This window comes from Coregonus lavaretus (assembly GCF_964263955.1).
Source record: "Coregonus lavaretus genome assembly, chromosome: 35".
Classification (NCBI taxonomy): Eukaryota; Metazoa; Chordata; class Actinopteri; order Salmoniformes; family Salmonidae; genus Coregonus; species Coregonus lavaretus.
In genome coordinates this window covers 18724757-18868935 of record NC_140022.1, presented here as the reverse complement: position 1 = coordinate 18868935, position 144179 = coordinate 18724757, and the positions used below count along the sequence as shown (strand labels likewise).

At 43.2% G+C, this 144179-nt stretch overlaps 2 protein-coding genes and 2 long non-coding RNA genes across 4 annotated transcripts; 1 reads left to right on the top strand and 3 right to left on the bottom strand.

The window, feature by feature from the left end:
* Positions 1 to 42802: 42802 nt before the first annotated feature.
* LOC311109847 (N-chimaerin-like) lies at positions 42803 to 100329 on the bottom strand. Its single transcript, XM_084152852.1, has 14 exons — positions 100279 to 100329; positions 99865 to 99938; positions 98048 to 98086; positions 97908 to 97963; positions 91919 to 91950; positions 91701 to 91814; positions 87835 to 88123; positions 63066 to 63143; positions 61740 to 61824; positions 51396 to 51569; positions 51095 to 51172; positions 50550 to 50687; positions 50327 to 50432; positions 42803 to 44211 (listed from the first exon to the last, which is right to left on the bottom strand). The coding sequence occupies exons 2-14, from the start codon at positions 99881 to 99883 to the stop codon at positions 44040 to 44042; spliced, it is 1380 nt and encodes a 459-aa protein (XP_084008978.1). The 5' UTR covers positions 99884 to 99938; positions 100279 to 100329; the 3' UTR covers positions 42803 to 44039.
* Positions 100330 to 101357: 1028 nt separating this feature from the next.
* Positions 101358 to 103897, bottom strand: LOC311109786 (ATP synthase F(0) complex subunit C3, mitochondrial-like). The gene is made up of 5 exons (XM_084152784.1): positions 103766 to 103897; positions 103562 to 103658; positions 102637 to 102714; positions 102170 to 102360; positions 101358 to 101910 (listed from the first exon to the last, which is right to left on the bottom strand). Exons 2-5 carry the CDS (start codon positions 103598 to 103600, stop codon positions 101796 to 101798), a joined length of 423 nt encoding a protein of 140 aa, XP_084008910.1. The 5' UTR covers positions 103601 to 103658; positions 103766 to 103897; the 3' UTR covers positions 101358 to 101795.
* A 2194-nt stretch (positions 103898 to 106091) lies between these two features.
* On the top strand, positions 106092 to 106785 carry LOC311109472. Its single transcript, XR_014610603.1, has 2 exons — positions 106092 to 106403; positions 106535 to 106785. It is a non-coding gene; the product is annotated as an uncharacterized lncRNA (long non-coding RNA).
* Positions 106574 to 107342, bottom strand: LOC311109473. The gene is made up of 3 exons (XR_014610604.1): positions 107300 to 107342; positions 106887 to 107189; positions 106574 to 106658 (listed from the first exon to the last, which is right to left on the bottom strand). It is a non-coding gene; the product is annotated as an uncharacterized lncRNA (long non-coding RNA).
* Positions 107343 to 144179: the final 36837 nt, after the last annotated feature.

Genomic DNA, 144179 nt, shown 5'->3' with positions numbered 1-144179 from the left:
CACTTAAGCGGACCAGGATGCAATTGATCGGCTACTGTGGATTTCTTGTTGTCTATTGCTAGCAAATCATCCAGAACTAATTTTTCTGTAAATAGCTTAAATGAAAAGCTTTGACTATCATTTATTTGATCATTCAGCAAGTTTCCCCTATCAGCATCCAGCCCAGTATCATTGTGAATAGGCTTGGAAGTTATTTCAAAGATATAGCCCGCTGAAATAAAATGGTGATTAAATGCTTCAATGGTGGCATTTTTACCCGTAATGAGGCCAGTGTCTGAATTAATTTGTTGCGGAAGAGAGGAAGAAGTAGAACCCTTCGGGGATTTCACAGTTTTCCAGAAGAGAAAGTAGAACCCTTCAGGGATTTCACAGTTTTCCAGAATTTAGCCGGGTTCCCATTACAAGCCGAAAGAACAGTTACATAATAATCAGATTTAGCCTTTCTGATTTGTCTTACACAATTATTTCTCAGTTGCTTACAAGCTTGCCAGTCCGGGCCTAAGCCTGTGTTCCTGGCCTTGACCCAAGCATCATCTCTTTTATGAATGACTTCTGATAATTCCATGTACCAGGCATTCGATCTACCTTTAACCCTTCATTTTTTGAAGGGAGCATGATTATCCACAACAGCATTGAAGACATCTGGAAAACGTTTTAAGCTAAATCAAGTTCAGGGATAGCTGAAATACAATCAAGGTTACTAAAATAAAGATAATGTAAAAAAGCCTACTCAATTTTAAAAAAAGACTATGCGCAGATCGCCTCAAGATAAAAACGTAATAGTCAATATCTGTACGTTTGACTAAATATTAGCACTTTACTCCACATGCTCGTGGTTAATAACCTTCAATCTGGGAAAACAACCCCCCCAAAAAAACTATAAGGCTAGAGAAATGTATCGACCAATATTACCAAAACAATCAACACCCAAACATGACGGAGAGTAAACATGGAGGACCAATCCTCAAAAGACTCCTCGACGGACACAGACGATTTATGCTTTTCACCACCCGGAATGGTAAGGGTGGAAACTGATCTGTTAAAGTCGATAAATGATCAACTGGGCATACTTGAATTAGTCAGTAAAGATATAAAAGAGTTGAAGGCAAGCCTCGAGATGAGTGACGAAAAAGCTGCGACAATGGAGAAAGAAACAAACAAGCTAAAAGGTACATTCAATAAGATAGAAACGGACATTAATGAACTTAAAAAGGAGAACATGTTTCTGAGAGAAGCCTTACTTGACATACAGACTAGATCTATTAGATAATCTGGTACTTACTGGTATCAAAGAAAAGAAGCCGAAAATCCTGAAAGCGAGGTGAAATAATTATTTCTTACAGCGCTACAGATCCCAGGCGATGTTGTCGACAAAATCCAACTTGAACCTGTACACCGTTTTGGACAGAGAGGACAGAGATATGAGTGCCCAATCGTTGCCAAATTGGCATTCTTTAAAGATAAAATAACGTTCAGAGACACCAAGACTACTCCATGGCTATTCTAAATATTACAAAGGAGTCGAATAATGGAACACCCAATACTCTCCATGGCGGGGATTGTAATAAAAAAAAATATATAGGAAAACAATGAAATACAACAATTGATAAAGAAATAAACTACAACTACACTATACCATTCAAGATAGTGAATGTTGTAAAATAATTAGTATTCGACTTTCTATCAATAGTACTTTATAAATAGATAAGACAGCATTAGAATAAATGATAAATAGCGAAATATAAGGAACTGGAACACAAAAGTACTCAGAATCAACATGGTAGGGATAAAAACACAGCAAACAGAGGACATAAAAGGCACAGTATGTGGGTATGTGCCGGTGTATTGTGATGGACGGTGGGGTGTGTGTTATTGTGTTTGGAAAAGTGTGGAATTAAGTGACTGAAAAAGGAAAAGGGTTGCGAATACCAGAGCCCATGTGTGTCTGCAAGCAGGGGTTGTGAGAGAAAGCTTAACATTTTGTGCAGGAATGGGATATAGAGTACATTGGGAAAGTATTCAGACCTCTTGACTTTTTCAACTTTTTGTTACGTTACAGCCTTATTTTAAAATGGATTAAATAAATAAAAATCCTCATAACGAGAAAGCAAAAACTGTTTTTTTGAAAGCTTTACAAATGTCTAAAAATAAAAAACTGAAATTGCTATGACTCGAAATTGAGCTCAGGTGCATCCTGTTTCCACTGATCATCCCTGATATGTTTCTACAACTTGATTGGAGTCCACCTGTGGTAAATTCAATAAATTGGACAAGATATGTAAAGGGTTATATAAGGTCCCACAGTTGACAGTGCATATCAGAGCAAAAACCAAGCCATGAGATCGAAGAAATTGTCCGTGGAGTGCCAAGACAGCATTGTGTCGAGGCACAGATCTGGGAAAGGGTACCAAAAAATGTCTGCAACATTGAAGGTCAGCAAGAACACAGTGGCCTCCATCATTCTTAAATGGAAGAAGTTCGGAACCACCAAGACTCTTCCTAGAGCTGGCCGCCTGGCCAAACTGAGCAATCAGGGGACAAGGGCCTTGGTCAGGGAGGTGACCAAGAACCCGATGGTCACTCTGACAGAGCTCCAGAGTTCCTCTGTGGAGATGGGAGAACATTCCAGAAGTACAACCATCTCTGCAGCACTCCACCAATCAGGCCTTTATGGTAGAGTGCCCAGACAGAAGCCACTCCTCAGTAAAAGGCACATGACAGACCGCTTTGAGTTTGCCAAAAGGTACCTAAAGGACTCTCAGACCATGAGAAACAAGATTCTCTGGTCTGATGAAACCAAGATTTAACTATTTGGCCTGAATGTCAGGCGTCACATCTGGAGGAAACCTGGCACCATCCCTACGGTGAAGCATGGTGGTGGCAGCATCATGCTGTGGAGATGTTTTTCAGTGGCAGGGACTGGGAGACTAGTCAGGATCGAGGGAAAGATGAATGGAGCAAAGTACAGAGAGATCCTTGATGAAAACCTACTCCAGAGTGCTCTGGACCTTAGACTGGGGCAAAGGTTCACCTTCCAACAGGACAACGACCCTAAGCACACAGCCAAGACAACGCAGGAGTGGCTTCGGGACAAGGCTCTGAATGTCCTTGAGTGTTCCAGCCAGAGCCCAGACTTGAAATCGATCGAACATATCTGGAGAGACCTGAAAATAGCTGTGCAGCTAACCTGACAGAGCTTGAGAGGATCTGCAGAGAAGAATGTGAGAAACTCCCCAAATACAGGTGTGCCAAGCTTGTAGCGTCATACCCAAGAAGACCTGAGGCCATAATCGCTGCCAAAGGTGCTTTGACATAGTACTGAGTAAAGGGTTTGAATTCTTCTGTAATTGTGATATTTCAGTTTTTATTTTTTTATAAATTTGCAAAGAAATTGAAAATCCTATTTTTGCTTTGTCATAATGGGGTATTGTGTGTAGATTGATGAGGATGAAAAACTATTTAATCAATTTAAAAATAAAGCTGTAACATAACAAAATGTGGAAAAGGCAAAAGTATAAAGGCAACATGCAACATGCAACAATTTAAACGATTTTACTGAGTTACAGTTCAATCTATCAATTTCACATGACTACGCAGGGGTGCAGCCATAGGTGGACCTGGGAGAGCATATCAGAATGAATTTTCCCCACAAAAGGGCATTATTGAAGACAGAAATACTCCTCAGTTTTATCAGCTGTCCGGGTGGCTGGTCTCAGATGATCCCAAAGATTAAGAAGCCGGATGTGTTGGTCCAGGGTTGGCGTGGTTACATGTGGTCTGCGGTTGTGAGGCTGGTTGGATTCTCTAAAATGACGTTGGAGACGGCTTATGGTAGAGAAATTAATATTACATTCTCTGGCAACAGCTCTGGTGGACATTCCTGCAGTCAGCATGCCAATTGCATGCTCCCTCAAAACTTCAGACATCTGTGGCATTGTGTTGTGTGACAAAACTGCACATTTTAGAGTGGCTGTTTATTGTCCCCAGCACAAGGTGCACCTGTGTAATGATCATGCTGTTTAATCAGATTCTTGATATGTCACACCTGTCAGGTGGCTGGATTATATTGGCAAAGGAGAAATGCTCACTAACAGGAATATAATCAAATTTGTGCACAACATTTGAGAGAAATAAGCTTTTTGTGCAGATGGAGAATTTCGGAGATCTTTTATTTCAGCTCATGAAACATGGGACCAACACTTTACATGTTGCGTTTATATTTTTGTTCAGTATATGACACAACTTATCGTCTATCCAAATGCCCATATATTTATAAACAGGGACAAGATCAATGTAGGCAATATCCAAGGTACAGAGGCTTAAATCAGTTGTCATTATTGTACGCTCTCGAAAACAACATATACTTATGTTTACCTGCATTCATACTAATTCAAGGTCAACAAGGGTTTATTTATTTATAGGTCAACAAGGGCCACTGGAATCCTGCCTAATGTTCAACTTTTTTATCACTAATTTATATTTTGACCAATCAGATCCGCTCTGAAAAAGATTTGATGTGAAAATATCTGATGTGATTGGCCAAAAGAACAATTAGTGGAAAAAATATCTGATTTGGGCTCCCTGTGTAAACGCAGCCTTATGGTATTTCAGAGTACATAGATTTTGTTTTAAATCACATTTAGGCTGTGTTTACACAGGCAGCCCAATTCTGATATTTTTTCCACTCATTTGTCTTTTGACCAATCAGATTAGTTATTTTGCCAATTTGGTGCTTTTACATTGAGCCAGGGTTTTACGTTAATGTAAGCTCTAGTGTTATTGTGTTTCCATCAGGAGTGTGACATTAAAGACTTGTGGCGTGCAGAATTAGCAACATCAGCAGGCAGCAGGTAGCCTAGTGGTTAAGCGTGTTGGTTCAGTAATCGAAAGGTTGCTGGTTTGAATCTCCAAGCCAACTAAGTGAAGACTCTGTTGATGTGCCCTTGAGCAAGGCACTTAACCCTAATTGTTACTGTAAGTCATTCTTGATAAGAGTGTCTGCTAAAATGCATCATTCAAGACTGTTGCTTTGTGAGAAGGTGTTCACAGTTAGCCATTGTTATGTAAATGTAAGACGAAAGTACCCAGGGCCTTGGCTTGCCTTGGCTCAAAGTCGGAGCCATGGCCCAGTGAAACACGGATGCCAGCCCACGTTGATGGAAACAGATACGTTTGAGCCTTTCTGGTAAACCCTAATTGAAAATGTGATATTAGTGTATCATAAAACTTACATTGGGTTTACATTCAAAAATCCTGCAAACACCATATCTCCCAAAAGGGTTCTCTGGATTAAAAAGGTTCCATGTACCATACTTACTCCTCCACCAAGAACACTTTGAGAACCTGTTTTGTGTGTACAAATGACCGAGATCAGTCAGTAGTAGTGAGCCAGAAAATGTACTATTTGGCACTGATGTTTAGAATACACTACTGCCACCTTCTGGTATACCAGAGGAAGATAAGAGTTGTTGAAAGTTGTAACTTGTTTACCAGTACCAAGGTAATTCAACTGTGCCGTCATTTATGTCACAAAGACATCAATGAAGTAAAATAAAAGTCTCTGCTGTGAAATGGTGCCATACTAATGTCATTGTGATAGTTTTGTCCACAGTAGCAATAGGAGGTGGCAAGTATGTAGCCTAGGCAGCCGATAGTGGGCACTAGATCTGCACTATCATCTAGGATTGATGTACATTCCGTAATACACTTGTGTCCTGTGGACCCACTTGTACTTAGGGACCAATTCAGACCCGGGTTAAGCATGTGTAAATGGAACGTAATTCCCTTTGTATGCACTTTTCCCTCTATGCATATTCTGACCTTGAATTTAAGCATGAGAATAGCATGCTATTCACTCGCTATTTATTCAAGGTGGAGATCTAAGTAATGAAGGTGTGGAGGAGGTGTGTCTACAGATACGCTGTATTCTGACCATTAACTTATCCATGAGAATAGCATGCTATTCACCCAATATTTGTTCGGGGTGGAGATCTAAGAAATGAAGGTGTGGCAGAGGCGTGTCCACAGATACGCTGTATTCTGACCTTGACTTAATTCCCTCATAATTTCACCATCTTTACGCTTGAGGAAACCATGAATAAGGTCGAGCGAACCTGCCGGTTCCAAGTGGAAAAAGCATCTACTTTATTTTTTCAGATAGAAATAAGCGCATTCTCCATGCACTGTAATTTATAAATTGATAAGAGCCAGGTAAATGAGTAATCCGTTTGGAGAAGTGGATTGTAAATATACATAGCAATTGTTTTAGATGATTTTTCCTTATGATCCCTGGAAACGAATGTGAAACCAGTCATATGGAAGCTAACTAAAAATCCTATCAATATGAGGTAGTGTGGCCCCTTTTCCACAGCGAATTAGGCTATAAATAGCTGTGCCGTTATTCAGAATTTTAAATGTGTGCCCTCATAATTTGCATGGATGAAATATGGAGACCCAAGCTATAGACTTCTGTAGAGCTGAACCTCCTGAGTTGATGTACGCTCTTTAGAATATAGTTGCTTGGGTTTGGAACATTCTTAGTACATTCTCAGCACATTTAAGGAACTGGACAAAAAAAACATTATTATTTTGTTACTTTAACAGAACGTTTCCTAAAAGTTCAAACATGGTTAGATTTAATTAAAATGTTGGTAATGTTCTAGTAACATTCTCCAACTGGTTTGATATTGGGAGTATAAAGAACTGACAACGTGCACCTTTTCTCGTAGGTAGCAAAATATCAATCACAGGGGAGAAAATAATGGCGAGACCATACACTTCTGCTCAACTTGTGTGAAAAGTAACCCATGTAAATGAGCATCGATATCAGGTTGAGCATCCACCAGTTGTTATTTTGCCAACAACATTTGTCACTGAAGAGGATCAGCTTGCACACCTCTGGTTTGGTAAGTGGAGTGAACTTCGTCTGCACCCACTTCAGTTTGCAGCTTGCCAACTCAAAGAACCCTCATGTGTGCAATACCCTCATGCCAGACACATATGTATGCAGGATCTTCTGTTCCAAGTTCCTGGATACACAGGTTGTAGTTGGACAGCTGCCACTGGTAGTAAACATTGGAGTGGGTCAGATTTGGTGAGTACACCACTCCCTGCAGATTGATACAAATGACATAGCAGACCCAAGAAATGTATTATCTGGCTCTTTTGTTATGAATGTGATGGTCACTATTTTTGTGCTACAGTCTTTCCAGTATGTGATAGTACAGTAGGGTTTTAGTGGTCCAAAGTCATGGCTATATGGCATGAAAGTGTTATGTTGGCTGTAATATTGTTGTGAAGGAAATTACATATATGTTGTACCAATTGGGTGTGGAGTTAGGGTGTGGACAATTAGATTTGTTTTGTACTGGTTGCTTCATATGGTGTTGCATTTAGTGGTGTTGGTTTGAAGTTGACAGAAAGGGCAAGTAAGTGTTTAACCTTTTACAGCAGTGGGCTAAATTAGGGACACACAGAGTGATTATTGGTCTTAAACAAATCTACTTTGAAACAAAAGTATACACCTCACACACATGGTTATGTGCATAAAAAAAATAAGACACCTGTACCATGTTAGATATAGAGTTGAAATGCATTCCATTTTGAGTTTGCATCCCAATATTACACTTTATATACAGTACCAGTCAAAAGTTTGGACACACCTACTCATTCAAGGGATTTTCTTTATTTTTACAATTTTCTACATTGTAGAATAATAGTGAAGACATCAAAACTGTGAAATAACACATATGGAATCATGTAGTAACCAAAAAAGTGTTGAATAAATCAAAATGTATTTTAGATTTTAGATTCTACAAAGTAGCCACCCTTTGCCTTGATGACAGCTTTGCACACTCTTTCCCAACATGCGCCATTGCAGTTAGATTTAAAAAAATTTTTTTATTCAATATCTATGTTTTTGCATGTACATTGATTGATTAATTAATCAACTAAATTATCTTATGCTACACAAAAATACATAACATACATTTTTCTAACCTAATCCAATCTGTTGGATTTATTGCATCTGTTACTGAAATGGTTGTTCCAGATAAGATGATTTAGGTAGTCTCATTCATTCATCTTTCTAATCCTGGCAGTCATTCTGAATGCAGACAAAAGATTGTGACTTAAACTAACTAAGATGGTGTTGACCTAACATATGAGGACAATAGACAAGGTCTGAGGGGCTATTAGCATGTGTAAGGATCCATGACCTTCCAGAGCCAACTAATCATGACTGGTCAAGCTCTGTTTTTATCATGACTTCTCAATACTGAGATTCTACTTCATATCATTAAAAATATTCTGACTTACATGTACACACTCGGAAACAAGCCATTTTATGAAGTGTTCTCAGGTCTTCCGTTCATATCAGATTTGTATGTTTAAAAAAATACATCTATACGCTTTAATTTTTCAACCAATGTTCACATGAGGGTGGGGGTGGGGTTTAGAAGGTGCTGAACTAAACCGGTTAGTATTGGTCAATACATTTGGAGTGACAGTTCAATGACCACACCCACAGAACAAATCATCAACACTGTCAACCCACTACCTAGCTACTTCCCTCACCGTACTGCGGGACAGCAGTGCTCGGCAAGCGGGAGCGAAGGACACTGTGCCCTGGTGTCGTGTTGCCGGCTCGCAGAGCATACTAAACCTGGTCCTGGGTAGGGCTGCGCCAGTCATGACATTTTGTCAGCTGGTGATTGTCAAGCAAATAACTGCTGGTCTCACGGTTAATTAACACATTTAGCATTTCCTGGCATCCACTCATAGCCTAGGCCACTGATGTAGACCTTTGGAACATCTACTTTTTAAAAAGTCTAGTAAATCCATTTAATACACCATCACAATAAATCCATTCTTTATTTTAGACAGGTCTAAAGAAACATGATATGATGAAAATGTAGTCTATTTCAGAAGAATAGAATAGCATACTCTGAGTTGTCCTTATGTTAAATCCTAATCTGGCTATGCCATATGGCTGCGGGCTACACTAGTTCATTTAGCAGACAAGATTTGCTTGGAATTCTGTGACATTATTTTATAATGTTTTCCAAAATATTTCTGAGGGTTAGGCACATGCAGCTATTCTGTGTTGGGCAGTTAATAAAGAAACACTTAAGAAATGGTTAATTTAGAGTTATTTATGCAACTTTAGTTGTGATACAAACGTTGGGCTATACAGTATGCTTTGATTTGTAATACATTCTAAGGCTGCCTGATGCAACTCTAATGATGATTTGAAAAAAGTCACATGAAAGGCACGAGCTCTGCTTTGTTTCTTGCACAGGCTGCACACACTCCATCAGTCTCTCATTCACAATTTGACAAGCACTTGATAATGCCTCGAATTTCCCGGTAGTATCCCTCTAGTGTGGCTGTAATACCCCATAAAAAAATCCATGCCTTTTGCGGCCAGTGGCCGTTGTGGCCTTGGGCTGAATATAATCATTATAATTCCCTTCTCCCGGCTGCTTGTTCCAAAGCACCTCTGACTCACATGGCTCTCTCAGATATCTAAATTATTATGAGCCAATGCCCGTCACGTGATCAGGATTTTCTCACAGGCATATATCTCAGCTTTGAAGTAGGCTACAAGTGAAGACAGACATATCGAGAACGCAACTGCGGGCATCCTTCTTATCAAATTCCGAGGCGCATATTGAAGATGTTAGAAGAACTGTCCACATTTACTTTTCGTCAGCCAACAAGATGAGTAGGCCTAACGAACAGCAAAACCACTAGCCTATGTCTACTATCGCCCATAGTACAAAAGTTGACCTATTCTATTGGTGAACTTGTCCTTCTGTGCGAGAAATATATATTCCAAACATAGTCTGGGACAGTTGTGGGATGCAATAGATCCCAAATTAATACAACCATTCACATATCTATATATTTTTTTAGGCAATGAGGCTGATGCAACAGATCAGAACATTTAGCTTAAAATGTTGATAAACTATTAGGCTATTTCTTCACATTAAAAGCGCAGCAATGCACACATGGCAGTAGGCTATAAGCGCGAATGTTCCATTTTTGCAAACAAATCTCCCACTGACAAATGTAGCTGGCTAACTAGCTAGGATCATTCTATTAGCTTAGCTAACTTTGCATTAATGAAATAAGCATTTGTTAGCCAACTAGCTAGCTAGAAAGCTAGGTGTAAGAGTTCTTTATACTATGTCTAAAAATGAGCTTTTACATTAGTTCATTTAGCTATACAAGCAAGCTAAAACTGCACACCTCTGAGAACAAGCCATCTCGACCAGCTGACAGCTTATTATGCTAGCTAGCTAATTCAAGGGTGAGGCAGCGTGAGACGAGAGACATCCGCACGAGCACAGGAGTGTTCACAACTAGCTAACAGGCTTGCGGGTAATGCAGCAATTGCTATGTTAACACATAAACAGCTAATTCTCGCCATTCCACCCAATTGCTAAAGTTACCCAACACTAGTTAGCCAGCTCCGACAGAAGCTCAAAACAATCAATAATATATTTTAAAATGGATCATTACTTATTTATTCACATGTACAGTGTCAATTTCAATCAGGCACTGAATATATCCACCTAGGTAACCGGAAGCAAAATTGAAGCAGAAGCGCAAGCAATTGACCGGTGATAATTTTCATGCTGTGAGGATATTTACGGCAAGTGATATTAGTGTGAAAAAGCTCACAGTCAATCATAATCATAGATTGTGAGCTATTTCACGCTGTGATCTTTTTTACATGACAGCTGTCAGCTAGCCAGCATCAGTGGGTAGGTTTGTTCGAAGTCTAAGTTCACAGACTGTGGGTGTGGTCGATGAACTGTCACTCCAAAGGCACGTTGACGCCTTAGTCCAGGGCTAAGAGCCTGCTTAGCCCTGAGCTAAGGGAGATTTTAGGCTGGGGCTAAGCGAGTGTTCACACTTACACATTCTAAAGTGGGCTAGCACCAACCTTAGCCCAGGGCTGGCTGGTCCTGCTCTGGAGCATGGTTAGCATTGAGTTTTTTCACTATCCCCAGAAACACGGTGCCAAAATAACCCATGTAAAACGGGGTCAAGAACAATGCATATCATTTTCACTGTCCAATCACAAAAGCTGCACTTTCAGTTAATTTACATATGCCTGTGATGCATTCTGCAGCTATTTTGATAAGTATATTTATACTATTTCATACTTCCATCTGAGGACAAAACCCCAAAAATACTTTCATCTGTGCAAATATACTGAACAAAAAGATAAACGCAACATATAAAGTGTTGGTTCCACGTTTCATGAGTTGAAATAAAAGATCCCAGAAATGTTCCATATGCACAAAAGCTTATTTCTCTCAAATTATGTCCATGTTAGTGAGCATTTCTCCTTTGTCAAGATAATCCATCCACCTGACAGGTGTGGCATATCAAGAAGCTGATTAAACAGCATGATCATTACACAGGTGCACCTTGTACTGGGGACAATGAAAGGCCACTCTAAAATATGCAATTTTGTCACACAACACAATGCCACAGATATCAGATATTACATTTTGAAGGAGCATGCAATTGGCTTGCTGACTGCAGGAATGTCGACCAGAGCTGTTGCCAGAGAATTTAATGTTCATTTCTCTACCATAAGCCGCCTCTAACGTCGTTTTAGAGAATTTGGCAGTATGTCCAACCGGCCTCACAACTGCAGACCATGTGTAACCACGCCAGCCCAGGACCTCCACATCAGTCTTCTTCACCTGCGGGATCATCTGAGACCAGCCACCCGGACAGATGATGAAACTGAGGAGTATTTCTGTCTGTAATAAAGCTATTTTCTGGGGAAAAACGTATTCTGATTGGCTGGGCCTGGCTCCCCAGTGGCATAGGTCCACCCATTTGGGAGCACCCCTGCCCAGTCATGTGAAATCCATAGATTAGGGCCTAATTTATTTATTTCAATTGACTGATTTCCTTAAATTAACTGTAACTCAGTAAAACCGTTGAAATTGTTGCATGTTGCATTTATATTTTTGTTCAGTATACATACACTGCTCAAAAAAATAAAGGGAACACTTAAACAACACAATGTAACTCCAAGTCAATCACACTTCTGTGAAATCAAACTGTCCACTTAGGAAGCAACACTGATTGACAATAAATGTCACATGCTGTTGTGCAAATGGAATAGACAACAGGTGGAAACTATAGGCAATTAGCAAGACACCCCCAATAAAGGACTGGTTTTGCAGGTGGTGACCACAGACCACTTCTCAGTTCCTATGCTTCCTGGCTGATGTTTTGGTCACTTTTGAATGCTGGCGGTGCTTTCACTCTAGTGGTAGCATAAGACGGAGTCTACAACCCACACAAGTGGCTCAGGTAGTGCAGCTCATCCAGGATGGCACATCAATGCGAGCTGTGGCAAGAAGGTTTGCTGTGTCTGTCAGCGTAGTGTCCAGAGCATGGAGGCGCTACCAGGAGACAGGCCAGTACATCAGGAGACGTGGAGGAGGCCGTAGGAGGGCGACAACCCAGCAGCAGGACTGCTACCTCCGCCTTTGTGCAAGGAGGAGCAGGATGAGCACTGCCAGAGCCCTGCAAAATGACCTCCAGCAGGCCACAAAAGTGCATGTGTCTGCTCAAACGGTCAGAAACAGACTCCATGAGGGTGGTATGAGGGCCCGACGTCCACAGGTTGGGGTTGTGCTTACAGCCCAACACCGTGCAGGACGTTTGGCATTTGCCAGAGAACACCAAGATTGGCAAATTCGCCACTGGCGCCCTGTGCTCTTCACAGATGAAAGCAGGTTCACACTGAGCACATGTGACAGACGTGACAAAGAGTCTGGAGACGCCGTGGAGAACGTTCTGCTGCCTGCAACATCCTCCAGCATGACCGGTTTGGCGGTGGGTCAGTCATGGTGTGGGGTGGCATTTCTTTGGGGGACCGCACAGCCCTCCATGTGCTCGCCAGAGGTAGCCTGACTGCCATTAGGTACCGAGATGAGATCCTCAGACCCCTTGTGAGACCATATGGTGGTGCGGTTGGCCCTGGGTTCCTCCTAATGCAAGACAATGCTAGACCTCATGTGGCTGGAGTGTGTCAGCAGTTCCTGCAAGAGGAAGGCATTGATGCTATGGACTGGCCTGCCCGTTCCCCAGACCTGAATCCAATTGAGCACATCTGGGACATCATGTCTCGCTCCATCCACCAATGCCACGTTGCACCACAGACTGTCCAGGAGTTGGCGGATGCTTTAGTCCAGGTCTGGGAGGAGATCCCTCAGGAGACCATCCGCCACCTCATCAGGAGCATGCCCAGGCATTGTAGGGAGGTCATACAGGCACGTGGAAGCCACACACACTACTGAGCCTCATTTTGACTTGTTTTAAGGACATTACATCAAAGTTGGATCAGCCTGTAGTGTGGTTTTCCACTTTAATTTTGAGGGTGACTCCAAATCCAGACCTCCATGGGTTGATAAATTTGATTTCCATTGATAATTTTTGTGTGATTTTGTTGTCAGCACATTCAACTATGTAAAAAAAAAAGTATTTAATAAGATTATTTCATTCATTCAGATCTAGGATGTGTTATTTTAGTGTTTCCTTAATTTTTTTGAGCAGTGTAAATACAAAAGTCTGTGGACACCCCTTCAAATTAGTGGATTCGGCCAATTCAGCCACACCTGTTGCTGACAGTTGCTGGCACACAGCCATGCAATCTTCATAGACAAACATTGGCAGTAGAATGGCCTTACTGAAGAGCTCAGTGACTTTCAACATAGCACCGTCATAGGATGCCACCTTTCCTATCATTACTCAGGATAAGACCCAGATGCAGACAGTTCGAATCACAGATGTTTATTAACAAAACAGGGGGCAGGCAGATGACAGGTCAAGGGCAGGCAGAGGTCGGAAATCCAGGGCAGAGTCAGTAAGGTACCGAATGGCAGGCAGGCTCAGGGTCAGGGCAGGCAGAGGTCAGTAATCCAGGGCAGTGTCAGACAGGTACAGAACGGCAGGCAGGCTCAGGGTCAGGGCAGGCAGGGTGGTCAAAACCAGAAGAACTAGAGAAACAGGGCTGTGAGACATAGGTTTAATCCTTGATACATGAAAACTGGGATGTATACAGAGGGTGCGGGGCAACAGAAGACGAACAGCAGAGGGGCTAAGGATCTTAGAGATGGGGAAAGGGCCAATAAAACAGGGGGAAAGTTTGCGTGACTCCACCCGGAGGGGCAGATCCCGAGTGTACAGTCATACCCTCTGCCCGAGACGATAGCGGGGAGCCGGGGTCCGGTGGCGGTCTGCCTGTCGTTGATACCTGGAGGTGGTCTTGAGAAGAGCATACCGGACTCTCTTCCAGGTACGGTGACAGCGGCGGACAAACATCTGGGCCGAGGGTATGTTGACCTCTTCCTCTTGCTCAGGGAAGAGCAGGGGCTGATAACCTATCGAACACTCGAAAGGCGAGAGACCAGTGGCTGAGCAGGGGAGGGTGTTGCATGCGTATTCTACCCACACGAGTTGCTGGCTCCAGGTGGTGGGGTTGGTGGAGACGAGGCAACAAAGAGTCGTCTCCAGGTCCTGATTGGCTCGCTCCGACTGGCCGTTAGACTGGGGGTGAAACCCGGAGGACAGGCTGGCCGACGACCCAATGTGTGTGCAGAACGCCTTTCAGAACCGGGACGAGAACTGAGGACCACGGTCGGAGACCATGTCCATCGAAAGTCCATGGATCCGGAAGAGGTGTTGCACCATGAGCTGGGTCGTTTCCTTGGCAGAGGGTAGCTTGGGAAGGGGAATGAAATGGGCGGCTTTGGAAAACCTGTCCACCACCATGAGGATAGGGGTGTTGCTATCAGACGGAGGGAGACCAGTAACGAAGTCCAGGGATATAGGAAGAGGTTGAAGGAGGCCAGCCGGAGCTTTCCAAGGAGTCTTATTCTGAGCACAGACAGTGCAGGCGGCGACGAACACGGAGACTTCAGAGACCATGGTGGGCCACCAAAAGCGTTGTCGCACAAAGGCCAGGGTCCAACGGGAGCCAGGGTGGCAGGTAAGCCTGGAGGAATGAGCCCATTCCAAGACCGGGGAGCGGGCAGCATCTGGGACAAACATCCGGTTATCCAGACCCCCCCCCCCCCCGCCTCACGGACCTGGTTCTCTATTCCCCGGATGAGTGTAGCCGCCAGACACAAGGTAGGAAGGATGGTCCGAGGGTGTAGCAGCGGGGCTATAGCGGCGTGGAAGCGCATCCCGCTTATCATTCTTTGACCCCGGGCGGTAGGAGATGGTAAAGTTGAACCGGGTGAAGTTGAAAGTTCCAGGTTCTTGTGATCCATCCACACAATGAATGGATGTTCCGCCCCCTCTAACCAGTGCCTCCACTCCTCCAATGCCATCTTCACCGCGAGTAGTTCTCGATTCCCCACATCATAATTCCTCTCTGTGGCGTTAAGACAATGGGAGAAGAAAGCGCAGGGATGCAGCTTAAGGTCCAAGGTAAAACGCTGGGACAGGATGGACCCCACTCCGACATCCGAAGCGTCATCCTCCACCGCGAACTGACGGGACGGGTCCGGATGGATTAATATGGGAGCTGTGGTGAAGGTGGTGCTTAAGGTCCAAGAACGCCCGGTCAGCAGCTGGGGACCACGAGAATGGGACCTTGGGAGAGGTGAGTGCTGAAAGGGTGCTGTAACCTCAGATAAAGCAGCGATAGAAATTGGCAAATCCTAAGAAGCATTGCAGCTGCACTCTGGATGGGGGTTGGGGCCAATCCACTACCGCTCTCTCCTTTCCAGGATCCATCTGCACATTACCAGCAGCGATGATGTATCCAATGAAGGAGATGGTGGATCAATGGAATTCGCATTTTTCAGCTTTGACAAAAAGCTGGTTCTCCAAGAGACGCTGGAGGACCTGTCGGACATGGAGAACGTGTTCTTGAGCTGAGCGGGAAAAGACGAGGATGTCGTCGAGGTAGACGAACACGAACCGGTTCAACATGTCGCGGAGAACGTCATTAACCAGGGCCTGGAACACAGCAGGAGCGTTGGTCAGACCGAATGGCATCACCAGGTATTCGTAGTGTCCGCTAGCAGAGTTGAAGGCTGTCTTCCACTCGTCACCTTCCTGTACCCAAACCAGATGGTAGGCGTTCCGCAGGTTCAACTTAGAGAAAATGGTGGCCCCCTGGAGCAGCTCAAAAGCCGAGGTGATGAGTGGTAGCGGGTAGCGATTCTTAACCGTGATGTCATTGAGGCCCCGGTAGTCGTGCACGGGTGCAGGGTTTTGCCGGCGGGGGAGGCAGAAGGACGGATACACCCGCCAGGCAGGGAGTCCTCGATGTACATCTCCATAGCCTTATGCGGAGGAAGCGAATTGGCCTGGACTTTGCTGAAAACCTCCCGGAGGTCCCGGTACTCCGCGGGAACGGCGGAGAGGTACGAGGCTTCTTCCAAGCCCACAGGAAGACGTCCCGGGGCAGGCAACGGGCGTGGCAGAACGGGCTCCAGCCCATGATAGCACCAGCAGTCCAGTTGATAAGGGGATTGTGTCGCTGGAGCCAAGAAAACCCCAATACCACAGGAACCTGAGGAGACTTGATGAGCATGAACTGCATTGACTCACTGTGGTTCCCTGACACTTGCAGGTTGATAGGAGTGGTATTGTGGGTGACTCTGCCTATAGAGCGCCCATCCAGCGCTCTAACGTCCATGGGAATGTCCATGAAACTCTCATCGGCCCCAGGGTCAATGAGAACCCGGAGAGATTTCGACTGGTCGCCCCACAGCAGGATGGCATGGAGAGGGGTGTGAGTAAGGGGAGAAGGAAAATTCTCCGTATGGCCCACCAGAGTACTCGTACCTACTAATGAGCCTGGTCTTTTAATGGACAGGTAGACACGTAATGACCGGTAATCTCGCAATACAGACAACTCTTTGTGTTAAGTCTGCGTAAACGTTCAGCCGGAGACAGCCTAACTCTGCCGAGTTGCATCGGCTCCGGAAGAGGTGAGTCGGCAGACCTCGGAGACTCTCAGGGGAACTCGGGTAACCTCGGATTCTCTCGGGAATGTAGACGCCGGGGACTTCCAGGACTCCTCGGAGGCGAGGTGAGATCCTTGGGCGAGCGAGTGGGACCGGAATCAGATCTCCTCTCCCTCCTACGTTCCCATAGCTGCCTATCGATCTGGATGGTCAAGGCGATGAGCGAGTCGAGAAACGTAGGCAGCTCCCGGGTTGCGAGCTTGTCTTTAACCTCCTCCGATAATCCATGAAAGAACGTGTTGAACATGGATTCTGGGTTCCAGGCACTCTCAGCAGTCAATGTGTGGAAATCAACTGCCTAGTCCGCCACACTGCGGGAGTCTTGACAAAGCTGGAGTAACTTCCGGGCAGCCTCTCTCCCAGACATCGGAGAATCGAAAACCTTTTTCACCTCAGTCACGATCTCCTCTATACTGAAGCACACAGCAGATTGTTGTTCCCACACCGCCGTAGCCCAGGCGAGAGCCCTCCCGGACATCAGCGTTATGAGGTATGCTATCTTTGAGCAGTCCGAGGGGAAGGACGAGGGCTGCAGCTCGAAGATGAGGGAACACTGGGAGAGAAACGCCCGACAGGTTATAAACTCTCCAGCAAAGCGTTCAGGGGGAGGTAAGCAGGGTTCTCGGGAAGCCGGGGTGGCATGGAGAGACGCAGTGCAGACAGCTGGGTTACTGAGGGGCTAGGAGGTTAATGTCTTGGCCGGTTGCCTAGCAGATAATCTGCAGAATTGCTCCAGCGATGTATTCAAGGCACGGTCAAGGCGTTCCGCCAAGGTCTGGAATCATTCCATAAGACCTCGAAGTAACTCCTTGTGCCTCCCAATAGTGGCTCCTTCAGAGGAGACGGCGTTGCGGAGCTGGTCCGAGTCTGCTGGGTCAGTCATGGCCAGTTCGTACTATCAGAACTCAGGATAAGACCCAGATGCACACAGTTCGAATTACAGATGTTTATTAACAAAACAGGGGGCAGGCAGACGACAGGTCAAGGGCAGGCAGAGGCCGGTAATCCAGGGCAGAGTCCGTAAGGTACCGAACGGCAGGCAGGCTCAAGGTCAGGGCGGGCAGAGGTCAGTAATCCAGGGCAGTGTCAGACAGGTACAGGACGGCAGGCACGCTCAGGGTCAGGGCAGGCAGAGTGGTCAAAACCGGAAAAACAAGAAAAACAGGGGCTAGGGAGAAATAGGAGTACTAGAAAAACACGCTGGTAGGCTTGACGAGACAAGACGAACTGGCAACAGACAAACAGAAAACACAGGTATAAATGCACAGGGGATAATGGGCAAAAATGGGCTACACCTGCAAGGTGGGTGGAGACAAGCACAAGACAGATGAAACAACAAGTCAGTCCGTCAAATTTGAATTTGGAAAAATCTACCCGCACTCGGCCCTGCCCTACCAACTCAGCCAATCAGGAGCCGCTACTGCGTTGTGGCCGTGGCATACTGTATACTTTTTACTAAACGGTACGTGCTAAATAGTATTTGACGATGAGTAAATAGTATGCAGTTTAAGTATGTATTATGCTAGTATAGCTATTCGCGCTAATCGCGCTATTGTGTGGATCTTCAGCGCTACGGATTGAATCTAGACCTTAGTCCATTTGACATCTGGCAATGTGAAATCAACTGGACCAAATGAAAAAAATACTGTGTAACAAAACTCTGATTAGAACTTCAGCATACAAACTGTGTGAAAATGCCCTAGTATTGTTGGTTCAAATAAATTCCTAAACCAACCAGGCAGTGGCAATTTTAGCATGTAAATCTTGGTGGGGCAAACACTTTTTATTAATTTTTTATGCATGACTGCACAGCCACTACACAACACAACACTAAACAACACATTAAGTGCACTATAACGGCAACAAACGGTGCCCACAAACTGTTACATAAAGCTGTCCTGACAGCTGAGCTTTCCTTTCAGCACCATGGAGTGAATCCTTACCACCACTACACCTGGCTATCAGCAGAGCCTCGTCTGGCAGCAAAACAGTTAATTCAGTCTCATTTACTGCCTTAAAAAAAAAACATAGCTGATATGGCTGACTTACTTAAATAAATATGGTTTCTACTGACTCCTTGTGGATTTGTGTAACTCGATAAGAACCGTATTCTTCAATAATAACCAATACCCACATTTATGTTCAGTATATTCATAAGGTTTGTTCTTATATCATTAACACTTAGCTCTAAGTATAAGCAAGTGCAAGCAAACGAGCTGCGAAGAGGTAGGCCTTCGTTCACCAATTAAAAAATGGACAACGACAGAAATTCACATAGACGTTAGTTCAGATAAATTCAGCAAGATGTTGAGGCCTTAACTTTACTCTTCTTTAAGGCACTTTAAGTCACCACACACAGAGAGAGAGAGAAACAAAAATGCAAAAACAAAACAACCCTCGCAATATCAACTGGAATTACATGGGCCTATTACTGAACTTTCACTGGCAAACATTGTTACAGACTAAACAACATTATATAGTATCCCCTCCTCATGGAGAAAAAGCACATGAGCTAATTATAATACACAATATAAGCAATATAACAATTGAGATGTACAAACTATGGCATAAGGGAATGTTGAGTGGGTAAGAGGCAAGCCTTTATCTCGATTAAGACATTAATGAGCGAGCTAAACTGGAGGTGGTTGATTTGCCAATTTTTTCAGCACTTCTGAAATGGAAGGCGACAGAATTCAGAACATGGGCCGTTCTTACAGTATTCTCCCTGTACACCAAGTCAGAACCATAGGATAAAGAACGGGGGCATATAAGCAGAGACTGAAAGCTTACTGTATATTCGATGTTGACATTTCTCTAAAACAGGCTATAGGCTACATGTGCACCACCAAGTCAGAACAGTAGGCTAAGTTCTGAGGGGGGAGAGGGATCAAATTCTTAGGGTGAGACACATGGGCTACTCACAGCTTACTACACAATATACACTTAGTATTACTTTCTTAGCTACAGTATACATACAGTCGTATGAAAACATTTGGGCACCCCTCTGAGGCTGCATAATAATTTACTCTGTCGTCACAGAAAATGATCATAGTGGCATGCCATTCATTTTCTAATAAAAGCTGAGTACTGGGGTATTGTCCAGACAAATATTTTTAGTGTAGCAATATTAAGTTCTATGAAATTAAATCAGATGTGAAAAATAGGCTTGCAAAAATTTGGCACCCTTGTCATTCTGTTGATTTGAATACCTGTAACTACTTAGCACTGATTAATTGGAACACACAATTGGTTTGGTGAGCTCATTAAGCCTTGAACTTCATAGACAAGTGCATCCAATCATGAGAAAATGTATTTAAGGTGGCCAATTGCAAGTTGTTGTTCTCTTTGACTCTCCTCTGAAGAGTGGCAACATGGGGGCCTCAAAACAACTCTCAAATGACCTGAAAACAAAGATTGTTCAACATTATGGTTTAGGGGAAGGCTACAAAAAGCTATCGCAGAGATGTAAGCTGTCAGTGTCCACTGTGAGGAACATAGTGAGGAAATGGAAGACCACAGGCACAGTTCTTGTTAAGGCCAGAAGTGGCAGGCCAAGTAAAATATTGGAGAGGCAAAGGCGAAGGATGTTGAGAACAGTCAAAAACAGCCCACAGACCACCTCCAAAGACCTACAACATCATCTTGCTGCAGATGGTGTCACTGTGCATCGTTCAACAATTCAGCGCACTTTGCACAAGGAGAAGCTGTACGGGAGAGTGAGGCGGAAGAAGCCTTTTCTGCACACACGCCACAAACAGAGTCGCTTGAGGTATGCAAACGCACATTTGGACAAGCCAGCTTCATTTTGGAATAAGGTGCTGTGGACTGATGAAACAAAGATTGAGTTATTTGGTCATAACAAGGGGCATGGCGGCAAAAGAACACAGCGTTCCAAGAAAAACACTTGCTACCCACAGTAAAATTTGGTGGGGGTTCCATCATGCTGTGGGGCTGTGTGGCCAGTGCCGGTACTGGGAATGTTGTTAAAGTTGAGGGTCGCATGGATTCCACTCAATATCAGCAGATTCTTGGGAATAATCAGTCACAAAGTTGAAGTTACGCCAGGGCTGGATATTTCAACAAGACCCAAAACACTGCTCAAAATCTACCCGGGCATTTATGCAGAGGAACAAGTACAATGTTCTGCAATAGCCATCCCAGTCCCCAGACCTGAATATCATTGAGAATCTGTGGGATGATTTGAAGCGGGCTGTTCATGCTCGTGTAGCCGGCGCGGTCTGTTCGTTGCCGACTACTGCGTTGTGTTCCGGTGCACTGAAGACAACACACTGGCGTACTTGAAGGCACTTTATTGTGTACAACTCTCTCAATCTGTTCAACATCAAAGAGAGAAAATGTTCAAAACTCTACCCTCGACCAGAATCTGCCTTTCCCAGCCGAGTACAATGCAGACTCAATATAATCACATTCAAAAATACAAGGAATAAAATACAACATCATTGGAAAATAAACATTGCATCTGGTGTATATCTTATGTATGTGTCATATTCATGTTATCTCTGCCAAAAACTCTGAGCTTTTAGCCTTTACATTAATACTGTGCAACATGACATAAACCATCTTTCAAATAGGTAATACATACAGTAATATGCACGAAGCAACATGTAATCCTTCACATTTGAGCTTTTCAGTGCCATTAAACACTAATCAATACTTGAAAACATTTTAAATGAACACATTTTTAACCTGATATAGGGAATACATACCTGTTCAACATCAAAGAGAGAAAATGTTCAAAACTCTACCCTCGACCAGAATCCGCCTAACATAAAAAGAACAACGTGAGCTTCGTCACAAGAGGATAGAATGATGATTGCTAACTTACAGCTAAACAGAACACGAGGTTAGCTAAGTTAGCAATTTCTCAACTCTCAAAAATGTCTAAATTCACGACACAGCTTGATTAAATGTACGTACACTCATCATATAATATACATACAAGTTACTATGTGCACTGAAACGTTTTAGTTTTAACAGGTATATCAAGTTTATATCACGCCGAAGTGAACACATACCTTTCCCAGCCGAGTACAATGCAGACTGAGAAAAGCATGACATCCCTCCGCATATAACCAAACCAACACTAGAGGGCGCACTTACACAACTAACTCTCCCAATATCTGTAGACTACACGAAATGCTGAACAATACAATATTTTGGTGAAATCAACTCACAAAATAAAATAAAAAATAGAAAATGAACGGTTGCAAAAATCTGTAATTCTTTGACCTGTTACATTCACCCCTCTTTAATTTCACCAAAATCCTTCACACTTCGAGGGTGGAAAATAACCAAAAACATATAGAATAAAACTCTTATCCACTTGGTCCAAGATAGCCCTGGGACTCCATTTCCCATATACAGCGTATAAAGCTACTTACAAAGTAAGTTAAAAGAAAACAGCAGTTGATCAGGCTACTGCCCCTTCTAGTGAATATGATGCCTTATACATCATATGAAATCTTGGAACACTTTCCCTCCATTATGAACATCTCATGACTCAGGTCATACTACTGGTAATAAAGAAAAATATCTCAATCTCAAAAATGTATCTAAAATAAAGAACGGAAAGACAGTGACCTTCTGACTCCTGTAACAAAACCCTTGGTGAGTGGTTTTTGCACCATGTTCTCTATCAAGCGATCGACTGCCTTAACAACCCTGCCAGTACGTGTTCTGACAACCTGACTTTCAAACCCTTGTACTTGGGAGGGTATCTGACTATCAGTCAGTGTAACAGGTGAATTGACGTCCGAAGACCCTGTCTCATCTAAGTCAGGAACATCAATTGGGGCAACAGAGTCAGTGTCAGTCATGTGCAAATCAGGGGGGTCACTGGAATCCGACAAGTCTCTCACAGGTGAGTATTCATTTTCCCCTTGGCCTCTGACCTCTTTAGACTGGGCTCTCGTGGGTGTCAGTTGAACAGACTTCCTGGACAGAGAGTGGGGCATCTCATTCTCCATCTCAGACTCATCAGCTTCTCCAATAGACTCAGAGTCAGAGGATCCGTTTAACCACGAACATGTACGGTCCTCAGAAGCATCTACTGCTAGGCCACTCAAAGCATCAACAGAAGGAGGCTGAAACTCACTGGCCACATCCGAGGCAGCTCCATTCGTCTCTTCATCGCTTAGTTCTGGCATGGGCAAGAAGCTCACGTCCAACATCAAATTCCGATGAACAACTTTTGTTTTCCCACTTTCGTCTCTGACTTTGTAAACGTGAGTCTGAGGGTTCCGGTCTATGATGGTATACATAGTGGCTTCCCACTTATCCGCTAACTTCCTCTTCCCTCTCTCTGCTTTATTAGCTAACAAAACTCGGTCGCCAACGTTCAAGTGGGTTCCACGAACTCTCTTGTTGTAGCCATCAGCTTGATGTTGCTGTCCTTTCCTCGCATGCTGCTGAGCTATGTCGGCAGCCACATGGAGGTTCGCCATCAGTTTCTCTGCATAGGTCTTATAATTCACCACGACTGGATCCCTCAAGACTTGTTTGAAGACCATGTCTACTGGGAGTCTGGGGACTCGACCATACATCAAATAGAATGGAGGATATCCAGTTGTTTCATGAGTGGTGGCATTATACGCAAAAGTCAAAGTCTGTATCTGTTGGGCCCAGTGTTGCTTAGCTGTCAGGGGTAGGGCACGCAACATACTGCCAAGTGTCCTATTGAACCTTTCGGTTTGCCCATTTCCCATGGGATGGTATGCTGTTGTGTGTGTTTTCTTAATCCCTGTGAGGCTGAGGAGTTCAGCTATGAGTTTGCTTTCAAAATTGGCCCCTTGATCAGAATGTATTCGCTCTGGGAAACCGTAGATGCAGAATACGTTATCCCATAACTTCTTTGCTATTTGCTTTGCAGTTTGGTTTACGCAGGGAAAGGCATGAGCCAATTTTGTAAAGTGGTCTGTTATGACTAACACATCGACAGATCTTTGCTTACAGTCCTCAGCACTCCAAAAATCAATGCACACCAGCTCCATGGGTGCCGAAGTGCGAATGCTCTCCAAGGGAGCTCGGGCAGCTGGTTCAGGGGTCTTTGCAAGGATACAGCGTTGGCAGCATTTCACATATTCCTTGATGTCTCTTCCCATTTGCGGCCAGAAGAAACACTGTCGGGCGAGGTGTGCTGTTCTAGCCTGCCCTTGATGCCCAGCGAAATCATGCACACCAGCGAGAGCTTTGGCCTTCAAGCTAGCAGGCAGCACAAACTGATACCTCTTCTCTCTGCTTAATGGGTCTTTGGTTACCCTATATAGGACTCCGTCCTGGATTTTTAGATGATGCCACTGCTTGCACAGTGTCTGGGTCGTAAGAGCTAACCTCCTCCTCCCTCGCCTAGGTGGTGGCTCACCTCTCTGAATGAGTGGCAGGACTTCCCTGATAACTGGATCTATTTCCTGGCTGTGCCTCAGCTCGCCGATGGAGAGGGCTGGAAGTGTGTCTTGTTCTGAGGGCACCGCCTGGGGAAGAGCATTGAGAAACTGTGTTGCTCTTATCTCTGCTCCCCTTTCCCACTCTACATGAGCTTCACAAGCAGATTTCACATGAGAGGGTTCTTGACTGCCAGCCAGCCTGTCTTGAGTGGGGTCCATAGTTACACAGCACCCTGCATCATGTGCCTGGAGACACTGGGTCTTACTCCGGAAGAGATCTTGGACTTTCTCCTCTTTGGTTCCCTCCGCCTCGGCCAAAAGACTTCCATAGGGCTCACTGATCAACCTTTGGCTCACTGATTTAGCAAACGGATCTCTACTCAGGGCATCTGCCACAATGTTCTTTACCCCAGGAATGTGTTTGATACTGAAGGTGTAGGGGGAAAGCTTTGCCACCCACCTCTGTTCGCAAGCGTCAAGTTTTGGTTTGGTCATTATATAGGTCAAAGGATTATTGTCGGTCCACACTGTAAAAGTGTGGCCTTTCAACCAGTGGCTGAATTTTTCACAAACACTCCATTTGAGCGCCAAGAACTCCAGTCGGTGAGCAGGATACCTCTTTTGTGAGCCAGTGAGGGTCTTGCTGGCAAAGGCGATCGGGCGTGCCTTCGTTTCTCCTTCTGGTATCTGGGACAGAACCGCCCCAAGGCCATCAAGAGACGCATCAATGGACAGAACCAAGGGCTTAGTAAAGTCTGGATGGCTAAGGACCACACAATTCAGGAGCTTCTCCTTAAGGCCGGCGAAAGCGGAATCGCAGTCAAGGGTCCAATCCGCAGGTTTGAGCTTTCTGTAGACTCCCGCATTCTGACTATACTTCCCGGCCTTTCCTCTCCGTTTCTGGCCAGCTGTGAGAGCAAACAGGGGTTTTGCGATGGAGGAGCAATTTGGTATGTAGTGTTGGTAATAAAATAAAATCCCCAGGAACGACTTCACTCTGCGAACTGAAGGAGTGCAGCCATCATCTTCCATCAAGTCCCTCTTTGACATTTTGGTGATGACCTCGACCTTCTCTGGGTCAACAGCAACACCGTCACAGTCAACGATGTGTCCGAGAAACTTCACAGATCTCCGCAACAGATGGCATTTCTTTGGACTCAACTTTAGATTGTGCTCCCGTAGCCTCTGGAAAACAACCTCTAATCTGCTGAGGGCCTGCTGTTCATTGGGGGCAAATATCAAGAGATCATCTAGGTAGCACAAGAGACTGCTGAAGTTAAGATCGCCAAAGATACTCATCATCATCCTCATGAAGGACGCTGGACTGTTGCAAAGCCCCTGTGGCATTCTGTTATACTCGTGCAGGCCTAATGGTGTTGTGAAGGCGGTATACTTTTTGTCCTCCTCATGCATGGGCAAGTTATAAAATCCAGACGTGAGGTCCATGGTGCTGAAGACAGCATTACCGCCAAGGGCAGCCAAGCAGTCCGATTGATGGGGCAAAGGATGAGCATCCTTGATAGTTCTTGCATTCAGCCATCGAAAGTCTGTGCATATCCGGAGGTCGCCATTTTTCTTCCAAACCATCACGAGTGGAGAAGCATATTCACTCATTGATTTCCGTATGATTTCCTGTTCCTCCATCTCGGTGAGAACTTGGCGCAGCTTTTGATAATGGGCTGGCGGCACTCTGCGATATGGAAGACGGAAGGGATGGTCGTCAGTGAGGCGGATCCTATGGGCAAAGCCCTTGGCTTCTCCACAGTCAAGATTATGCTTTGAAAATATATCCTGATATTTCTCCAGCAATGTCACAAGTTGGAGCTTGGTGGAGGGGCTCGCTTCACAATGATCAATATCGACATTTCCTAGACCAGACTTCTGCAGTCTGTCTTTCAGGTCACCGTTGTCGTCCTGTTTCACATGAGTCACTCCAACAGAGCCAGCATCACTCTGACAGGAACCCTGGAACAGTGTGAGATCTTCAGCTGCAACACAAGTAGAGACGTCCGCAAGCTTGCTGTTCCTTTTCAGTGTGAGTGGTTTGTCTGAGATATTAGTGACTTTCATGGGAGTCCAGCCATCTCCCCATAGCGGTGTTACCACTCTCCCCACCATAATGCCCCGAGGCACACACCTGGAGGTTGTAGGCTCCACCATAACTGTACTCCCAGGTGACTTGGGTATATTACTTGGCAGTCTTCCCCACAGCAGGTACTCTTGTTTGGGAAGGAGAGTCACCGCCTGAGTTAGCTTCACTGTCCCTACTTTTCCTGGGACATCTTCACCCCTCCATCTTGTGAGACTGGTCATCATTTCTAGAAACTGTTCGCCATCTGGAGACCCTTTTGTGTTGCTCGAGATAAGTGTCCAATAACTGTTCTCGTTTTTCAGCTGATGCAGTACACGTTTCAACATGTTGGTGCCTACTATTATGTCGTCTTTCTGACCAGCGATCACCAGAACTGGGACCATGCACTTTACCCCATACAGACTTAGTTCCATGTCATACATGCACTTGGGGCGCACTTGTACTCCTCCACAGCCAACAAGGATGATATGCTGTGAGAGTTCTTGATGTGGGGTCAAGACGCTATCCGATAGTAGTCTCTGCTCTGCCTCTTCACTTATCGTGCAGGCCATTGAGCCTGTATCGAGGAGCCCTTGCAACTGAGCACAGCCATTAACTGTCACCGGTGCGTGAAATAACTCACTGAACGTCTCAACTCTGTGAATATTCTGAACAATTACCGTGCAATTATCAGACATTGCTTTACAGACATTGACATACATCTCCTTCAATTCTTCACTTTCTTCAAGGGTTGAATCTTCAACGCTCACACATCCCCTTTCCGTATGTGAGCTATCTAGTTTAAACTGGCTCCAACTTGCTCAGAGTTAGGTGGTTTGTGCGCTAACTGTGGCTGAGCGTTAATTCTTGGCCGGCGCTTTTGGCATTCTCTCTTCCAGTGGCCGGGCTTGTAACAGCCCATACAGAGGTTCGCCTGTCTACAGTGTGCAGTAGTTGAATGTTCGGCAGACTGACAGACTTTACATCTACTCTGAACAATGGCTGCTGGCCCCCTGCTTGGTGGCACGACTGCTGTTGTGTGTGCCGTCTGCTCTAGCACACGGTCCAGCAAGCCAATGAGAGACTGCATGCAGATGCTCTCTGTCTGAGGAGAGGATGGAAGCCCCATTGCCTTTGGGTAACCAGTAAGGTCTGTTGGGTTTTCAGCAGCGACTGTCTCTGTGGTTAATGCCTGAGCATGTGCACCAATGTTCTTTGGCCGATAAGATTTGGCTTGACACATTATTCTAGCCTCCCTCTGATGTTCAACGAGGTGTTCCTGAATCTCATTTGCTGTCCACTTTTCAGCTGTTTTGCACTTTAGGACACTTGCAAGAGCGGGGTCGGGACAGTGTTTCACCAGCATCATTGTGACTTCGTGAGAGGGGTCCTCAATGTTTCGCCCCTGCCTTCTCAGACACTCATCTGCGACATCCACAGCCTTGTTCAAGCGTATCCAATAGTCCATGGGACTTTCTCCAGCCAGAGGAAGTGTGTTATAGAAATCTGCTAAAGGCATAGAGGAGTAGGTTAACTCACTGAAATGTTGTTTCAGAATATCAAAGACGAGCTTGGAGTTCTCAGCTGGCTGCAGCGATGGCATACTGCGCAGGGTAACTTTAACAATGTCTCTAGCCTTTCCCATTAGTCTTGACATTATCTCCTGGAAGTGCTCTTGCGGGTGTACACCCCTCTTATTCAGGTAAACGCTCATAATCTCTTCCCACTCATGCACTGTGTGTTTGTCTGTTCCATCACCCCTGAAGTACGGCGGCTCTTTGACATCTGTCTTCATGACTAACTTTACTCCTGTCATGTTCAAATCAGACTGTCCATATCCTAAGTTCAGGCTAGGCGTAGGAGTGGTTTGGTTATCTGCACTACCAACAGATCTCTGTAATTGGCTAGCAATGTTCTCTCCTATTTCATGAGCTAACTGTGTGATGAGACTCCCTAGGTCTGCAGAACTCACATGTGAACTAGACACTGGCTGACGTGGAGAATGTTCATCTGTTTGGGTGTGAGTGTATGAAAATGCAGGACAGCCCACTGAACTAACGCTGCTTGCAGTGTCTGGAGCATCTCCTAAGCTACGCATGTGTGGTGCGGGGGAATATTCATCAGTGCGTAAGCGTGTGGACGAGAGTACAGGTCTGCCTAGTATACCAGCACCCCTAACCGGCGTGCTCTCCACCATACTCATAAACCTGCCCCTCCCCAGGCTTACCCCTGCAGCATCTCCAACACTAAATGGTGTCTGCGCATCCTTGCCATCAGCCATTTTTTTATTTTTTTTTATTTTTTTAAATAGAAAGTTGTAATAGACTATGGTAATGATATGTGAATCACCAGAACATGTGAATATGAAAAAAAAAATGTACAATGATAGAAGTAGCTGAGGTAAGCAATTAAGAGCTACAATTTACACATTAATGTTTGCCCTTATACTTGTAACATTCCGAAGAGGTTCCTACTCGTCACAGCAACCACCGGCGATCACCCTGGCGATGATCTGAAGCGAAGATAATCCGGGTCACGGCACCAATGTAGCCGGCGCGCTCTGCTCGTTGCCGACTACTGCGTTGTGTTCCGGTGCACTGAAGACAACACACTGGCGTACTTGAAGGCACTTTATTGTGTACAACTCTCTCAATCTGTTCAACATCAAAGAGAGAAAATGTTCAAAACTCTACCCTCGACCAGAATCCGCCTTTCCCAGCAGAGTACAATGCAGACTCAATATAATCACATTCAAAAATACAAGGAATAAAATACAACATCATTGGAAAATAAACATTGCATCTGGTGTATATCTTATGTATGTGTCATATTCATGTTATCTCTGCCAAAAACTCTGAGCTTTTAGCCTTTACATTAATACTGTGCAACATGACATAAACCATCTTTCAAATAGGTAATACATACAGTAATATGCACGAAGCAACATGTAATCCTTCACATTTGAGCTTTTCAGTGCCATTAAACACTAATCAATACTTGAAAACATTTTAAATGAACACATTTTTAACCTGTTATAGGGAATACATACCTGTTCAACATCAAAGAGAGAAAATGTTCAAAACTCTACCCTCGACCAGAATCCGCCTAACATAAAAAGAACAACGTGAGCTTCGTCACAAGAGGATAGAATGATGATTGCTAACTTACAGCTAAACAGAACACGAGGTTAGCTAAGTTAGCAATTTCTCAACTCTCAAAAATGTCTAAATTCACGACACAGCTTGATTAAATGTACGTACACTCATCATATAATATACATACAAGTTACTATGTGCACTGAAACGTTTTAGTTTTAACAGGTATATCAAGTTTATATCACGCCATAGTGAACACATACCTTTCCCAGCCGAGTACAATGCAGACTGAGAAAAGCATGACATCCCTCCGCATATAACCAAACCAACACTAGAGGGCGCACTTACACAACTAACTCTCCCAATATCTGTAGACTACACGAAATGCTGAACAATACAATATTTTGGTGAAATCAACTCACAACATAAAATAAAAAATAGAAAATGAACGGTTGCAAAAATCTGTAATTCTTTGACCTGTTACACTCGGCAACCATCAAACCTAACTGAAGTGGAGGAACGGTCCAAAATACCTTCACCCAGAATCCAGACACTCATTAGAGGCTATAGAAAGCGTCTAGAGGCTGTTATTTTAGCAAAAGGAGGCTCTACTAAATATTGATGTGATTTTTCTGTTGGGGTGCCCAAATTTATGCACCTGTCTAATTTCGTTTTGATGCATATTGCACATTTTCTGTTAATACAATAAACCTCATTTCACTACTGAAAAATTACTGTGTCCATCAGTTATTTGATAGATCAAAATGAAATTGCTTATCCAAACACCCAATTATTTATAAATGGAAATCATGGAAATTGTCAGGGGTGCCCAAACTTTTTTATACGACTGTATCTACCTGGAATATTACATCATTTATGCAGCAGCATACAATACATTTTTGGACTCACCTCACTACAAAGAGGGCCGATTTCCCAACTTGGAATTCCGAGTTGGATGACCATTCAAAACGTATTTCCCCAGTCGAAGTTCGTTTTTTTTCTCAAGTTGTCTTGAACACACTGAAGTCGGAAGTCGGAGACTTCCCAGTTCCGAGTTCTGAGTTCCCAGTTGTTTTGAGCGTGGCAGAAGTCATGCTGGATTGACAGCATGGCAAATGCATTTAATCCGATCTGATTGCCGAAATCCGATCAGATAACTTTTGAAAAACTGAGCCCTGTTGTGCACCAGGGCCCAGGTGACGCTCACAATATAGTCCTATCGCTGACGTAAACACTTTGCTAAGAGATGTGGGAAATCCTTTAATCTGTTCTGATGTTTAATAATGTAGGTAACATACAACTTCCTTGTTAGGATAGTACACTTGGCAAGTCCCTTTACGCACCATCCACCCTCATTCCCACAGTCGCAAAGAGCAGCATAATGCTTTATTTTACTTATAACCAAATCAGCTCACCTGTAGGAACAATCACAGCAATGAAATATATGGGCACTTTCTACTTTACCTTGCATCTGGCACTAGCCACTTCTTTCCTTTGCTGACAATATCATTACGACATACAGTGGGGAAAAAAAGTATTTAGTCAGCCACCAATTGTGCAAGTTCTCCCACTTAAAAAGATGAGAGAGGCCTGTAATTTTCATCATAGGTGCACGTCAACTATGACAGACAAAATTAGGAAAATAATTCCAGAAAATCACATTGTAGGATTTTTTATGAATTTATTTGCAAATTATGGTGGAAAATAAGTATTTGGTCAATAACAAAAGTTTCTCAATACTTTGTTATATACCCTTTGTTGGCAATGACACAGGTCAAACGTTTTCTGTAAGTCTTCACAAGGTTTTCACACACTGTTGCTGGTATTTTGGCCCATTCCTCCATGCAGATCTCCTCTAGAGCAGTGATGTTTTGGGGCTGTCGCTGGGCAACACGGACTTTCAACTCCCTCCAAAGATTTTCTATGGGGTTGAGATCTGGAGACTGGCTAGGCCACTCCAGGACCTTGAAATGCTTATTACGAAGCCACTCCTTCGTTGCCCGGGCGGTGTGTTTGGGATCATTGTCATGCTGAAAGACCCAGCCACGTTTCATCTTCAATGCCCTTGCTGATGGAAGGAGGTTTTCACTCAAAATCTCACGATACATGGCCCCATTCATTCTTTCCTTTACACGGAACAGTCGTCCTGGTCCCTTTGCAGAAAAACAGCCCCAAAGCATGATGTTTCCACCCCCATGCTTCACAGTAGGTATGGTGTTCTTTGGATGCAACTCAGCATTCGTTGTCCTCCAAACACGACGAGTTGAGTTTTTACCAAAAAGTTCTATTTTGGTTTCATCTGACCATATGACATTCTCCCAATCTTCTGGATCATCCAAATGCACTCTAGCAAACTTCAGACGGGCCTGGACATGCACTGGCTTAAGCAGGGGGACACGTCTGGCACTGCAGGATTTGAGTCCCTGGCGGCGTAGTGTGTTACTGATGGTAAGCTTTGTTACTTTGGTCACAGCTCTCTGCAGGTCATTCACTAGGTCCCCCCGTGTGGTTCTGGGATTTTTGCTCACCGTTCTTGTGATCATTTTGACCCCACGGGGTGAGATCTTGCGTGGAGCCCCAGATCGAGGGAGATTATCAGTGGTCTTGTATGTCTTCCATTTCCTAATAATTGCTCCCACCGTTGATTTCTTCAAACCAAGCTGCTTACCTATTGCAGATTCAGTCTTTCCAGCCTGGTGCAGGTCTACAATTTTGTTTCTGGTGACCTTTGACAGCTCTTTGGTCTTGGCCATAGTGGAGTTTGGAGTGTGACTGTTTGAGGTTGTGGACAGGTGTCTTTTATACTGATAACAAGTTCAAACAGGTGCCATTAATACAGGTAACGAGTGGAGGACAGAGGAGCCTCTTAAAGAAGAAGTTACAGGTCTGTGAGAGCCAGAACTCTTGCTTGTTTGTAGGTGACCAAATACTTATTTTCCACCATAATTTGCAAATAAATTCATAAAAAATCCTACAATGTGATTTTCTGGAGAAAAAAAATCTCAATTTGTCTGTCATAGTTGACGTGTACCTATGATGGAAATTACAGGCCTCTTTCATCTTTTTAAGTGGGAGAACTTGCACAATTGGTGGCTGACTAAATACTTTTTTCCCCCACTGTAGATGCCATCTCTCATAACTACTGTGGACAAAGCTCAGCCAGGTATCACAATGACATTGGTATGACACCATTTCACAGCAGAGACATTTACTTCAGTGATATCTGCATGATGGCACAGTTGAATTATTTATTTTCCTCAAATTTACCAGAAGGGGCAGTAGTGCATTCTAAACATCAGTGCCACATAGGTCATTTTCTGGCCTTTTCAGGTTCACTGCTACTGACAGATCTCAGTAATTTGTACACACAAAAAGGGTTCTCAAAGTGTTTTTTGTGGAGGTGTAAGGTACATGGAACCCTTTTCATCTGTAGAACCCTTTTTGGGAGGGGGGGTTGATTTTCATTCCATCGGTTTTCAGAACTACACTGTTTGAAGGAAGTGATTCAAAACAAAATATTATTTTGAAACCATAATGTAGTGCACCTAAGCTGAGATGTGGTGTTTGCAGGATGATTGAATGTAAACTCAATGATGCAGAGGTTGTTGATTCTGCTCGACACAAGTCTTTAGTGTCACACTCCTGATGGAAACACAATAACACTAGAGCTACATTAACATAAAACCCTGGCGACAAACTGGTGTGGGGGTAATAGTGCGTTCAAGACAACTGGGAACTCTGAAAAATACGAGGTCAAATCATGACGTCAGTGATCTTCAGGTCGAAAACTCGGCCCGAGTTCCCGAGTTGGAATTCTGAGTTGGATGACCGTTCAAAACAATTTTTCCCAGTCGGACATTGTTTTTTTTCAGAGTTTCCAGTTGTCTTGAACGCACTGAAGCCGGGAATGTCTGAGATTTCCGGGTTCCCAGTTGTTTTGAACGCGGCATATGTCTCAATGGAAAAGCACCAAACGGCTGTGTTTACACAGGCAGTCCAATCCTGATCTTTTGCCCAATTATTGACAGCAGAACTGATCTGATTGGTCGAAAGACAAATTAGTAGAAAAAGATCTGAATTGGGCTGCCTGTGTAAACACAGCTTAAATGTGATTAACGCCATTTTAGTACTCTGAAACACCAAGGCTGCATTCACAAAGGCAGCCCAATTCTGATCTTTTTCCCCCACTAATTGGACCAATCACATCAGATCTTTTCACATCAGATCTTTTTCAGAGCTGATCTGATTGGTCAAAAGACCAGTTAGTGAACAAAAAGATCAGAATTCAGCTGCCTGTCTCAACACAGCCTTACATTGTTTTTCTCTGCACTCAGAGGCAACATAAAAAAAAATATATATATATGTATATATATCAGATGTTGTCAGGGGGCTCATTAACATATTTCTCAGGATGTGTTGTAAGGCCATTTTTAGAACTGTTTCTCCTACAGGGACAAGCCGAAGAACCCTTTGTGGTTCTAAGTAGCACCTTTTAAAATGTATGTATTAATGTTCTATCAGTGTTCAATGTATAAACTATTGGAATTTGAGAATAATAGTTTGCACTTCCCCAAGAGAAGAAATAGATATTTAATCTTGCCATTTCCCCCGTAAAGAGGAAACCATATCATCCTCGGACTTGCGTATTGACCAATCTACCGGCTACATTTGCCCCTGCCTCAAGGATGCTGCACCAGCTCCTAAACTCAGGCACTCTCTGACCAGCTTGAGTGCAACCAAAAGCAGGCTTGGCGAATCATCCTTGGCACAGCATATCTCAGATACAAGGATGCACTAAATTCATTATCACTGCCCTCACTCCATGAGCAAAGAGAAAAACTGTGCCTGGACCTTTTCCTCTTTAAGGTCCCCTTACAAGACTGGCTAACGGCCTGTGACCGGCAGATCCACCTGTAGTACCCACCTGCTTTCTTGTCCACACCCCAAGACTGAGACATACAACAACACCCATGCCTTCCTTCGGTCTCCCCAACCCTAAATGTATTTATTAACCTAAATCAGCCTGCTCTTGTCAATTGTTTTTGTATGCAGATGACTTTGCTCTACTGGTGTCCCATAAGAACAAAGCCTCAGTGCAGAGTTATCCGATATCAGCAAATGGATTTCCGATAAATCTCTCTCTGCATCTTGGAAAAACAGAATCAATCTTATTTGGTTCCAGAGCAAAGCTTGCAAGGTCTCTTGGTTTTAGTGTCAAAGTTGGCAACTCAGAAGTTACACCAAGTACATCAGTCAGCTACCTTGGGTGTGAATTGGATAGGTACCTGACTGGTAAGATATGGCCCTGAAGGTTTTAACAAAGATCAACCAAAACATTACATTCCTAGCTCAGACCTCAAAATGGCTTGATAGTGACACCCTCTGGCAAGTGAGCTAATTCAGTGTCACTTTGATTATGCGTGCACACCATGGTTCACCAGCAGCCCCAAACATCTAAAGAATAAGCTACAGACCAGCCAATTAAACTTCCCTCATGTACTGGTGGTCGAACATTTTAAATCAGCTAGGCTGGCTATCTGTAGAGAAAATGGTTGTATTAATTAGCCCCCAACTATTTTACTTTTATTAGAGACGTTCAGCAGTACAATACCAGAGCTAGAGACTCTTATATTGACCATTTTAAATGTAAGACTATCTGGTAAAACACCTTTCTATACACACCTTGACTTTTCCATATTTTCTTACGTTACAGCCTTATTCTACAATGTATTACATTGTTTTTTCCCCCTCATCAATCTACACAAAGCAAAAACAGGTTGAGACATTTTAGCAAATGTATTACAAATAAAAACAGAAATATCACATTTACATAAGCATTCAGACCCTTTACTCAGTACTTTGTTGAAGCACCTTTGGCAGCGATTACAGCATCGAGCCATCTTGAGTATGACGCTACAAGCTTGGCACACCTGTATTTGGGGAGTTTCTCCCATTCTTCTCTGCAGATCCTCTCAAGCTCTGTCAGGTTGGATGGGGAGCATTGCTGCACAGCTATTTACAGGTCTCTGCAGAGATGTTAGATCGTGTTCAAGTCCGGGCGCTGGCTGGGCCTCTCAAGGACATTCAGAGACTTGTCCCGAAGCCACTCCTGCGTTGTCTTGGCTGTGTGCTTAGGGTCGTTGTCCAGTTGGAAGGTGAACCTTCGCCCCAGTCTGAGGTCCTGAGCGCTCTGGAGCAGGTTTTCATCAAGGATCTCTCTGTACTTTGCTCCATTCATATTTGCCTCGATCCTGACTAGTCTCCCAGTCCCTCTGACTGAAAAACATCCCCACAGCATGATGCTGCCACCACGCTTCACCGTAGGGATGGTGCCAGGTTTCCTCCTGACGTGACACTTGGCATTCAGGCCAAAGAGTTCAAACTTGGTTTCATTAGACCAGAGAATCTTGTTTCTCATGGTCTGAGAATCTTTAGGTGCCTTCTGGCAAACTCCAAGTGGGCTGTCATGTGCCTTTTACTGAGGAGTGGCTTCCGTCTGGCCACTCTACCATAAAGGCCTGACTTTCCGAAGGCACTGTATGTATGTATGTACAGTGAGGGAAAAAAGTATTTGATCCCCTGCTGATTTTGTACGTTTGCCCACTGACAAAGACATGATCAGTCTATAATTTTAATGGTAGGTTTATTTGAACAGTGAGAGACAGAATAACAACAACAAAATCCAGAAAAACGCATGTCAAAAATGTTATGAATTTATTTACATTTTAATGAGGGAAATAAGTATTTGACCCCTTTTCAAAACATGACTTAATACTTGGTGGCAAAACCCTTGTTGGCAATCACAGAGGTCAGACGTTTCTTGTAGTTGGCCACTAGGTTTGCACACATCTCAGGAGGTATTTTGTCCCACTCCTCTTTACAGATCTTCTCCAAGTCATTAAGGTTTTGAGCCTGACGTTTGGCAACTCGAACCTTCAGCTCCCTCCACAGATTTTCTATGGGATTAAGGTCTGGAGACTGGCTAGGCCACTCCAGGACCTTAATGTGCTTCTTCTTGAGTCACTCCTTTGTTGCCTCATGCTGGAATACTCATCCACGACCCATTTTCAATGCTATGGCTGAGGGAAGATGGTTCTCACCCAAGAATTGACGGTACATGGCCCCATCCATCGTCCCTTTGATGTGGTGAAGTTGTCCGGTCCCCTTAGCAGAAAAACACCCCCAAAGCATAATGTTTCCACCTCCATGTTTGACGGTGGAGATGGTGTTCTTGGGGTCATATGCAGCATTCCTCCTCCTCCAAACATGGCGAGTTGAGTTGATGCCAAAGAGCTCCATTTTGGTCTCATCTGACCACAACACTTTCATCCAGTTCTCCTCTGAATCATTCAGATGTTTATTGGCAAACTTCAGACGGGCCTGTATATGTGCTTTCTTGAGCAGCGGGACCTTGCGGACGCTGCAGGATTTCAGTCCTTCACGGCGTAGTGTTACCAATTGTTTTCTTGGTGACTATGGTCCCAGCTGCCTTGAGATCATTGACAAGATCCTCCCGTGTAGTTCTGGGCTTATTCCTTACTGTTTTACATTTACGTCATTTAGCAGACGCTCTTATCCAGAGCGACTTACAAATTGGTGCATTCACCCTATAACCAGTGGGATAACCACTTTACAATTTTTTTACAATTTTTTTAAGAGGGAGGGGGGGGGGGGTAGAATGATTACTTTATCCTATCCCAGGTATTCCTTAAAGAGGTGGGGTTTCAAATGTCTCCGGAAGGTGGTGAGTGACTCCGCTGTCCTGGCGTCGTGAGGGAGCTTGTTCCACCATTGGGGTGCCAGAGCAGCGAACAGTTTTGACTGGGCTGAGCGGGAACTATGCTTCCGCAGAGGAAGGGGAGCCAGCAGGCCAGAGGTGGATGAACGCAATGCCCTCGTTTGGGTGTAGGGACTGATCAGAGCCTGAAGGTAAGGAGGTGCCGTTCCCCTCACAGCTCCATAGGCAAGCACCATGGTCTTGTAACAGATGCGAGCTTCAACTGGAAGCCAGTGGAGTGTGCGGAGGAGCGGGGTGACGTGAGAGAACTTGGGAAGGTTGAACACCAGACGGGCTGCGGCATTCTGGATGAGTTGTAGGGGTTAAATGGCACAGGCAGGGAGCCCAGCCAACAGCGAGTTGCAGTAATCCAGACGGGAGATGACAAGTGCCTGGATTAGGACCTGTGCCGCTTCCTGTGTAAGGCAGGGTCGTACTCTCCGAATGTTGTAGAGCATGAACCTGCAGGATCGGGTCACCGCCTTGATGTTAGCGGAGAACGACAGGGTATTGTCCAGGATCACGCCAAGGCTCTTCGCACTCTGGGAGGAGGACACAACGGAGTTGTCAACCGTGATGGCGAGATCATGGAACGGGCAGTCCTTCCCCAGGAGGAAGAGCAGCTCCGTCTTGCCAAGGTTCAGCTTGAGGTGGTGATCCGTCATCCATACTGATATGTCTGCCAGACATGCAGAGATGCGATTCGCCACCTGGTTATCAGAAGGTGGAGAGGAGGATCTGATGGTTCACAGTATCAAAGGCAGCAGACAGGTCTAGAAGGACAAGAGCAGAGGAGAGAGAGTTAGCTTTAGCTGTGCGGAGAGCCTCCGTGACACAGAGAAGAGCAGTCTCATGATAATTGCAACTCCATGTGCTTTCTTGAGCAGGGGGACCTTGCGGGCGCTGCAGGATTTCAGTCCTTCACAGCGTAGTGTGTTACCAATTGTTTTCTTGGTGACTATGGTCCCAGCTGCCTTGAGATCATTTACAAGATCCTCCCGTGTAGTTCTGGGCTGATTCCTCACCGTTCTCATGATCATTGCAACTCCACGAGGTGAGATCTTGCATGGAGCCCCAGGCCTAGGGAGATTGACAGTTATTTTGTGTTTCTTCCATTTGCGAATAATCGCACCAACTGTTGTCACCTTCTCACCAAGCTGCTTGGCGATGGTCTTGTAGCCCATTCCAGCCTTGTGTAGGTCTACAATCTTGTCCCTGACATCCTTGGAGAGCTCTTTGGTCTTGGCCATGGTGGAGAGTTTGGAATCTGATTGATTGATTGCTTCTATGGACAGGTGTCTTTTATACAGGTAACAAACTGAGATTAGGAACACTCCCTTTAAGAGTGTGCTCCTAATCTCAGCTTGTTATCTGTATAAAAGACACATGGGAGCCAGAAATCTCTCTGATTGAGAGGGGGTTAAGTACTTATTTCCCTCATTAAAATGCAAATACATTTATAACATTTTTGACATGTGTTTTTCTGGATTATTTTGTTTTGTTATTCTGTCTCTCACTGTTCAAATAAACCTACCATTAAAATTATAGACTGATCATTTCTTTGTCAGTGGGCAAACGTACAAAATCAGCAAGGGATCAAATACTTTTTTCCCTCACTGTATGTACACTACCAGTCAAAGGTTTGGACACACCTACTCATTCAAGTGTTTCTTTTTTACATTGTATAATAATAGTGAAGACATCAAAACTATTAAATAACATAAGGAATCATGTAGTAACCAAAAAAGTGTTAAACAAATCTAAATATATTTTATATTTGAGATTCTTCAAATAGCCACCCTTTGACTTGATGACAGCTTTGCACACTCTTGGCATTCTCTCAACCAGCTTCATGAGGTAATCTGGAATGCATTACAGAAGATAGCCCTATTTGGTAAAATACCAAGTCCAAGAACAGCTCAAATAAGCAAAGAGAAACAACAGTCCATCATTACTTTAAGACATGAAAGTCAGTTAATACAGAACATTTAAAGAGCTTTGAACGTTTCTTCAAGTGCTGTCACAAGAACTATCAAGCGCTATGATGAAACTGGCTCTCACGAGGACCGTCACAGGAATGGAAGACCCAGAGTTACCTCTGCTGCAGAGGATAAGTTCATTAGAGTTACCAGGAAAACTTTTACAGATGCACAATTGAGAGCATCCTGTCGGGCTGTATCACCGCCTGGTACGGCAACTGCACCGCCCACAACCGCAGGGCTCTCCAGAGAGTGGTGCGGTCTGCTGAACGCATTACCGGGTGCAAACTACCCGCCCTCCAAGACACATACAGCACCCGATTTCACAGGAAGGCCAAAAAGATCAAGGACATCAACCACCCGAGCCACTGCCTGTTCACCCTGCTATCATCCAGAAGGCGAGGTCAGTACAGGTGCATCAAAGCTGGGACCGAGAGAATGAAAAACAGCTTCTATCTCAAGGCCATCAGACTGTTAAATAGCCATCACTAGCACATTAGAGGCTGCTGCTGCCTATTGAAATCACTGGCCACTTTAAGACATTGAACACTAGTCACTTTAATAATGTTTACATATCTTGCACTACTCATCTCATGTGTTTATACTGCATTCTATAATATTATTCTGTATCTTTGTCCATGCCGCTCTGTCATTGCTTGTCCATATATGTATATATTCTTAACTCCCATTCCTTATTTTTTTTGTGTGTATTGGGTATATGTTGTGAAATTGTTAGATATTACTGCACTGTCGGAGCTAGAAGCACAAGCATTTCACTACACCTGCTAAACACGTGTATGTGACAAATACAATTTGATTTGATTCAATCTGATCAGAAACAATGTGTTATCTAGTGGAAGTGGCTTTGCTGGGTTTTCATTGATTGGCCCTTTAAGACCTAGTTATACCAATAGCTACAAAGTAGTAGGACTAGGAATCACCAAGATCTTCCTTTGCACAATGTAACATTTGCGATTATCCTGTCCAGCACGGTGTTAGAGATAGCTAGCAAGACCATCCCTCCTCCGATTTATCGCATAAACGTGGGACGTTGAGCCCTGGTCGCCAAGCTCATAGCTACAGTTTGAACCCCTGCTGTCTCTGGCTCCACACCCACCCGCCCGGCCATCTAGATGTGTGAAAGTTAGCTTATACACTAATGATCCATCATGTATGACATTCCTGGGAGTGTGTAAACTTACAAAAATGATATGGTAATACAAAATGTATGTTCTCTATAGTTATGTCTTTGAAAATGTATCAATTGACCAATTCGGCACATTTGGGCAGACTTGATACAAAATAGCCCAGTATTGAAATGCTTCACTGGATCAACCTGAAACTTTGCACACAAACAGCTGCCATCTAGTGGCCAAAATTGCGCCTAAACTGCAATATATTGTGGCCTTTCTCTTGCATTTCAAAGATGCTGAAAAAATTAATAGAAAACATTTTTTTTGTTTGTATTATCTTTTACGAGATCTGTGTTATATTCTCCTACATTAATTTCACATTTCCACAAACTTCAATGTGTTTTCTTTCAAATGGTATCAAGTATATGCATATCCTTGCTTCAGGTCCTGAGATACAGGCAGTTAGATTTGGGTATGTCATTTTAGGGGAAATTGAAAAAAAGGGTCAGATCCTTAAGAGGTTAAACATTTTAATTAGGCTATTAGGCCTAAATACGATTCCTTACAATTATTTGGGTACTTTGTATGGAAAACATTGTTGTATTGGCTACTTTTCATTACTCACTGCGTACAGCTGGATGAGAAATACCTTTTGCTCAAGGAATATAAAACATTTAGCTTGCTTTTCAGCCATTTTGAGAAAATACAGGGCTACCTTTTTTGTAATGTTACCATCTAAATCAATAATTCCATGTTGTCTTGATAAACCTGCAACACAGGCCAGTCCCTATGAAAGGTAATCCACAACATAGAATCCACAAGTCCCGCCCGCTCGCTCGAGGAAGGCAGTTTTGCCATGGTTTGGTATCATTTTTAGGGCTCTATCAAATCTGCGTTCCGGAGAACGTGGAATGAATCACGGAATACAGACATTAAAACAGAATTCAACAATGTTCAAAAATGTATTGGACTTAGTATAAAAGTTAGTCATTTGCCCAAGTCATGAACAAAATGCATCAGTGATTCGTATTTTCCTGCAACTTTCTGAAACGGCACAGGAATGCCCCCATTGTGTGTGTGTGTGTGGTGCGCGTATGTCTACACTTTGTGTAGCCTTTAGCGATGATGCTAATGATAACGGTCTTCTGGTAGAGATGGGAAGGCTTTCCCAAAAACCTTCTCAATTAAATGTTAACTACAAAGTAGCCTACAGTATGCCTACCTGGCAGAATTATATGATTATTTGCATCAATCCAGTGGCCATTTGTTAAGCAAACTCTGCAATCACGAGTGCTACAGAAACCTATGGTAACCAAACATGGTGTCTTGCTGGTGTGCGCTTGTATTACACCCCAAAATCTAAATTTCTTCAATTTTTTCCAGACCTCAAAAGTAGTCTCCTGATGTGGCTTAAGCATTGTTGTGGACTTAGAACATCCAATTTGGTTGTCTTTCTATAAAGATTTTGAGAGCGAAAACCAAAAAAAACGAAAACTGAAACCTGAAAACACAAATTTGGGAAAGAACTGAATCAGACAAAATAAGATTTTATAGGGCCCTACATTATAAAATTATTGGTGGTGGGCACCAATATTGATCATTCGATATGAATCTAATATTTTGATAGCGATATGAGCAAGGCATGTCGTGATATCGATTTATTCTTCCTATTAACTTACACTGTTATGCAAAAAAGCATACATGACTGATCCTGCTTGCACAAAACCCTCTCACAGACCTTGCCACAGGCTAAGCATACTTAATTGCCTGATGGGCCATCCACTGTGGATGGGCTTCCCATTGTAATCAAACTGGTTAGGTAGGTTAATGCTACCTGAACATTCACACTTGGCCCTATGGGCAATCCGTACGCAGTTGTTTGACTTCACAGAGTCGTGGAAGTGAACAGAAAAGCAAACATTCACGCAGTTGCAAAGTATTTTATACAAACAGATATATCGAATCAAAAAATGCAACTGATATCAATTTTCCATATCGGTGCCCATCACTAATTATAAATAACACTTCGTCATCTGATCCAAGTTAACCCATTTTTTTACTGTAAATGTTATATTAGCAGATCAGGCTTACCCTAATAAAAAATTGGACTGGAGCGTAAATCGCATAATGGTCAAATTTGGATTCGCACCAAACCAGACTGACTCAACTTTGCATCCATTGAGCTATTTGGTAACATAAATACTTTTTAAACTACAATAGTTTTGTGCCCCCAAAATGTCCAATTCACGTTAATGGTGATAGGCAGATTTACCTCAACATTAACTTCCCACTGTTGAAATAACGATAAACTTTCAGAATGTTGAAATTAAAACACTACTTTTACCACAGTCACTAATACCATTGATATGAATACAAGCAATACCATTACTACTACTACTTTTAGACAGCTGAAGAAAGCACACACATTTTCTTCAGGAAATGCACAGTTTCTAGTTACCTTTTGCCATAGTCTGACCAGGGAATAAAGGGACACATCGAACAACCAAAACGGATGGACAATGTTGATAGGAAGGTAGAAAGGCACAATCATGTACAATGACGCTGCAAGGTAAAAGTGGGAGGCTGGATCACTTGTTCACATTGGCTGCTCTTTAACAGCAGGGGCAGTGAGTGCCAATTGTGTGGTACGTCATTAGAATGTAAATGCAGTGCAGATGTACATGGGACACAACGCTAATATGACATAGTACATTTCAGGCACCCGTTATGGCTTGTGACTGCTAGGCTACTTTTAGAACTACTGGCTGAAATTATATAAATATCCCACTGCATCTCTTTCAAAAAGTCACCTCAAAAAGTTGTTGTTTGAATGTAAAAGAACATACAAACAACAATGTTAAACAAAATAAAAAAGATTTTTAACCGACGGTATTCTGTTACATCCAGGTACATTAGTGATTCACATAAAGAATAAACTCATCATGAAACAATGAGCCACATCTACAAGATCGGAGAGAGCAGTTAATGAGTAAGTGTGACCCATTGAGATAGATAGAGGACTCATCCTGGATATAACCCGTTTTGGCATGGACATTGCCATTGAAGGCTTCCACCATGCTTCCGCCATTTTAAAGTAGTAAAAGTAGCCAACTGGGTAGAGATTCCTATGGGTTGTAGCTTCAATGGCACTGCCCATGCTGTCACAGACGCTATAAATGTCAGAGATAAAGTTGAGTCCTCTCTCTAATCTATCTCTTTGGTGTGACCCAATATCTGAAAACAAAACACATACTAGCTATCCAAAGGAATGTGTGGTCCATCAATTACCCCCGACAGAAATGGGGGGGGGGGGGGGGTGAACATGCAAAAGACAAGTCTAAGGTACGTGATCCAAACCCATCAGACATCTCTTTAGACAGGGTTCACTGGGAGTGGGAGAGAATGTACAATGGCGCAAATACTCCTTCATTATTCTTCAAGTCTTGGTTTTACAAAGGGAAAAATATACAAAACAAAATTGTCACTTCCTCCTTTCTAAATGATGAGTAAATCGCTTACTCATGATTTAAGATTCCTTCATTGTTTGTCATCCCCTTTCAAAACAGAATGTCTTCGTTCTTTATGAGCGTCTCCACCACCTGTCTCTGGTAGCGGATGTCATTGAGCGCCGTCATGGCATCCAGGTCTGGGGCACGCATGAGGGTGGGCCCAAAAACAATTCCAAGGTTTTCTGCATTCATCAGGTTGTCTTTCTCATTTTGGGTTACCCTTTGGAGAGGAGCAGGAAAGGGTCAGGGCAAAGAGAGAGAAACTGCTAAAAAAGAACCAGTTTAGGGGCCATTGACATGCTCATTCAAGACCAATGCGTTTTCTACCATAAAACAATTATTGCCTACTGTTAACGTATCACGCCTAGTAAAAAATATTAACTCTAAAATTAATAATAATAAAAAAAGGCATTTGTCTTGATTGCATAAGTATTTGTGCTAAAAACTTCCTTAACAAGTCACACAACAAGTTGATTTTGTATTTAAAATAAGGCAAAGGCTGTGGATGCGGAGGTAACCACCCCATCCTGCCCCCCTTGGATACCTTTTCCCCAGAACTGAAGATCCGAATCACGTTGTGCATGCGATTCTTTAGGTATACATTTTTGTGTTCACCCTCTGTTCACATTTCTCACTGTCAATTGTGAATGATAATTCTTCAAGTTTTACCGGTGAAACATCCATGCAGCATCTGCATGCCAACCATTTGAGCACTATCAGTTTCATGGGAATATGCATTTAGATCTTCTTGAGTTATGTAGGCCTACAGTGTTGCTTTGAATTCTGTACAGTGAGCTAATTTTAGAGCAGATGTTAACTGTAGCATACCTGTGTTTTGTTTCAATAAATGCACATATTTTGTCTATTGGCACACGCTGTTGAGTTTTGGCCACATGAGAAAAATGCGACCATTCACACAATCATCCTAAAATCTCATAATTGAGGTGGTTTTCTTGTCAGTACGTTATACTATGCTATTATATTCGGTTCTGTTATATAGAATACTATCAATATGTGATCTTGCAGACATTGATTCAGCCTTGATCTAACATTATTAAACAAGCATAATTCGCCAGAGTAGCCTGTTCTCTGGGCAGCTGAACGAGTAGAGCAGAGACTAATTGCCAAGACAAACGGCGTTGCTACCCACAAGCTAACATTTTTTTTCCTCAATTCATGATTGAATTTGAATTATCTGAATAATGCTAATGACGATGGTGAAGGGGGTGATTGAATTTAGTTCACAATGGCAAGATAAACAAAGTGAATGGATGCGCAGACTGCATTGGAGATGCATTAGAATTTGGAACATCTTACTCTAGTTATTTATATGGGAAAATTTTCTATTTTATTGTATTATATTGCATTATATTATTATAAAATACCATAACAGAATCATTTGACATGGCAGGAATCAATCTTTCAACGTGAGATAAAGATGCTGTTAGATTTCACCGGAACAGAGCGGCAAAATACGTGCATGCCAGGGATTCCGTTAGGAAAATGTGGCGCCTGACATTTGACCAGCAGCATTTTAATTTAATGCTCAGAACGAAATAAATCACATTTAGATTATGGTAATTAATCTTAACAAAACATGCAAGTCGAGGATGCAGCGATGTGTGTCCTTACCGCGCACTTTGAAGATGTTAGAATAACTGTCCACATTTACTTTTCCTCAGCCAACAAGACGAGTAAGAACAGCAAAATCACTAGCCTATATGCATAGGCAAAGCGTGAGTAATGTTTTCACCATAAAAATGCACCTTTATAATAAAGCATTCCATGCATCATCACATTTGCAGACTTTTGTAAGATAGCCTACTATTTGTAATATGATTGACTATCCAATCTACTCATCATAACTCAATCACTGTTTGCAAAAAAAAAGACCAATCAATGCATGGCTGAGCCCAGGCTGTAGAGGCCTGGGCTTTATCAGACACATTTCTTCTTTCTTTGCACGGGAAAAACACATTTCATGCAATTCTACTACACTTTATATGACTGGAGACATCAGCAGAATATGTTTTAATAGGACAAATTACAGGGTAGCCAACTCTGCTGAAACTGACAAACAATCAATAAAAATGGCATTGTCCATATAACAGGCCTACGATAAGGGGAGACACAAATAGAATATGACGTCCATCTAAACTGGAGGAGGAAATTACTCCTCTTTGAATCTGCGTATTCCTCCAGGGCTTAGCTGTCCTGGATCTGCACAGCTCTGCGAGGGCCTGGGATCGGGAGAGACACTTAAGTGTTTTAGTACTATATCTCTTGACACAATGATGAAAATAATCATGGCCTCTAAACCTTCAAGCTGCATACTGGATCCTATTCCTACTAAACTGCTGAAGGAGCTGCTTCCTGTGCTTGGCCCTCCTATGTTGAACATAATAAACAGCTCTCTATCCACCGGATGTGTACCAAACTCACTAAAAGTGGCAGTGATAAAGCCTCTCTTGAAAAAGCCAAACCTTGACCCGGAAAATATAAAAAACTATCGGCCTATATCGAATCTTCCATTCCTCTCAAAAATTTTAGAAAAAGCTGTTGCGCAGCAACTCACTGCCTTTCTGAAGACAAACAATGTATACGAAATGCTTCAGTCTGGTTTTAGACCCCATCATAGCACTGAGACTGCACTTGTGAAGGTGGTAAATGACCTTTTAATGGCATCAGACCGAGGCTCTGCATCTGTCCTCGTGCTACTAGACCTTAGTGCTGCCTTTGACACCATCGATCACCACATTCTTTTGGAGAGACTGGAAACCCAAATTGGTCTACACGGACAAGTTCTGGCCTGGTTTAGATCCTACCTGTCGGAAAGATATCAGTTTGTCTCTGTGAATGGTCTGTCCTCCGACAAATCAACTGTACATTTCGGTGTTCCTCAAGGTTCCGTTTTAGGACCACTATTGTTTTCACTATATATTTTACCTCTTGGGGATGTTATTCGAAAACATAATGTTAACTTTCACTGCTATGCGGATGACACACAGCTGTACATTTCAATGAAGCATGGTGAAGCCCCAAAATTGCCCTCGCTAGAAGCCTGTGTTTCAGACATAAGAAAGTGGATGGCTGAAAACTTTTTACTTTTAAACTCGGACAAAACAGAGATGCTTGTTCTAGGTCCCAAGAAACAAAGAGATCTTCTGTTAAATCTGACAATTCATCTTGATGGTTGTAAAGTCGTCTCAAATAAAACTGTGAAGGACCTAGGCGTTACTCTTGACCCTGATCTCTCTTTTGACGAACATATCAAGACTGTTTCAAGGACAGCTTTTTTCCATCTACGTAACATTGCAAAAATCAGAAATTTTCTGTCCAAAAATGATGCAGAAAAATTTATCCATGCATTTGTTACTTCTAGGTTAGACTACTGCAATGCTCTATTTTCCGGCTACCCGGATAAAGCACTAAATAAACTTCAGTTAGTGCTAAATACGGCTGCTAGAATCCTGACTAGAACCAAGAAATTTGATCATATTACTCCAGTGCTAGCTTCCCTACACTGGCTTCCTGTTAAGGCAAGGGCTGATTTCAAGGTTTTACTGTTAACCTATAAAGCGTTACATGGGCTTGCTCCTACCTATCTTTCCGAGTTGGTCCTGCCGTACATACCAATACGTACGCTACGGTCACAAGACGCAGGCCTCCTAATTGTCCCTAGAATTTCTAAGCAAACAGCGGGAGGCAGGGCTTTCTCCTATAGATCTCCATTTTTATGGAACAGTCTGCCTACCCATGTGAGAGACGCAGACTCAGTCTCAACCTTTAAGTCTTTACTGAAGACTTATCTCTTCAGTAGGTCATATGATTGAGTGTAGTCTGGCCCAGGAGTGTGAAGGTGAACGGAAAGGCTGGAGCAACGAACAGCCCTTGCTGTCTCTGCCAGGCCGGTTCCCCTCTCCACTGGGGTTCTCTGCCTCTAACCCTGTTGCAGGGGCTGAGTCACTGGCTTGCTGGTGCTCTTTCATGCCGTCCCTGGGAGGGGTGCGTCACTTGAGTGGGTTGAGTTACTGACGTGATCTTCCTGTCTGGGTTGGCGCCCCCCCCTTGGTTTGTGCTGTGGTGGAGACCTCTGTGGGCTATACTCGGCCTTGTCTCAGGATTGTAAGTTGGTGGTTGGGGATATCCCTCTAGTGGTACGGGGGCTGTGCTTTGGCGGAGTGGGTGGGGTTATATCCTTCCTGTTTGGCCCTGTCCGGGGGTTTCTTCGGATGGGGCCACAGTGTCTCCGGACCGCTCCTGTCTCAGCCTCCAGTATTTATGCTGCAGTAGTTTATGTGTCGGGGGGCTGGGGTTAGTTGGTTATACCTGGAGTACTTCTCCTGTCTTATCCAGTGTCCTGTGTGAATTTAAGTATGCTCTCTCTAATTCTCTCGTTCTCTCTTTCTCTCTGAGAACCTGAGCCCTAGGACCATACGTCAGGACTACCGGGCATGATGACACCTTGCTGTCCCCAGTCCGCCTGGCCTTGCTGCTATTCCAGTTTCAACTGTTCTGCCTGCGGCTACGAAACCCCTACCTGTCCCAGACCTGCTGTTTTCAACTCTTAATGATCGGCTATGAAAAGCCAACTGAGAGACCTGAGCCCTAGGACCATACGTCGGGACTACCGGCCGTGGTGACTCCTTGCTGTCCCCAGTCCGCCTGGCCTTGCTGCTATTCCAGTTTAAACTGTTCTGCCTGCGGTTATGGAACCCCTACCTGTCCCAGACCTGCTGTTTTCAAACTCTTAATGATCGGCTATGAAAAGCCAACTGAGATTTATTCCTGATTATTATTTGACCATGCTTGTCACTTATGAACATTTTTGAACATCTTGGCATGGTTCTGTTATAATCTCCACCCGGCACAGCCAGAAGAGGACTGGCCACCCCTCATAGCCTGGTTCCTCTCTAGGTTTCTTCCTAGGTTTTCGCCTTTCTAGGGAGTTTTTCCTAGCCACCGTGCTTCTACACCTGCATTACTAGCTGTTTGGGGTTTTAGGCTGGGTTTCTGTACAGCACTTCGAGATATTAGCTGATGTAAGAAGGGCTATATAAAATAAAATTGATTGATTGATTGATTGTCCAAAAACAAACTTTTATGTGGGACTGACCCAACAATGAGTGTGAATATGCGCAGTGCGCATATTCTTATGGCGGATGCTCTCCGCTGCGGCCGATGCTCTCCGCTGGTGCCAATAAGATAGGCTATAGGCTTACTGTTGTTCGCTCAATTAAGTTGAACATTTTAGACAGATTAGTCTTTTCATTGTCTTCTCTTTACAGCAATAGCCATTTGCTTTCCAACCTATGTTTTCCTGCTATTGAATTTAGAAATATTGTAATATGCCTGGCTGGGCCTCTACTTTCACTGACAGTCGGAACTCAACAATAATCTATTTGGTATTTGCAGCGCTCGCTGCCTTTCCTTCTGACTGTAGGCAATGTGATTTTAAAACAATCCACAATTTGTTTTCTTTTTAAGGTTAGGGGAAGCTAATGATCCTCTGTGGCCAAATCATGATTTAGTAGTCTATTTTGAATGATTGTATTTATTTCTGTATAGACAGGAGTAGGCTAATTAGGCTATATAAATTTAGCAATTTAGCAAATCTACCCCATAGTAGAAAAGTTGACCTATTCTATTGGTCAGCCTGTCGACAAAGAAATAGCCCAAACAGACTCTGGGACAGTTGTAGGAGGAGAGAGCCCAAATTCATACAACCAGTAGGCCTAGGTGACATAAAAAAACGTTAAAAAGTAATGAATTTGAGGTAACAGATCAGAACGTTTAGCTATTATTACTATTATTTCTTAACATTACTAGCGCGGCAATGCGCACGAGGCAGTAGGCTACGCGCAAATGTGCATTTGGCTCCCGGACAATGAAAGAAAGTTGAAAACCAATAGAACATGAGAAATAGTCTACTGGTTTCAAATCTGTATAAAATAATTGCCTCCACTGATTTGGTGAGATTTTGCCAAGGCTACTTCGAAGCAAGGTCAAACATGCCTCATAATATGTAGTAAAATGCTCAGGTTTCAAACAATTAAGTAGCTACAGTATATGTTTTAAAAACGCATACTGCCTCCAGCTCATTGCAAAGTGGTGTGAGAAATACAAATATTAGCTCTTTTTAATTGTGGCCCAAAAACTTTTTTTAACAACCTAATGGCTGTCCACCAAGTATTGCTTTAGGGGCACAAATATTTATGCAATCAAGACATCTCCAGATTTTTTAAAAATTGTTAATAGACTGTAAATCTAATCATTGTCTCTTCTCAATGACTAGGCACTGTTTTACCATAATATACTTCGATATCTAGTCTCACCTCTTTAAGTGGGCCATGAGATAACACAGTGTTTCACAGTGTGCAGGTGGCAGCAGCTTCAGAGCTTCATGATGGGCCTCCAACCGCTTGTCTGGATCTGTGATCTCTAGAACCCGACAAACGCACACACAGTCAGCGTCTGCAGGACAGGAACTATAATACACACACCCAATAACAAAAATCAAACAGAAATATCCATAATCGTGCTAAGTTTAGGACTAACTTGCTGCCTCCATGAACCTTGGGTAGGCATCGTATGTGATAAGAGGAATAGGTAGATCCCTGAAGTACAGTTTCAGTGCGCCAGTGATTATGTTGATGTCTTCATACACATTCACAGAAATGTCTGCCTTTTCACCATCTATTGGGAGACAGAGGGAGGATTGGGAGACAGAGGGAGGAATTTAACTTGCCTATAGATGGGGCAGTCAATTAAAAGATGCCAAAGGTTGCAAGCATCCATATGGAAAAAAGGAGGTCTTAGAATTACATAGTTTTGTAGCTGTGCAGCCAGTCTAGAGTTGGTAAACTCAGTTGGCACTCGATTGGCCTTACTTGATAACTGCCATTAACAATTAAACAAATGTAATTAATGAACAATGAAATCAGTTTTTGTCCAACCTAGTTCTCCGCAATCTTGCAGCAATATCAACAATAGGCCATGGACAGCATTTTTCAAGGACTAAGTCGAATTGATACCCACTGACTGCCCCACCCAGAAAGCAGGTAACTGAATGAGATACAGTGGCAAAGGAAAAAAGGCCTTGCCTCTGTCAAAAGCCAGCTTCACATCTTCAATCAGATCACTGAAGCCTGAGATTCTGTACAGGCCCTCAGACTGAACACCTACAGAAAGAGAAGGATAGTGGAGATAAAGACAATGACAAATTAAACGGCTTTACATTTTCATCAAACTAACACCAGTGCAAATTCATACATCTCCATTACTTGTCAGGTGCTCAGGAAATTCCGAACAAAGTAACATGAACGTTGTTACTGGAGGATGTCTGAACCCATAACAACCCTATAGCAAAAAAACATCACAAGTGGGTAGGTTTCTACTGCTCACCTCTAGACTCAATCTCTTGTATGCACATGTCCACCACCATGGGTCGCTTGGAATTGTGGGCTTTCACCAGGGTCGTGAGGTCACAACTGTATACTTTCTTGACATGCTTGAGGTCAGGCTTGCAGTCGTTAGGCACCATTTTAGAACACTGCTTGTGGACATTCAAACCGCAATCTGGGGAGAAAAAGAGATGGGACTAGCAAAAATGCTGTATAATTTAATTTAACCATTATTTAGGTCTCAATTATCACAGGCAGTATCAAATCAAATCATATTTTATTGGCCACATGCGCCAAATACAACAGGTATAGACATTACAGTGAAATACTTACTTACAGCCTTTAACCAACAATGCATTTATTTCTTTATAAAAAAAGTAAAATAGAACAACAACAAAAAAGTGTTGAGAAAAAAAGAGCAGAAGTGAAATAAAATAACAGTAGGGAGGCTATATATACAGGGGGGTACCGGTGCAGAGTCAATGTGCAGGGGCTAGTTGAGGTAGTTGAGGTAATATGTACATATGGGTAGAGTTAAAGTGACTATGCATAAATAATTAACAGAGTAGCGGCAGCGTAAAAAGATGGGGTGGGGGTGGGGGGGCAGTACAAATAGTTCAGGTAGCCATGATTAGCTGTTGAGAAGTCTTTTGGACCTAGACCTGGCACTCCGGTACCGCTGGCCGTGTGGTAGCAGAGAGAACAGTATATGACTAGGGTGGCTGGAGTCTTTGACAATTTTGAGGGCCTTCCTCTGACACCGACTGGTATAGAGGTCCTGGATGGCAGGAAGCTTGGCCCCAGTGATGTACTGGGCTGTACGCACTACCCTCTGTAGTGCCTTGCGGTCGGAGGCCGAGCAGTTGCCATACCAGGCGGTGATGCAACCAGTCAGGATGCTCTCGATGGTGCAGCTGTATAATATTTGGAGGATCTGAGGACCCATGCCAAATCTTTTCAGTCTCCTGGGGGGAAATAGGCTTCGTCGTGCCCTCTTCACGACTGTCTTGGTGTGTTTGGACCATGATAGTTTGTTGGTGATGTGGACACCAATGAACTTGAAGCTCTCAACCTGTTCCACTACAGCCCCGTCGATGAGAATGGGGGCGTGCTCAGTCCTCTTTTTTTTCCTGTAGTTCACAATCATCTCCTTTGTCACGTTGAGGGAGAGGTTGTTATCCTGGCACCACACGGCCAGGTCTCGGACCTCCTCCCTATAGGCTGTCTCATCGTTGTCTGTGATCAGGCCTACCACTGTTGTGTCGTCAGCAAACTTAATGATAGTTTTGGAATTGTGCCTGGCCATGCAGTCATAGGTGAACAGGGAGTACAGGAGGGGACTGAGCACGCACCCCTGAGGGGCCCCCGTGTTGAGGATCAGTGTGGCAGATGTGTTGTTACCTACCGTTACCACCCGGGGGGCGGCCCGTCAGGAAGTCCAGGATCCAGTTGCAGAGGGAGGTGTTTAGTCCCAGGATCCTTAGCTTAGTGATGAGCTTTGAGGGCACTATGGTGTTGAATGCTGAGCTGTAGTCAATGAATCGCATTCTCACGTAGGTGTTCCTCTTGTCCAGGTGGGAAAGGGCAGTGTGGAGTGTAATAGAGATTGCATCATCTGTGGATCTGTTGGGGCTGTATTCAAATTGGAGTGGGTCTAGGGTTTCTGGGATAATGGTGTTGATGTGAGCCATGACCAGACTTTCAAAGCACTTCATGGCTACAGACGTCAGTGCTACGGGTCGGTAGTCATTTAGGCAGGTTATCTTAGTGTCCTTGGGCACGGGACTATGGTGGTCTGCTTGAAACATGTTGGTATTACAGACTCAGTCAGGGACATGTTGAAAATGTCAGTGAAGACACTTGCCAGTTGGTCAGCACATGCTCTGAGTACACGTCCTGGTAATCCGTCTGGCCCTGCGGCCTTGTGAATGTTGACCTGCTTAAAAGTCTTACTCACATTGGCTACGGAGAGCGTGATCACATAGTCATCTGGAACAGCTGGTGCTCTCATGCATGCTTCAGTGTTGCTTGCCTCGAAGCGAGCATAGAAGTGGTTTAGCTCGTCTGGAAGTCTTGTGTCACTGGGCCCTGCCACATCCGACGAGCGTCAGAGCCGGTGTAGTACGATTCAATCTTAGTCCTGTACTGACTCTTTGCCTGTTTGATGGTTCGTCGGAGGGCATAACGGGATTTCTTATAAGTGTCCGGGTTAGAATCCCGCTCCTTGAAAGCGGCAGCTCTACCCTTTAGCTCAGTGCGGATATTGCCTGTAATCCATGGCTTCTGGTTGGGGTATGTACGTACGGTCACTGTGGGGACGACGTCATCGATGCACTTATTGATGAAGCCAGTGACTGATGTGGTGTACTCCTCAATGCTATCTGAAGAATCCCGGAACATGTTCCTGTCTGTGCTAGCAAAACAGTCCTGTAGCTTAGCATCTGCGTCATCTGACCACTTTTTTAATAACCGAGTCACTGGTGCTTCCTGCTTTAGTTTTTGCTTATAAGCAGGAATCAGGAGGATAGAGTTATGGTCAGATTTGCCAAATGGAGGGTGAGGGAGAGCTTTGTATGCGTCTCTGTGTGTGGAATAAAGGTGGTCTAGAGTTTTTTTTCCTCTGGTTGCACTTTTAACATGCTGGTAGAAATTAGGAAGAACTGATTTAAGTTTCCCTGCATTAAAGTTCCCGGCCACTAGGAGTACTGCCTCTGGATGAGCGTTTTCCTGTTCACTTATGGCCTTATACAGCTCATTCAGTGCAGTCTTAATGCCAGCATTGGTTTGTGGTGGTAAATAGACAGCTATTAAAGATATAGATGAAAACTCTCTTGGTAAATAGTGTGGTCTACTATACTCTACCTCAGGCGAGCAAAACCTCGAGACTTCCTTAGTATTTGATTTGGTGCACCAGCGGTTGTTTACAAATATACACCGCCACCCCTTGTCTTACCGTAGTCAGCCGTTCTATCCTGCCGATGTATCGTATAGCCCGCTAGCTGTATGTTGTCCATGTCGTCGTTCAGCCACGACTCGGTGAAACATAATATATTACAGTTTTTAATCTCCCGTTGGTAGGATAACCGTAATCTTAGGTCATCAAATTTATTTTCAAATGATTGAACATTGGCTAATAGGATTGATGGAAGAGGCAGTTTACTCGCTCGCCGTCGGATCCTTACAAGGCACCCCGACCTACGTCCACGATATCTCTGTCTCTTTCTCATGCGAATGACTGGAATTTGGGCCTTGTCGGGTGTCTGTAGGATATCCTTCCTGATATCCAGAAGTTCCTTTTGGTTATAAGAGACGATGGCAGAAACATTGTGTACAGAATAAATTACAAATAACGCGGAAAAACACACATAATAGTACAATTGGTTAGAGGGCTGTAAAACTGCAGCCATCTTCTCCGGCACCGTTACAGTTTTTTTAGTGGAGCAGAACTAAAAACTCTTCTTCTGTTACAATGCCTACAGACTGTCCTCAATGTTATGCCAATCTGATTGCTTTTCCAATTGGAGATGAATTTTTAATTTTTAATTTAACCTTTATTTAGGCAGGGGGTCCCCCATTGAGACCAGCCTCTTTTGCAAGGGAGCCCTATATTACAAGAGCAGCAAGCAATTACACATTAGTTAGAGACAAATACTTCAAATCAAGAAAAAGTACAAGGGTAAGAATCCACTCATTCATGCACATCATTTCTTAAGGTCTGCTGTGATGATCTCTGATCAATTTGCCCTTAAAGTGGCATTAAACTACAGCATGATGTCAATTCCTGTTGGGCTGCCAAGGCCGCTGGTGTCAGCTTGAGCACTCTTAAGAGAGGAATAGAAAAAGTGAGATCTGCCTCCGCCCCTGATTATGTCCTAGCGAAAATAAAGAGTTAAGCAGTGGTCGATTTTTGTTGTTGTATGGAGGGCAATGGGAGAGTGTCGAACATAAACATTTATTGCCAACTTGCTACGTTAGGCCTATTTGATATAATTTAAGTTTCATAATGCTTAGGTTGTTACAGCCACTTATGCCAGTGCCAATGTACTGGCATTAGTGAACGCACTTCACATCCTGCCAACTTTGAGAAAAATGACTATTATCGGAGTTGTATTTGTGTTGGCCGATAAAGAACACAGGACACACATGCTCCCACAGACGCCAGTCTGAAATCCTGTGATGTCAGCTTCTTTCTCGGTGCAAGGTTAGTGGTAAAATGATGCTCTGATATGATTTGGCATCTTAAGGGCAAGGGTGAAAAGGCTAATAGGCAAATAACTAATGACCACCATTTGACCTAGAGACCCTAAAATGCCACAAATGTTTATATGACAAACTTTTTTCATTTAATTTGACACAAGCTTTGGTGTTGTTCCTATTACCCCTTGAAATGAGTGTCTCTAGACAGACGGGTTGCCTCCCACAATGTGCCAATGCTCCAGCTTACACGTCTGTAGAAGTTCCGGAGTCAGAAATTAGATGGTCTTCACCGGTGATGTCACTGCCACAGCCTGCTTGCATTTTAAGCCCCGCCTAACCAAACTGGTGATTTGTTGGGAGTGTTGTCTGTCTGAAGAGGACCCTCCCTGGGATTTTTTTTGGGGGGGATGTCCAAGAGAAATTAGACATCCTCCCCAGACCTAGTGCTCTACAGTATATGCCTATGGTTGAAATCAACACAGGTAGGCTATTGTTTTCAAATAGGTTGCCCATTTGTCAGATAACCCTAGCCTACAGCCCAATACATTTTTAACTACAACTTAACTTACACTTGTGGAAATTGGCCTATATGGATAGGGCCAAATAAATACGTTTCTAACAGAAGAACTATAAAAAGCATATGCATGACCATTGTAGCACTGGAAAGAGAACACTGGTGATTATGGGAAAATTATCAGACAGAAAAGGTGAGGACACTACAGTTCACCTGATTCAAGAATCCAAACACTACACGTGATTTTATGTGCATTTTACATTTACTGTACTTTTCACAGCATTCGTCAATAACGAAATCTGAAAAAATACTAGATACATTTAGTAACATAATAATATTCATTGACATTTTGGAGTAGGTGCAAGATAAAAAATTATTACAAGGGTTTGAGTGAGAGGTCTAACTGGTGTCTCAAAACTGTGTACACTTTCTAATTAATTTCAATGCACTTGTATTACTAAAAGGAAAGAGTTTAACTATAAGGTGTTTATTTTATTTTATTTTTTCTAGCGTTGACAATTGAGGAACTGAAGCATGCACACTTGTTGTTATTTGTTTGGAACACAGCCCTGTATCCCCGCCATCACACAATTACTGTTGTTTACTGTTGATGCTGGGCGATTAGACCTGGCTCGCGTTTCAATTCATCCCAAAAGTTGTTCAATGGGGTTGAGGTCAGGGCTCTGTGCAGGCCAGTCAAGTTCTTCCACACAGATTGACAAACCATTTCTGTATGGACCTTGCTTTGTGCACGGGGGCATTGTCATGCTAAAACAGGAAAGGCACTTCCCCAAACAGTTACCAAAAGTTGGAAGCACAGAATCGTCTAGAACGTAATTGTATGCTGTAGCGTTAAGATTTCCCTTCACTGGAACTAAGGGGCCTAGCCCGAACCATGAAAAACAGCCCCAGACCATTATTCCTCCTCCACCAAACGTTATAGTTGACACTATGCATTGGGGCAGGTAGCGTTCTCCTGGCATCCGCCAAACCCAGATTTGTCCGTCGGACTGTCAGATGGTGAAGCGTGATTCATCACTCCATCACTAACATTCACTCGTCAGAGACCAGCCACCCGGACAGCTGATGAAACTGTGGGTTTGCACAACCAAATAATTTCTGCACAAACTGTCAGAAAGCATATCAGGGAAGCTCATTTGCGTGTTCGTCGTCCTCACCAGGGTCTTAACCTGACTGCAGTTCGGCGTCGTAACCGACTTCAGTGGGCAAATGCTCACCTTCGATGGCCACTGGCACGCTGGAGAAGTGTACTTTACACAGATGAATCCCGGTTTCAACTGTACTGGGCAGATTGCAGACAGCGTGTATGGCGTTGTGTGGGCGAGCGGTTTGCTGATGTCAATGTTGTGAACAGAGTGCCCCATGGTGGCGGTGGGGTGATGGTATGGGCAGGCATAAGCTACAGACAACGAACACAATTGCATTTTATCGATGGCAATTTGAATTCACAGTGATACAGTGACGAGATCCTGAGGCCCATTGTCGTACCATTCATCCGCCGCCATCACCTCATGTTTCAGCATGATAATGCACGGCCCCATGTCGCAAGGATCTGTACACAATTCCTGGAAGCTGAAAATGTCACAGTTCTTCCATGTCCTGCATTCTCACCAGACATGTCACCCATTGAGCATGTTTGGGATGCTCTGAATCGACGAGCACGACAGCGTGTTCCAGTTCCCGCCAATATCTAGCAACTTCGCACAGCCATTGAAGAGGAGTGGGACAACATTCCAAGGGTCACAATCAACAGCCTGATCAACTCTAGGTGAAGGAGATGTGTCGCGCTGCATGAGGCAAAATGGTGGTCACAACAGATACTGACTGGTTTTCCGATCCACGCCCCTACTTTCTTTAAGGTATCTGTGACCAACATATGCATATCTTTATTCCCAATCATGTGAAATCCATAGATTAGGACCTAATGCATTTTTTTCAATTGATTGATTTCCTTATATGAACTGTAACTCCGTAAAATCTTTTAAATTGTTGCCTTTATATTTTCGTTCAGCATATATAGACAAACAAAAGTAGGCTAGTTAGTCAATGTTTCTCATCTAAACTATTGCACACTTGAATAATGCATTCACAAGTGTACAATAAAATGCATTTAGGTATTATGGCATTTAATGCAAGGCTTCAGAGAGACACTCTTTACACAATTCCCCTCAGAGAGGGGTGTGGTGTAGAAGTGTCCCCAGCTACCTATGGAAGTGGTTTGGGAATCTGAAGCCAGATCAGTCCCTTAGGCTCATCTCCCGATATTCAACTTTTCTGTTTACATTAGCTACACTTAATTTGGATTTGGCGATGCTACATTCTCGCCACATACCTCCAAAGTACCTTAAATATCACAGTAGTTCGGAAGCTAGAATGCTATGCGAGCAGCTTCTCATCTAAGCCATGAAACCCTTCAATAATGATAATCTATTATTGAGAAGAGAATTGTATTGGATTCACCGTTTGTGTACCTTGTATCCTAGAGGTCTGAACCAAGAGTTTGATATCAGACCATTTCTTACATGAATATGTCACTTTGATTTGTCTTGCCTTCCAGGTCACCTACTTGGTCATTTTATAAATATATATTATTTTCTGGAACTACTACCCTCATTGTTCTTAAATTATTATAGATACAACAATTGTTTTTGCACCCACCACGCGTCATGTTCGCAATGGTCATGTGAGGTGAAATGTGTATATTTTGGGATGTGAGCACTCAGTTTGTTTGTTTGACTTGACGAAGATCCGTTTCGGATCGAAATGTTGTCTATAAAGCGGTGAATTGGGAGCTTTAACAGTGTGCGGGCCAGCTTGTTCTATACCCTTCAAAAAGACAACAATTCACAAGCATGTGCATAACATTTCAAAGGGTTTATTTTCCCAGCTGCGGGCAAGGTTCTGACAGATGGGTGTGTCTTGGTGGTGGCAAGGACACACCCAAGAAACACCCACATCAAACCACATCCCCAAGCCAACACACGTTTGGCTTCTGTCATGGCCGCCAGAATTTCTTGAGGAGCAAGCTAAAAAATGAGGCCAAATCAGCGGGTGCAGTTCCCCTTTAAGAATTCAACAGGCTATTACTGCATTTAAAGGTCAATTCAACCACTTTTCAACCTCATTCATTATCTCCAGAACCATACCAGTGTATATGTGAAAATGGCACATTTCTACGTTTTGTATTAAAATATATAAAGTTTTAAATGTTTTACCCGATCACATCAAAAGTAAAAACAGTGATTTTCTCACACAGATTTGCGGTGACGTTGGGAGCAAGAAAATACCCTCCCTATGGCTGGAAACTCGTTGCAGGTTTTAAAAATCACTTTTCTTTACTTTTAGGACATTTCTTCTTATCTTTATAACCAGAGATCATAGAAACGCACCGTTTTCCCATATGTAGGGTGCATTTGTCAATTCACTCTGGAGTGTCAGTGTGCGCTCTGGGCCGTTAGTAAATACAGGGCGTTGTCAGATTATCTGTTTGTAAATTCAGAGCGTTTTGCATTCGCAGCGTTCAGAATGCACACTGGACACTCTGGCAGAGGAGTGATCCGATTGTTCTGACCTCAAAACCTATTCACAATGACATTGGGCTGGATGCTGATAGGGGACACTTGCTGATTGATCAGAGAAATTATAGTCAAAGCTTTTCTTTTAGGGTATTTACAGAAAAATAAGTACTGGATGCTTTGCAAGCAATAGACAAGAAATCCACATGGGCCGACCAATTGGATCCTGGTCTGCTTAAGTGTGCAGCGCCCATCATTGTTGGCTCAATAACACACATTTTTTATTTAACATTGTTATCAGGAAATATTCCAAAAGTATGGAAATCAGTTATTGTGCTGCCACTCCATAAGGGCAGGGATAGTAGTGATCTTAATAATTATCACCCTATTTCAAGGCTTCCTTGTCTAGCTAAGATTCTTGAATCATTGGTAAAAGTACAACTTTGTTCTTTTTTATCTGATAAATTAATTTTGAATGTAAACCAATCAGGGTTTAGGCCTGGGCATAACACTATTACAGCAACCACTATAGTTGTTAATTATCTTGTCAATGCGTTACACACTAAAATGAAATGTGCTGCTTTGTTTGTGGACCTGTCAAAGCTTTTGAATAAGTTGTCCTCGATAGGCCTGAGCTCTGTTCATGGTTTCATGCTCATCTTAGTGACAGAACTCAGGCCATCGTGATTGATAGGGTTAAGTGCATTTCTTGAAGTATATAAAGGTGTACCACAGGGGTCGATTTTGGGACCTGTTCTCTACACAATTTATATATAAACACCATTGGTTAATCTGTAAAAAATTGTAAACTTCATCTATATGTGGATGATACTATGTATGCTATTGCCCCAACTGTTGATCTGGCTGTGTCAAAAACTACAGTGAGATTTTATAGCTATGCAGGAATCCCTTGCCGATTTAAAACCTGTGCTTAATACAGGTAAAATATGGTTCTCCAATTGAACATGTTCCTGCATATAAATACTTAGGCATTTGGATTGATATGGATTTGACGTTTTTTTTTTTTTACATATAGATGAGCTGGTTAAGAAGCTACGATTTAAAAAGTTGGCTTTTTCGACAAACAGATCTTGCCTTTCTCTAAGAAGTAGGAAGCAGATTATTCAGTCAACCTTTTAATCTGTTCTTGATTATGGTGATATTATTCATCAAAGTGCAGCTGCTACTACTCTTAAACCTTTGGATGCCATCTACCATAGTGCCCTTAGTTTTGATACTCATCACTGCATCCTGTATCAAAAGGTTGGCTGGACTTCGCTAAAGACCCGTAAATCTCCCCATTACTCCCTTTTTGTTTACAAGGCCCTAATTCATAAACTTCCGTCTTATCTAATTTTGCTGTTTAAGTATTGACACCTAAGTTGCCTAACCCGTTCACAGGATTGGTTAACTCAAGGTTCCTAGGGTCTCCACCGAGCTAGGTAAATCTGCTTTTAGTTTTAATGCACCGTATTGCTAGAACAAAATTCAAAATACATTTCATTTTGATGTTCTGGTGCCGTTTGGGTTTAGGCATGTAACTGTTTTTCTGAGTGATTTGTAATGTTTTATTTGTGCTTCCCATGACTCTGTGTGTGTACGCAAACACTGTGTATAATGTGTATTTGATGTTGCATTATACAGGGTGCATTTGAAATAAAAAAATAACAGCAGTCAAGCACCCAAGCTAACATTGACTAGCTTTGCTAGCTACTTTAAAGACAAATTAAATGTGAGAACAGTTCACTGACCATTTTATTCACTTTTGCAGAGCTGGTTAGACTATTTTTATGTTATCAAGAGGGTTAGTGATTGTAACTTACTGACAACATTTCAATTCGTTTTTTTAGCCAATGTTTACCGGCACCTGTCATATCAACAGGAATTCGTAAATTCATCAATTATTCTACGCTCGGACACGCTCAAACCAGAGTGCTCTGAACTCTTGGTAGATTACCAGAGTGAATTTACGCACGCCCTGTAGACACTGGTATGGTGCTGGATATGATGTCTCCTCGAAACCGGGTTCAAACTAGCTGTGTGTAAAAAGACAAAACACAAAGCAGAGATCACAGTTTGCTTCCCACCCTCCCTTTACCTGCACATTTAACTCCCTGAGCGATGAGGCCCCACATGAAGTTGGCACAATATTCACACCAGTGGGGTCCCCGGAAGGTGTGCACCTGCAGGGGAGAGGAAGAGAGGATGGACAACATGGTCACCTTTTTACTGGATGGAAGGATAGATGGACAGACTTTCCCCTGGCTCTCCACAGCCTGTGCACACTGAAGGAGCCAATTGGGGAATTATCCCTGTGAGAGAGAACCAGCGCTAGAAAGCAGACTGGCAGGCCTTAATTGGGGTTGGAGAGTGGAGGTGGTGTGTGTGTGTGTATGTGTGTGTGTGTGTGTGTTTGTTTGTTTGTTTGTTTGTTTGTTTGTGTGTGTACCATGGTTGACACAATGCCAGGATTATCACTGATATCTAAAAAGGGACATCAAACAAATGCCTAGTTCTGCCAGGTAATGGCTAGACCCATCAGAAATGCTCAACATTTATCTCCAGTGAAAAGCATTGTGGACTCATAAGATTTCGACGAGATATATGATTACCCAAAAAAATCATCAGACCCCCTGTTGTTTTAGATTATTTGGGGAATGGGAAAGTGGAGGATAGGCATCTTGTGCAAATTACAGAGACTATGTAAGCCCAAGACAAACAACAAATGAGAACCTAATGACTGGTGTTATTGCCGTCTTGGTTTAAAAATAAGTATCTTACAAAACAAAAATAATGATTATTAAATGGCTATACCTTTTTAAATGACACTTTTTTGTGCTTTTATGAATAAAACATATTAATCCATTATATTTATTGCATTTATGAAACAACGGATACGCAATATTTCAGATTTTCACTTTACGTCTCATGCTCTAGTGAAATAACTGGCTGTTGGCTGAGAGTATTTTAGGAGAAGATGGTGGTTGTGTTTGACTGGTAAGACGCGTGGTTAGCAAGATGAGGCTGAGTCCCCAAGCGTCTGGCTGGGCAGAATGGGCATAAGGGCTGTGTTGTGTTCTGTCAGGAAGCTTTGCTACCTCGCCCTCTCCCCGTTTATATGAGCTACCCACGACAGGTCCGGTAGCCAGTCAGACTACACTATCAGTTGCTGAGGACTACTGCAATCCCCCCTTCTCCATCATATGACTACTCAAAATGCTGCTCACTAGTCGGAAGCCCATCAGAGAGAATCTATTTTGTTTTTACAAACAGCCAATTTTCTCACCCTCTGCACATTCCAAAAAAACGTAAAATACGCCAATCAAACAACTTCAAATGTTACATAACCATCATAAAGGCAGTGAAAAGGGGACAGCAGATAAGGAAAAGTAAGAAGCGCTGAGCAGGCAGAGTCAGGTCTTACCTTGAAATTGTGGACTTTCTCATACTTGGTCGCGTGGTCGTTCTCCTTCAGGGTGGCTCGACGGACCAGCGAGGTGAGCTGTGAATAGGCAAACAGTTTGAGAGGTTGCCAGAAGGTGGCAGGGGGCTTCTGGGTCCCTGACACCATCCTCACACCCAGTGCTGTGGCCAGAATGTCATGCTGCACCCCCTCCTTCTTAGCCTTGTGTACCAGAGACTTCTTCCCCTCCCTGACTATGTACGACTCCCTGGATGGCATGGTGGGCGGGTAATAAAAGGGAAATTCCCCCCCGTTTTCTCAGAGAACAGCTGATGTGATGCCTACATGGAGAACTGACAGAGCAAGCGCACAGAGGTCAACTCGGAGCAGCTCAGAGCTAGCCTGTACTCAGCACTGCTGCTTGCATCGTTAAAAATCAAAGCCGCATGTAAACCAAAACAAGCCAACAAAAGCAGCAGGTAGAATCCACTAAGAATGCAAAGATCTGAAAGGATTTTTTTTTACAAAAAGTAGATGAGCATTCCTTTCAATTACAGTGCCACAGAATTTTGTCCTTAATACTGTGCTGATCATGTCTAAACGAGATTCTTCCTCAAATATCCGGCTTGACTGTGTGCATTTATGCAGGTGAGATGTGTGGCTGAGTTACTCCTCTCCTCCCTATGTCGCACTGATACTGTCACTGGTGCACAGACAAAACCCAGAGTGAATACAGCCATGGGGGGAGAGAAAGAGAGAGAAAGCGAGCGAAAGTGGGTGGAGCATTGTGTAATCACTGCTGGATTTACAGTGGGGAGAACAAGTATTTGATACACTGCCGATTTTGCAGGTTTTCCTACTTACAAAGCATGTAGAGGTCAAATATTTATCATAGGTACACTTCAACTGTGAGAGACGGAATCTAAAACAAAAATCCAGAAAATCACATTGTATGATTTTTAAGTTATTAATTTGCATTTTATTGCATGACATAAGTATTTGATACATCAGAAAAGCAGAACTTAATATTTGGTACAGAAACCTTTGTTTGCAATTACAGAGATCATACGTTTCCTGTAGGTCTTGACCAGGTTTGCACACACTGCAGCAGGGATTTTGGCCCACTCCTCCATACAGACCTTCTCCAGATCCTTCAGGTTTCAGGGCTGTCGCTGGGCAATACGGACTTTATGCTCCCTCCAAAGATGTTCTATTGGGTTCAGGTCTGGAGACTGGCTAGGCCACTCTAGGACCTTGAGATGCTTCTTACGGAGCCACTCCTTAGTTGCCCTGGCTGTGTGTTTCGGGTCGTTGTCATGCTGGAAGACCCAGCCACGACCCATCTTCAATGCTCTTACTGAGGGAAGGAGGTTGTTGGCCAAGATCTCGCGATACATGGCCCCATCCATCCTCCCCTCAATACGGTGCAGTCGTCCTGTCCCCTTTGCAGAAAAGCATCCCCAAACAAGTATGTTTCCACCTCCATGCTTCACGGTTGGGATGGTGTTCTTGGGGTTGTACTCATCCTTCTTCCTCCAAACACAGCGAGTGGAGTTTAGACCAAAAAGCTCTATTTTTGTCTCTTCAGACCACATTACCTTCTCTCATTCCTCCTCTGGATCATCCAGATGGTCATTGGCAAACACCCACGAGGTGAGATCTTGCATGGAAACCCAGACCGAGGGTGATTGACCGTCATCTTGAACTTCTTCCATTTTCTAATAATTGCGCCAACAGTTGTTGCCTTCTCACCAAGCTGCTTGCCTATTGTCCTGTAGCACATCCCAGCCTTGTGCAGGTCTACAATTTTATCCCTGATGTTCTTACACAGCTCTCTGGTCTTGGCCATTGTGGAGAGGTTGGAGTCTGTTTGATTGAGTGTGTGGACAGGTGTGTTTTATACAGGTAACGAGTTCAAACAGGTGCAGTTAATACAGGTAATGAGTGGAGAACAGGAGGGCTTCTTAAAGAAAAACTAACAGGTCTGTGAGAGCCGGAATTCTTACTGGTTGGTAAGTGATCAAATACTTATGTCATGCAATAAAATGCAAATGAATTACTTAAAAATCATATAATGTGAATTTCTGGATTTTTGTTTTAGATTCCGTCTCTCACAGTTGAAGTGTACCTATGATAAGAAATTAAGACCTCTACATGCTTTGTAAGTAGGAAAACCTGCAAAATCGGCAGTGTATCAAATACTTGTTCTCCCCACTGTAAATCCAGCAGTGATTACACAATGCTCCACCCACTTTCGCTCGCTTTCTCTCTCTTTCTCTCCCCCCATGGCTGTATTCACTCTGGGTTTTGTCTGTGCACCAGTGACAGTATCAGTGCGACATAGGGAGGAGAGGAGTAACTCAGCTTTACATCTCACCTGCATAAATGCACACAGTCAAGCCGGATCTTTGAGGAAGAATCTCGTTTAGACATGATCAGCACAGTATTAAGGACAAAATTCAGTGGCACTGTAATTGAAAGGAATGCTCAACTACTTTTTGTAAAAAAAAATCATTTCAGATCTTTGCATTCTTAGTGGATTCTACCTGCTGCTTTTGTTGGCTTGTTTTGGTTTACATGCGGCTTTGATTTTTAACGATGCAAGCAGCAGTGCTGACCTCTACATGCTTTGTAAGTAGGAAAACCTGCAAAATCGGCAGTGTATCAAATACTTGATCTCCCCACTGTATATGTCACATTGAGAATAAGCCAATCAGAGAAAAGAACAGGCTGGGCTTTATCACCAGTGCTATAGTATATTCCTATTACCCCACAGGCAGAATGAGTGAGAGATGAGGGGACTGAATGAGAGCTCAATCCTACAATACAGCTCAATGTCACTTGACGCTGCCACTGTAGCTCCATGGTTGAGAGACCGAGCATTAACAATCTGAATGCTACAAAAACACATCTACCACATACAGAAAAAATTACAAATCGTTGAAAACATTTAAAAATCATTACAATTCCCAAAATGTTTGGATATGGTGCATTTGATTGAACTTTCAGAGAACTTAGTCCTACATGGTTGTAACCTTCAGAGTAAAAACTTGTCTCCCGAGTGGCGCAGTGGTCTGTGCCACTAGTAGCTGTGCCACTAGAGATCCTGGTTCGAATCCAGGCTCTGTCATAGCCGGCCGCGACCGGGAGACCCATGGGGCGGCGCACAATTGGTCCAGGGTAGGGGAGGGAATGGCCGGCAGGGATGTAGCTCGGTTGGTAGAGCATGGCGTTTGCAACGCCAGGGTTGTGGGTTCGATTCCCACGGGGGGCCAGTATGAATTTTTTTTAAAAATAATGTATGCACTCACTAACTGTAAGTCGCTCTGGATAAGAGCGTCTGCTAAATGTAAAATAAACAACATAGGATCTGCATGTATTTAAAAGAGCTATTTACTAAAAAATTATTGTCATGTCACTTTATAGTATGCATCACAAGTGTATTAGGTTCAGGGGACTACAGGCCAACAAAATTGGGGGATAAGGCTATGTAAAAGAGCTTCCTTTCTATTAGAGTGACCCACACATTAGTTAAAGAACACCATGCTTTCCCTGAATATCATTTCAATCAAAATAAAACAAACTGTTTGTGTTCTCCACGTATGTAAGAATATTAGGTTTCTCTTGAACATAGCCTACACAAATATTTGAAAATAACAGCCAATGACTGTGGATTTCCATTTGTCAGATCCTCCTTCCCTGCTGTTTGTTATTCCCTGCTGTTTGTTATTCAAACACAAATAAGCCATTGTGTAAATCATGACCAGTTCCAAAACACCACAGTGGTCTGGTGCCATTTGATGAATCAATATTGCTATTCGTTTTGTATGTTAGAAGTACGGTAGTATGTCAATCTAGTCCATTAGCAGGTAAACTAACATACAGTGAGGGAAAAAAAGTATTTGATCCCCTGCTGATTTTGTACGTTTGCCCACTGACAAAGAAATGATCAGTCTATCATTTTAATGGTAGGTTTATTTGAACAGTGAGAGACAGAATAACAACAAAATAATCCAGAAAAATGCATTTCAAAAATGTTATAAATTGATTTGCATTTTAAATGAGGGAAATAAGTATTTGACCCCCTCTCAATCAGAAAGATTTCTGGCTCCCAGGTGTCTTTTATACAGGTAACGAGCTGAGATTAGGAGCACACTCTTAAAGGGAGTGCTCCTAATCTCAGTTTGTTACCTGTATAAAAGATACCTGTCCACAGCAGCAATCAATCAGATTCCAAACTCTCCACCATGGCCAAGACCAAAGAGCTCTCCAAGGATGTCAAGGACAAGATTGTAGACCTATACAAGGCTGGAATGGGCTACAATACCATTGCCAAGCAGCTTGGTGAGAAGGTGACAACAGTGGGTGTGATTATTCGCAAATGGAAGAAACACAAAAGAACTGTCAATCTCCCTCGGCCTGGGGCTCCATGCAAGATCTCACCTCGTGGAGTTCCAATGATCATGAGAACGGTGAGGAATCAGCCCAGAACTACACGGGAGGATCTTGTTAATGATCTCAAGGCAGCTGGGACCATAGTCACCAAGAAAACAATTGGTAACACACTACGTCGTGAAGGACTGAAATCCTGCAGCGCCCGCAAGGTCCCCCTGCTCAAGAAAGCACATATACAGGCCCGTCTGAAGTTTGCCAATGAACATCTGAATGATTCAGCGGAGAACTGGGTGAAAGTGTTGTGGTCAGATGAGACCAAAATCGAACTCTTTGGCATCAACTCAACTCGCCGTGTTTGGAGGAGGAGGAATGCTGCCTATGACCCCAAGAACACCATCCCCACCGTCAAACATGGAGGTGGAAACATTATGCTTTGGGGGTGTTTTTCTGCTAAGGGGACAGGACAACTTCACCACATCAAAGGGACAATGGACGGGGCCATGTACCGTCAAATCTTGGTTGAGAACCTCCTTCCCTCAGCCAGGGCATTGAAAATGGATCGTGGATGGGTATTCCAGCATGACAATGAGCCAAAACACACGGCCAAGGCAACAAAGGAGTGGCTCAAGAAGAAGCACATTAAGGTCCTGGAGTGGACTAGCCAGTCTCAGGACCTTAATCCCATAGAAAATCTGTGGAGGGAGCTGAATGTTCGAGTTGCCAAACGTCAGGCTCGAAACCTTAATGACTTGGAGAAGATCTGCAAAGAGGAGTGGGACAAAATCCCACCTGAGATGTGTGCAAACCTGGTGGCCAACTACAAGAAACATCTGACCTCTGTGATTGCCAACAAGGGTTTTGCCACCAAGTACTAAGTGTTTTGCAGAGGGGTCAAATACTTATTTCCCTCATTAAAATGCAAATCAATTTATAACATTTTGGACATGCGTTTTTCTGGATTTTTGTTGTTGTTATTCTGTCACTCTCTCTCTCTCACTGTTCAAATAAATCTACCATTAAAATTATAGACTGATCATGTCTTTGTCAGTGGGCAAACGTACAAAATCAGCAGGGGATCAAATACTTTTTTTTCCTCACTGTATACACATACACACAGACACACACATTTCACCCAGTGAGTGAGGGGTGACGGTACCTCATTGTCAGTGACAGTGGGCCGGCAGGTAGCCTGGCAGTTAGGAGCATTGGCCCAGTAAGCGAAAAGGTTGCTGGATCAAATCCGCGACGACAAGGTAAAATCTGTTGTTCTGCCCTTGAGCAAGGCAATTAACCCTAATTGCTCCAGGGTCACCGTGAGTTGTGAAATGGAAAAACATTTTCATTTCACACCTGTACAGGTTACCCATTTGTACATAAGTGAAACAGGACTATATAAGCACCCAATACTTATTATTACACAGTTGATCTTGGGCTATAATGCAAAGCAGTGCGGTTTAATTAAAATGCACCAATGAGTGAGCAGCCATCCATTCAAAATGCCACTCAAATCAGAGAGTGTTGCTCTACTGAACATCCACTCCAGTCCAATGTGGCAGAACAGCATTCATCTCAATGGGAATATAAGGTCATCATGAGTAAGTTGATTGCTAGACTGGATTGTTGCATCCAGTACAACGTGGGAAACTCGCAGTTCCCACAGAAGCATTTAGAAGGTGGGTTGCTATGAACACACAATGATCCAATATATAAGTAAAAAATAAACAAAACAAAACTGTTTCTATGTTCGAGCTAGGGGACAGCACTTTTCTCTTCTACTGCGGAGGAATACAAGACACATTACTTGTTATATACAGTGCATTCATTAAGTATTCAGACCCCTTGACTTTTACCACATTTTGTAACATTACAGCCTTATTCTAAAATGTATGAAATTGTTTTTCCTCATCAATCAACACACAATACCCCATAATGACAATGCAAAAACAGGTTTAGACATTTTAGCAAATGTATAAAAAAAAATGAAATATCACATTTACATAAGTATTCAGACCCTTTACTCAGTACTTTGTTGAAGGACCTTTGGCAGCGATTACAGCCTACAAGCGTGGCACACCTGTATTTGGGGAGTTTCTCCCATTCTTCTCTGCAGATCCTCTCAAGCTCTGTCAGGTTGGATGGGGAGCGTCGCTGCACAGCTCTTTTCAGGTCTCTCCAGAGATGTTCGATCGGGTTCAAGTCCAGGCTCTGGCTGGGCCACTTAAGGACATTCAGAGACTTGTCCCGAAGGCACTCCCGCGTTGTCTTGGCTGTGTGCTTAGGGTCATTGTCCTGTTGGAAGGTGAACCTTCACCCCAGTCTGAGGTCCTGAGCGCTCTGGAGCAGGTTTTCATTAAGGATCCCTCTGTACTTTGCTCCATTCATCTTTGCCTCGATCCTGACTAGTCTCCCAGTCCCTGCCGCTGAAAAACATCCCAACAGCATGATGCTGCCACCACCATGCTTCACTGTAGGGATGGTGCCAGGTTTCCTCCAGACGTGATGCTTGGCATTCAGGCCAAAGAGTTCAATCTAGGTTTCATCAGACCAGAGAATCTTGTTTCTCATGGTCAGAGTCCTTTAGGTGCCTTTTGGCAAACTCCAAGCAGGCTGTCATGTGACTTTTACTGAGGAGTGGCTTCCGTCTGGCCACTCTCCTATAAAGGCATGATTGGTGGAGTGCTGCAGAGATGGTTGTCCTTCTGGAAGGTTCTCTGTCAGTGACCATTGGGTTCTTGGTCACCTCCCCTCGATTGCTCAGTTTGGCCGGGTGGCTAGCTCTATTTCATTTTTTATTTTTAGTCATTTAGCAGACGCTCTTATCAGAGCGACTTACAGTTAGTGAGTGCATAAAATTTTTTCATACTGGCCCCCCGTGGGAAACGAACCCACAACCCTGGCGTTGCAAGCGCCATGCTCTACCAACTGAGCTACACGGGGCCTGGGAAGTCTTTGTGGATCCAAACTTCTTCCACTTAAGAATAATGGAAGCCACTGTGTTCTTGGGGACCTTCAATGCAGCAGAAATGTTTTGGTACCCTTCTCCAGATCTGTGCCTCGACACAATCCTTTCTCGGAGCTCTACGGACAATTCCTTCGACCTCATGGCTTGATTTTTGCTCTGACATGCACGGTCAACTGTGGGACCTTATATAGACAGGTGTGTGCCTTTCCAAATCATGTCCAATCAATTGAATTTACCACAGATCAAGTTCTATAAACATCTCTAGGATGATGAATGGAAACAGGATGCACCGGAGCTCAATTTCGAGTCTCATAGCAAAATGTTTTTGCTAAAATGTCTAAAAACCTGCTTTCGCTTTGTCATTACGGTGTATTGTGTGTAGATTGATGAGAAAAAAACATTAATTTAATCCATTTTAGAATAAGGCTGTAATGTGGAAAAAGTCAAGGGGTCTGAACACTTTCCAAATGCACTGTAAACTGGAATGACGCATGATTGTGGATAGATCTAAGCAGCAGGAAGTAGGGTACAGGTCATGATTGAGAAGCTGGTCTCTGCCTGCAGGTCAAGACTGTTAAGAATCTGTACAGTACAGGGATAGATAACAGCAGCTATCTCACTTAAACATCTGTGCCTGAGGTTCACAGAGGCTCTGAGAACTGGAAAGATTTCTCCCTCTCCCGCTAAATTTGCCCGATTCCATCTCTTCCCCCTCACACTCTCTGCAACTCCCTCTCCCCACCACCATCTTTCTCTTCCTCTCTGTGTGTGTAGCAGGTCTAAAAGTATTTGGACAGTGACATTTTTAGTTATTTTGGCTCTGTACTCCAGCACTTTGGATTTAAAATGATACAATGACTATGAGATTAAGGTGAAGACTTTAATTTGAGGGAATTTTCATCCATATCGGGTGAACAGTTTAGAAATTACAGCACTTTTGGTACATAGCCCATTTTAGGGAACCAAAAGTATTTGGACAAATTCACTTTTATGAGTTATAATAATAATAATTCATAGCATGCAATGACCACATCAAGCTTGTGACTATACAAACTTGTTGGATGCATTTGCAGTTTGTTTTGGTTGTGAAATAGAAATGAATGGTAAATAATGTATTGTGTCATTTTGGAATCACTTACTGTAAATAAGAATAGAATAGGTTTCTGAACACTTCTGCATTACATTTAAATTTTTTACATTTTAGTCATTTAGCAGACGCTCTTATCCAGAGCGACTTACAGTCATTTTTTTTTTTTCATAACCCCCGTGGGAATCGAACCCACAACCCTGGCGTTGCAAACGCCATGCTCTACCAACTGAGCTACATCCCTGCCGGCCATTCCCTCCCCTACCCTGGACGACGCTGGGCCAATTGTACGCCGCCCCATGGGTCTCCCGGTCGCGCCCGGCTACGACAGAGCCTGGATTTGAACCAGGATCTCTAGTGGCACAGCTAGCACTGCGATGCAGTGCCTTAGACCACTGCGCCACTCGGGAGGCATTAATGTGGATGCTACCATGATTACGGATGACGAGTGAGAAAGTTACAGAGGCACAAAGATCATACCCCCAAGACATGCTAACCTCTCACCATTACCAATAACAGGGGAGGTCAGAATTTCTTGGCGGTATGATATTTATGCCTCCAACTTACTCACTCATCATTATTCACGATTCATTCAGGAATATCTGTAATCATTGTACCATCTACATTAATGTAGAAGTGTTCAGAAACATTATATTCTTATTTACAATATAAAAGTGACTCCAAAATAACAATACATTATTTACCATTATTTTCTATTGGGCACAAAATCTGAAACAACCAAATCAAAAACGGCAAATGCAACCAACAAGATTCTAGAGTCCCAAGCTTGATAGTCATTGCGTGCCAGGAATATGGGACCAAATACTAAACTTTTGAATACACAAGTTAATTTGTCCAAATACTTTTGGTTCCCTAAAATGGGGGGGATCATGTACAAAAAGTGGATGAAAATATGAGATGGATGAAAATACCATAAAATTCAAGTTGACAGTCTGCACTTTAACCTCAGTCATTGTATCTTTAAAAAAATCCAAAGTGCTGGAATACAGGGCCAAACCCCCCACCCCCCCAAAAGAAATCCCTGTCTAAATACTTTTGGACCTCACTCTACAGAAAGCATTAATAGCCCAAGCCTTCCAGGTTACGGATTCTATAAAACAATCATGATTAGATTCTCTTCCCTGAAGGGAAAAGGCAGAAAGGAAATTGAGTGATCTTGATAGTGTCCTCTGAATACATAGCCTGTTAAAGCTACCATGGGACAGACAGAAAAAGACTGCCAAGACCGATCGTGTCTCAGAAAAGAGGCCACTAGTACACATCATAGCAACTAAAGGAGTGAGTTTAGTGTTGTATTTTTCTCAATAAAATCACCTTTAATTCAAGAGGCACTAGAGTACTTCATTTCAACATCACATCCCATCAGTCAACACAAATTAGGATATGTGTTTCAATACTTTCCAAACCTGCTCTGATCAAATAGAAAACTACTCGTAGGACTAAAATGTCAAAATGTGATGGATGTGCTTGGAGTGAGTGAGAGCTCAGAAAGAGCACAACAGGGTGCCTCCCCCAGACGGTGGTCCTTAACTTTAATGGCCCTCATTAGCCAGGTCAACAGCACAGCAAGGCTCAAAACAGACCTGTCATACAGTAGCTCTCATAAATGAGATTGCTATATCAGTCTGTAGTGAGGTTAGCCGTGTTGATTATGTCCACATTCTTCAAAAAGAAAGAACTGTGGGAGAAGGGAGAAAAAGGTTGGGGGATGTCAGAGAGTGATGGACAATTAGATAACTTCTTCAGTGGTAAATAAATTAAATATTGCATAAATCCATTTGAGGCTGAATCATGGAGATGAGGCATCTTAATGCAGACCACGACAGTCCAACAGTAAGCACTAGGGCAGCCTTCCCTCCAAAACCACAGCATGCTGCATTTAAACCAAAAAGGAGACTTACGCCATGATGATTTTAGATGTTGCTAGTCATTTGTTTGAAAACCACTCTGCTCGTGATCCAGTTGAAATTCATCACCAAAGCGTGAGGGGAAAGCTGTGTTAGTTTCTCATCAATATATACTCAGATTATAGCTATAGGAGTCCAGAACTGCGGTGACACAACAAAGCACCTCGCTCCTTAAAGTGACAGCATTTTCACTTAGTCTGCAAACCCCATCACCCCCACATAAGGGGTAAAGAATAAATGGCCAGGGGCTCCTCCACCCCGTCCACCCCGTCTTGACAGTGATACAGGAGGTGCTCTCAAAGCAAATACTGTCATTAGTCATAATCACAAAGGAGGACACCTTGCATGATGCTCGTACACACACTTTGCACACCACCAACAACAACCAATAACATGAACCCCTAAGTCCCATGTCCACAAATGGTTAAGGTGAGGTACAATGGAACCACAAATCCAAATTTAAATGATTAAAATGTGGGATCAATTTCCTCATCATTGAAATTGAGGATTGTGTTTTAAACTGGTATGAATTCTCAAAATAAATAGCAAATGAGAGTTAGTCAAGTTACCCTTCCTCACCATTGAATAAACTTGAAAACAAATACATTATACAATGACAGTCTCCTGACCACACTTAGAGAACAAGCCGTTCTCCTCCTGCGCCGACTGCAGCTGCCCCCGCTGTTCCATTACAGTTTTATCTGTGCCGGCTCCAAATGGGCTGGGTGCCTTCCTTCCTACTGCAGGAGAATTCTAAATGAGATGGAATGGCTTAGCCTGGGAGTCAGAAGTGATGGAGTTAATGCTAGGCTCTCAGAGCCAGCAAAATGCCCTTGCGTTGAGAGAAACTTGGATGGGCCACTGCGCACCATCAGCACCCTGGCTCATTAGCATTACAGCACCATGGTGGCTATGTAACTCCCCTTCATAGCAGCTATACTCCTCCTTAAAGGACCAACACAGTGAACAGTCCCAGGCTCCATCGAAACCGCAGCAGCTGTCATGAGTAGGGCTGTGGCGGTCATTACATTTTGTCAGTCAGTTTGTCAAGCAAAAAACTTCCGGTCTCAAGGTAATTGACCATTAATTAACATAAACACATTTAGCATCTCCGGGCCATACAAGCCGCTGATGCGCGCCTTTGGAACAACTACATAAAAAAAAACTATAATAAATCAATTGTACATACACCATCACAATAAATCCATTATTTATTTTAGGCAAGTCTAAAGAAACATGATATGAAGAAAATGTATTTCAGAAGAACAGAATATGACTTGGCCTACTGTATGTTCTGGCTATGCGCCATGCCATAGGCTTGTTCATTTAGCAGACAAGATATGCTTATAAGTCCAGTGCCATTATTTTATATTATATGATTTTATAGTAAGAAGAATATAACTGAACTTAGCTGAATAAACTAGAGAGGATATTTCCCCCATTCTGGAGCGAGAGTGCGCATATGAAGTGGCTGTTGAGCATAAAAGTGATCATTTGAAACGGGTCCTATAAACTAGATTAGTTATTTGACAACTTTAGTTGTGAATGATACAAACTTTAGAATGCCTTAGAAATCAGAAGTATGTGGACACCTGTTCGTCGAACAGCTCATTCCAAAATCAACGGCATTAATATGGTGTTGGTCCCCCCTTTGTTGCTATAACAGCCTCCACTCTTCTGGGAAGGCTTTCCAATAGATGTTGGAACATTGCTGAGGGGACTTGCTTCCATTCAGCCACAAGAGCATTGGTGAGGTCGGGCAATGACGTTGGATGATTAGGCCTGGCTCGCAGTCAGCCTTCCAATTAATCCCAAAGGTGTTCGATGGGGTTGAGGTCAGGGCTCTGTGCAGGCCAGTCAAGTTCTTTCACACCGATCCTGACCATCCATTTCTGTATGGACCTCGCTTTGTGCACCGGGGCATTGTCATGCTGAAACAGGAAAGGGCCTTCCCCAAACTGTCACCAAGTTGCAAGCACAGAATTGTCTAGAATGTCATTGTATACTGTAACTTTAAGATTTCCCTTAACTGGAACTAAGAGGCCTAGCCCGAACCATGAAAAACATTCTACTGCCAATGTTTGTCTATGGAGATTGCATGGCGGTGTGCTCGATTTTATACACCTGTCAGCAACGGGTGTCGCTGAAAGAGCCGAATCCACTCATTTAAAGGGGTGTCCACATACTTTTGTATATAGGTACACCGGGGGAATTTACACAAGATAAACTAAGAATTACAGTTGAAGTCGGAGGTTTACATACACCTTAGCCAAATACATTTATACTCAGTTTTTCACAATTCCTGACATTTAATCCTAGTAAAAATTCCCTGTTTTAGGTCAGTTAGGATCACCACTTTATTTTAAGAATGTGAAATGTCAGAATAATAGTAGAGAGAATGATTTATTTCAGCTTTTATTTCTTTCATCATATTCCCAGTGGGTCATAAGTTTACATACACTCAATTAGTATTTGGTAGCATTGCCTTTAAAATGTTTAACTTGGGTCAAACGTTTCAGGTAGCTTTTCACACCAAAAAGTTGGGTGAATTTTGGCCCATTCCTCCTGACAGAGCTGGTGTAACTGAGTCAGGTTTGTAGGCGTCCTTGGTCGCACACGCTTTTTCAGTTCTGCCCACACATTTTCTATAGGATTGAGGTCAGGGCTTTGTGATGGCCACTCCAATACCTTGACTGTTGTCCTTAAGCCATTTTGCCACAACTTTGGAAGTATGCTTGGGGTCATTGTCCATTTGGAAGACCCATTTGCGACCAAACTTTAACTTCCTGACTGAAGTCTTGAGATGTTGCTTCAATATAGCCACATAATTTTCTTTCCTCATGATGCCATCTATTTTGTGAAGTGCACCAGTCCCGCCTGCAGCAAAGCACCCCCACAGCATGATGCTGCCACCCCCGTGCTTCACGGTTGGGATGTTTTTCGGCTTGCAAATTCCCCCTTTTTCCTCCAAACATAACGATGGTCATTATGGCCAAACAGTTCTATTTTTGTTTCATCAGACCAGAGGACATTTCTCCAAAAATTACGATCTTTGTCCCCATGTGCAGTTGAAAACCATAGTCTGGCTTTTACGGTGGGGGAAAAAAGTATTTAGTCAACCACCAATTGTGCAAGTTCTCCCAGGCCTGTAATTTTCATCATAGGTACACTTCAACTATGACAGACAAAATGAGAAAAAAAAAATCCAGAAAATCACATTGTAGGATTTTTTAATGAATTTATTTGCAGATTATGGTGGAAAATAAGTATTTGGTCAATAACAAAAGTTTCTCAATACTTTGTTATATACCCTTTGTTGGCAATGAAACAGGTCAAACGTTTTCTGTAAGTCTTCACAAGGTTTTCACACACTGTTGCTGGTATTTTGGCCCATTCCTCCATGCAGATCTCCTCTAGAGCAGTGATGTTTTGGGGCTGTCGCTGGGCAACACGGACTTTCAACTCCCTCCAAAGATTTTCTATGGGGTTGAGATCTGGAGACTGGCTAGGCCACTCCAGGACCTTGAAATGCTTCTTACGAAGCCACTCCTTCGTTGCCCGGGCGGTGTGTTTGGGATCATTGTCATGCTGAAAGACCCAGCCACGTTTCATCTTCAATGCCCTTGCTGATGGAAGGAGGTTTTCACTCAAAACCTCACGATACATGGCCCCATTCATTCTTTCCTTTAGACGGATCAGTCGTCCTGGTCCCTTTGCAGAAAAACAGCCCCAAAGCATGATGTTTCCACCCCCATGCTTCACAGTAGGTATGGTGTTCTTTGGATGCAACTCAGCATTCTTTGTACTCCAAACATGACGAGTTGAGTTTTTACCAAAAAGTTATATTTTGGTTTCATCTGACATTCTCCCAATCTTCTGGATCATCCAAATGCACTCTAGCAAACTTCAGACGGGCCTGGACATGTACTGGCTTAAGCAGGGGGACATGTCTTGCACTGCAGGATTTGAGTCCCTGGCGGCGTAGTGTGTTACTGATGGTAGGCTTTGTTACTTTGGTCCCAGCTCTCTGCAGGTCATTCACTAGGTCCCCCCGTGTGGTTCTGGGATTTTTGTTCACCGTTCTTGTGATCATTTTGACCCCACGGGGTGAGATCTTGCATGGAGCCACAGATCGAGGGAGATTATCAGTGGTCTTGTATGTCTTCCATTTCCTAATAATTGCTCCCACAGTTGATTTCTTCAAACCAAGCTGCTTACCTATTGCAGATTCAGTCTTCCCAGCCTGGTGCAGGTCTACAATTTTGTTTCTGGTGTCCTTTGACAGCTCTTTTGTCTTGGCCATAGTGGAGTTAGGAGTGTGACTGTTTGAGGTTGTGGACATGTGTCTTTTATACTGATAACAAGTTCAAACAGGTGCCATTAATGCAGGTAACGAGTGGAGGACAGAGGAGCCTCGTAAAGAATAAATTACAGGTCTGTGAGAGCCAGAAATCTTGCTTGTTTGTAGGTGACCAAATACTTATTTTCCACCATAATTTGCAAATAAATTCATAAAAAATCCTACAATGTGATTATCTGGAAATAAATGCTAAATTTGTCTGTCATAGTTGACGTGTACCTATGATGACAATTACAGGCCTCTCTCATCTTTTTAAGTGGGAGAACTTGCACAATTGGTGGCTGACTAAATACTTTTTTGGAGCAGTGGCTTCTTCCTTGCTGAGCGGCCTTTCAGGTTATGTCGATATAGGAGACAGAATGAGTCTCCTTCCTGAGCGGTATGACGGCTGCGTGGTCCAACTGTGTTTATACTTGAATACTATTGTTTGTACAGATGAATGTGGTACGTTCAGGCATTTGGAAATTGCTCCCAAGGATGAACCAGACTTGTGGAGGTCTACAATTTTTTTCTGAGGTCTTGGCTGATTTCTTTTGATTTTCCCATGATGTCAAGCAAAGAGGCACTGAGTTTGAAGGTAGGCCTTGAAATACATTCACAGGTACACCTCCAATTGACTCAAATGATGTCAATTAGCCTATCAGAAGCTTCTAAAGACATGACATCATTTTCTAGAATTGTCCAAGCTGTTTAAAGGCACAGTCAACTTAGTGTATGTAAACTTCTGACCCATTGGAATTGTGATACAGTGAATTATAAGTGAAATAAATCTGTCTGTAAACAATTGTTGGAAAAATTACTTGTGTCATGCACAAAGTAGATGTCCTAACCGACCTGCCAAAACTATAGTTTGTTAACAAGAAATGTGTGGAGTGGTTGAAAAACTGGTTTTAATGACCTAAGTGTATGTAAACTTCCGACTTCAACTGTATATGTACAGCAGTAGATATATTAGAGTAAGCTACGTCAAGAATCCAGTAAATAAATAAATATGTGTTGTGTATAAACAGTGTAACTAAAATACAATTAACATTAGTATAAAAATATATTTACACACACACACACACACACATTACAGTATGTATGTATACTACCAGTCAAAAGTTTGGACACACCTCATTCAAGGGTTTTTCTTTATTTTTACTATTTTCTACATTGTAGAATAATAGTGAAGACATCAAAACAGTGAAATAACACATTTGGAATCATGTAGTAACCAAAAAAGGTGTTAAACAAATCAAAATATATTTTATATTTGAGATTCTTCAAATAGCCACCCGTTGCCTTGATGCCAGCTTTGCAAACTCTTGGCATTCTCTCAACCAGCTTCACCTGGAATGCTTTTCCAACAGTCTTGAAGGAGTTCCCACCTATACTGAGCACTTGTTGGCTGCTTTTCCTTCACTCTGCGGTCCGATCATCCCAAACCATCTCAACTGGGTTGAGGTCGGGTGATTGTGGAGGCCAGGTCATCTGATGCATTAGTCCAATACATTTTACATTTTAGTAATTTAGCAGACGCTCTTATCCAGAGCAACTTACAGTTAGTGAGTGCATACAATTTTCATACTGGCCCCCCGTGGGAATTGAACCCACAACCCTGGCGTTGCAAGCGCCATGCTCTACCAACTGAGCTACAGATGTCCATCACTCTCCTTCTTGGTAAAATAGCCCTTACACAGCCTGGAGGGCTCATTGTCCGGTTGAAAAACAAATGATAGTCCCACTAAGCCCAAACAAGATGGGATGACGTATCGCTGCAGAATGCTGTGGTAGCCATGCTGGTTATGTGTGCCTTGAATTCTAAATAAATCACAGACAATGTCACCAGCAAAGCACCCCCACACCATCACCTCTCCTCCTCCATGTTCATCCGTTCACCCACACCGCGTCTCACGAAGACATGGCGGTTGGAACCAAAAATCTCAAATTTGGACTCCAGACCAAAGGACAAACTTCCAACAGTCTAATGTCCATTGCTCGTGTTTCTTGGCCCAAGCAGGTCTCTTCTTCTTATTGGTGTTCTTTAGTAGTGGTTTCTTTGCAGCAATTCGACCATGAAGGCCTGATTCACACAGTCCCCTCTGAACAGTTGATGTTGAGATGTGTCTGTGACTTGAACTCTGTGAAGCATTTATTTGGGCTGCAATTTCTGAGGCTGGTAACTCTAATATCCTCTGCAACTTATCCTCTGCAGCAGAGGTAACTCTGGGTCTTCCATTCCTGTGGTGGTCCGCCAGTTTCATCATAGCGCTTGATGTTTGTTGCGACTGCACTTGAAGAAACTTTCAAAGTTCTTGAAATCTTCCGTATTGACTGACCTTCATGTCTTAAAGTAATGATGGACTATCGTTTTCTTGTCATAATATGGACTTGGTCTTTTACAAAATAAGGCCATCTTCTGTAAACCACTCCTACCTTGTCACAACACAACTGATTGGCTCAAATGCATTAAGAAGGAAATAAATTCCACAAATTAACTTTTATTAAGGCACACGTGTTAATTGAAATGCATTCCAGGTGACTACCTCATGAAGCTGGTTGAGAGAATGCCAAGAGTGTGCAAAGCTGTCATCAAGGCAAAGGGTGACTATTTTGATTTGTTTAACACTTTTGTGGTTACTACATGATTCCATATGTGTTATTTCATAGTTTTGATGTCTTCACTATTATTCTACAATGTAAAGAATAGTACAAATAAAGACAAACCCTTGAATGAGGTGGTGTGTCCAAACTTTTGACTGGTAGTGTATATAATTCTACTGGTTGGAAGAATTTTGTATAATAAAAGTTTTGAATGCGGCGTCGTTTTATGTATCAGTTCATAAACCATGTGGCGCAGTGGTCTAAGGCACTGCATCGCAGTGCTAGCTGTGCCACTAGAGATCCTGGTTCGAATCCAGGCTCTGCTGTAGCCGGCCGCAACCGGGAGACCAATGGGGCGGCGCACAATTGGCCCAGCGTCGTCCAGGGTAGGGGAGGGAATGGCAGGCAGGGAGGTAGCTCAGTTGATAGAGCATGGCGTTTGCAACGCCAGGGTTGTGGGTTAGTTTCCCACGGGGGGCCAGTATGAAAATAATAATGTATGCACTAACTGTAAGTCGCTCTGGATAAGAGCGTCTGCTAAATGACGTAAATGTAAATGTACCATGGAATCGGTATATTGAAAATCTCTTCAACTATTTTGCAATCTATATGGCACAGCTGTACATTTGTTGGTCCTTAAACGAAACTGGTATACCTTTTTTATTCATCACAATTTCCTTTAACCAATTTTAGTCTTTAACGCAGGGCCGACAGACAAGTTCCTTACTTTTTCCCCCTTCCACTTGCCTCTTCCATTTTTGTGGTAATGCTGCTATTAGTTGGTTGTAATTTTGGGTAGAGTAGACATTTCCACATATTTTTATTAGCTGCATGTGTGACATAAATCCACCAGTCCTATTTATGATACCATTTACAAAAATACCTTTTAAAAACATTTTCAAAAAGTATAGTTTTTTTAATTAATTAGTATATTTTAGTTTAAACCACAATATTTGTTGTATTATTTGTTCTGTCTTTTCTGGTGAATTAAACTGAAATTGCAACCAACTTTCTATGGCTTGTTTTAAAAATAGCTATATTATGGAGATGATCTGAATAAACGGAAAAAAGCCATTCTTGAACATGGGGTGAGACATTCTTACTAATTTGATAGAGAACCAGTTCGGATTTAAGTATAACTTTTGAATGACTGATGCCTTTAGTGAGAGGTCTAATGCTTTAATATTTAATAATTTCTGCCCTCCGAATTCATATTGTCTGGCTTGCCATACCAAATAAAATTGAATATTTTTTTGCAGATATATTTTATAAAACAGGTCGCTAGGTGTAGGAATGACCATAAGCAAATAGGTAAACTGGGATATGACTAGAGTGTTAGTCAGGGTGATCTTTCCACAAATAGACTGCTATTTTCCTTCCAATGGTAGCAAGATCCTATCTATTTTTGCTAACTTTCTATAAAAATGTATTGAGGTGAGATCATTTCTTTCTTTCGGGATATGTATACCGGGTATGTCCACATCACCGTCAGAACATTTTATTGGTAAACTACACAGTAATGTAAAAGTTGTAGTTTTTTAGTGATCCAATAGGTAATATAGTACATTTATCATAATTTGGTTGTAATCCAGAGAGGTTAGAAAATGTATCTAGATCCTCCATGAGGCTGTGGAGGGATCCAAATTGTGGATTTAAAAGAAAACATGAATAATCAGTGTACAGTGACACCCATTGTTTTTAAGCCATGTATTTCTAACTCCTTGATATTATTGTTGGATCTGATTTTAACAGCTAACATTTAGATGGCAAAAATAAATAGATATGCCGACTGTGGAGAACCTTGTTTTACTCCGACAGTTTAAAACTTTCTGAGAAGTAGCCACTATTTACTATTTTACACCTAGGGTTACTATACATACAGTGGGGAAAAAAAGTATTTAGTCAGCCACCAATTGTGCAAGTTCTCCCACTTAAAAAGATGAGAGAGGCCTGTAATTTTCATCATAGGTACACGTCAACTATGACAGACAAAATTAGAAAAAAAATCCAGAAAATCACATTGTAGGATAGTTAATGAATTTATTTGCAAATTATGGTGGAAAATAAGTATTTGGTCAATAACAAAAGTTTCTCAATACTTTGTTATATACCATTTGTTGGCAATGGCACAGGTCAAACGTTTTCTGTAAGTCTTCACAAGGTTTTCACACACTGTTGCTGGTATTTTGGCCCATTCATCCATGCAGATCTCCTCTAGAGCAGTGATGTTTTGGGGCTGTCGCTGGGCAACACAGACTTTCAACTCCCTCCAAAGATTTTCTATGGGGTTGATATCTGGAGACTGGCTAGGCCACTCCAGAACCTTGAAATGCTTCTTACGAAGCCACTCCTTCGTTGCCCGGGCGGTGTATTTGGGATCATTGTCATGCTGAAAGACCCAGCCACGTTTCATCTTCAATGCCCTTGCTGATGGAAGGAGGTTTTCACTCAAAATCTCACGATACATGGCCCCATTCATTCTTTCCTTTACACGGATCAGTCATCCTGGTCCCTTTGCAGAAAAACAGCCCCAAAGCATGATGTTTCCACCCCCACGCTTCACAGTAGGTATGGTGTTCTTTGGATGCAACTCAGCATTCTTTGTCCTCCAAACACGACGAGTTGAGTCTTTACCAAATAGTTCTATTTTGGTTTCATCTGACCATATGACATTCTCCCAATCCTCTTCTGGATCATCCAAATGCACTCTAGCAAACTTCAGACGGGCCTGGACATGTACTGGCTTAAGCAGGGGGACACGTCTGGCACTGCAGGATTTGAGTCCCTGGCGGCGTAGTGTGTTATTGATTGTAGGCTTTGTTACTTTGGTCCAAGCTCTCTGCAGGTCATTCACTAGGTCCCCCCGTGTGGTTCTGGGATTTTTGCTCACCGTTCTTGTGATCATTTTGACCCCACGGGGTGAGATCTTGCGTGGAGCCCCAGATCGAGGGAGATCATCAGTGGTCTTGTATGTCTTCCATTTCCTAATAATTGCTCCCAGAGTTGATTTCTTCAAACCAAGCTGCTTACCTATTGCAGATTCAGTCTTCCCAGCCTGGTGCAGGTCTACAATGTTGTTTCTGGTGTCCTTTGACAGCTCTTTGGTCTTGACCATAGTGGAGTTTGGAGTGTGACTGTTTGAGGTTGTGGACAGGTGTCTTTTATACTGATAATAAGTTCAAACAGGTGCCATTAATACAGGTAACGAGTGGAGGACAGAGGAGCCTCTTAAAGAAGAAGTTACAGGTCTGTGAGAGCCAGAAATCTTGCTTGTTTGTAGGTGACCAAATACTTATTTTCCACCATAATTTGGAAATAAATTCATTAAAAATCCTACAATGTGATTTTCTGGAGAAAAAAAATCTCAATTTGTCTGTCATAGTTGACGTGTACCTATGATCAAAATTACAGGCCTCTCTCATCTCTTTAAGTGGGAGAACTTGCACAATTGGTGGCTGACTAAAAAAATGTTCCCCACTGTAACTTGAACCCATTTTATAAAATATTCTCCAAAATTGAAATATTCCAGGCATTTATATATAAACTCCAGTCGTACTTTACCAAATGCCTTTTCAAAGTCAGCTATGAATGCCAGGCCTGGTTTCCCAGATTTTTCATAGTTGTTTCCAGTACTTGTCTTATATTATCTCCAATGTATCGTCCATGTAAAACACCTGTCTGATTAGGATTAATAATATTCGACAATACCTTTTCAATTCTATGTGAATTTTTGCATCACAACACTGAAGTGTAAGAGGCCTCCAATTTTTTGAATGGACTGGATCTTCATATTTACGACTTGGATCCTGTTTCAGTAATCATGAAATCAGACCTTGTTGAGTGTCTGATAATCTACCATTTATATAAGAGTGGTTAAAACATGCTAATAACGGTCCTCTGAGTATATCACAAAAGGTTTGGTATACCTCCACTGGTATGCCATCCAGCCCTGGAGTTTTCCCGGACTTAAAGGCTTTAATTGCATCAATACGTTTTTCCTCTGTAATTTGGCTTTCACAAGTCTTTAATTGTACTATATTAATAGAAAAAAAATCCATACAATTAGCTTCGGTTAGTGGAGATAGAGGAGACTGAAACGAAAACATATGCAAAAAAGAACTTTACTTCCTCTTTCAAAATATTGTTTGGTGAATCATGGGTGACTCCATCCTTTGTAACAAGTTTCAGTAAATTATTTTTGGTAGCATTTCTATGTTCAAGATGTAAAAAATAATTTGCTGCATTTTTCCCCATATTCCATCCAGTTTGCTTTATTTTTTTAATAATATATTTCAAATTGATCTTTCTTGAATAAGTTACATTTCTTTTTGGGTTTTCCTCTGACTTATTCTGCACCTCTATGGTAAAGTTTTTATTGCTATCCATCTGTACTGTTAGTCCTTACATTTCCTTTGTTAATATGGACTCTTTTGACCTAAATTATTTTTGTTTCAGAGATGAGTACTGAATTGCATGGCCTCTAAAGGCACATTTAAAAGTGTCCCATACAATAAGGGGATCTGCTGTACCTACAGTGAGGGAAAAAAGTATTTGATCCCCTGCTGATTTTGTACGTTTGCCCACTGACAAAGACATGATCAGTCTATAATTTTAATGGTATGTTTATTTGAACAGTGAGAGACAGAATAACAACAACAAAATCCAGAAAAACACATGTCAAAAATGTTATAAATTGATTTGCATTTTAATGAGGGAAATAAGTATTTGACCCCTTTGCAAAACATGACTTAGTACTTGGTGGCAAAACCCTTGTTGGCAATCACAGAGGTCAGATGTTTCTTGTAGTTGGCCACCAGGTTTGTACACATCTCAGGAGGGATTTTGTTCCACTCCTCTTTGCAGATCTTCTCCAAGTCATTAAGGTTTCGAGGCTGACGTTTAGCAACTCAAACCTTCAGGTCCCTCCACAGATTTTCTATGGGATTAAGGTCTGGAGACTGGCTAGGCCACTCCAGGACCTTAATGTGTTTCTTCTTGAGCCACTCCTTTGTTGCCTTGGCCGTGTGTTTTGGGTCATTGTCATGCTGGAATACCCATCCACGACCCATTTTCAATGCCCTGGCTGAGGGAAGGAGGTTCTCACCCAAGATTTGACGGTACATGGCCCCGTCCATCGTCCCTTTGATGCGGTGAAGTTGTCCTGTCCCCTTAGCAGAAAAATACCCCTAAAGCATAATGTTTCCACCTCCATGTTTGACGGTGGGGATGGTGTTCTTGGGGTCATAGGCAGTATTCCTCCTCCTCCAAACACGGCGAGTTGAGTTGATGCCAAAGAGCTCGATTTGGTCTCATCTGACCACAACGCTTTCACCCAGTTCTCCTCTGAATCATTCAGATGTTCATTGGCAAACTTCAGACGGGCCTGTATATGTGCTTTCTTGAGCAGGGGGACCTTGCGGGCGCTGCAGGATTTCAGTCCTTCACAGCGTAGTGTGTTACCAATTGTTTTCTTGGTGACTATGGTCCCAGCTGCCTTGAGATCATTTACAAGATCCTCCCGTGTAGTTCTGGGCTGATTCCTCACCGTTCTCATGATCATTGCAACTCCACGAGGTGAGATCTTGCATGGAGCCCCAGGCCGAGGGAGATTGACAGTTCTTTTGTGTTTCTTCCATTTGCGAATAAATCGCACCAACTGTTGTCACCTTCTCACCAAGCTGTTGGCGATGGTCTTGTAGCCCATTCCAGCCTTGTGTAGGTCTACAATCTTGTCCCTGACATCCTTGGAGAGCTCTTTGGTCTTGGCCATGGTGGAGAATTTGGAATCTGATTGATTGATTGCTTCTGTGGACAGGTGTCTTTTATACAGGTAACAAGCTGAGATTAGGAGCACTCCCTTTAAGAGTGTGCTCCTAATCTCAGCTCGTTACCTGTATAAAAGACACCTGACAGCCAACAATCTTTCTGATTGAGAGGGGATCAAATACTTATTTCCCTCATTAAAATGCAAATCAATTTATAACATTTTTGACATGCGTTTTTCTGGATTCTTTTGTTATTATTCTGTCTCTCACTGTTCAAATAAACCTACCATTAAAATTATAGACTGATCATTTCTTTGTCAGTGGGCAAACGTACAAAATCAGCAGGGGATCAAATACTTTTTTCCCCTCACTGTATGTTGTATTGGAAAAAGTAAGTTGTAAATTCTTCTGTCCTAGTTAAAAACAAGTTATCATCCAATATGCTTTGATGAAATGTCCAATATCCTCGCCCATGTGGAAATTCTGTATGAGTAATATATGTCAATTATTTGATGGTCCGACCACCAGGTCAGGATATTTAAGCCTCCATATATCCACTAGTTCAAATATATCCATGACATTCGTGAATTACTATGTTGAAGCACCTTTGGCATCGATTACAGCCTCAAGTCTTGAGTATAACACTACAAGCTTGGCACACCTGTATTTGGGGAGTTTCTCCCATTCTTCTCTGCAGATCCTCTCAAGCTCTGCCAGGTTGGATGGGGAGCGTCGCTGCACTGCTATTTTCAGGTCTCTCCAGAGATGTTCGATCGGGTTCAAGTCCAGGCTCTGGCTGGACCACTCAAAGACATTCAGAGACTTGTCTCGAAGCCACTCCTGCGTTGTCTTGGCTGCGTGCTTAGGTTTGTTGTCCTGTTGGAAGGTAAAACGTTGCCCCAGTCTGAGGTCCTGAGCGCTCTGGAGAAGGTTCCTGGGGACCTTCAATGCTGCAGAAATGTTTTGGTACCCTTCCCCAGATCTGTGCCTCGACACAATCCTGTCTCTGGGTTTTTGCTCTGACATGCACTGTCAACTGTGGGACCTTATATAGACAGGTGTGTGCCTTTCCAAATCATGTCCAATCAATTGAATTTACCACAGGTGGACTCCAATCAAGTTGTAGAAATATCAAGGATGATCAATGGAAACAGGGTGAACCTGAGCTCAATTTCGAGTCTCATAGCAAAGGGTCTCAATACTTACGTAAATAAGGTATTTCTAAAAACCTATTTTTGCTTTGTCATTATGGGGTATCATGTGTAGATTGATGAGGATGGTTTAAAAAAAAATCAATTTTAGAATTAGGCTGTAACGTAACAAAATGTGGAAGTCAAGGGGTCTGAATACTTTCCGAATGCACTGTACATACACACACATGCATATAAACACACAACCACATGCCAGCAAATCCAGGTTCCATGAATAACAAAACGACAAAGATCAGTTCAATGGTATGAAGTGTAAAAAATGGATCTCAGGATGCATCTAACAATTTTTCTGTCTACTTTCTTTTGGTGAGAAACAAGATGAGTGCTACCAACTTTCTGCACTTTAGAATAGTTGAGCTGAAATTACTTGACATGGAAAACATTAACTTCTGCCTGGTTTTCACATTGCATTTATTTCAGCACCTGCTCCATTTGTTTCCTTTTCTAGTACAGTAAAAGGCTGACATTTTCAGGACAGTGTGAGAGTGTTCCTTACCCCTTCCTCCTTGTCACCCTGCACTCCCTGTGGCGCAGGCCCATCGGGAACCTCCTGGCACACGGGCAAGTGTTTCTTCAGCGTGGGCTCCTTGTTGAGTGTTGTGTAGCCAATGTGCTCATAGATTGGGTTGATGGTCATCTTAGCGATGTACTCTGCTGCCTTGGTCTCGATGTAGAGCGTGATCAGCCCATCTGTCACAAGGTCGTGGATGGATTCAAAGCGCTTCTCCCCGACAAAGTGTTTCCCATCATGGTAGAGGCGGAAGTTCCTGGTTTGATTTCCAAAGCTGCGTCCAGGATAGAGGGGGGAAAAGAGGAAAAGGGAAAAAATCTGTGAGAATCAGTTTCTATGGTTAGGAGAGCGTTTTTACACCCTGTCTCAAGCGGGGAGAATAAGGAGACGAGGCCGTACAGCTAGTTGAAAAAAAGGAAAATCCTAGGATGATTATACACACATCTATCAGAGAAGAGCCGACCCTAAAGGAATAAAATACCCTTTGCCTGCCTCTGCTTCCTCGTACCCTACATCAGTAGAAAACCAAATGAAATAATTCCTGCAAAAGCGCTAAGAGGTTTATATATCCAGTAATGACTGCTAGATCAAATAATTTCTTTGCCGCACTTAGTGGTTATAAATAATGGATACCTTTATTAGAGCTGATCAATACAGCAAGTGAATGCTAAAACTCTTACATCATCATCTAACAGGAAAGAGGCCTCAGATGTGCAGGCTGCAAGAGCCAACAAATACACTGTGTACGGACACCAAATCTCATCACTGTGCACAACATGAGCCAGAACAATGCAAGGAATTCTTCATCATTGGGTAGATGCCAGAGACCAATATTTCAACCTCATCTATCAATGGGAAATAAAGGGAGATGCTTGGCGAAGAGAAGAAAGTGCTCCAGGGTAAAAATAAAAACAAACCGGCACAAAGAACTCAGGAGACATTCTAAACTAACTAGCTAAGAATCCTTACTCCAACACTAACCAGACCCAAAGTTCATTACCTAACCCAAAGTACAACCTTTCCAAATTCAGAACCAAGGCAGCCCATTGTGGGACACCATTTACCATCCACCCTTTCACAGAAGGTGATTATATTTATGGAAAGCAATTATAGCAGAGAATCAGCGAGGGTGAGACACTTAAGCAGATATCCAGTGGGAAGCAATGCGGTTTATTTGCATTTCAAAACCTCATTGCTTGTTTGGAAAACAATGCATGTTCACGTGAGGAGAATTTCAAACGCTGCCCTAGTTTGTAAAAACACAAAATCAGAGCCGAAAACACTCATCACCTCTGCTGATCTGCTTTAGCGTGACCAAAGGAGATATGGGACAGAAAGGTATTTTCAGAGAGGGGCGTACCTTTCCCAATCTCTCTCGTGGTCTACTACCCCATCTCAGTCATCCCAGAGGAGAAGCCTCAGACTAGGGGATTATGAAAAAAACAAAAAATACTTGGCAGCACTCTCACTGGCTTCAAGGACAGAGACCAGACCTGAGAATACACTGTGCATTATATTTACCACGCTAACATCTGCGACAGAGGAAGGTATACTCATCTCAATTTCTCTAACATTCATTCTAGACAAAGGTTAGCAATGACAACCTGAAACATGTCAGGTTTTTCCAGGTTTGACTTGCACAATATAGGCTTTTTAAGTTTTTTGTGGCTGAAACTCCTTCATCTGAACATGAGCAGTCGGAGCAGAAATGGTATAGAGGCAAACACATAAAAGGAGCAATGCGCAGAGTGGCAGATTGACACTTGAAGCACAACTTGGCTGACCTCAAATACAAGAAATCGAAATTCTCGTCACAGCAGCTTGAAGGAAAGTGATCTGGATAAATAATTCCATTTAGTCAGGCCTCAATGCATAAGCAATACAGCACTTGACAGCAGAGAGAAGCTTATCCATGCTATTCATACAACCCATGTTCCTTCATGGGAATTACATTTGAACTTTCAAGATAAAGAAGAACACACTTTTTAGAGCATTCTGTACTAGAAAACTCCACTATATCATCATTCAATGTTTATTTTCCTGGTGATTCATAACATCAGTGAAGGACAGAAACTGAAAGATTCTTCCTCCCAAAATGATGACCAAATTAAGAACATTACGTTAATGTGTGGGAGCGCTTTAAAGCCATCTATGGAGTTTGATGTTGTTTTAATTTCCTGTTTATGGGTTGTATATGTAGGTGGTGTGTGAGAAAGAGCGAGACAGAGCACAAGTATGTGTGCAAGACTCAGCAAAGCTTGGAGTCACATGAGCCCAGTAACAGTCTGAGCAGTCTTTTTTGCCATTGTCACTGAATGTGAAATTGAATTCATTTCTATGGGCTATTCAATATTTTATCAAATAATTGTTTTAAATATTTTTTTAAATACACTACATGGCCAGAAGTATGTGGACATGCCTGTTGAACATCTCATTCCAAAATCATGGGTATTAATATGGAGTTGGTCCCCCCTTTGCTGCTATAACAGCCTCCACTCTTCTGGGAATGCTTTCCACTAGATGTTGGAACATTGCTGCGGGAACTTGCTTCTATTCAGCCACAACAGCATTAGTGAGGTCGGACACTGATTTTGGGCAATTAGGCCTGGCTAGCAGCTGGAGTTCCAATTAATCCCAAAGGTGTTCGATGGGATTGAGGTCAGGGCTCTGTGCAGGCCAGTCAAGTTCTTCCACACCGATCTCGACAAACCATTTCTGTATGGACTTCGGTTCGTGCACGGGGGCATTGTCATGTTAAAACAGGAAAGGGCCTTCCCCAAAATGTTTTCACAAAGTTGGAAGCACAGAATCGTCTAGAATGTCATTGTATGCTGTAGCGTTAAGATTTCCCTTCAATGGAACTAAGGGGCCTAGCCCAAACCATGAAAAACAGCCCCAGACCATTATTCCTCCTCCACCAAACTATACAGTTGACACTGAATTCGGGTAGCATTCTCCTGGCATCCACCAAACACAGATTCGTCCATCAGACTGCCAGATGGTGAAGCGTGATTCATCACTCCAGAGAATGCGTTTCCACTGCTCCAGAGTCCAATGGCGGCAAGCTTTACAGCACTCCAGCCTACGCTTGGCATTGCACATGGTGATCCTAGGCTTGTGTGGGGTTGCTCGGCCATGGAAGCCCATTTCATGAAGCTCCCGACGAACAGTTCCTGTGCTGACGTTGCTTCCAGAGGCAGTTTGGAACTCGGTAGTGAGTGTTGCAACTGAAGAAAGATGGTTTTTAAGCGCTACGCGCTTCAGCACTCACCGGTCCCATTCTGTGAGCGTGTGTGGCCTACCACTTCGTGGCTGAGCCGTTGTTGCTCCTAGACTTTTCCACTTCACAATAACAGCACTTACAGATTACCGGGGCAGCTCTAGCAGGGCAGAAATTTGGCGAACTGACTCGTTGGAACGGTGGCATCCTATGACGGTGCCACATTAAAAGTCACTGAGCTCTTCAGTAAGGCCATTCTACTGCCAATGTTTGTCTAAGGAGATTGCATGGCTGTGTGTTGGATTTTATACACCCGTCAGCAACAGGTGTGGCTGAAATAGCCAAATACACTAATTTGAAGGGGTGTCCACATACTTTTGTATATATAGTGTACCTAAAGGGGTCCAAAAATTCCAAATCAAATAGCTAAATGCTCAATGGTATGATTATCTTAAAACAATTCCATATGTTAGCTTAGTAGAACCCCCCACCAAACGGCTTAGACTTTTTGAGGTTAAATAACAAAGCTGTAAAAATGTGTTAAAAATAATTGAAACTAACCAAAAGATGTAACGCATCACACTGTTTGGAAAGTCTATCTGTGGAAAAGGTGTGTTTGTGTGTGTCTAACCGTAGGGCCAGTGTGTAGGTCCCAGGCTGCCTCTGGCTCTCCCTGATGAGGTAACTCCCCTCTGCCACACTCAGCAGCTGGTCAGCCTCCTCTCTGGAGATCATCCCATGGTACCTGGGGAGAAGACAGAACATAAAATACTGATACTGACTGGATAAACAACTACAGCAATGACTAGTTTTGTATATAAATTCTAAATTGAAATAAGCTAAACTTACTCTCTCCCATAGTATTTGGGCCGGTTATCCACCTGAAAGCAAATAGAATATTCCATTGATAAGCAAAACAATAAAAATAGATAGACGTCTAGTTTTTCGGATTGTCAAGGTTAGCCAACCAGAGGAGAACTAAGTCACTCCAATAGTACTTTACTTGCATCAGCTAGAACACTGGGATGCATTCCGTAGGGCACTATTCAACATCATGGAGGATAAAGTAAAGAATTACCCACCGTATGCTACGCGACTATATCACTGTGAAGGCGTACAGCAAACTTAAATAGGATAAAATGCCAACATCTAGTGTTTCAGAGGAAGGTCACTGGATAAGCACCATGGTCAGAGACAATGCTAGCAGGCACAGGTGTCCATCTGGCCAAACTGGAATGTAATACTCAGTGTTTCAGCTAGAACAGAACACATTTTGCATCCCTTATCACACTCGTGCAAGCCTTTGCTTTTAGATATTCCACTGGCTATGAAAAAAATATCTGTTTGAGGGGTTTCAACCGTTTCTATGGGAATGTGACAGGACACACATCTTGCAAACACTAACATCGTGGTCAACTTCACAGAAAATCCATTGCAGTTGTCTAGGCCTACCCTACAAGAAATATATACTGGAAATGTGGACACACCTACTGGTTTGGGATGAGTTGGACCGCAGAGTGAAGGAAAAGCAGCCAACAAGTGCTCAGCATAGGTGGGAACTCCTACCTCATGAAGCTGGTTGAGAGTGTGCAAAGCTGTCATCAAGGCAAACGGTGGCTACTTTGAAGAATCTCAAATATAAAATATATATTTGATTTGTTTAACACTTTTTTTGGTTATTACATGATTCCATGTGTTATTTCATAGTTTTGATGTCTTCACTATTACTTGACAATGTAGAAAGTAGTAAAAATAAAGAAAAGCCCTTGAATGAGTAGGTGTGTCCAAACTTTTGACTGGTACTATATTAAATAAGTTTGCTAATATGGTGATTGTTAAAATGGGACAATTTATGGCTACAAATGGTACTGCGTGTGTGTGTGTATATATATATATATATATTACATACATACATAACCATTTGTAACCATAAATTGTCCCATTAACAATCACCCATATTCGCAAACATATTTAATTTCGAACTTTACATTGCTCTAGTATAGGCTACTTATCGTAATAAACAAAATGCCTGTGATAAGTGATCGGTATGGTTGATGTCAATCATTTTCGGTTTATTGTCCAAGCTCTACTTATTAATTGCCTGCTTTCTCCTTATGTAACCTTATCCAATATGATGAATTTTTGGTTTATTAAGGTTAAAAAGCAGACAGCAGAAGGCATCATCTCCAGGGAATAGCCTAAAGATTTGTGGACTAAACATAAAATGGCAACCCCTAAAATCAACGCTCTCTCAGCTTTATATTCTAAAGCTACTGTTCAGACTGAATTATTTATGATTAACCCCCACTCCAAACCCCAGAAAACTGCCTTCTGAGATACAAGTCATGCAAATGGCCTCCCCATCTCCTCAGACTGTCATCAGTGGGTCATGGCACAATTCTGTAACTGAGAGACTGGCCTGTGACTGAGCCCCTTCAATTCCAAATAATACACATGCAATGAATTATTCAGAATCATCCCATCTGTGCTCCCTTTTCTAATAATAGTAAAGGCCAAAGTCTTCAAGACAAACAGAGCTGAAAACAACGGTGTGTGTTAGTGTAAGTGGAACTTAAAGCTAATTTATGCTTGATCCGGGGAAAATGCGGAGCTAGAGGCATGCAGAGGCCAAATTGAGCTCCGTACCGCATTATTTAATTTTTAACAAGCCATTTTCTTATTTGAATAGTGAATTGAAGGGCACATTTTTACCTTGAGAAACACACTAAGTATGGAAATCCTTCAAAACTATGACAATACCCAAGTGACAAGAACAGAGATGTAGGCTCATCAAGAGAGCAATTCCATCTCTGTGTACAACAGCTAGCGTAAGCAGGTATTCAACAAAACTTTACTTCCCTGTGGGTTAAGAGAGGAAACCAATTCTGCTTATCACCGCTTCTGACACAAAAGACAGACCTCAGCTACTGTTACTTATTCAGCACTTCACAAGCACAGACAATGAGAGCACCTCTGTGGTTTTGTCCCATCTTTGAAGAGCAGTGGTCACCCACCTTTTCTGAGTCAAGATGACTTTGAGTCAAAATGCAAGCCGAGATCTACCGCTCAGATTCATTTTTTTAACATTTAATTTAATTTAACCAATTAAAAACAGTTCGGTAGCAATGAGGTTTGTGCAGTAGGCTATAGGCCCAATACATTATCACAGCATATTGGCTATGCTTGAATTGCCCTGCCAATGTTGTTATTCTCAGACCACAGTAATAAATCATGTGTTGTACTACTTGTGAGCCACAGCTAAGTGAGCATAATAATTTGCTTATTTTTTTTACTGGATCTGGCAACAACTTATACATGAGCTCGTCGCTGTATTCTTTGAGTCTCTCTCCAGTCATGGTTTTAAAACGTTTTTAAATCTCAAAGCATCAACTTTGCTGTGCATTGAGGCTTCTTTTAACAGTCTATGGCTTGACAGGGTCATCTGAGCTATCAGATTGGCCAGCGGTAGGCCTATAGGTGCACTTGATTTGCTCTCTGGGCCTGTCAGGTAGGCAGAGTTCTACTTTCAGACACATGAAATGGTTAAAAATGGAACACTTTGACATTCCGGCACTAGGGCTACTGAATCAATTGCACCTACCGCAAACAGCGCAAAACAAATAAATAAAAAAATGGAATGCAAGACCTGATCGTTGGGTTTTTTACAGAAATGTTTGGTGATCGACTAGGAATGCCTTGGAGATCGACCAGTGGATCGTGCTCGACCAGTTGGTGACCACTGTTTTAGAGGAAACAGACACTTTTCAGCAGTCAGCCCTGAAGGTAGAGAGTGTTAGTGGTCAGATGATAAATGGGCAGGCATGGTGTGCTGCAAATGAGACAGAATGAGCTGATGTGCTCTGTCTAATGGAGCCTACAGAGCTCTCTATGCTAGAGGGTGGCAGGGAACCACCTGCGGAACAGTGTGTCACTGCTGCGGAACAGCTTGTGTTGTGGTTGTAAGTCCCAAATGCAATGTGAAGTTAGGGTTTTGTACTACATCTGCTGTACAGTAAAGAGCTGCATAGAGGTCATTGTGGCGCGGTCTGCATATTTAATGCTGCGGGCGGGAGCCGGTGGTCAAGACAACATCAGGATTAAATATTGTTTAGTCCTGCAGATTATTTTCAAACAATCTATTGAATTAAAAGCGCTTCTGTCGCACTATTCACACACTCATCCTTCTTGCTGTTTCAAGTTCCTCTCAACATTGGGTGTGTGAGATGAAGTGTGCCTCTGTGTATGGTCTCAATTAAATAGACTATAGGTATGGGTGGAGAAGCACAGGTCAATTCTCTTTAACTTCCTAATCTCTTGTGGACTGAATAATACAAGTTCTAAAATTGTTTTGAATAGTGCATGACTGTAGGATGGCAACAAATAAAGTGGTTTTAATGGGCTTTCTCCATTTTTATTGTTTTATACTGAACCAAACTAGGACAAAACTGACAGTGAAGTAAGATCATTTGTAGAACTTTTCATTTATTTAGCACTTAAAGGTACAATATTTAACTTTTTGGGCGACCCAAACAACTTCACAAAGAAATGTGAGTTATAGATCTATCATTATCATTGAAAGCAAGTCTAAGAAGCGGTAGATCTGTTTAATGTGCGCTATTTCTATGCTTCACGTTCTTAAGTTTCGTTTTTGTGTATTTTACTTTCAGTTTTGTACACCAGCTTCAAAACACAATATTTTTGTTTGTGGAAAATATCCTGTATTTCACAGCGGTTTAGACGGTACAATGATTGTCTACAAAATAACCGCTTGTTTTGTCACACATATTGAAAATAGGCAAACTATTCTAATTTTAGCAACCAGCAAATGGTGGAGAGATTTCTGCATATTGCACCTTTAAAATACAATTATAGACGGTATTGTAAAAATCTATACTGGTATGCGAATCCATACCGATATAACTTAAAATACGCCCAGCCCTAATCTCCTCCTAGAAAATTTCAGAGCATCTGCTGCAATTATGTAAGATTTTAGTTCTGGGATTCTGAAACTTCATAAATATGAGCTATAAACTGTAAGTCGCTCTGGATAAGAGAGTCTGCTAAATGACAAATGTAAATACACTCACCGGCCAGTTTATTAGGTACACCACCCCGTTCAAGAAAATGGATCGCTCCTACAGACAGTGAGTCACGTGGCCGTGGCTTGCTATATAAAGCAGGCAGACAGGCATCCAGTATCTCAGAAACTGCTGCCCTCCTGGGCTTTTCAAGCATGACAGTGTCTATCTAGGGCCTCCATACTCAACTGTCGGACTGCGGACCCGGACCCAGAACGGGGTCAATACGGACCGGGCTTCGACCCCTGGTATCATATAAACACACACAAGATATGGAAGAATGCGTAGAATTGCAGGAAATTAGCTTTAAAAACAGCACAAAAAAATCTCTGCCCCGTGCAAAATGTGTAGAATTGCGGGAAATTAGCTTTAAAATTGCTACATTTTATCTCTGTCAACAAGAGGGGTAAGAGTGGTGTGAACAGTTTGGGGTCACGTGGGTTGTAAAATGGGGGTTTGTTCCTACGCCGATAGATCACATTATCCATCCGGACCTTTGCAACCTAGGAAATGTGTGTGACCGGACCTTCTCAAATAGTACTTGAGTACCCCTGATCTAGGGTTTACCGAGAACGGTGTGACAAACAAAAAACATCCAGTCAGCGGCAGTCCTGTGGGCGAAAACAGCTTGTTGATGAGAGAATGGCAACAATCCCGCAAGCTAACAGGCGTCCACAAACAGACAAATAATGGCGCAGTACAACAGTGGTGTGGAGAATGGATGGGCTATTGCAGCAGACGACTATACCAGGTTCCACACCTATCAGCTAAAAACAAGAAGAAGCAGCTCCAGTGGGCACGCGATCACCAACACTGGACAATTGAGGAGTGGAAAAACATTGCCTGGAACATGACAGCAAGTTCAGTTTACTTGAGTGGCCTGAGCAGTCTCCAGACCTCAACCCAATTCAGCATCTTTGAGATGGAACAGGTTGTTCGCAGCATGAATGTACTGGCGTCCAATCTGCAGCAACTGCGTGATGCCATCGCGTCAGCATGGACCAACATCTCTGTGAAATGTTTCCGACAACTAGTAGAATGCCCCGAAGAATTCAGGCTGTTCTGGAGGCAAAGGGGCGGGGATCTGACCCAGTACTAGGTGGATGTACCTGGTAAACTGGCCGGTGAGTGTAGTTTACTACATTGACTGGAAATAACACATTTATCTGTCTCTGCCTGAAAAATCATCCCGCTCCTAAAAATTATGCAAAACGTATCTCAAGTCAAGTACCCACTATATTCTATTTCGCTCTAACTCTGGATCTCTTTCAAATTACCTCTAGCCTATTTGCTTATATGTAGCCGAATAATAGCCTAGCGATTGTCTAATATAAAAAACGGGCCATGTGAGAATATCTGATAATTTAACCTATTTTTCTGGCTGTTTTTGTGCATTTTGATATTGCTTAGGGTGGCAAAATTGCTGGAACCAGGGCTCCCAATAACATTTTGGGAGTGCTGTTGTTGGGTGGGACCAGTTCTTGCAGGAGCAGGCGGGAGTCAGACAAAAAAACAGGAGGAAGTGGTGGGTGCGGTATAAAAAGCTGCGGGAGCACAATGAAGAAATGTGTCCTGCGCAGACCTATATTGGCACAGTTCATCAAGTGTTGCAGTAAATTGTTTTCAGTTCATATAAAATTGTCATATCAGACACATTTTGTTTAATAATCTCTTATAGTAAGGTTGAGAATCTATTATGAATATCTGCAGACATTCTTTTAAGTGGCCAAGTTGTCTCTATTCTGTGTCTGTTTGCTTACCTCACAGGTGCAGGTCAGTCGCCGTGGATGTGGTGCCTCCTGCTGGAGCTGATACACTGGTGCGAAAACAGAACACAGTCAGTTAAACATCATGATTACATGATACAATATTTTCATCATTAGAATACATTTATACTCACGGTAAGATTTCCACACTGGCGGCCTGTATTCATCATGGTCTGAGGAAAGAAGAACATAATATCAAGTCTTAATAAACCTCAACAATGACAGACTCCCAAAAATCTTTGTTTCCTGATTTACAGTGAAACCAGGTGGTCATTGTATCACACTACACTTAAAGTGTGTTGATTAAGCCACCCTGAATAATTTGATTTGCTACATCTACAGCAAGTAAACAGATTCAGTAACAGACAAGATATTTTGACAAAAAAATGTATTACACTAGCGGGCCGTCAGCACATCTGAATTGCCTTCGAGAATAATATAGGCTACTCATTTTAGGCTAGACGCAAGATACTATGAGACTAGCCTAATCAACAATACCAAACTAATGCAGTAGGCAAATTAGCATTTTATGCAAATTCACAATAAATCTAACATTGATACTAGCTTCTTTTTTTTTTTTTTTTACCTTTATTTAACCAGGTAAGCCAGTTGAGAACAAGTTCTCATTTACAACTGCGACCTGGCCAAGATAAGCTTAGGCTTATTGTACTTGAGAAGTAAGTGCATGCATACATTAAAAATTTATACATTATGGTGCCAAGCCAAACTGTTTTATGGGGGCTTGGAATTTACTTTTCACATTACGCAGCTCAGCTCGCTAAAACAAGAGGTGCAGCTGGCCCCAAGATGTGGTATCTGGGCCAGGGAGTTCGCACATCCATCCATGTTGGTGGTGGACCGGCAGTAATGTACCATTTATTATTATTTTTAAGTCATTTCACTCGTAGAGCAGAGTTCAAGAGACAGTTATGATCTCCTTTCATGCTTCAGTCACGTAGCAGTGTAGGAAGCATAAACATAAAAAGGAGGCAGAACACTAAACTCTTCTAACACGTCCGCCATCGTTAGTATGGTCGCTCTGTCTCCGCTCATAGCAACATATCCTTACAACAAATGACCACTGTTCTATACTGAACCGTACCACTACTGTAGCACATGCAGTTTGGGTCGACACCATTGTGTGTAAATGGTTAGTAGGATACCTTTTAAGAGAGCTACTACTTACAAATATTTCAATTAGGCTACTACAAGGATGTTCTGACCTTCAAATAGCTACTGCACTACAGACTGCTTTCAACCACACCCCACATCCTGAAAGGACTATGGCATGTGTGTTCTGACAGAATACACTGGATATCTGTCAGAAGCACAGAGCTTCCCGTCTCATCCCCCACAGCCTGGATATCAGCTCTATCTTAAACTTGAAAAGCACCACATTTCCTGCCCCCTAACTGTTACGTATTTTCTCTCCCTCTCCTAGATGGACCAAAAGTGACAGACATGTCGATGCCTAACCCTAAACTGTATACCATCCCCCCTATCATTGTTGCTAAATTGCCAATGTTTTTTGTTTCTACTATTACACCTCTTGAAAAGGCAACTTTGCCAATCATCACAGACAAGCTGACAAAGTTTGTCATTCACCATCTTGTGATGCCCTCTGGTGATCAAGGGGTTTAAACATGGCCTAAAAGGCTATAATTCGTGAACGTTGATAATGACTAAACTGTTAGTTTGCCAACATTGTATCTACAAATCTGCTATGACACAAAATACGGTGTTTTCATCCATCGCGAAAGAACTCTACAGGCCTCCCGACAAGGCCAAAAAAGGTAGCTAGATGGCCAAACACTGACAACATTTCTATAGCATAACATCTGCATATCTGTCACATGCATTACTGGGAAGCTGACGTTTGAGGTCGTATTGGAACTAGCGAGGTATCAAACTGGCAGAGGCGAACAGTTAGCTAGCTAGCTAGTTAACTTACCAAATACATTTAGAGCCATTCTTGGTGCGTTAACTGATGCGAAATAGCTGACAACTTCCACCGCCGTTAGAAAGCTGATAAGGGACATATAGTGAACAAATATTAGTTAGCGAGAAAATATTCAGCAACTAGGAAACATGTTCAAAACTGTATCAAAACGCTTCTAGTACAATAACAGTCAGTCCAGGCTTGCTCGCTTGCTAGCGTTAGCCACATAACGTTAACGCGTTTGCTCACTGAGTCACAACTAGTAGTGCCGTCGACTTCATGACAAAAATAAACAAATCCAAATGGGAACAGGCGTAGATGCAAACATGCATTTATCTACAATGAGGATAAAGTCAAGATGTAATATATCCGGTTGCATATGCATGCTCATAGCTAATATAGTTGAGCCCAACACATTATACTTACACCACATCGCCGTATTCATAACGAACTCGCCATCTTGTGATATCACGTGACCATCAGCCTCAAGTCTAGGCCGTTGTGTTACCATGGTTACCATGTGATACTGCTCAGAAAAGGATGGGGTAGGGTTAGTGCTATCCGGAATCCTTGGGATGTCCATACCCAAAACCCTACCCGTACCATTTTACATTTCAAATTCAATGGAGTAACATCAGAGTTGGGAAGTCCCAACGATCCCGGAAAGCATGGACCGGGGCAGCAGCAATCCAGGCAGATCCACTCAATTTCATTTAATTCCACCATGTGCGGAAGATGAGAGAATCCATACATCTGATTAGATTAATATACCATTGAGACGTCCTTGTAATTTCATTCTCATTTTAGTGGGACATCCAAAATGGAAATCTAACAGCAAATTCGGCTCTGCAAGTAGGCAATGTTTGAGCTATCGATTCATAGAGCCTGCAGTGCAGAGGCAAGCGCACTAGTTACTGTGCCACCGATCTACCAATTCTATCATGGAAGGTGTGTGTGCTACCAACTCGATCTTGTAGAGCAAAGTCATGAGAAGCAGGATAGCCAGATAAAGCCCAGGCCTTGTGCCAGGCACCATAATAATAGTAGTAGTTGTATTACACATGTAGGCTGTACTTGGCAGCTAAGCGCTGAATTACATACATAGCACAAACAAAAACAGTTAATATAATATGCCATTTAGCAGATGCTTTTATCCAAAGCGACTTAGTCACGTGTGCATACATTTTTACGTATGGGTGGTCCCGGGGATCGAATCCACTACCCTGGCATTACAAGCGCCATGCTCTACCAATTGAGCTACAGAGGACCAGTTAAAAATCAGGATGGGAGCAGAAGCAGTTTTTTTTTTGGTAGTGTCAATGGGCTGAGCAGTGGAAGGCAGCATCAGTCACAGGGATGAAGAGTGACATCACGGGTCAGGATCAGACAGGTCCAGAGCCATTTAGCAGCACACCTCCCCATCCACTCACATACAACCAGTTGCATTAATACCAAATTTACAATTTATCTTCATGGAACAGCAAGAGGACATTTTATTACACTAGTAAAAGATTACTACAGGATTTATTGCAATTAAGAAAAGCATTTGATAACCAAAAGTACAGTGTAATTTACTTAAACCCACTTGACTGCAACCAACCTGCAGTTAACATAACTATATGCTTTGTTTTGAACTCAAGGGCACACACTATAGAGAAATACATCTGTTAATCCATAATCTGGTGCTTCTTTGAAAGTGTTTTGCAGGGAAATGGGGCTATACACAAAATAATTCATACATTTTAAATAGTGAAATACATGCATTTTAATTCTGTAAGTGCTTACATTTTTACAATACATGCCTTTTCTTTTGTCAGCCTTCAACAAAAACTTGGAAAATGTACAATTTCATGACCAACACAGAACAATTTTGATTGCTCAAGTAAAATAGGTAGTCCCAGCTGTAGTTTCAAAATCATGATCACCATCTGCAGTGGACATATTTACATGGCAAACAGGATCAGGAAAGCAACCATCAAGCAGAACAGACCCATGGCTTCAGACAGGGCAAATCCCAGGATAGCATAGGAGAAAAGCTGCTGCTTTAGGGAGGGGTTCCTAGGGAGGAAACAAATAAAAATAATTGTTAGTGCCATGAATCAACGCTGTGGGAGAGACTTGCAGCCATAGCAATTGTTTAACATTTTTGCAAACAGTGTCAAAAAAACATCAGAAAATCAACAAAGAGTCACATAATTGAGGGCATAAATGTATGCACTCACTAACTGTAAATCGCTCTGGATAAGAGCGTCTGCTAAATGACTAAAATGTAAATGTAATAAAGTAGGGCACCATATTTACTAATGGCAATATTTACCTTGCGTATCCGATAATAAGGCTGCCGAACACAGTCCCGATTCCGGCACCAGAACCAGCTACTCCAACTGTGGCAGCTCCAGCGCCAATGAACTTGGCTGCTGTGTCAATGTCTCTGCTCACAGCGCTAGTCTGGAAACCCCTCAGTGCTACCTGGGAAAAGGCACTCTGTGGCACAAGGGCAGTGCTAGCCTGGGAGAAATACAAAAAAAAGTCACTAAAATGAACCAATTCACCATAAAAACAGCTTGAAGATAAATATTACAAACATTTAAGATTAAGACAACATTCAGATCATTGCAGAGGGACCCCATTATCATTTGGAAGAAAGCAGAGTTATTTTTTTCTTATGCAACATTTTACCTAGGGAAGAAATCTAGACTGAAAAGTAGCATCAGTTGCCAATAGAAGTTAATGTTGTTCCTGGGGTAAGGGGACTAAAGGGTAAAGGGGCAGGTAGACACTCACCTCTCCTGTTCTAACATCCGGCCGTGAAAGCACAGACGCAGAGAGAGGTCTGTATAAGGCCCTGGATCCAGCACGGACCTGTACACGGAAAAACAGTAATGTTAAGTGATGTAACTTCCATAACATCAATTTGATTACAAACACACACCCCAAAAAATATACATTTGATAACTGAGTCGCAGGGGGACACATGGACAATCAGTCATACATCACCACTGACCAATGGTCAGGTGTGGGCAGTACCACATGATACATAACAACTACCTTGCTCAAAACTGCTAGCAAGCTACAGAGATCCCCCAGAGGAGAATGTGCTGTTAAACATGACAAATGCATGGAAGCACAGCAATGTTCAGTTCCAAATATCTGCCTCAACTGAACCATCAAGTCCTTTCAGATGTCCTAGATGGTCAACTCAGAGGGCATTACTGGATCAAGATGGAGTGCCAGGGCCCAAAATACACAAACGCCAATCTGGCAAAGTGCACAACTAGGATTGACATTAGCAGCAAATGCACATAGCCAAATGAAGCCCTTCGTATTTCAGAATGCAGTCTTCGGTGCTTCATTTCTGCATGACCTTGAAATTACAAAGAAGACTCACTGGCTCATTAGCTAGCTAACGAGCAATGGTTAGCAACCTAACGTAAGCATAGCTAAAACTAGCTACCTAACTTAGGTGAAAATAGGTATTTTCCAAGAGTAGGTTTAAAATAAAAAAATAAAAACGTTAGTTAGCTATGTTGATTTCAATGAATACATTTCAAACCAATTTACTTGCAATTCAGTGTGCACAATTGCACGCACTGAAACGTTAGAGCAGTTCCTAAGTCACAAATCAGTACAAGTTCAGCAGGCCCATCTAACTTACCTAGTTAACATTATGCTATGACAACTTAAATGTATCTTTACTTTCACAACTCACCAGTGCAGGTGTAGAGACGAATTTCGCACAGGCGTACATACTGCTTTAATGTGTTGACTGATACAATCAACTAAAGACGAGTCACCTGGTTTTCTCTCTAAAAAAGAGAGAACAGCAGCTAAGGTCAATGAGAATTTCACTACAAATTCAAAGAAACAGCGAATCCATACAAAAATATTATATGAGCAAAACAACTGTCTTTACATAATTTGTGTCGGTGTGGAATCAAAACGACTTTAGATAGAAGATGAAAATCGATTGTGAAAATGTTTCAGCGCAGACCTCCATTTGCCTCCCCTTCACTTACCAGCTGCAGAGGTCGAACCGCTGAGGAACAACTGCGCATGCCCGAAGCCGTATTTAATAAGATTCCCGGATGCTGGGATTTACGACATCAGACGTCATTCGTTAGCACCTTTATTGGAACAATGGGGGAAAAATGTACAATCACAGCGTTTTCAATGTTGTTTCTATCAACCATCTATGTTTCTATATATCAATAAAAAAATCGATTGTATTCGTTTCAATTAAAATGTGACATGTTTTACTCATGCTACTAGTGATAATAGCAAGTAAAATCAAATAAAATGTTATGGTTAGATGATAGGCTTTCTTTTAAAAAACATGTTACTGAATTGGGAAAAAAACTCAAATTCAAGATAGAAACAGAAACAGGGCTTGTCTGTCCTCCGTAAATAGAAAACAAATTGTGCAGGCTACTTTTATGTCAGTTTTAGATTATGGTGATATTATCTATATGCATGCATCAGCAAACACATTAAAACCACTGGATGCTATTTACCATTGTGCACTCAGGTTTATCACGGGTGATAGTTACAAAACTCATCACTGTATCCTATATCAACATGTGGGTTGGGCCTCTCTATCTGTGAGGCGAGAGCAACATGCTCTCTTGTTTATTTATAAAGCACTTATTTTAAAACTACCTCCATATATATCATCATTAATTTCCACTCGATATACTAATTTTAAAACCAGATCACAGATATGGATTACATTAGAGACTCCTGTGGTCACCACAGAGTTGGGTAGGACTGCCTTCAGTTCCTTTGCACCTTATTTATGGAACAAACTGCAGATCCAACTTAAGTTAGACGCTCTGGTGTCCCTTGCCCATTTTTAAAATATTCTGGAGGATCAATATGATGTTGTTTGTGATTGTTTCTGTTGAATTGTGTTTTTGTTTTGTATGTTTAAAATGTTTTTGTCTGTATGTCTAAAACTGTACATGTCAACATGTTTACACAGGGCACAGCCGTAAAAGAGATCCAGGTCTCAGTCTGTTTTTCCCCTGTTAAAATAAAGATAAAAATAAAAAGAATTGTCACACGCGCGGAATACAACAGGTACCTTACCGTGAAATGCTTACTTACAAGCCCTTAACCAACAATGCAGTTCAAGAAATAGAGTTAAGAAAATATTTACTAAATAAACTAAAGTAAAAAATAAAAAGTAAAACATGCATACTCAGGCTGACTGGCTCTCGTTCAGGCAAATGAGAAATAAGTGCACTCAGGCTATCCGGAAGTCCAAAGTTAGTTACTTTAAGGAGCAGTTCTCTCTCTGTGGGTCTAACCCCAAGAAGTTCTGGAAAACGGTTAAAGACCTGGGCCCGTATCCTTAAAGATTCTGAGAATCCTCTCAGAGAGCTCCTAACTTAACCTAAAAATTCCTTGCCAGGAGTTTTAGCTTAGAAGTGATTCCAGAACATTTTCAGTGAACTCTGAGCCAGGAATGGATGAAAAATCCTATCTTAGTGAGGAGGTGTGGTTGACCCCGTTGCTAGGTATGAGTCATCATTTCAAAAGCCGTGATTGGTTGATCCTACAAGTTTGATGAAAATGAACTTTTGGTGATAATGAGCAAAGGATGTACCCTCAAATCAATAAACATAATTATACACTCTAATCTTATGCAGACTATAATTGTAAATAATATTTCACATTCAAGAAAATATCTGGAAAATGAATAGTAAGCTGTAGGGGTTATAGCCTAACATTAGAATCTAAAATATGTGAAAACTTAAGCTCATTACACCCTGTTCAAATAATGATTTGTGTCTCATTTGCTCATATTAATATCCTAGCTGGCATATTTTGTACTTTCACTTCCATATGGACCCCATTGAAAACAAGATGGCCTATCTCAAGGGGCTGTCCTTAATGAAGTAGAAATTGCAACGTTACAACTCAGTGTGAACTTAACGAGGGTAACACAGCTCAGCTTTTAACAATGTCTGTGATTGCTGGCTGGTCTATTTATGAAGGCTTGTTAACAAATATCCTACAAACACAGAAAATGGAGAAAAAAAGGAATCGCAAGCCGAACTGGACTGAGGAGCAAGGTTTGTTGCTGGCCCAGTTGGTGAACGAACATAAAGGTATGTTACGAGGAAAATTTGGCCCAACTGTCACTAGCCAAGGCAAGAGGCCCGCCTGGGACACAATATCCCAAACAATCAATGCCTCTTTTCCACTGGTGGTGCGGACAGGCGACGATTATGAGAAAAGGTGGTATGTGCTGCAGTCCAAGGCAAAAGATGAGATTGCAGCACACAAGCGGGAATCCTCACTCACAGGTGAGCAAAATACTATGGCCTACCACATAATCTGGCAATTTGCTCCTGCTGGCAAAGTTAATTTACATGCCTAAGTACTGTGTTCATTGACTGTTTCTTTCTAGGGGGTGGACCACCTGCAAAGCGGCTGTCCCAGGTGGCCGACACTGTCTTTCAAGTCCTGGGACACTCTGAGGTCAGTGTCACCGGGCTGCCAACAGGCATTGACACGTCAATGATGCAGGCCCTTGAAATGCAGCAAAGGTAGGACACAGGGTTATTCATATCAACAGTGTTTATTCATTGCAGAAGCCATTTCATGTGTTATCCATGCTCATTGTATTAAATTAATTTAATCAAAACAATAATTAAACTAGGCCTATGTATTTCTGTAGCATGGAGCCATCACAAGAACCGGGCCCATCAAGTTTGCCGCCTGAACCATCTGCAGCTGCTACTCAGGATAGCCCGGCGGATCAAACACCATTCCCATCCGCAGCACCTGCTCCGTCAGCATCCCTGCAGGAGAGAAGATTGCAACTCACAATTGATGTGTTTGAACAACAAAAAAAAGTCCTTTCCCTTCAGGAGGAGTACTACCGCCTTAAAATTGAACACCTAAAAAATAAACCATTTAGAGATTGTGTTCTGTGTCTTGCATTTAACAGTTGCAGGTGATGTGCAGTAAAACTGTGGTAGTTCTTAATACCATCACAAGTTCTCAAATGGCATGGGGCTACAGCTTGCCTGAAATGTAAATTTGTGAAGTTTGCCCTGTAAGGCAGTCCACTCTGGGCTCGGTTCCCCTGTGGAATGTGAATATCTTCTTCACCACCATCCTCATCGTTGTCTCCATCCTCATCCTCATCGCCATCCTCCAGAGGTTCTGCAATCTGTCTAACCTTGCAAATATTGTGTAATATTGCACAGGCTATGATGACTTTGCTGACTTTTTCAGGCCTCAGCCGCACCTCTCCGTGGAGAACATGAAAGCGCCTCTTAAGCTGGCCTATGCCACGCTCCACCACCGCTCTTGTTGTCTTGTGGGCCCTACAATAGAATACAGACCTTTAATTATTTGATGGAAATATTGCACTACTTGGATGCTCTAACATATTGCTTGCATTTCATTTCCATGATTTTTGTATTGTTTGGCTTACCTGTTATAGTTTAGTTGGGGCCCTTGGCGTGGCTGGAGGTAAGGTGTAAGGAGCCATGGTTTGCATGGGTAGCCACTGTCCCCTAACAAGTGGCAATTAGCTGGCACATAGCGTCTCTCAAAAAGCTGTCTGATGCCACTCTCGGAGAGCATTCTCGCATCATGTGTGGAGCCTGGCCATTTAGCCACAATGTCCAAAATCTTTCAGGCCGCATTGAACACTATTTGCACATTGATGCTGTGGAAATTCTTCCTGTTAACAAAGACAGCCTCGTCCTCTGATGGCGCAATTATTCTCACATGTGTTCCATCAATTACACCCACAACGCCAGGGAATCCTGCAATGTCCATAAATGCCCTTTTATGTGTGTGTAAAGTGCGGGCATCCAGCGGGAATGAAACAAATTGTGTCACAATATTAGGTTGTGACAAAGCTGTCAGTGTTTGGGTGATGACTCTGCTGACGGAGGATTGGGACAGACCCAAGTCATCACTGCTGCATTGTTGCATTTTCCCTGTTGCCAAATACCTCAGGGTTGTGATTACTTTCTTCTCCGGTGTAATAGCGTTGTGGCGTCGAGTTGGTGAAGTAATTGCATCTCTAAGGAGATCCACCACAAACATGATTCCTGCACGATCCAATCTGTAGCGTCTCAATAATTCCCTGTCATCCAGTGTTTGCAGGACATCTCTCCTGCCTCCTCTGTTGGCCATTTTGTGCAGCTGCTTAGGGTAACTCCTAAGCCACTAAAAGTCCTCTTCCCTGCTCTTAGCAGATCTCGCCTTAGGAGCCCTTTTAAGCGCTAGGACTCTTGAGGAATAGCTTTTATATTAACTGGGATTTTCGTGTCACTTTTAGGGGAAATTCTAAGAAAACGTCATGCCTCTGAGAATTTTCTTAGAATTTGGCCGCTAGGAGCCACTTTTTGCACAAAAATTCTTTAGAGATACGGGCCCTGGAGAATAAATCCTCCTCACAGCTGCCCATGTCCCTTAATGTTGATGATGTGGTTGTTACTGACAAGGAGCACATGGCTGAGCTCTTTAATCACCACTTCATTAAGTCAGGATTCCTATTTAACTCCGCCATGCATCATTGCCCCTCCAACATTTCCTCATCTCCCACCCCTTCTAATGCGACTAGCCCCGATTCTCCTCCCCTTCCGCCCCCTGCCCCGCTATAAAGTTTCTCCCTGCAGGCAATCACTGAGTCTGAGGTGATAAAGGAGCTCCTTAAACTTGACCCCAGGGTCAGATGGTTTAGATCCTTTCTTCTTTAAGGTTGCAGCACCTATCATCGCCAAGTCTATCTCTGACCTTTTTAACCTGTGTCTCCTCTCTGGGGAGGTTCCCATTGCTTGGAAGGCAGCCATGGTGCATCCTTTATTTAAAGGGAGAGATCAAGCTGATCCTAACTGTTATAGGCCAATTTCTATTTTGCCGTGTTTATCAAAAGTGTTGGAAAAACTTGTCAATAATCAACTGACTGGCTTTCTTGATGTCTATAGTATTCTCTCTGGTATGCAATCTGGTTTCCGCTCAGGTTATGGATGTGTCACTGCAACCTTAAAGGTCCTAAATGATGTCACCATTGCCCTTGATTCTAAGCAATGGTGTGCTGCTATTTCTATTGACCATTCCATTCTTGTGGGCCTGGCTAAGGAGTATTGGTATCTCTGAGGGTTCTTTGGCCTGGTTTGCTAACCACCTCTCTCAAAGAGTGCAGTGTATAAAGTCAGATCCTATGCCCCACCCTTTTCTCAATTTACATCAACAACATAGCTCAGGTAGTAGGAAGCTCTCTCATCCATTTATATGCAGATGATAGTCTTATGCTCAGCTGGCCCCTCCCCGGATTTTGTGTTAAACGCTCTACAACAAAGCTTTCTTAGTGTCCAACAAGCTTTCTCTGCCCTTAACCTTGTTCTGAACACCTCCAAAACAAAGGTCATGTGGTTTGGTAAGAAGAATGCCCCTCTCCATACCGGTGTGATTACTACCTCTGAGGGTTTAGAGCTTGAGGTAGTCGCCTCATACAAGTACTTTGGAGTATGGCCAGACAGTACACTGTCCTTCTCTCAGCACATATCAAAGCTGCAGGCTAAGGTTAAATCTAGGCCTCTTTCACCCCAGCTGCCAAACTAACCCTGATTCAGAGGACCATCCTACCCATGCTAGATTACGGAGACGTAATTTATAGATCGGCAGGTAAGGGTGCTCTCGAGGGGCTAGATGTTCTTTACCATTCGGTCATCGGATTTGCCACCAATGCTCCTTATAGGACATATCACTGCACTCTATACTCCTCTGTTACCTGGTCATCTCTGTATACCCGTCGCAAGACCCACTGCTTGATGCTTATTTATAAAACCCTCTTAGGCCTCACTCCCCCCTATCTGAGATACCTACTGCAGCCCTCATCCTCCACATACAACACCCGTTCTGCCAGTCACATTCTGTTAAAGGTCCCCAAAGCACACACATCCCTGGGCCGCTTCTCTTTTCTGTTCGCTGCAGCTATCAACTGGAACGAGCTGCAAAAAACACTCAAACTGGACAGTTTTTTCTCCATCTCTTAATTCAAAGACACTCTTACTGACAGTTGTGGCTGCTTCTCGTGATGTATTGTTGTCTCTACCTTCTTGCCTTTGTGCCATTGCCTGTGCCCAATAATGTTTGTACCATGTTTTGTGCTGCTACCATGTTGTGCTGCTGCCATGTTGTGTTGCAACAATGTTGTTGTCATGTGGTGTTGCTACCATGCTTTGTTGTCATGTGTTGCTGCCATGCTATGTTGTTGTCTTACAGTGAGGGAAAAAAGTATTTGATCGCCTGCTGATTTTGTACGTTTGCCCACTGACAAAGAAATGATCAGTCTATAATTTTTATGTTAGGTTTATTTGAACAGTGAGAGACAGAATAACAACAAAAAAATCCAGAAAAACGCATGTCAAAAATGTTATAAATTGATTTGCATTTTAATGAGGGAAATAAGTATTTGACCCCCTCTCAATCAGAAAGATTTCTGGCTCCCAGGTGTCTTTTATACATTTACATTTACGTCATTTAGCAGACGCTCTTATCCAGAGCGACTTACACATTGGTGCATTCACCTTATAGCCAGTGGGATGACCACTTTACAATGTTTTTTTTTTTTTTTTTTTTTTTTTGGGTGGGGTAAGGGGGGGATAGAAGGATTACTTTATCCTATCCCAGGTATTCCTTAAAGAGGTGGGGTTTCAAATGTCTCCGGAAGGTGGTGAGTGACTCCGCTGTCCTGGCGTCGTGAGGGAGCTTGTTCCACCATTGGGGTGCCAGAGCAGCGAACAGTTTTGACTGGGTTGAGCGGGAACTGTGCTTCCGCAGAGGTAGGGGAGCCAGCAGGCCAGAGGTGGATGAACGCAATGCCCTCGTTTGGGTGTAGGGACTGATCAGAGCCTGAAGGTACGGAGGTGCCGTTCCCCTCACAGCTCCGTAGGCAAGCACCATGGTCTTGTAGCAGATGCGAGCTTCAACTGGAAGCCAGTGGAGTGTGCGGAGGAGCAGGGTGATGTGAGAGAACTTGGGAAAGTTGAACACCAGACGGGCTGCAGCATTCTGGATGAGTTGTAGGGGTTTAATGGCACAGGCAGGGAGCCCAGCCAACAGCGAGTTGCAGTAATCCAGACGGGAGATGACAAGTGCCTGGATTAGGACCTGTGCCGCTTCCTGTGTAAGGCAGGGTCGTACTCTCCGAATGTTGTAGAGCATGAACCTACAGGATCGGGTCACCGCCTTGATGTTAGCGGAGAAGGACAGGGTGTTGTCCAGGGTCACGCCAAGGCTCTTTGCACTCTGGGAGGAGGACACAACGGAGTTGTCAACCGTGATGGCGAGATCATGGAACGGGCAGTCCTTCCCCGGGAGGAAGAGCAGCTCCGTCTTGCCAAGGTTCAGCTTGAGGTGGTGATCCGTCATCCATACTGATATGTCTGCCAGACATGCAGAGATGCGATTCGCCACCTGGTTATCAGAAGGGGGAAAGGAGAAGATTAGTTGTGTGTCGTCTGCGTAGCAATGATAGGAGAGGCCATGTGAGGATATGACAGAGCCAAGTGACTTGGTGTATAGCGAGAATAGGAGAGGGCCTAGAACTGAGCCCTGGGGGACACCAGTGGTGAGAGCACGTGGTGCGGAGACAGCTTCTCGCCACGCCACTTTGTAGGAGCGACCGGTCAGGTAGGACGCAATACAAGAGTGAGCCGCGCCGGAGATGCCCAGCTCGGAGAGGGTGGAGAGGAGGATCTGATGGTTCACAGTATCAAAGGCAGCAGACAGGTCTAGAAGGACAAGAGCAGAGGAGAGAGAGTTAGCTTTAGCAGTGCGGAGAGCCTCCGTGACACAGAGAAGAGCAGTCTCAGTTGAATGACCAGTCTTGAAACCTGACTGGTTTGGATCAAGAAGGTCATTCTGAGAGAGATAGCAAGATAGTTGGCTAAAGACGGCACACGCTCAAGAGTTTTGGAGAGAAAAGAAAGAAGGGATACTGGTCTGTAGTTGTTGACATCAAAAGGATCGAGTGTTGGTTTTTTGAGAAGGGGTGCAACTCTCGCTCTCTTGAAGACGGAAGGGACATAGCCAGTGGTCAAGGATGAGTTGATCAGCGAGGTGAGGTAAGGAAGAAGGTCACCGGAGATGGTCTGGAGAAGAGAGGAGGGAATAGGGTCAAGCGGGCAGGTTGTTGGGCGGCCGGCCGTCACAAGTCGCAAGATTTTATCTGGAGAGAGAGGGGAGAAAGAAGTCAAAGCATAGGGTAGGGCAGTGTGAGCAGGACCAGCAGTATCATTTGACTTAACAAACGAGGATCGGATGTCGTCAACCTTCTTTTCAAAAGGGAGGAGGGGGGGGGGGGGGGAGGAGGAGGATTCAGCAGGTAGGAGAAGGTGGCAAAGAGCTTCCTAGGGTTAGAGGCAGATGCTTGGAATTTAGAGTGGTAGAAAGTGGCCTTAGCAGCAGAAACAGATGAATAAAATGTAGAGAGGAGGGAGTGAAAAGATGCCAGGTCCGCAGGGAGTCTAGTTTTCCTCCATTTCCGCTCGGCTGCCCGGAGCCCTGTTCTGTGAGGTCGCAATGAGTCATCAAGCCACGGAGCTGGAGGGGAGGACCGAGCCAGCCGGGAGGATAGGGGACATAGAGAGTCAAAGGATGCAGAAAGGGAGGAGAGGAGGGTTGAGGAGGCAGAATCAGGAGATTGGAGGGAGAAGGATTGAGCAGAGGGAAGAGATGATAGGATGGAAGAGGAGAGAGTAGCGGGAGAGAGAGAGCGAAGGTTGCGACGGCGCATTACCATCTGAGTAGGGGCAGAGTGAGTAGTGTTGGAGGAGAGCGAGAGAGAAAAGGATACAAAGTAGTGGTCGGAGACATGGAGGGGAGTTGCAGTGAGATTAGTAGAAGAACAGCATCTAGTAAAGATGAGGTCAAGCGTATTGCCTGCCTTGTGAGTAGGGGGGGACAGTGAGAGGGTGAGGTCAAAAGAGGAGAGGAGTGGAAAGAAGGAGGCAGAGAGAAATTAGTCAAAGGTAGACGTAGGGAGGTTGAAGTCCCCCAGAACTGTGAGGGGTGAGCCATCCTCAGGAAAGGAACTTATCAAGGCGTCAAGCTCATTGATGAACTCTCCAAGGGAACCTGGAGGGCGATAAATGACAAGGATGTTAAGCTTAATGGGCTAGTGACTGTTACAGCATGGAATTCAAATGAGGAGATAGACAGATGGGTCAGGGGAAAAATAGAGAATGTCCACTTGGGAGAGATGAGGATTCCTGTGCCACCACCCCGCTGACCAGATGCTATCGGGGTATGCGAGAACACATGGTCAGACGAGGAGAGAGCAGTAGGAGTAGTTTTCAGTGGTAATCCATGTTTCCGTCAGCACCAAGAAGTCGAGGGACTGGAGGGTAGCATAGACTGAGATGAACTCTGCCTTGTTGGCAGCAGAACGGCAGCTCCAGAGGCTGCCTGAGACCTGGAACTCCACGTGGGTGGTGCGTGCAGGGACCACCAGGTTAGAGAGGCAGCAGCCACGCGGTGTGAGGCGTTTGTATAGCCTGTGCGGAGAGGAGAGAACAGGGATAGACAGAGGCAGAGTTGACAGGCTACAGAAAATGGCTACAATAATGCAAAGGAGATCGGAATGAAATGAACTAAACATCTGGGAAAGGAGAGAGTGGGGCCTCCCTCACCACAACACCCAAATATAACTCTCCCAACTTCCACCTCAGAAACTATAATTGTTGTAAACTACAGCGGTTTTCTAGGAATAGACAAACTTAGTTTATTCAGCTAGCTAACTTTTTACAGTATTCTTCCGTGAAAATCGTCCAGGGCACCTAGTCATAAGACGCCACAGCCAGCTAGCATGCCGGACTCCAACAACACGGTTTAGCACCAATACTCGGCCACAACAAACCACCAGTGTGTCAACACGCCAAGCAGATCGTTCGTGTCCGTGTCTAACGTTGTGGGTTAGACCCGACAGTTTGAGCGAGTCCGTCGTCAACTTATTCAGCAAGTTAGTTAGCTAGAATAGTTAGCATACTAGCTAGCCATTGCTAGACAGGTGTCTTTTATACAGGTAATGAGCTGATATTAGGAGCACACTCTTAAAGGGAGTGCTCCTAATCTCAGCTTGTTACCTGTATAAAAGACACCTGTCCACAGAAGCAATCAATCAATCAGATTCCAAACTCTCCACCATGGCCAAGACCAAAGAGCTCTCCAAGGATGTCAGGGACAAGATTGTAGACCTACACAAGGCTGGAATGGGCTACAAGACCATCGCCAAGCAGTTTGGTGAGAAGGTGACAACAGTTGGTGTGATTATTCGCAAATGGAAGAAACACAAAATAACTGTCAATCTCCCTCGGCCTGGGGCTCCATGCAAGATCTCTAGTCGTGGAGTTGCAATGATCATGAGAATGGTGAGGAATCAGCCCAGAACTACACGGGAGGATCTTGTCAATGATCTTAAGGCAGCTGGGACCATAGTCACCAAGAAAACAATTGGTAACACACTACGCCGTGAAAGACTGAAATCCTGCAGCACCCGCAAGGTCCCACTGCTCAAGAAAGCACATATACAGGCCCGTCTGAAGTTTGCCAATGAACATCTGAATGATTCAGAGGAGAACTGGGTGAAAGTGTTGTGGTCAGATGAGACCAAAATGGAGCTCTTTGGCATCAACTCAACTCGCCGTGTTTGGAGGAGGAGGAATGCTGCCTATGACCCCAAGAACACCATCCCCACTGTCAAACATGGAGGTGGAAACATTATGCTTTGGGTGTATTTTTCTGCTAAGGGGACAGGACAACTTCACCGCATCAAAGGGACGATGGACGGGGCCATGTACCGTCAAATCTTGGGTGAGAACCTCCTTCCCTCAGCCAGGGCATTGAAAATGGGTCGTGGATGGGGATTCCAGCATGACAATGACCCAAAACACACGGCCAAGCCAACAAAGGAGTGGCTCAAGAAGAAGCACATTAAGGTCCTGGAGTGGCCTAGCCAGTCTCCAGACCTTAATCCCATAGAAAATCTGTGGAGGGAGCTGAATGTTCGAGTTGCCAAACGTCAGGCTCGAAACCTTAATGACTTGGAGAAGATCTGCAAAGAGGAGTAGGACACAATCCCTCCTGAGATGTGTGCAAACCTGGTGGCCAACTACAAGAAACGTCTGACCTCTGTGATTGCCAACAAGGGTTTTGCCACCAAGTACTAAGTCATGTTTTGCAGAGGGGTCAAATACTTATTTCCCTCATTAAAATGCAAATCAATTTATTACATTTTTGACATGCGTTTTTCTGGATTATTTTTGTTGTTATTCTGTCTCTCACTGTTCAAATAAACCTACCATTAAAATTATAGACTGATCATGTCTTTGTCAGTGGGCAAACGTACAAAATCAGCAGGCGATCAAATACTTTTTTCCCTCATTATAGGTCTCTCTTTATGTAGTGTTGTGGTGTCTCTCTTGTCCTGATGTGTGTTTTGTCCTACATTTTTATTTTTAATCCCAGCCCACGTCCCCGCAGGAGGCCTTTTGCCTTTTGGTAGGCCGTTTATTGTAAATACGAATTTGTTCTTAACTGACTTGCCTACTAGTAAAATAAAAGTAAAATAAATACATACAAAAATACATAAACTCAAACTCAAGGTGATAGTAGGGCAAACTCACCAATGATGTTGAACTGCTATTTTCTAATTCTCTGGGAATGTATGAATCAGTTTTACCCCACATATTTGTTTTAACCCAATAATCATTTTGAATTCTAGTTTTCCTGCTCTTTAGCCTTTTGTTGTATTCATATATGGCCAGTGCCATCTTTTTCAAATTTTCTCTTGTCTATTACAATGTAACAAAAATTTATAAAACCATAAGATTCATTCGTAGTTTGGTTTGCACTATTTGTAGCAGCTCAGTTGTAACATGATCCATGTCCAGCAGAGGGGGCTGTTGTGTAGGCCTATGTTATGTAGTGACAGCTACGCAAGCTATCATTCCTGCTATACTGACCCAATCCCAATGTTAACCCTCAACCCTAACGCCCTGTGCACTTCAGAGATCTGAGAAGGTTTGACAGGTGTTAGCAATATGGCATTAAATCTAACCAGCCTATCTCAAGCCTAGGTGGAGCTATTACCATACCTATGCCATGTCCTTTCAGACCTCCAAACTGCACAGGGGAACAATGGAAAAATGCAGTCGAACTGGCTTTGAGGTCCAGAGTTGAGTTTGAAGGCTGTAGGGTCTTATGATTAAAATTGAGATTGGGCCACTGTGTATTAAGTAGGTGCACACGTGCACACACACACACACACACACACACACACACACACACACACACAAACACACACAAACATATGGCCAGCTTAAAATAATAGTTGGCTCGACATTCCTTGTCCATGAAATGAATGGGCTTTGAGAGATGAGAGCGAAATAATTATAAACTACTATTTTCATGCTCTACCTCCCTCAAAGATTTGTCCTCAACATGATCGGCAGCTCTAAAGCGGTGTCTGTCTTTGTGTGTGTCTGGGTCCATGCCTGTATTTGGGTATGTGAGGGAATGACAGGGGCGGACGGACATGCAATGATTGGTTCATAGACAGGGTCTCTGCCTTTGTCTTCAAGGACATGTAGATGTAGCCTGGCTAAATTCCCAATCTGGCCCTCATACCTTCTAATCATCCCCAGCAGGGGGGGGGGGGGGGGGGGGGGGTGAATAGTTATGCACGCTCAAGTTTTCTGTTGCATCTTCAAAGTGGTAGGCATGTTGTGTAAATCAAATTATACAAACCCCCCAAAAACCCATTGTAATTCCAGGTTGTAAGGCAACAAAATAGGAAAAATGCTAAGGGAGGTGAATACTTCCGCAAGCCACTGTATCATTAATGTATTGTGCTTGACCTTTTCTTCACATCAATATGACATTTATATATATAAACACATGCTTGGAAATTCACAAATGTGCACAATATACATATTTCATAAACAGACAGATGGGAAGGTGCCAACGTCTGTTTGGAGATAAACTGTAAATGGGAGGATATAGGACTTTCATCATACTCTATGTCACGACTTCCGCCGAAGTTGGTGCCTCTCCTTGAGCGGGCGGCTATCGGCGGTCGTCGTCACCGGCTTTCTCGCTGCCACCGATCTACGTTTCTGTTTTCCATTTGTTTTGTCTTGTTTGTACACACCTGGTTCCCATTGTATGATGATTATTTCCTTATTTAACCCTCTGGTTCCCACATGGTTTTGTGCGTGTTTGTTCGTTGTGTTATGTCATACGCTTTTGTGAGCTGGTGTGTTTTCCCTGCGTGGAAATTAGTGTTTGTTTTTTCAGAGTAAAGTACGTTGTGTACTCAGTTCTGTGTCCTGCGTCTGACTCTGTCCTACCGCTGCACATTTGACACTATGATGATTTTAGGTTTTGATAAATCACTAATTTCATTTTGTACATTAATGGAAATGAGGTTGCATGGTTTTGACACCTGTATTATACAGTGGGGGAAAACAAGTATTTAGTCAGCCACCAATTGTGCAGGTTCTCCCACTTAAAAATATGAGAGAGGCCTGTAATTTTCATCATAGGTACACGTCAACTATGATAGACAAAATGAGGAAAAAAAATCCAGAAAATCACATTGTAGGATTTTTAATGAATTTATTTGCAAATTATGGTGGAAAATAAGTATTTGGTCAATAACAAAAGTTTCTCAATACTTTGTTATATACCCTTTGTTGGCAATGACACAGGTCAAACGTTTTCTGTAAGTCTTCACAAGGTTTTCACACACTGTTGCTGGTATTTTGGCCCATTCCTCCATGCAGATCTCCTCTAGAGCAGTGATGTTTTGGGGCTGTCGCTGGGCAACACGGACTTTCAACTCCCTCCAAAGATTTTCTATGGGGTTGAGATCTGGAGACTGGCTAGGCCACTCCAGGACCTTGAAATGCTTCTTATGAAGCCACTCCTTCGTTGCCCTGGCGGTGTGTTTGGGATCATTGTCATGCTGAAAGACCCAGCCACGTTTCATCTTCAATGCCCTTGCTGATGGAAGGAGGTTTTCACTCAAAATCTCACGATACATGGCCCCATTCATTCTTTCCTTTACACGGATCAGTCATCCTGGTCCCTTTGCAGAAAAACAGCCCCAAAGCATGATGTCTCCACCCCCATGCTTCACAGTAGGTATGGTGTTCTTTGGATGCAACTCAGCATTCTTTGTCCTCCAAACACGACGAGTTGAGTTTTTACCAAAAAGTTCTATTTTGGTTTCATCTGACCATATGACATTCTCCCAATCCTCTTCTGGATCATCCAAATGCACTCTAGCAAACTTCAGACAGGCCTGGACATGTACTGGCTTAAGCAGGGGGACACGTCTGGCACTGCAGGATTTGAGTCCCTGGCGGCGTAGTGTGTTACTGATGGTAGGCTTTGTTACTTTGGTCCCAGCTCTCTGCAGGTCATTCACTAGGTGGTTCTGGGATTTTTGCTCACCGTTCTTTTGATCATTTTGACCCCACGGGGTGAGATCTTGCGTGGAGCCCCAGATCGAGGGAGATTATCAGTGGTCTTGTATGTCTTCCATTTCCTAATAATTGCTCCCACAGTTGATTTATTCAAACCAAGCTGCTTACCTATTGCAGATTCAGTCTTCCCAGCCTGGTGCAGGTCTACAATTTTGTTTCTGGTGTCCTTTGACAGCTCTTTGGTCTTGGCCATAGTGGAGTTTGGAGTGTGACTGTTTGAGGTTGTGGACAGGTGTCTTTTATACTGATAACAAGTTCAAACAGGTGCCATTAATACAGGTAATGAGTGGAGGACAGAGGAGCCTCTTAAAGAAGAAGTTACAGGTCTGTGAGAGCCAGAAATCTTGCATGTTTGTAGGTGACCAAATACTTATTTTCCACCATAATTTGCAAATAAATTCATTAAAAATCCTACAATGTGATTTTCTGGAGAAAACATTTCTCAATTTGTCTGTCATAGTTGATGTGTACCTATGATGAAAATTACAGGCCTCTCTCATCTTTTTAAGTGGGAGAACTTGCACAATTGGTGGCTGACTAAATACATTTTTTCCCCACTGTACGCATGTGTATTTCCCACCGTAAAGCATGGAGGAGGAGGTGTTATGGTGTGGGGTGCTTTGCTGGTGACACTGTCTGATTTATTTAGAATTCAAGGCACACTTAACCAGCATGGCTATCACAGTATTCTGCAGTGATATGCCATCCCATCTGGTTTGGGCTTAGTGGGACTATCAATGACCCAACACACCTCCAGGCTGCGTAAGAGCTATTTTACCAAGAAAGAGAGTGATGCATCAGATGACTTGGCCTCCACAATCCCCCGACCTCAACCAAATTGAGATGTTTTGGGATGAGTCGGACTGCAGAGTGAAGGAAATGCAGCCAACAAGTAGATTGGATAGTGATAATTTAGGCTATTAATAAGTGCGTAGTGGCATAGATTTATAGGCTATATCAGATACGTTTCTTTCCTTTGCACTGGAAAAATGTGGCCTTTGATAAACATTTAATGCAATTATACTACATTTTATATGACTGGAGACATTAGCAGAATCTTCTTTAATACGATGGTAGCCTAGGCCTACCCTACTGACACTGACAACAAATCAATAAAAAAACAACCTTGTCTCGAATGCAACCATGTAATCTAGGCCTATGAAAAGGGGTCCTGGCTAAAAGGGATCCAGCTTTTATCAAATTAATATAAAACGTTATTTTCTTGCATTTTAGCTGATACTTACCCTTTTCCTAACCTTAACCTAATTATCCTAACCTGCTGTTTAAATTCTCCTAATCTGCTACAAAATGTCAATATGACGTTAATTTTACAAAAGCTGGATCTGTGACCATGAAAAGGGAAGACGCAAATTGTACAATATGATGTCCATATAGCCTGGAGGACATTATTGTCCAAAACAACATATATTCATATGATAACACAATGATAGTTTGTTGAGAACTTTATTCATAAGAGGAGGGAAAATCACCAACAAACTCACCAAAACAGTTGTGAAGAGGGCACGACAAAGCCTATTACCCCTCAGGAGACCGAAAAGATTTGGCATGGGTCCCCAGATCCTCAAAAAGTTCTACAGCTGCACCATCGAGAGCGTCCTGACTGGTTGCACCACCGCCTGGAATGGCAACTGCTCGGCCTCCGACCACATGACACTACAGAGGGTAGCGCGTACGGGCCCAGTACATCACTGGGGCCACGCTTCCTGCCATCCAGGACCTCTATACCAGGCTGTGTTAGAGGAAGGCCCTAAAAATTGTCAAAGACTCCAGCCACCCTCGTCATAGACTGTTCTCTCTGCTACCGCACGGCAAGTGGTACCGGAGTGCCAAGTCTAGGTCCAAAAGACTTCTCAACAGCTTCTACCCCCAAGCCATAAGACTCCTGAACAGCTAATCATGGCTACCCAGACTATTTGCACTGCCCCCCACCCCCACCCCATCTTTTTACGCTGCTGCTACTCTGTTAATTATTAATGCATAGTCACTTTAACTCTACCCACATGTACATATTACTTCAACTACCTCAACTAGCCGGTGCCCCGGCACATTGACTCTGCACCGGTACCCCCCTGTATATATAGCATCCCTACTATTATTTTATTTTACTTCTGCTCTTTTTTTTCTCAACACTTCTTTGTTGTTGTTTTATTTTACTTTTTTTTATTAAAAATAAATGCACTGTTGGTTAAGGGCTGTAAGTAAGCATTTCACTGTAATGTCTGCACCTGTTGTATTCAGCGCATGTGGCCAATAAAATTTGAGTTGATTTGATGTGATTAAATAACATTCTATTGGTAGCAAGAATTCTGTATAATAATTGAAATTGAAAAATTATAAGTTTTGAATCCGGCATCGTTTTGCGTATCAGTTCATAAACACTATGCCATGGAATCGGTACGTCAAAAATCTCTTCCCAACTATTTTGCAATCTATATGGGACGGCTGTCTATTCTTTGGTCCTTAAATGAAACTGGTATACTTTTTTATTTATCACAATTTTCTTTAACCAATTATGTTCTTTAATGCAGGGCCGACAGACAAGTTCCTTACTTTTACCCCCTTCCACTTTCCTCTTCCATTTTTGCAGTAATGCTGCAATTATTTGGTTGTAATATTGGGTAGAGCTGACATTTCCATATGTTTTTGTTAGCTGCATGCAGGGACGGCCTGTTCAATAGGGCGATATGGGCGACGCACTGCCAAACGGGAAAAGGAAGGGATTTTTTTTCTAATCAATTATATCACGGCAACAGTAGTTATCAGTGTTCACGTCTGATCTGCCAGCCACTAAATGTCAAATCAGGCTAAAGTCGTGCTTCAAATGGCCCCGCCCGTTTTTGGGGCGATTTCAGTCAAGTTGAAAATCGCCCAGAAGTCTCTCATAGCCTGTCATGTAAAATCTATTTTTTTCAAATTTCAAAGCTTTCAATACATTCTCTATGGGGGTCTGTGGGCTTGCACTTATGCGCTTTCGTCATACGTGACGTAACCATGAACGTAACTAAGACAATAGCGGCTAGCAGCGTCTCTGTTGCGACCTGCAGTGTGGCGTTATTTTATGTTTTTAATTTGTAGACTTAGTTTACAAACATTCTGCCAAACATGGATTTCCAGTGGTTGGTTTTGGACTGATCTTGTTGATCGTGTACATACCCGCTACGAACGGACTAAATAATGAAAACGCTGCTGGCAGCGGAATCCCAATACAGCTGGGAGACTTGGCTGGATGACAGAGTCCCGGACAGAGAAGTGGAGCCGGCCGGCTTCACCCTGGTCAGAGCGGACCGCGATCCTGGTAAGAGAGCGACTCTGTACCCCGACATTGAACTGCTTTTGTTGATAAAACAAGTTTACTGGAGAACTGAGACCAAGTAGAGACTTTGGACAGGGTGGATAATGGTATAATATAGGCAGTTTATTCAGAGGTAAAGATATCTGGAATAGCGTGCACGGACCCGTTCGTCAAACTCGTAGGGAGTTTATCAGAAGAGAGCCCCGAAACATTGTGTGCTGACATGTTATACAATAAAATGAAGTAGGTTGAATCTAGTAGTTCTGATCTTCTGATTGGTCCTGATGAGTTGGGCGAGGTCCCCTCCAGGTTAGTATCACTGTTGCATTGGCTCTGAGTCGGGTTCTCTGTCTTCAGATGTTCAGCCTAAGAGAAGGGGATTTGTGTGTGTGTGTGTGTGTGTGTGTGTGTGTGTGTGTTTAACAGTGATGATGTGTGTGTGTGTGTGTGTGTGTGTGTGTGATGATGTGTGTGTGTGTGTGTGTGTGTGTGTGTTTATCAGTGATGATGTGTGTGTGTGTGTGTGTGTGGGTGTGTGTGTGTGTGTCCTCAGAGCAAGAACTCGTGAGTTGGAAGAACTGAGAGACCTATGGCGTGGGTGTTGTCCTTAGCCACCTGCTGACAAGGCTGACAAGATAGGACTCTTTTGTCCATTGTTATAGGATAGGAACAGCATTGATTGAAAACAAACGCCCAACACAAAATGGGTCATGCACAAGATTTTAGTCAGACCAAGCTATAACATTATATATTTACTACGACAGTACATTCAACCAAAAGCTAATATAACAAAGGCATCAGAGATTATTTATAATCTGTCACAGAAACTGGAATCCATCTCCCCAGATCAGTCAATAAATGCTTCTGGTATTGACTTATATGCTGCCCCTGTCTTCATGTTGTTGCTGGACATATCTTTTTTTAAATGTGTGTAGGTCACCTAAATCATCAGAAAAATTGCCCCTCCTGAGAATTTTTTCAGGAGCCGCCACTGGCTGCATGTGCGACATAACTCCACCAGTCCTACCTATGATATAATTTACGAAGATTATACCTTTTTTTTAATCAAAAAAATAATGGTTTCCTTTATCAATTAGTATATTTGGGTTTAACCACAATATTAGTTGCATTATTTATTCTGTTGTTTCTGGAGGATTAAATTGGAAATTGCAACCAACTTTCTATGGCTAGTTTTAGAATTAGTGATATTTGGGAGATGATTTCCTTTTTATATACCTGAAAGTGAGAGGTGGTAATCTGAATAAAGGGAAAAAGGCCATTCTTGAACATGGGGTGAGACAATCTTACTAATTTGCTAGAGAAACAGTTCGGATTTAAGTAGAACTTTTGTATGACTGAAGTTTTTAGTGATAGGTGAAATGCTTTAATATTTAATAATTTCTGTCCTCCGAATTCATATTCATTATATAAATAGGACCGTTTAATTTTGTCTGGCTTGCCATTCCAAATAAAATTGAATATTTCTTTCTCATATAATTTAAAAACTGTTCTCTAGGCAAGACCATAAGCAAATAGGTAAACTGGGATAATACTAAAGTGTTAATCAGGGTGATTTTTCCACAAATACAGGTACCTTTCCATAGTAGCAAGATCTTATCTATTTTAGCTAACTTTCTATTAAAATTTATTGGAGTGAGATCATTTATTTCATTTGGGATATGTATTCCGAGTATATCCAATTCCATTTTAAAGTGGTCCTCTGTAGCTCAATTGGTAGAGCATGGCGCTTGTAACGCCAGTGTAGTGGGTTCGATCCCCGGGACCACCAATACGTAAAAATGTATGCGCAAATGACTGTAAATCGCTTTGGATAAAAGCGTCTGCTAAATGGCATATTATTATATATTATTATAAAGTGATCCAATATGTAATATAGTACATTTATCATAATTTGGTTGTAATCCAGAGAGGTTAGAAAATGTATCTAGATCCTCTATGAGGCTGTGGAGGGATTCAAGTTGTGGATTTAAAAGAAAACATCGTACAATGACACCTTTGTTTTTAAGCCCTGGATTTCTAATCCCTTGATATTATTGTTGGATCTGATTTTAATAGCTAACATTTTGATGGCCATAATAAATAGATATGCCGATAGTGTCACGGTTTCGGCCGAGGCTGCTCCTCCTCCTTGTTTGGGCAGGTTTCGGCGGTCGTCGTCCCCGGAGTACTAGCTGCCACCGATCTATGTTTCATGTTCGTTTGGTTTTGTCTTGATGTTGTACACCTGTGTCTAGTTAGTCCTTATTAGTGTCCTATTTAGTTCTTGTAGTGTGTGTCAGGTGTTGTGTGTGATTGCTCTTCTGCTTGGTGTTCTGAGCTACGTGTTTCCCTCCGTTGTTTTGGAGAGGTTTTCGCACATGTTAGTGCGCCTATTGTTTGACGCCTGTGTGCGCCTTTATTCTCGCCTCCGGGCTTGTTTGCTCGTGTACTACGTGAATATTTCACTAAAGTCTTTTGGACTTAGTTTTTGCGTCCTGCGCTTGATTCCTGCACCACACCCACCTTCAGCACCCCTGACAGAATCACACACCATTTATGAATAGAATCAGCAGGAGCAACAGTCACGCCTGAGTCGCTGGAGGAGCATGTTCGCGGCCAGGATGACCAGATCAGACAACTGGGGACCGCTCTACAGGATGTCATCAACACCCTGCACCGATGGGAGTCCAGAGGGGTACCCACACCTCCACCTACCTTGCCACCCCCATCGGCCGGTCCACCAGTCCCAGGTCCGGAACCCAGTGGGATTCGGCTCTCGCTCCTGAGGGCGTATGACGGCACAGCTGCCGGAAGTCAGGGGTTCCTCCTACAGGTGGAGCTCTACCTGGCCACTGTACACCCGGTGCCCTCGGGACACGAGAGCATTTCCGCCCTCATCTCCTGTCTCACGGGCAAGGCGTTGGAATGGGCCAACGCCGAGTGGAGGAGGATGGACGCCACCACCATCTCCTACACCGAGTTCTCCCGTCGCTTCAAGGCCGTGTTCGACCATCCACCGGAGGGCAAAGCGGCGGGGGAGCGTTTATTCCACCTGAGACAGGGGAGGAGGAGCGCACAGGCGTTCGCACTGGAGTTCCGGACTCTAGCGGCAGATGCAGGGTGGAATGAACGGGCCCTCATCGACCATTTTCGATGTAGCCTATGGGAGGACGTTCAACGTGAGTTGGCCTGCAGGGACACCAATTTCACCTTCGACCAGTTGGTCGACATGTCCATCCGTCTGGACACCCTGCTGGCCACCCGTGGACGTCCCGAGTGGGGTCCGTCCATTCCACCCTCCGGCACCTCCGAGCCGAGCCCTATGGAGCTCGGGGGTGCTGGCGCTAGAGAAAGGAGGAGGAGGAGCCCGAGGGGGCCTGTCCCCTGCACCAATTGCGGTCATGGAGGGCACACTGCGGCCAGGTGCTGGGGAGGGTTCCCCGAGGGAGGAGACAACAGGCCACGCACTGGGGAGCCTTCCCAGGTGAGTAGAAGCCCCACTTACCCAGAGCTCTCTGTTGCGCACTTTTGTATACCTGTTTGTTTTCCACAGGTTGCACCTCATTCCCAGCATAAGGCGCTAGTAGATTCAGGCGCAGCTGGGAATTTTGTTGATCGGAAGTTTTGTTTAGATTTAGGGATCCCTCTCCTGCCTGTTGACAAGCCTTTTCCCGTTCATGCTTTAGATAGCCGCCCGTTGGGGTCGGGGTTGATTAGGGAAATCACAGCGCCACTTAGGATGTGTGCGCAGGGGGTCATGAGGAGACTATACAGCTGGAGCTGATTGACTCTCCTGCGTACCCAGTGGTGCTGGGAATTCCCTGGTTAAGTACCCATAACCCTGCTATTTCGTGGCAACAGAGGGCTCTCAATGGGTGGTCTGCTCAGTGTGAGGGGCGATGTCTGGGTGTTTCCGTAGGGGCGACTTCGGTGGAAAGTCCAAACCAAGTGCCCGCACTGCACATTCCGCCTGAATATGGGGATTTGGCTCTCGTGTTTAGTAAAGCTAGGGCGACGCAGTTGCCTCCTCATAGACAGGGGGATTGTGCGATTGATCTCCATGCAGGAGCAGCGCTCCCACGGAGCCACGTGTATCCTTTGTCTCAAGAGGAGAGAAAAGCTATGGAAACTTACATAGCCGAATCTTTGAGACAGGGATACATTCGGGCCCTCCACTTCTCCCGCCTCCTCGAGCTTCTTTTTTGTGAAGAAAAAAGATGGAGGGTTGCGCCCGTGCATCGATTACCGTGGTCTCAAACAGATTACTGTGAAATACAGTTATCCACTCCCTCTGATTGCGACCATGACGGAGTCATTGCACGGAGCGCGGTTTTTCACAAAACTGGATCTCAGGAGCGCGTATAACTTGGTGCGCATTAGGGAGGGCGACGAATGGAAAACAGCGTTTAGTACCACGTCAGGTCATTTCGAGTATCTCGTCATGCCATACGGGTTGATGAATGCTCCATCAGTCTTCCAATCCTTCGTGGATGAGATTTTCCGGGATATGCAGGGTCAAGGGGTGGTCGTGTACATTGATGACATTCTAGTGTACTCGTCTACCCAAGCCGAGCATATAGCCCTGGTGCGTCGTGTATTGAGGAGGCTGTTGGAGCACGACCTGTATGTCAAGGCAGAGAAATGTCTGTTTTTCCAGGAGTCGGTCTCCTTTTTGGGTTATCGGTTGTCCGCGTCAGGGGTGAGAATGGAGGTGGATTTTGTGTCAGCCGTGCGTAATTGGCAAACCCCAACCACTGTCAAAGAGGTGCAGAAGTTCTTGGGCTTTGCAAATTACTACCGGAGGTTTATCCGGGGTTTTGGACAGGTGGCAGCTCCCATCACATCCCTTCTGAAAGGGGGTCCGGTGCGCCTGCAGTGGTCAGCTGATGCGGACAGGGCCTTTAGGAGACTGAAGGACCTGTTTACGTCGGCTCCGGTGCTGGCGCATCCGGACCCCGCATTACCCTTTCAGGTCGACGTGGACGCGTCTGAGGCCGGTATAGGGGCCGTACTCTCTCAACGGTCCGGCACGCCACCTAAACTCCGCCCCTGTGCTTTTAACTCTAAGAAGCTCAGCCCGGCGGAGCGAAATTATGACGTCGGGGACAGGGAGCTGTTAGCTGTAGTTCAGGCCCTTAAGGTGTGGAGGCATTGGCTTGAGGGGGCTCAACACCCTTTCCTCATTTTGACTGACCATCGGAACCTGGAGTACATCCGGGCAGCGAGGAGACTGAACCCTCGCCAGGCTCGATGGAGTATGTTTCTCGCCAGGTTCGTATTTAAAATCACGTACATCCCTGGGTCCCAGAACGGTAAGACACGGAGGAGAGGTCCGTTGAGCCTACTCCCATACTACCGGCGTCTTGTCTTGTGGCACCGGTGGTGTGGGAGGTCGATGCTGAAATCGAGCGGGCGTTGCATACCGACCCCAGCCCTCCACAGTGTCCTGTGGGTCGGAAGTACGTTCCGCTCGAGATTCGGGATCGACTCATTTACTGGGCTCACACGTCACCCTCCTCTGGACATCCGGGTATTGGCCGGACAGTGCATTGTCTTAGCACTAAATACTGGTGGCCCACGTTAGCCAGGGATGTGAGGGTTTATGTCTCCTCCTGCTCGGTGTGCGCCCAGTGTAAGGCGCCCAGACACCTGCCCAGGGGTAAGTTACAACCCCTGCCCGTTCCACAACGACCATGGTCCCATCTCTCAGTGGATTTTGTGACAGACCTTCCCCTCTCTCAGGGGAATACCACCATCCTGGTCGTTGTGGACCGGTTTTCTAAGGCCTGTCGTCTTCTCCCTATGTCGGGTCTTCCTACTGCCCTACAAACCACAGAGGCACTATTTACCCACGTCTTCCGGCATTACGGGGTACCCGAGGATATAGTGTCTGATCGAGGCCCCCAGTTTACCTCCCGAGTATGGAGAGCGTTCATGGAGCGTTTGGGGGTCTCGGTGAGCCTTACCTCAGGGTACCACCCGGAGAGTAATGGGCAGGTAGAACGAGTCAACCAGGATGTGGATAAGGTTTCTGAGGTCGTATTGCCAGGACCGGCCTGAGGAGTGGGCTCGGTACATTCCCTGGGCCGAGATGGCCCAGAATTCTCTCCGCCACTCCTCTACCAACCTAACCCCCTTCCAATGTGTGTTAGGTTACCAGCCGGTTCTGGCACCTTGGCAGCAGAGCCAGATCGAGGCATCTGCGGTGGATGATTGGATGAAGCGCTCGGAGGAGACGTGGAACGCTGCACACGTCCACCTGCAGCGGGCCATCCGTCGACACAAGGTGAGCGCCGATCTCCACCGCAGTGAGGGGCCGGTGTACACACCCGGAGATCGAGTCTGGCTCTCTACCAGAAACCTACCCCTCCGCCTGCCCTGCCGGAAGCTGGGTTGGCGGTTTGTGGGGCCTTTTAAAGTCCTGAGAAGATTGAACGAGGTGTGTTATAGGTTACATCTGCCTGTTGAATATAAGAATATTAACCCCTCGTTCCATGTGTCTCTTCTCAGGCCGGTGGTAGCTGGTCCACTCCAGGAAGGTGAGATAGGAGAGACTCCTCCGCCCCCCACTGGACATCGAGGGGGCTCCGGCGTACACCGTTCGGTCCATCTTGGACTCAAGACGCTGGATGGGGGTCTCCAGTATCTCGTGGAGTGGGAGGTGTACGGCCCGGAGGAGCGGTGCTGGGTGCCGCGGAGGGACATCCTAGACCCGTCTCTCCTGTCGGAGTTCCACCGGGACCATCCCACGCGCCCTGCTCCGCACCCTCCTGGTCGTCCCCGAGGCCGGGGTCGGCGCACGGCTGGAGCCGCGCGTCAAGGGGGGGTACTGTCACGGTTTCGGCCGAGGCTGCTCCTCCTCCTTGTTCGGGCAGGTTTCGGCGGTCGTCGTCCCCGGAGTACTAGCTGCCACCGATCTATGTTTCATGTTCGTTTGGTTTTGTCTTGATGTTGTACACCTGTGTCTAGTCAGTCCTCATTAGCGTCCTATTTAGTTCTCGTTGTGTGTCTCAGGTGTTGTGTGTGATTGCTCTTCTGTTTGGTGTTCTGAGCTACGTGTTTCCCTCCGTTGTTTTGGAGAGGTTTTCGCACATGTTAGTGCGCCTATTGTTTGACGCCTGTGTGCGCCTTTATTCTCGCTTCCGGGCTTGTTTGCTCGTGTACTACGTGAATATTTCACTAAAGTCTTTTGGACGTAGTTTCTGCGTCCTGCGCTTGATTCCTGCACCACACCCACCTTCAGCACCCCTGACAGATTGTGGACAACCTTGTTTTACTTCTCGACAGTTTAAAACTTTCTAAGAAATAACCATTATTTACTATTTTAAACCTAGGGTTACTATACATGATTTTAACCCATTTTATAAGAGATTCTCCAAAATTGAAATGCTCCAGGCATTTATATATCAACTCCAGTCATACTTTATCAAATGCCTTTTCAAAGTCTGCTATGAATAGCAGGCCTGGTTTCCCAGATTTTTTATAGCAGTCTATTGTTTCCAGTAAATATAAAAGATCTGCCTTAATTTTGCTGGACCCCAGGAAGAGTTGCTGCTGCCTTGGCTGTGTGATGTCCTCTCTCACAGGAATGACCGTGGTGTTGGCGACAGCCACATATGATCCTCTGTCCATCCTACAATGGATATCCTCTTCTCTGTGGAATCAAAGACAGCAAGTATAATGTCAATGTGCTGTGTTTGTGTGATTTTGAGTAATCCATTGTTCATTAATGCAATGATTGGAGACGCTTCATTTCAATATCCATTCTTGTATATTTCACATCTAAGCACCGTGGCACAAACTCTCAATATTTTCCCTGAATTATGGACTTGATGGAATGTGGTGGAAACTCCACCTGAGCCATACCTACTCCATCATACATATATGTATATACTTAACTGTATTCTTGATAAACTATGTTGGGAATTAATGTTGAGCATCCAACATTTCGTTTACAGCTTTCAGATCTGCTGTCATGAAATGGTTAAGGGGAATGGAATGAATTGGAACTTATCTGACATAATGTGTGTGTGTGTGTTAGCAGTACACTCTTTTTAAGGATACAGATTGATGACCACACCTCCATGTCTGTGTGGCATTAACCCCGGTACCCATTTTACACTTACCTGAGTTCTCTTCATGTTTCTAGTGCTGCCACATTCCATCAACCCGGCGGGAAGTATTCTCTTCACCAAAGAGCTCAACACTGGGAATCGACACAATGTTACAATTGCAACATCAACTATGTAGTGACCTGACTAACTCACTTTTTTATGTAGCTGTCATTAGTACTGTAGCCAGCACATCTTCCTTTTTTTCACAGCTGTCACTAATCCTGTTTTGTCCCAGAAACATAGATTGTTAAATTCTATTTGCTTCCATTTAGTTTGAAAATGTGTGTTTTTTTGTTGTTATTATTATAACGTATATTCTTTATATCTGGACATGGTCCAATTTGTACAACTCAGAGCAGTTTATCTTGCTGCCAAAATAAATAAAAATCATTAGTACTGTACATCCCCTTTGCCCATGTTTCTTGGAGATCCTTTGAATGGTTAAGTGTTGTGATACTATCAACTCATCCTGTGATATAAGCACATTCATAACTGTTTTATAACATCTAAAATGAATGTCACTTTATTTAAGGCGTCTGTGCACACTAGAAGGGCATATGACATGGTTATGACGCCCATCATCCCATTCAATGTAATAATGTGCAAGTTTGGTAAATTAAATAATACCCTGTTATAACATCTTGCATGTAGACTTATGTAGCATGTAATAACATTACAAAAGTACTCATGCAGACTTTGTAATAGCAGTTGTTATTAACAGCTGACATTAGAGCATATGACAACAGTATGAACAGTCATCTAGAAGACCAATTATAACTCGTTTTATAACATTGTATGGGGTTACTAAGTCATGACAACTTATACCAAATGTGATAGTGTTATATAGCTATTACAAAGGCATTATGAATGCATGCATAAGGACACCTACAGTAAAGTATTACTGTAGGTGTGGTCCTCTGTAGCTCAATTGGTAGAGCACGGCGATTGTAACGCCAGGGTAGTGGGTTCGATCCCCAGGACCACCCATACGTTAAAAAAATGCCACTTAGCAGACGCTTTTATCCAAAGCGACTTACAGTCATGCGTGCATACATTTTATGTGTATGGGTGGTCCCGGGGATCGAACCCACTACCCTGGCGTTACAAGCGCCGTGCTCTACCAGCTGAGCTAGAGAGGACCACACTGGAAACTGTTGAGCGTGAAAAACACAGCAACATTGCAGTTCATGACACAAACTGATGCGCCTGGCACCTACTACCATACCATAATCCGTTCAAAGGCACTTCAAACTTTTGTCTTGCCCATTCACCCCCTGAATGGCACACAGACACAATCCATGTCTCAACTGTCTCAAGGCTTAAAAATAATTCTTTAACCTGTCTCCTCCCCTTCATCTACACTGATTGAAGTGGATTTAACAAGTGACATCAATACGGGATCATAGCTTTCACCTGGATTCACCTGGTCAGTCTATGTAATGTTTTGTACACTCAGTGTATATGGTTCAGCTAGTAACTAGCTAAAGTTAGCATTCCGCTAACTAGTGGATAATGATCTACCCTTACAAAAATGTACCATGGTACTACTATGGTACTTTCATTCATACCATGGCACTACTATGGTACTTTCACTTATACCATGGTATAGTCTGAATCATGGTATTTTTCAACAGTTGACTGATCATTTTCCAAGTTGACTTTATATTATTTAAGGATTCTTGGAATTTGTTAGTAAAATCTATTTTGAGATATTCGAAGTAGGTGAGTAAATTGTTTCTTGTACTTTTTGTAATTTGCAGAATTCAGGGGAGAGGGATTTGTGAGAAACTTTTTATACAACTTTTCTTTTTTAAACTGAGAATTTTTGTAGACTGGTTGTAAACCAAGGTTTCCAGAAGCCATCTGCTGCTCTCTTATGTGGTTTAACTAAGGGAAAGCAGTGGTGAAATACAGAATTCACCACTGCTTTCTGGACAGCAGACTCCACATCGGCCTGATTATCTAAATTTTCCCATTAAATATCATCAATCAACATTTTAAAGCGCTCACAATAACTTTGCTACTAATCATTCCCATCTGTTCATTTCCAGCTGCCAAAGAGAAGTGGAAAATTGGAAAGTGGTCAGAAATGTCAGTATACCTGTATTAGCCACATTATTCAAAGAATTTGTACAAATATTATCAATAAGGGTGGCAGATGAACTGGTCACTCTTGTGGGCTTATAGATGAGGGGATACAGATAGCTGGAGTATAAAGTATTCAAAAAGTCTGATGTCAGTGAATGGTTCTCACTTTATATAAGTTTGTTGTAATCACCCAATAGAAAACACATTTTATATTCATTATTAATCAAATCCAAGGTTGATACAAGGATATCAATGGCCGATAGATGCATCCAATTACCACTTTTTTACCAATAAAAAAATGAACAAAAAAAATCCTCTCTTACAAAGAATTGAAAATGTTTATGAACAAAAATGGACACTCATCCTCCCACTCTTGAGGTTCTACAGTGGTGAATAGCGTTATAAGGAGACATGTCATGAAGCATGGTTGTCTCTTCAGTCAACCATGTTTCTGAAAGGGAAACAATGGAAAATTCATGATTGAGAGAAGACAGATAATGAACAAGGTGGTCATGATTTTTAGGAACACTGCAAACGCTCAAATGAAATGTTGAAAATGAGCTGCTATACAGGTTGTTAAATGGCTTAACATTATAGTAATTACAAGTGGTAGACTCATCTCTTGTAAATCTCAGGAAATTTGAATCAACAGTCATATTTATTGTTCGCTTCATTAATATCTAATGGGTTAAAGACCATGTTATCAGGGTTGATATCCTGCCCAACTAAAAGAGATACGCAGTCGTAATCATCCAGAGAATGGAACGGAAACACAGAAGTGCATGCCTCACATGTCCAATACAACCATACATGTGTGTTAGTTTTATCAATAGGGGTGCACTTCCTATGGAATGCACACTGACACTGTCCACATAACACCACTGAAGACTTCAGCGGGTTATGACATTTATGCGATGTTGCCTTTCTTTCATTATTTACTTAGTCATGGCAGCAGTTCCTTTCTTTTGAGGCATACCTTTTTGGAGAAGTCTTCATTGATGAAGATTTTGGTTGCCTTCAGGCACTTGGCTCTCCTGAGAATCTCCTCCTTGTCTTTGAACCTGAGCAGTTTCACCACTATAGATCTGGGCCGTCCATCGGGGAACAAAGTGCCATTCCTGTGCGCCCTCTCCATCTCGAGGAGTTTAGTGTCCAGTTTGAGTTGATCTGCTAGGAGTTTCTTGCCTTGACTTCTGTGTTATGCCAAGATTCAGTTTTTACGTCTTCAATACCATCGATTAAAATGTTATTGCGCCTCGAATGGTTTTCGAGGTAGTCTCCTTTGGAAGAGTGCTTGTCAAGTGTTGTTTGGAAAATTTATAAATCCTCAGACATGGTTTTGAATGTAGTCTGGCTTTTGACATTCACACCCTTTAGCTCCTCCACCTCCGACTGCGTAAATTCCAAACTGTGTTTAAATTCCATTACATCCTTAAACAGATCAACCCTTTTGTTGGTAGAATCCCTAAAGAGTTGCAGGAAGGAGTTTAAGTTATTTTCCTGCAGATATATTAGATCTTTATATAACTTTTTGTTGATCGAGTAGTTCATGGAGTGTAATGCTTGATACGCATTCCTCTTCCGCATTGAGCTTTGCAGCGTTTTTCTTTCTAGTATTCGCCATGCTACAAGGTTGTTGTGAGCTAAAATGAGTCCGCAAACACAACCCACACCCCGCCTCCCAAAAACAAGCTCCGCCAGTGAAATGGCAAACACACACAAGCAACACACACTTCATCACACATGCACCAGTACGATAAATGGAGAAAGCAGAAAAATTGTTCACTGTATGGATCCTGGCTACACTTTACTAAACGAGCGGGAGATTACCAACTAGCAAGTTAGTGTTATGGATACAAGCAATATGCGGGGCAGTAAGCCAAAACACCGGTCAAAGATGCTTGGGAAAGACAGTGGTAGGAGCATTCGCTTAACCACGGAACGAGCAGCGTGAACGAGCAGCCAATGAGGCCCTTTATCTACTTCCCCAGTCAGATGAACTCGTGGATAACATTTTTATGTCTCTGTGTCCCATATGAAGGAAGTTAGAGGTAGTTTCGCGAGCCAATGCTAACTACATTTAGTGCAATGACTGGAAGTCTATGCCAACAGATACCCATAGACTTCCAGTCATTGTGCTAATGCTTGTTAGCAATTACGCTAGCTCTAGTTACCATAAAAATGGTATCCATGACTTCATCTGATTCTGGGGAAGTAGATATTTCCAAAACACCGAAGTATCCCTTTACATTTCTATCGGGAATCATGGAAGCTTTACAGATTAAATAGAGCCCTAAAGCTAGACCTTACCTAGCAGGCCTCTGGTGGCACTCATAAATAATCACTGCACATGCATGGGTGCCCAGAAGGAGCTGGAACCTTTTAGATGCTTCCAGAATATATATACTGACATGCAAATCACTATACAGTATTGAGGCTATAAACATTGCAGCGATAGCATGCAAAAATACACATTGGTAATACAATCAGGAGTAGGCCTAGTGGTATTCTATAAACACATGTAGCAATGGTAACCACACTGATAGAAAATAGCATGTAAGAGGTACATACAAACTTTCCTCTCTAATCCAAACAAGTAGTAGAGCTGTAGGCTAGCAAACAACACTGTAACTTATCTTAACCCTACAAACCTAACGCAGGACAGCCATAAACACACCGAATATCAACCCGATAATATTCCCACACTTACATGCCAAATAGAAGCACAATATCTCAAGTAGAAAGGCAGCATGTACAAAGTCCGTCAGCACAACATTAATTCTTCCAAATGCTTCTTCTTCTTCTTCAGTGGGGTTTATCGGAGGTTGGCATCCAACGTTATGGTGCATTACCGCCACCTACTGTACTGGAGTGTGGGCCAGAGACAGGGAGAAACTAAATCCTACCTGCCAGCTCCGTTACAAAATATCTAATGACGTTCTACTCAATATACTCTTTAAACTAATTTCCTGTATCTCCTTCTCCCGCATACTAGATCTCATCCTCTCTCTTTCCCTCTGATACTGCCCACACTGTCGCAATACACACTCTACGGTCTCTGTTTCTTGACAATAATCACACTTTCCTGTTGGGTGCTTTCCTATCACATTTAATGTCTTATTCAACTGGCTGTGTCCCACCCTTAATCTTGTAAAAATAGCCTCCTCTCTTCTGCCCCTTCCTGCCGTCCTCCCCTCCCTGACTTTCCTCTGTACTTGAAATAAATGCCTTCCCTTATTATCTCTTTTCCGCTGCTTCTGCCATCTCTGCACCATCACTGTATATATCAGTCTTTTTGCCTCTGCCTTGCTCATTGACACTTCAACATCAACATCCCCACTACTAAAAGCTTGTTTAGCCTCGTTCCCCTCCACCCCCACATGGACGGGGACCCAAGTAAATCTTATCTGTATACCCATCTGTTTAATCCTGCCATGGGTTTGTAGCACCTCATAAAGCAGGTCTTGTCTGCCACGTGCGCTAAAGGACTGGAGACTCATTAACACTGCACATGAATCAGAGCAAATAACTACTCTGTCTTGTTTGACTTCCTCCACCCACTGCAAGGCCAACAGTATGGCCATCAGCTCCACCGTATATACAGCCAGATGATCTGTAATACGTTTCCTGACTTCCACCCCACATTCCTGCTGACCCAGTACGTCCTGTCCTTGGATCTTATGAACCATCTGTGTAAATGGCCACAAAATCCTGATACGCAGTATCCAGACGTCTCTTAAACAAATAAGATGGATCAACACCATCCCTATCTTTCTGTAGTCTCTTCAACACTTCTAGATCAACTACTGGAGGCGGGAGTAGCCATGATGGATTTACAGGAATAACTACCGTTGGACTAAACTCCCTTCCATACAGTCCCATCTCCTCTGCCTGGGTATTACCCACCCACCCACCCACCCACCCACCCAAAGCTCGTGTTCTGTCTTCGCTCATGTTCCCAGCATGCCTGTATAATCCCTTTCGCAGGATGAGACACCCCATGTCCTTGTAGGTTGACCCAATAATTAATTGCCAGCTGCTGTCTCCTAATCTGCAATGGCATTTCCCTATCTCCACCTGTTATGCAGCCACTGGGGACGTCCGAAACGCCCCACTACATATTCTGAGTCCTTGCCCCTGTATGACATCTAGCCTTTCCAGTGAGGTCCGGGCTGCCGAACCATATGCTATACTGCCATAGTCTATTACAGATCGGATCAATGCAACATACAGTGGGGAGAACAAGTATTTGATACACTGCCGATTTTGCAGGTTTTCCTACTTACAAAGCATGTAGAGGTCTGTAATTTTTATCAATCAATCAATAAAAATCCAGAAAATCACATTGTATGATTTTTAAGTAATTAATTTGCATTTTATTGCATGACATAAGTATTTGATACATCAGAAAAGCAGAACTTAATATTTGGTACAGAAACCTTTGTTTGCAATTACAGAGATCATACGTTTCCTGTAGGTCTTGACCAGGTTTGCACACACTGCAGCAGGGATTTTGGCCCACTCCTCCATACAGACCTTCTCCAGATCCTTCAGGTTTCGGGGCTGTCGCTGGGCAATATGGACTTTCAGCTCCCTCCAAAGATTTTCTATTGGGTTCAGTTCTGGAGACTGGCTAGGCCTCTCCAGGACCTTGAGATGCTTCTTACGGACCCACTCCTTAGTTGCCCTGGCTGTGTGTTTCGGGTCGTTGTCATGCTGGAAGACCCAGCCACGACCCATTTTCAATGCTCTTACTGAGGGAAGGAGGTTGTTGGCCAAGATCTCGCGATACATGGCCCCATCCATCCTCCCCTCAATACGGTGCAGTCGTCCTGTCCCCTTTGCAGAAAAGCATCCCCAAAGAATGATGTTTCCACCTCCATGCTTCACGGTTGGGATGGTGTTCTTGGGGTTGTACTCATTCTTCTTCCTCCAAACACGGCGAGTGGAGTTTAGACCAAAAAGCTCTATTTTTGTCTCATCAGACCACATGACCTTCTCCCATTCCTCCTCTGGATCATCCAGATGGTCATTGGCAAACTTCAGACGGGCCTGGACATGCGCTGGCTTGAGCAGGGGGACCTTGCGTGCGCTGCAGGATTTGAATCCATGACGGCATAGTGTGTTACTAATGGTTTTCTTTGAGACTGTGGTCCCAGCTCTCTTCAGGTCATTGACCAGGTCCTGCCGTGTAGTTCTGGGCTGATCCCTCACCTTCCTCATGATCATTGATGCCCCACGAGGTGAGATCTTGCATGGAGCCCCAGACCGAGGTTGATTGACCGTCATCTTGAACTTCTTCCATTTTCTAATAATTGTGCCAACAGTTGTTGCCTTCTCACCAAGCTGCTTGCCTATTGTCCTGTAGCCTAGTGCAGGTCTACAATTTTATCCCTGATGTCCTTACACAGCTCTCTGGTCTTGGCCATTGTGGAGAGGTTGGAGTCTGTTTGATTGAGTGTGTGGACAGGTGTCTTTTATACAGGTAATGTGTTCAAACAGGTGCAGTTAATACAGGTAATGAGTGGAGAACAGGAGGGCTTCTTAAAGAAAAACTAACAGGTCTGTGAAAGACAGAATTCTTACTGGTTGGAAGATGATCAAATACTTATGTCATGCAATAAAATGCAAATGAATTACTTAAAAATCATACAATGTGATTTTCTGGATTTTTGTTTTAGATTCCGTCTCTCACAGTTGAAGTGTACCTATGATAAACATTACAGACCTCTACATGCTTGGTAAGTAGGAAAACCTGCAAATTCGGCAGTGTATCAAATACTTGTTCTCCCCACTGTACATGGTCTTCAGTGAGGATAACCCAGCCCCCCACTCCTTCCCCGTCAGACAGCACATCACATTTAGCACCTTCTTACACTTTCCCACCACTCTCTCAATGTGTTCTGCCCAGGTCAGTCTAGTGTCAAAGTATACCCCAAGGAACCTGAAGTCCCCCACCCTCTCCAAGTTTCTCCCATATAACCTCAAGCATACCTCATCTCCCACTTTCCTGCTGGTAAAGAACACTGTTTGAGTTTTCTCTACAGAGAACCTGAATCCCCACATTAATGCCCACCGCTCTACCTCATCATTTGCTTCCTGGTGTCCCAAAGGCATGTAAGCACACTCTGCTTGAGGTGTAGGAGGCAGGGCCCTGGAGTGCGTCTGAGCGTCCTGATTGGGTGGCATCGGCGGGTGATTGACGGGCCTGAAGGCCAATCAGATTGATAGTGCCTGCCTTTTTTTACATTTATTTTTTTACACATGATAATAACACAAAAACAATCTATGGCATTAGCTAACTAGTGCAACTATCCAGCTAACCTTTGTAGCTAGCCAGCAAAGCTAGCTAGCAAAACTAAAAGGATTGCATATATAACTCTAGCCAAACAAAATAAATGTTTTTCCAAATATTAGCTACAGTGAGGGAAAAAAGTATTTGATCCCCTGCTGATTTTGTAAATTTGCCCACTGACAAAGAAATGATCAGTCTCTAATTTTAATGGTAGGTTTATTTGAACAGTGAGAGACAGAATAACAACAAAAGCATCCAGAAAAACGCATGTCAAAAATGTTATAAATTGATTAGCATTTTAATGAGGGAAATAAGTATTTGACCCCTCTGCAAAACATGACTTAGTACTTGGTGGCAAAACCCTTGTTGGCAATCACAGAGGTCAGACGTTTCTTGTAGTTGGCCACCAGGTTTACACACATCTCAGGAGGGACTTTGTCCCACTCCTCTTTGCAGATCTTCTCCAAGTCATTAAGGTTTCGAGGCTGACGTTTGGCAACTCGAACCTTCAGCTCCCTCCACAGATTTTCTATGGGATTAAGGTCTGGAGACTGGCTAGGCCACTCCAGGACCTTAATATGCTGCTTGTTGAGCCACTCCTTTGTTGTCTTGGCCTTGTGTTTTGGGTCATTGTCATGCTGGAATACCCATCCACGACCCATTTTCAATGCCCTGGCTGAGGGAAGGAGGTTCTCACTCAAGATTTGACGGTACATGGCCCCGTCCATCGTCCCTTTGATGCAGTGAAGTTGTCCTGTCCCCTTAGCAGAAAAACACCCCGAAAGCATAATGTTTCCACCTCCATGTTTGACAGTGGTGATGGTGTTCTTGGGGTCATAGGCAGCATTCCTCCTCCTCCAAACACGGCGAGTTGAGATGATGCCAAAGAGCTCAATTTTGGTCTCATCTGACCACAACCCAGGTCTCCTCTGAATCATTCAGATGTTAATTGGCAAACTTCAGACGAGCATGTATATGTGCTTTCTTGAGCAGGGGGACCTTGCGGGCGCTGCAGTATTTCTGTCCTTCACGGCGGATTGTGTTACCAATTGTTTTCTTGGTGACTATGGTCCCAGCTGCCATGAGATCATTGACAAGATCCTCCCGTGTAGTTCTGGGCTGATTCCTCACCGTTCTCATGATCATTGCAACTCCACAAGGTGAGATCTTGCATGGAGCCCCAGGCCGAGGGAGATTGACAGGTCTTTTGTGTTTCTTCCATTTGCGAATAATCGCACCAACTGTTGTCACCTTCTCACCAAGCTGCTTGGCGATGGTCTTGTAGCTCATTCAAGCCTTGTGTAGGTCTACAATCTTGTCCCTGACATCCTTGGAGAGCTCTTTGGTCTTGGCCATGGTGGAGAGTTTGGAATCTGATTGATTGATTGCTTCTGTGGACAGGTAACTTTTATACAGGTAAGATTATGAGCACTCCCTTTAAGACTGTGCTCATAATCTCAGCTCGTTACCTGTATAAACGACACCTGGGAGCCAGAAATCTTTCTGATTGAGAGGGGGTCAAATACTTATTTCCCTCATTAAAATGCAAATCAATTTATAACATTTATGACATGCGTTTTTCTGGATTTTTTTGTTGTTATTCTGTCTCTCACTGTTCAAATAAACCTACCATTACAATTATAGACGGATCATTTCTTTGTCAGTGGGCAAACGTACAAAATCAGCAGGGGATCAAATACTTTTTCCCCCACTGTAGCTGGCTAGCATTAATGAGGCCAGAAAAAACTTTCCTCACACGCTAGGAAGGTATTTCCTCCAACTTAATAATGATAAGGTGCCTCTCTTTCCCAAAACACAAGTTTTCTGGAGACTAGTGGGCGGAATGCTGATAATGTTGGCCACTGTACTGTATGTGCTTTTGGTAGCCTGATTGTTTCCAGACTGAGGAGAAAGACTGGAGAAATCCGCAAAATATTCTGAAATTGAGGCCACAAATGCTCAAATCTAAGGTCATCCATCCTTTAATCATATCACTGTAGTAAATTATTTTTAATAATTTTGCTCACAATGTTATGTCCCTTCATTTAAATTGACTAACACCATGTGATACTTTGGATTTAGACACACCAAATTATCAATGGAATCTTCAAATGTATGACATACTAAAAGGGTGTGATTAGCTAATAACCTTCTTTAATATAGACCCCTCCCCGATAAGTTTTCCACTGGGGAGAATGCTCAAGGTCCTTGTATGTCTTTGCAATCAGTGATTTTCAAGGTGGTAATACCAATGATATAGAAACAATGAGAACAGAAGGTTTCAGAACATTTGTGAAACATCACAGTACAGTTGAAAAATATATGGCAAATAGAAATCCAATATGGATGGTGTTAAGAGATAGATGGGAGGTGTTACATTTTACATTTTAGTCATTTAGCAGATGCTCTTATCCAGAGCGACTTACATGAGCAATTAGGGTTAAGTGCCTTGCTCAAGGGCACATCGACAGATTTTTCACCTAGTCGGCTCGGGGATTAGAACTAGAGACCTTTTGGTTACTGGCACAACGCTCTTAACCACTAAGCTACCTAACGCCCCCAGGCTAAATGAAGCTGAAGGATGGGACTAATAACAACTAACAACAACTAATAACAACAAGATAACTAATGTACAGCATGGGCTCCCGAGTGGCTCAGTGGTCTAAGGCACTGCATCTCATTGCTTGAGGCTTCACTACAGACCCCTTGGTTTGATTCCAGGCTGTATCACAACCGGCTGTGATTGGGAGTCCCATAGGGCGGCGCACAATTGGCCCAGCGTTGTCCGGGTTTGGCCGGTGTAGGCCGTCATTGTAAATAAGAATTTGTTCTTAACTGACTTGCCTGGTAAAAATAAAATAATGTGTCCATAATAAGTATATAGGTTGAGAGCTTTTGTGAAAGAGCACAGTTAGAAAGATATGGCATATGGAAGCAAACCGAACGGACATCATGAAAATGATCGGAGAGGTTGAGGGTAGAGGAATTTCAGGAGTAAAAACAAACTAAATAGAATTATTGTAAAATTGACTGTGTCCATAAAATGTATATAGTATGTACAGTGGGGAAAAAAGTATTTAGTCAGCCACCAATTGTGCAAGTTCTCCCACTTAAAAAGATGAGAGAGGCCTGTAATTTTCATCATAGGTACACGTCAACTATGACAGACAAAATTAGGGAAAAAAATCCAGAAAATCACATTGTAGGATTTTTAATGAATTTATTTGCAAATTATGGTGGAAAATAAGTATTTGGTCACCTACAAACAAGCAAGATTTCTGGCTCTCACAGACCTGTAACTTCTTCTTTAAGAGGCTCCTCTGTCCTCCACTCGTTACCTGTATTAATGGCACCTGTTTGAACTTGTTATCAGTATAAAAGACACCTGTCCACAACCTCAAACAGTCACACTCCAAACTCCACTATGGCCAAGACCAAAGAGCTGTCAAAGGACACCAGAAACAAAATTGTAGACCTGCACCAGGCTGGGAAGACTGAATCTGCAATAGGTAAGCAGCTTGGTTTGAAGAAATCAACTGTGGGAGCAATTATTAGGAAATGGAAGACATACAAGACCACTGATAATCTCCCTCGATCTGGGGCTCCACGCAAGATCTCACCCTGTGGGGTCAAAATGATCACAAGAACGGTGAGCAAAAATTACAGAACCACACGGGGGGACCTAGTGAATGACCTGCAGAGAGCTGGGACCAAAGTAACAAAGCCTACCATCAGTAACACACTACGCTGCCAGGGACTCAAATCCTGCAGTACAGACGTGTCCCCCTGCTTAAGCCAGTACATGTCCAGGCCTGTCTGAAGTTTGCTAGAGTGCATTTGGATGATCCAGAAGAGGATTGGGAGAATGTCAGATGAAACCAAAATATAACTTTTTGGTCAAAACTCAACTCGTCGTGTTTGGAGGACAAAGAATGCTGAGTTGCATCCAAAGAACACCATACCTACTGTGAAGCATGGGGGTGGAAAAATCATGCTTTGGGGCTGTGTTTCTGCAAAGGGACCAGGACGACTGATCCGTGTAAAGGAAAGAATGAATGGGGCCAGGTATCATGAGATTTTGAGTGAAAACCTCCTTCCATCAGCAAGGGCATTGAAGATGAAACGTGGCTGGGTCTTTCAGCATGACAATGATCTCAAACACACTGCCCGGGCAACGAAGGAGTGGCTTCGTAAGAAGCATTTCAAGGTCCTGGAGTGGCCTAGCCAGTCTCCAGATCTCAACCCCATAGAAAATCTTTGGCGGGAGTTGAAAGTCCGTATTGCCCAGCGACAGCCCCAAAACATCACTGCTCTAGAGGAGATCTGCATGGAGGAATGGGCCAAAATACCAGCAACAGTGTGTGAAAACCTTGTGAAGACTTACAGAAAACGTTTGACCTGTGTCATTGCCAACAAAGGGTATATAACAAAGTATTAAGAAACTTTTGTTATTGACCAAATACTTATTTTCCACCATAATTTGCAAATAAATTCATTAAAAATCCTACAATGTGATTTTCTGGATTTTTTTTCCCTCATTTTCTCTGTCATAGTTGACGTGTACCTATGATGAAAATTACAGGCCTCTCTCATATTTTTAAGTGGGAGAACTTGCACAATTGGTGGCTGACTAAATACTTTTTTTCCCCACTGTATAAGCTGGAAGTAGAGGCCTAAGCGTTGTTGTTCACTAGTTTACTCCAATTAGGGAAGGGGTGGTGGGGTTGGAAAGTAATAAAGAAAAAACAATAAATAAAAACACCAATGACATAAAACTGTTTTGTATTTTAACAGCCTTTGTTTTCATTGATCTATACCATAAATACTTCAATCACCTAACCAAACCTTCATGTAAATATTACCTCAATCACCCCAACTACCTCGTACCCCAGTACACTGACTCGGTACCGGTACTCCTTGTATATAGCCTGTATATAGCCTCATTGTTATTTTATTGTGTTACTATTTTCTTTTTATCTATTTGTTAATTTTGTTACTTTTTAACTCCATTGTTGGGAAAGGGCTCGTAAGTAAGCATTTCACAGTAAAGTCTACACTTGTTGTATTCGGTGCATGTGACAAATACAATTTGATTTGATTTTTATTTGATAGCAGTGTCTAGGCTGGTGTTGACTGAAAAACTAATGAAGGATTGTGGCTTTAAACAATTTATGTTAGAATGCCTTTTTATCAAAAACTATTCACTTTTGGGTATGATAAGGTATGTACAGTATTTCTGCCAACAGAAAAAATATATCTACTAATTGAACATCCTGGAATTTGCTGGTGCAGACATCCTGCAGCCCCCAGGACCTCCGTCAGTGTGACTTTATTGCTGCCCTCTGAGTCAGACTTAGGGCGTAGCTGCAGACTAAACCAGTAAAAGCATCCGATTCCAATCACTGTCACGAGCCAAATACAGTGGGGGAAAAAAGTATTTAGTCAGCCACCATTTGTGCAAGTTCTCCCACTTAAAAAGATGAGAGAGGCCTGTAATTTTCATCATAGGTACACGTCAACTATGACAGACAAATTGAGGGAAAAAAATTCAGAAAATCACATTGTAGGATTTTTTATGAATTTATTTGCAAATTATGGTGGAAAATAAGTATTTGGTCACCTACAAACAAGTAAGATTTCTGGCTCTCACAGACCTGTAACTTCTTATTTAAGAGGCTCCTCTGTTACCTGTATTAATGGCACCTGTTTGAACTTGTTATCAGTATAAAAGACACCAAGACCAAAGAGCTGTCAAAGGACACCAGAAACAAAATTGTAGACCTGCACCAGGCTGGGAAGACTGAATCTGCAATAGGTAAGCAGCTTGGTTTGAAGAAATCAACTGTGGGAAAAATTATTAGGAAATGGAAGACATACAAGACCACTGATAATCTCCCTCGATCTGGGGCTCCATGCAAGATCTCACCCCGTGTGGTCAAAATGATCACAAGAACGGTGAGCAAAAATCCCAGAACCACACGGGGGGACCTAGTGAA

Excerpts from the sequence above, each read along its gene's own strand:
- LOC311109847 (XM_084152852.1), bottom strand. Across the intron at positions 97,964-98,047 it reads GCCAGTGTGGAAATCTTACC|TGTATCAGCTCCAGCAGGAG; the intron begins GTGAGTATAAAT and ends TTTTCGCACCAG. Across the intron at positions 51,570-61,739 it reads TCAGGGAGTTAAATGTGCAG|ATTGCGGTTTGAATGTCCAC; the intron begins GTAAAGGGAGGG and ends TTTTCTCCCCAG.
- LOC311109786 (XM_084152784.1), bottom strand. The coding sequence starts at position 103,600 with ATGTACGCCTGTGCGAAATTCGTCTCTACACCTGCACTG. Across the intron at positions 102,715-103,561 it reads TCGTCTCTACACCTGCACTG|GTCCGTGCTGGATCCAGGGC; the intron begins GTGAGTTGTGAA and ends TTCCGTGTACAG. Across the intron at positions 101,911-102,169 it reads CTTATTATCGGATACGCAAG|GAACCCCTCCCTAAAGCAGC; the intron begins GTAAATATTGCC and ends TTTCCTCCCTAG.